The 122,496-nt window shown below is 42.7% G+C and overlaps 1 protein-coding gene across 1 annotated transcript; it reads left to right on the forward strand.

Moving 5' to 3' along the window:
- Positions 1-40,405: 40,405 nt before the first annotated feature.
- SORBS1 (sorbin and SH3 domain containing 1) lies at positions 40,406-118,151 on the forward strand (the record flags this gene model as incomplete). Its single annotated transcript, XM_082002378.1, has 35 exons — positions 40,406-40,437; positions 49,154-49,209; positions 50,477-50,542; positions 52,617-52,712; positions 55,156-55,275; positions 56,981-57,096; positions 60,871-61,242; positions 64,112-64,256; positions 69,351-69,380; positions 72,783-72,958; positions 73,776-73,839; positions 74,976-75,050; positions 75,386-75,448; positions 79,433-79,480; positions 79,595-79,724; positions 81,727-81,841; positions 85,066-85,149; positions 88,520-88,534; positions 89,032-89,097; positions 89,663-89,764; positions 91,095-91,144; positions 94,104-94,279; positions 95,876-97,399; positions 98,134-98,219; positions 99,806-99,973; positions 101,413-101,459; positions 103,161-103,275; positions 103,382-103,507; positions 105,142-105,336; positions 107,245-107,973; positions 109,281-109,397; positions 114,963-115,022; positions 115,651-115,841; positions 117,156-117,268; positions 118,084-118,151. 35 exons carry the CDS (start codon positions 40,406-40,408, stop codon positions 118,149-118,151), a joined length of 5,736 nt encoding a protein of 1,911 aa, XP_081858504.1.
- Positions 118,152-122,496: the final 4,345 nt, after the last annotated feature.

The raw sequence follows: 122,496 nt of genomic DNA on the forward strand, positions 1-122,496 counted from the left end.
TGTAATTGTAGGCAAAGGGAGACAAAGCAGAAAATAGGATTTATAGCTGCTGAAAGCGTTACGGAAAAACTCCTGTTAGTGAATAACTTTGCTCAGGAAAGTAGTTACAGTGGAGTAGTTATACTGGACTGAACAGGGAAGAGTCACAAGTGCAGAGATTTGAAAGGCAGGCCACCTCAGGTGCTGCCCTTGAGAAGTACAAAGTCTCTTCAGGAGGACTTTTAAGGGTAGTACCTAACTGTCAAATTGTGTTTACTAGTCAAAATTTCCAAAGAGCTGTGCTGCTTTGGTCCTTAAGGTATATAGTTATTTCCCCATCTGTGAAATGGACCTAATAATACAGGCAATTTCTCATTAGGAACTGTTGTGAAAATTAGGTAAATGGGAGTATAAGAATGGGCACAGTTGTGGCTCAGAGATCCTTCTAATGCAGTCTGCTGCTCTGGCAGTGGTCAGTGTCACGGGTCTGGGGGAAGGGTTAACGTAGAGGGCAAATGCAAATTGTAGCTTCACCGGAGATATCTGCACCTTCTAGTAACTTGTGGTTAATAACTTCCCACGCTAATTGTTTTAGTTTAGGGTTGTTCTTTCATTTTTTTACATTTATGTATGTATGTGAAATTATGTTGTATGTGAAAATTATGTATGATGTGAAAACATACTTCCTTTGGTTTGTTTTAAACCTTCTACCTAAAGATTTCTTTCTAGTGCCCCTTAGTTCTTATGTTACCAGAAGGAATGAGGTGCCATTCCCAGATTAGCGGTTTTGGTACCTTTCAAGATTTAATAGAGCGCTCTCATCTCCCCTCTGCCAACACTTTCTCAGACTGAAGAATCCTCCTTTATTCAGTATCTCCATGTCAAGAAACAGTTGAGGAGCTTTTGTTGTTCTTACCACCACCCTCTGTTCCTTATCTAGTTTTAACTTTGAGGTGGTAATCTGTAAGAGCCATGCTATCAATTCAAAATTTTGCTATTCGTGAGCTAGCATTTGTTGTTTGCTTGGGACTCCTTGGTGAGCAGTCATTCGAGATGAATTGAGTGTTACATTACATGAAGATTTAAGCTTTATAAAGCACAGACATACTTGTACGAGCCGTTGCAGGGAGGAGAGGGAGGATCTTTCAGGGATATGTTTTCCCCTAGTGAGATGTAATGATTTTGAAAACAGAGTGCTGACTATCCACTATGTTATACTTATTTCTGAGCTATGTTGCAGCCAGTTCTTTAAGAACAATGTAGAGGAAGAATGAAATTCAGAATAAGGATTGTTTTTCTTACTGAGATTCCAGAATGAAACCATTTTACACCCAAGAAACTTGATCAAAAACTGCCTGGACATCCTCTTCCTTTCTATGGCAGCTGTTTCCACTCTGTATTTTAATAAGTGGGCTGAACTAAAACCTTTGGGGAAGGGCTTTTCCCTCCCTCCCCCCTCTTTGGCATCGCTATGTAAAGGGCTGCACTACAGTATCACGCTCTGTGCTTCTGTTGAATGAGTAAATGCCTATGGCTGGACAGTCCAAAGGCAAGGCTACATCATGTTCTCAGCTAGTTAAGCTTCTTAATGCAAGCTTTTTAAAATTTTCCTGGATATTCAGCTGATGTGATTTTGGCTGCAAGAAGTAAGTATTTTAAGCCTTGGAAGATTTAAGACCTTTCCAATCTCTTCTAAATTTTCCGCTATAAATAACTTGTGGAGTATCTGTTGGTTTTGGAGGTAGAGTCTGTTTGAATTACTTCATTTTACATTTCCTGTTAACTGTTTATATCTCTTCTGAATGATTTATAAATTCCCTGAAGTTGCATACAGAGATTCTTGGAGGAAAGTAACTCAAATGGTGTTGTGTATAATGTGTAGTGGAAAATATTGATTCCTTTTTACTGTATAACAAAATGAGACTTACTTATTGCTACAGATGTTGTTTCCAAACTACTTTTTGAGTCCCCTATTTCTTGATCTATCTCTGCTTGCTGAGTGACTTTTTTTTTTATCCTGGTTGTATAGTTTTATTCAATGTCTAATCAGTTCCTCTTATGTGTGCTGAGAACATCTGCTTTGCAAGTTTCTGTCCGTTTTCACAGTAATACAATAATTTCTCTGTCTTTTGTATGCTTTCTCATACGAAGCAGGACTGAGAAAATGGTGAAAGCAGCGGCACTCTTTTTTTCCTGGTTTTCCTTTGGCACTAGATTACATTCACTAAACTCAGCAAATAGCAGAATTCCCTCTGGAGTACTGGGAAGCAGCCCAAACTCACTACAGTTGCATTTTGCTGGACTGTTCTTGTAGCAGGGTTTTCTTTTTTCTTCTCTTTTATGGTCTGCTGAAATTCTTTCTGTGTAACTGCATTCCTGATTGATTCCATTCTCAGATAGGCATCTCTTGCCTGTTAAATTTCCCCAAATGAACATCCTGAAAGAAAAGTAAAAGGGATGCCATGTGTCTAACTGCAAATTCAAGTTGAGAAATTTTTTACTAAAACTGGGAGTAAGATGGGCTCAACTTCAAGCCTTCTTAATAACTTAATTAATTTGTGGCTGAAGTTATTGTCTTAATTTAACAGAAAATCGAGTGACTTTAAGCCTTAGAAACTTAAAGTTTGGTTCTAGATTTCTCTGCTGCAGCTAGAACCATTTAGGGCCAGACTCAAACCTGATCATTTGACTCAATAATTAGTAGTGCAGTTAAAACATTTTAAATGAGACTTAGGCTTAGGTCTGTCTTTGTTATGCTGGCATAAATATGGGAGAATTCCTTTCATTTTAAAAGTTCCAGTCTTTGTGAGCATGCAGACTGTTGGACTTTTAAGACAAGCATTGTGGTTTATATCTGGGCTGGATCTTCAATCTTGTTTTCCAATTTTATTCTACTCCAGTAATCACCTGCATCTGTCCTTGCAACATTCACCTCGTCTGAGATTTGCATGGCAGCAAATAGCCCGTGCTACTCCAAAACAGGGTATGGCTACTCTGGGTATGGCCACAAGTAGCCAGTGTTGTGGAGACCAGCCCAGCAATTGCTTTTGAATATCAGAGTTCTTCTATAGGCTTTGGTTTGAGAAATTAAAACTGCAGCTAATCTGGGTATTCTCACATAGCTCCAGGCTATGAGCCTGTCTGTTTGGATTGGGAAAAGCAGGCTTAAATTAAGCACATAGAGGTTACAGTAACTCCAGGATCATTTAAAAAACACTTTTTTCATTCAGGTAGATTTGGGTGATAGCTGAAGGTAGTAACCCTGTGTCTTCCTCATGATGGACTTCAACTTTAATGTCTCCTTAAGGTATTCATCTTCTTGCTTAGTAATTTATGGTTGTTCTGAAAGGCTGGAGCTGTATTATATATTGTTGCAAATAAAGGGCTAGCTACCACTGTACCCAAGTGAAGAGGAGTCCCACTCTGTAGGGCCTTCTCAAGCACCCATGAGTGCCTTCCCAGTTCTCCCATCAGTGACTGGAGATGGCTCTTAATGGTCTGAGCTCAGGGTACTGTGCAGTACTGAACACCATGCCTCAGTTTCCTGTTAAGCTTTTCCAGACTATTTCCTTGAAGTTTAAATGACTCAGTTTGTTATTCCACACCTTCCTGAGGCAAACAGTTCAATAGAGGCAGTCATTTAGAGGAAGAGCCGGAACCCAGAGCATGGTCAATAGCTTTTAAAGCACCTTGTAGAGAACTTCCTGCCTGCTCTACAGCAGAGACTTCTCTTGTAAGACTCCTCTGAGGTGACTGAATGGTTGTCTCCCCTTATACAAAATATCTTCTCTACATGACCATCATATGATAGTTTACTGCCTTGCACAACAGTAGTCCATGGCGAACAAGTGGGACAGAAATAACTAGATGCAGGCACAAGTGGGCACGGTAGCCTTGTCCAGCCTGCGCCGTGGCAGATGAAAATGAGCTTTGCCAGTGAACACACTCTGTGTCATCTCCAGCATGTTATTTGCTCTGTCTGCATTAAGTTTTCCCACCTGTGAATGTAATGATGCTTCATTTTCCTGTATTGGCTGTGAACTAGTCTGATAAGGACTATAGTCTTACACACACCTAGCACATTAGTGGTAGGATTTGACTGGACCTTTAGATAATGCTGTAACAAAAATACTGAAATATGAAAACAGATTATTTCAGGTAACTGCATCATCTGTATGTGTCCATACAGAAGACATATCCTGAAATTAAAGATTTGCTGAAAGCTTTATTAGGAAAGATGCTACTACATCGAGCACGTCTGTTTTACTTCACTTTACTCCAAATAATCCACAGAAGTGAGATCTTTGTCACTTGTTTTTGATTGTAAGTTCTGGTAATATCTGAATGGAGGGAAGCAGAGATGTATGTGTTGATGTCCCCTACTAAGCAAGCTGCAGTGATGTTTAGCACATGAATATGTTTCAATGTAACTTTCTAAATTATTTTTAGATTCCATTAAAAACTGCTGGCTCTGTATGTAGTAGATTCTCCAGGGCCCAGAGCGCATAACTCAGGGGTGTCCTGTAGTACGAGAAATCCTATCTCCAGCCCCTGACTTGATTAGTTTCTGTATTCCCACTGTTGTATTTTCTGAGCTCCCAAGACTCGTAAGACCCACTTAATTTTCACACAGAATAAACTGTGAAGCCTATTTCTTTTTTTTGTCTACCTCTTGTCATTTTGCCAGGTGATGAGAAGCTTTTGGCACTCAAATCTGTGTTAACCTGTTTTGCAGCTCACTCTCAGATACCTCTTCAGAGTCTTCATCCTCACTCAGTGTCCTGATATCTTCTGTGGGACAAAATAATTTTCAACTCTGCTGATTCTGATGTTGGAGTAAAAAAAAGTTGAGGAAAAATGGATAAACACCAAATTTGGGTCCTCGTTAATAAGTAAGGGAGAGTAGGTAAAACGTGAAAAGATTTGTAGGGAGCATTGTTTAAATATATGATTTTCTGCATGAGGTGTGAGTGATTCTTTAAAGATTATATGAAATGAGTGTATTTTATGAAGAACAGAGTACTAATTATCTGCAATGATATACTTTCTTGGGGATAGTATGCATAGACAGACTTATTCATGAAATAATTGAAACATATAGGTGGATTTTTCTTTCAATGTACTTGGTATTCTCATTCTTCCCAATTTATTCATGTTGCAAATCAGGGAATGGCCGAGGTAGGAGGGAAGGTGGGATTCGTAGAAGTAAAGTAATCATAAATGATACTGTTGGAAATCAAATGGCACTAGGAATCACTTTGGACCTCTTGTTCTTTGAGTTATTCATCCCAAATTTTTTTGCGATTGGGCGGACGAAGGAGCTCTTTCTAGTGGGGATCTGTGTGGCTGCGAGTACTGGCATGGATCAGATTCCATGATGAGGACCATAACTTGGATTTACAGCAGTAGAACTGAGACCTGGAGTAACTGCATTTTAAATCAGTTATTCTGGATTGACACAGGAGTAAGTGAAATCTCTGCTCTTGAGAAATGCTGTGGTGGATGAATTGGTGTAAGTGTTAGCTGGAATATTCCAGGAGCATACAGCAAATAAATGTAAAAATTTGGTTGTTTTGGAGTGGATGGACTGAATACTTAACATGGTGATAAGAGTTCAAAACTTCTATAGTATTGGATCTTTTTTTTTTTTAAGTGCTTGAAAAGGAGACTGGTGGCTTTGGTTCATTTTTTTAATTGAAAAAATGAGACACTGCTCTGTAGTGCAGTGATTGCAGAAGACTTGGAATAAAGCTCACATTTCCTGAATCCCTGTTCCTCAATGAGCTTTTTGAGAATCTGAGTCCTGCTGAATTATTTTCAGAGAGGAAACTTAACACTGAATTACTTAGCAATGCTCTGAACAGGAACATCCTAAAAGGTTTGAAAGTTGAGTGTCACCAGAAAATCTGTTTTTCATAAAGGCAAATCTGGTAGATGTGTGGATAAACATCTTCTAAAAATATGAAGGGGGAGAAAAAAACATATCCATTAATTCTACTTGCATTTTACATCATTACCAGGAGCAGGATATTGTCCCTGGTAAATCTCACATGCTTACCGGTAATGTCTTATCGTTGTGTAAGCTTCCACACAACATTTCCTGTATCCTGGATCTTTCCTCAAAAGTAATTTTTTTTGGGGGGTGGTGGTGATGGTATTTTTTTTTTCTTTTCTTCCTGAACGTCTGTTTCTTATATGGAAGGGGAAGTCTGCTGTAATGTTCTTCCCAGTAAGTCATGTGCTGTAAGAGGAGATTGTAACTTTACATTGTGTTAGAGCTTTTCATGTGAGCAGCCACTCCTAAAAATGGCAAAACATTACTGTTTCATGCACACTGAAGGGTTGTAAATAAGAAACTATCCAAAAATACCATAGTTTTTGGCAGAGACAATTATATTTGGCAGGAAGTTTGTCTGCCGATAACACACAAGACTACTACTTTAAATGTTGGGGTTTTTTTTTTAAGAAGATCAAAAGGTTTCCCACAGTTTTTGGCATGATAATTTGTATTTGAACCGGTTTTGGGGCACTTTGCGTGTAAATAAGTTTATAGACTTGTCCAAAACCTCAAATCATCAGCTCCTACACATAAATGGCAACTCATCTATCACATCTTCAGTAGCAAGGGAGAGCAGGCTCTCTCAGAGCCATTTAAAATGCTTTGCTTTCGTATTTGCCAAGTTCTTCTATTCTCTGTAGGTTTTAATGACTCAGACCTCTGAAATCTCTTCCATACATGGTTAAAGTGTAACCACTGGTTGGGGGGTGGGAGGGGAGGATGAAGGGAACAACTTACTGAACTGATAAAGTTTTAAACAAACTTGGGTGGTTTTCTTGAAACAGCATTTCAGTCCTAAGTCATACATATGTATTCACACGCAGTGCATCCTCTCAGCCTTAATCATGCTGGAAGCTAGTGGAAATAAGCATCTGTATACAGTGAATGCAGTGTGTTTGCATCCACAGAATCATTAAGGTTGGAAGAGACCTTTAAGATCATCAAGTCCAACCATAAATGCAACACCGCCACACCCACTAAACTATGCCTTGAAGTGCCACACCTACACATTTTTTGAATACTTCCAGTGATGGTGATTCCACCACCTCCCTGGGCAGCTTGTTCCAATGCTTGACCACTCTCTCCATAAAGAAATTTTTCCTAATATCTAGTCTAAACCTCCCCTGGCGCAACTTGAGGCCATTTCCTCTCGTCCTATCACTACTTACTTGGGCGAAGGGCCCAACACCCACCTCCTTTCAGGTAGTGGTAGAGAGTGATAAGGTCTCCCCTCAGCCTCCTCTTCTCCAGACTGAACAACCCCAGTTCCCTCAGCTGCTCCTCATAAGACTTGTGCTCTAGACCCCTCACCAGTTTTGTTGCCCTTCTTTGGACACACTCCAGCACCTCAATGTCCTTCTTGTAGTGAGGGACCCAAAACTGAACACAGGATTCGAGGTGTGGCCCCACCAGTGCCGGGTACAGGGGCACGATCACTTCCCTACTCCTGCTGGCCACACTATTTCTGATACAGGCCAGGATGTTGTTGGCCTTGTTGGCCACCTGGGCACACTGCTGGCTGATGTTCAGCTGTCTGTCAACCAGCACTCCCAGGTCCTTTTCTGCCAGGCAACTCTCCACCCACTCCCCACCAAGCCTGTAGCGTTGCATGGGGTTGTTGTGACCCAAGTGCAGGACCTGGCACTTGGCCTTATTAAACCTCATACAATTGACTTTGGCCTATCGATCCAGCCTGTCCAGATCCCTCTGCAGAGCCTTCCTGCCCTCGAGCAGATCAACACTGCCACCCAACTTGGTGTTGTCTGCAAACTTACTGAGGGAGCACTCGATCCTCTCATCAAGGTCATCAATAAAGATATTAAATGAGACTGGCCCCAAAACTGAGCCCTGGGGAACACCACTTGTGACCGGCCACCAACTGGATTTAACTCTATTCACCACAACTCTCTGGGCTTGACCATCCAGCCAGTTCTTCACCTAGTGAAGAGCACGCCTGTCTAAAGCACAAGCCACCAGTTTCTCCAGGAGAATGCTGTGGGAGATGCTGTCAAAGGCTTTACTAAAGTTCAGATACACAACATCCACAGCCTTTCCCTCATCCACTAGGTGGGTCACCTGGTCATAGGAGGTCAGGTTGGTCAAGCAGGGCCTGCCTTTCATGAACATGTGCTGACTGGGCCTGATCCTATGGTTATCCTGCACATGCCCTGTGAGCACCCTCAAGATGAACCTCTCCATAATCTTCCCCAGTACCAAGGTCAGTCCTGTAGTTCCTGGGAAGGGAAGCAAGGGTAGCTAGCCTCAATACTCCATCCAAGCCCATCTTCTTAGCTAGGATCCTTTTCTGGGGTCTTATTTCTAGAAGATTCCTTCAGCCTTTATGCCTTTGTCCATCTTTTACACATGTGTTAATGAAGTAACTTGACTAATACCACCTTCTTTTAACAGTGGACACCCATAGCAGTTCTACCTTATTCTCCCCTTACAGTAGCTTAGCACAGACAGCACTTACTTTTGAGTAGGTTAATAATGGATGGTCAGCAGAACTATCAGATTAAATGTTTTGCACCCATTTTGATTTTTAAAATATCCTCTAAAATAATTTAAAGCTTTCTGTGTGACTGCGCCCTCTTCCAAGCAAGAAACATATTCGGAGGGGCTGATTTGGTCTAGTGCTCACTAATGGCAGACAGACTGAGTTGTCCTGCTGTCTCTGTCACAAGCCTGTTGTGTCATATTGGTCAAATCATCTAGCTATTGTGGGTAGGATTTTCAGAAGCACGCAGAGCTTATGTAAATCCATTCCCATTCAAGCTGATGGAGGCCTAATTCTTCTATCCACTATGGCTTCATTACACTGCCTGGCAAGGTCAGAATCTTTGAAACTAGGCTTTTTGCCCTGACAGAGAGGTATAAAGGCACCCCATGCAAATACAGATCTAGCCCTGACAACTTTTCCATGAATTTCAGTGGAAGCAAAATTAAACAAACACAGCAGCTTTTAAAAATTTAATTTTGTGCTTCTTCATTTCTTCACTGTTAAAATAAGCCTAATAAACTTACCTACCTCATACAAATGCAGCAAAGCTAATTTAACATTTGCATAGCCATTTGAAGATGTCTGGTACTGTGTGTCAAATTGCATCATTAACTTGAACTGATTTGTCTGCTGATCAGTGAAAAATTTGTCTGGTGTTTTATATCTCTCTGAAGAACATGCCCAAATACAAGTAATTTTGTTTTATTAAGAAAACCAGTGTATCGATTGTGAATTTAAGAGCCCCGAGTGTAGTCTGGACTTCTGATGCTCGTCGTTGTGGGAGGGTGTTCAGTCCCATGTTAACCATGCTGTAGGTCACAAGGCTGTTGATGGGAGCCTGTTTCTTTCTGTCCCAACACTACAACAATCTATCAGTAGCTCATGGCATTTTGTAACAGATCCTTGCAAAAGTTCACAAGCATATGAGCATTACTGTCTTCTAAATGCCACGTGTATTTTGCAGACTGATAATGGAGTGTTTTGTTACCGCAATGAACTGCCTTTTCTTCTGTTGGCATTCTAGAGCTCGAATTAATACCTCACCCTGTAGCTCAGAGTAACATCGCTCAATTTGTATTAAAGTGCTAACAGAAGTAAAAATAAAAATATATTTTAAAGGTGTTCTTGTTAAATGAGATGAGATGGTTGTTGGATAAATTAAGGGACCACAATAGTAAGTGTCAATTTGATAGGAACATAGATTTCCATACAAACACATATTAACAGATGCCTGCAAACCCTTGGTTACAAGAGAAATCACTGCCTGTATGAGCAATACCTTGCTGTCAGTGGACTTGCTCATGAAAAGGCTGTTTGTATACGAAATTGTAAAATCAGGTCCTAAATAAAGAATGCAGTATGGTTATTTTGTGGAAATGGGGGATTATCTTGAGGCATAGGACTTTTGCTGTCTCTTTAAATAAATGAGTATTGTGCAAAAATGGCCATGGCCTAAAATGTTTCTTCAGGAAACATCTCATTCCATTTCCATTTCTTAGTGCTGTCTCTGGATTTACACGATCAATAATGTACATAAATCTTTCATGGACTTAATCTATATTTCGTTCTCTTGGGGGTGTGGTTTTGTCTCTGTCAACATTGGAATAAAGAGGATCTGCCAGAACAGTTTATTAAATACAGCTAATAATATTGACTGTTTCTGGAATGCAACCTGATTTACAATTAGAAAAGCTAATTGGAGTGTGTTAACACAGCAGCAGTAAAGCAGGTTGGAAATGAGTAAATCAGCATTTTTCCAATAACTGTGTAGGTAGTTTAGAGGACTCTTTACCGCCTCTGATGTCCAGTGCAGCATATGTTAAGCATGTTGTGTTTAAATGCATTACGCTTTATCAGCTACAGTATTTTATAATTCATACGGTTGTCCAGATCCCCCAGTACTCCAAAGAGGTTGTATCCAGAGACCACCAGTGATGAATAACCATCCTTAGGACTATGGCTATAGCCAGCGTGCAGATTTCCCCTGAGGAGTCTAGACCCAAACCCAGCTTTTAAGAAAAGGGCCCTGGTCTCATCTTTGTCAGAGTAGAGAAGGGTGCCAGAATTTCAGTCACATTTGAACGCTCAGCCACACAGCCTCCATGGGATCTTTGGGAAGGTGAAAGGGTGACCATGTTATGAAATTGTGGTTTTAGTGTTCCAGACCTACTGCTTTCACCAAGCAACCGTGCCATCTGGCATTTGATTAGTTATCTTAGTGCCACAGGACCCCGAATATTCCAACATAGCCTGGTCTATATTTTAAGTACAACCGCATTTCCAGTCTGGAATTGACACCTTCAGCTGCACCAAGTGTGGTTGGGTCCAAACAATGTCTCTGCCAAAAGACAAGCCACAACTTTAAAACCCACAACTTTAAGTCTATTACAGGCTGACACTACCTAACTATATATATGCTATTCTGGTGGGAAAAGAAATCTGCATGGCTGTTCAGTGCCAGTTGTTTCCTTTCGTAAAGGAATAAGCATCTCCATATATCAGGGAATGAGAGCAGCCCTGTAAATAGGGGCCACTGCCTGTGTGCTGTGATCTAGACCTAGCTAGTTGCCATGATCTCAGCTATTACCACCTGAGGCTGTGACAGGTTTATTGCTTTGTTTCCTAGGTGGAGGTACATCTCACTCCTCTGTGTAAGAAACAAAAAACCCCAAACAAAAACAAACAAAAATCTCCACCTAGGTTTCCAGACTGTGTCCATAACAAGTAGAGAAAGAAAAGCACTTATGTGGGGATTCATTCCAGCTTATGCGCCTGTCCTAGTGCAGGATGACTTGTCCTCTTGAAGCCCTTGTTGCTCACCATTGACTGCAGAGGTAACTGTCTAGATGCGTGACATTTGGTTAACTGTAAATGAAGTGGATCCTGTCATTAGTATTTATCCCTCATGTTTGTACATGTGGAAATGTCCATGTTTAGAATCTTTAGTGTCACTAATTTTATCTTGAGTGAGGAATATGTTTTACAAAGTTCACATATGCATATGCTGGTATGCAAGCCACACTTCAGCAATGTTTTGTCGAGGTTCTTGCTGCTGGAAAGCACTGGGTAGTTGGTCTTTATGGTGTTGTGGTTTAACCCCAGACAGCAGCTTGCTCACTCCCCGCCACAGTGGGATGGGGAAGAGAATCAGAAGAGGAAAAGGGAGGAAATCTGTAAGTTGATATAAAGACAGCTTAATAAGTAAAGCAAAAGCTCTGCACACAAGCAAAGCAAAACAAGGAATTCATTCACCACTTCCCATTGGCAGGCAGGTGTTCAGCCTTCTCCAGGAAAGCAGGGCTTCACCACGTGTAACAGTTACTTGGGAAGACAAACCCCATCACTCCGAATGTCCCACTTCCTCCTTCTTCCCCCAGCTTTATATGCTGAGCATGATGTCACAGGGTATGGAATATCCCTTTGGTCAGCTGGGGTCAGCTGTCCCAGCTCTGTCCCCTCCTGACTTCTTGTGCACCCCCAGCCTTCTAGTTAGCAGGTCAGCATGAGAAGCTGAACAGTCCTTGACTGCGTAGCAACAAGTAAAAACATCCCTGAATTATCAACACTGTTTTCAGCACAAATCCAAAACATAGTCCCATACTAGCTATGAAGAAAAATACTATGATGAAAACTAGCTGTATCCCAGTCAAAACCAACACAGTAGGAAATAGAAAGTAGAGTCTCATAAGAGATAATTAAAACTTCAGCTATCAGCAAGATCTAAAATTTCTGAAAAATTGAAAATATGAGAATTTCATGCTACAAATGCTTTGTATACAGGGTACACTTGATGGTTACTTGGAGTCAAATGGGATTTTTCCTTTTTGTATGTGTAAAGTTACCAATTAGGGATGGACAGTTCTGCTCTGAACATGTCAAATAATTATTCTGAAAACTTATTGTTGTGAATTTGTGTCTCTGAGGTCTGTAGTACCCTTTCACTGTATTACTCTAATCCATGTGGCTTTCAAACTAACCGGTAAATAGTCTTACGATAGACAGGACCTTCCTATGATGTTAGTATAATTATTTAATATTTGTATTACAAAACCAGTTGAAAAATCCTGTGCTGAGCCTATTTTGCAAGATGCTGTGCAAACAGTATCTTTGCTTAATGAAAATATTAAACCAAAAGTTACTATACCTCATAGTTTTTTACTGTGTATCTTAACACAGAGTAGGGGAAAACTGTTTAGATTTATCTCCTGGTCTTTGTCTTCAGTCCATACATTTTTGTTTGAAAAAATAAATGCAGATCTGTGAAAATGAGAACTGAAGGCACACGATGTGAATGTAGCTCTGTTCTAGCAAAGAACGTGAATATCCAGAGGAAGTTAAGTATGGAGTTAGATCCATTTAGTAAAGCCCAGTGGCACTTGCATAAGTGGTGTGTTGCCTCAGAAGCCATCTGCAACTGTACCTGTTTACATCCTTAGATGTAGATTACCTTATGGTAATACCGAATTCTGTTTAGTGAAAATGATTATGTGCAAAGAGTTAAATAGTTGCAGCAATAAATCCTATTTTTGTAGTTTTTTTGAAACCTGGACCTGCTGGTGTCCAAGCTGTACTGGGGGTTCCTTAACAAACAGTACGTGGGGAGACCTAGTTTATCTTTCTGGCAGGAGGGCTGGCATTCTGTTTGTATTCATTTTGTCGTGGGTGGGAGGACAAGGTAGTTGAGTAAGAAAACCTGGTTTGATTGCCAGGCATATTAAATTCCTTGAGTAAGGGGCCTGGTGTACAATGGGTAGTAGCAATGTCAGATTCCGCTCTGCACCTGCTAAGTCGAGTTGCTTCACTGATGAGACCTGTGCTGCTTCATGGTAGGGCCAGTTTGGATGGAAGGCGCTTCCATGCATGTGTGATGAGTTGCTGTTCACAAGGCACTGGGCAGCTAACTTGTTTTGCACAGTCCAACAAAGTTATGATATAGAGGTGACTTCTGTTCACTCCTGGACTGGTTTCAAGATCCTTTTGTTGTGGAGTGGTTATTGCATAGGAAGCAGTCTTCAGAGTCATCCAATTTCTTCATTATGGTGTCTACGTGCTTCTCTAGGCATGCTTGTGGAGTGTATCTGTTGATGGGTGTCAACACTTCATGGTATAAGTGTATTAATAAACTCTTAATATTTTGGTTGTAGACACAAAACCCCAAATCACTTTGGTTATTTAGAGAAGCGGAGCCTGGAGAAGGCTTGCTCTATTACTAAGGATGCTTTTTGTCGTTTCAGGAGTCTACTGGCAATTGACTGCACTGTAGACTCAGTTCATCAGGCCACCCGTGGCTTCCTTTGGGATTTTTGACAAAATGTCCTGCTTGTGCTTCAATTTCTCCATTGACAGAGCAGGGGCAACTCTTACATAGACATAGCGATAGGGAATTCTCAGCTTAGAGTTGCTATGAAGTTGTTGAGACGACATGTTATAGAAATGTACCATTTTGTTCCAACTGAAATGCAGCATTACCATTCCCTGCATAATTCTATTTAAAAAGAGAGTGCCAGGACTTCAGCACTGATAGCAGTTCTCTTACTTCATCACTGGGCAAGTTCTTGCTATTTGTAACAGCATAGTTTCCATTTGTCATGACAGACTATTTCTAAGCTTTGCTCATTATTTAGGACTGGATTATATCACTTTATTTGTTTCTGTAGATGCTTTCATCAGAAACCAAGTCCAGATGTAGTGGGTTGGCAGTAGATCAGGTTGAACTACCCAAGGTTTTGCTGAGACTAAATAAGGCTTAAATATTTTCATTCTGTTTCCTCTTCACCTTACTTATCGTGCTGGGATTGACAGAAACAAGGCTGCTTTCCTGAGTGTTGATCACCCATGTGCATAGTCAGTAAGTGCTGTTAGCAGTGTTTAAAATACAAGTGAGTTGTTGATGCAAGAGAGAGAGACAGGGTTTTGAATAGCTAACCCTCCTTGTTTTGGCAAGTCTGTTACGATGTCAAGTGGCTCATAGGGTGGACAGGATTCGGAGACCTGCAGTAGCACAGACGTGGCGTTTCAAACTGGCAGCCAGCCCTGAAGGTAACAGTGTACTCGGTCTGTTTTCACAGTGATTCTCCTCACAGGTCTATATCTGGTAATAGGCTGCTGCTGGTAATTTGCATGGCAATTCGGACTAATTGCCAACAGCGTTGTCACCTGTCACAAACAATTCATAATCAAATACGGCTTCTCTGCAACTCTGGGCAATTACTGTGTGTGTTACAAGATGTGTAATAACATACCGTTATCAGTAAACAACAGCATCATACTGACTTTTGCCTTCTGCTTCCTGAAGAGTGCTGGTGGAAGCCAACTTGCTGCAAGACATGGCTACCTCTGACCTACAGAAGACATCCTTTGTTTTCTATGAGCAGGAGCCAGGAATGAGGAATGGTTTACACTGAGCAGAGTGTGTGACAAAATACTGCTTTGAGGGCACTGATAACCCCAAAAGGGCTTTGACTTTAACACATTCTCTCAGAATAAAAGACACAGTCTCCAACTCCTCCAACTAAGGTCTTGGAAAAACATGGGCTTTATGGAGAGTGCTGTTCTGATTTTTAGCAGTTGAGTCAGTAAAACATCATGACTTGGCATCTAGTTATAGAATAAGTTGGGGAAGGATATTGCTTGCCAAATATGCAAAACATTTATGTGATTTACTTCAGCAAAGATGCGAAATACATCCTACTCAGTCTGGGCTAAGGAAGAACCCTGGGGCTAGGAAAGTACAGAGCTTTGAATGGCAAATGGAGATTGGGAAAGCTGTGAACCCCCAAGGCGATGGCTTGTCCCCCACCTGCTTGAGGCCAGCTTGTGGTGGTGATAGACCTACCTCTGGATTGAACCCCTACAACAGTTCTTTATGTGACACAGTGGAATGATGAGATTTGACAGAAGATGAAAGTGAGTTTAAGGCTCCTGTTTCAGAAGAGCTCCTGCAGTGTTTTGTTGAATACAGAGTGCTATTGGAACTTCCTGATGCGGTTAGGGCCAGTGCTGCTTTTCTCCTGATAGGGAGGTCTCTGATTTGTGATAGAATTTAGTTATGCATGAAGATAAAATGTCAACAGTTCCGGTCTTACTTATTTCCTTAAAGCTATCATAGGAAACATCTCAAACACGGCAAGCTAATTAACTGCAGATACTGTTTAGTTACCAGTATCAAATCTGTTATATCATCTTCTATATATGGACTTTTGACTTCTGAAAGCTGTTAGAATTTGTCCTTTTACTTATCTGGGGTTAGGCTTCCTAAATACTTTCCCATGAATTATGCAAATGACAAGGAGAATAAAACAGGCCAGTATACATCCAAGTTTGGTTCACAGAAGTTAGTAAAGTAGAATTTCTTTGCATTGCAGAGTTCTGTCACCTTCCAGGAAACACATGTACCCGCGACCTCAACAAGTCAATCTTCTATGGAAAATCTCATTCTGTACAACTGAGATTACATATCTGAGAGTGAGTTATCTAAACTGCATTAAAATCTGTTTAGTCACCCACCTCTTCACAGAGCACATGCAGCATTCCTCTTTCCTTGTTATTACATGATGATTTTCTGATAGCAAAGCAAGAGAGGATTGACTTCTACAAGGAGTCAGGTCAGGTCCATGTGAAGAACATATCACTGGTACACTGTGACAGAAACGTGTGCATACTGTGAATGTAAGTTATGGAAAAACTGCACCTTCTGGACAGAGATCACCTCCCTCATTCTCTAAAAAGAAATGGCAGGATCCCAGTGCGTGGATATAACTGCAGTGACACAACCTTGGTGAAGTTAGCCATGGATCATACTTCATGTCAGTACCTCAGCAGATCTGCTTTCCCTTCATCAGCTTCCTCCTTTTTCAAGGGTCCTGGTCTTATTCCTGTTAAACGAAGAGCTGCTTCTTTATTGCTTTTGACATGGGGCTCAAGAATTCACTTACATAAAAATGCCTTGAAATCAATGGGTGTTTTGCCATAGAACATGCCAGGTTCATCTCCTGAACATAAAAGGTTTATCATCACTACATCATCATCAAGACAAAGACGTGTGATAATTGCTGGCTCAAGGGGCTGTGGAAAGCTGTGGGCCTGACTAAGAAATTCTACCAGTGTGGAGGTGACTTTGGGGTGAAGCTAAGGCCCAACAGACAGAGACTGTTCATGTAGTTACCTCCATGGCATGGATGTGCCTTGATGGTCTAAGAAGTGCATACTTCTAGCTGTTAGAGAGCCTCCTTAGAGTATTCTGTTGAGACCTACTTTAAAAAAGACAAGAAGTGTCTGGCTCAATAAAATGTGGTAAATGAGGAGAAAATTGTTAATAATTATTGTGAAAGTTTATTCAGCTTCTCTTGGCATGTAACACAGCTGGTAGCTTCTATAGTGTATATGAGTTATGGAGACTTTGGAATTAAATAGTTCTTCTTTTAAGGTTTGAACATGTTTCAGGAGTAAAATATGTTGGCCATGAGCGCACATTACGGATGATTGTATAACAGTTAAGCATAGTCACCTTCACTGCACACAGGTCTTGCAGATTTTAGCAGTCAGGAAACAAAGAACTCAGTCTGTAAAGCTGCGTGCCTCTTGACGTTGATCTTTGGAATGGGGATATCTTCCTAACTCATTCCAGTCCTGTCATGCCGGGAGCAGCTCTGTTTGCTGCGATTACAGGGAAATGTGGTGGATCAATGCTGGCTTACACTTGGCTGAGAACAGGAGTACAATGCCATGGAAGTTCCCAAGATCCTGGCAGCTTAGCTAATGGACATTGCATATCTTTGTCAGTGTTTGAACATCTGTTTAGTTGGTAAACCCCAAGACAAGTGAGTACCTTGTTCATTTTAGGACAAAACTAATAATGTTTGAACAACTTGTTGAAAATGTGTTGGCCCAGCATCATTATAGCTAGCCCAGCTGTGTTAGAATAAAGCCAAGCCCTTTATTATCTGAATGGATGGATGCGGGAAAATATTTCTTACCATATTATAGCCAAATACAAAACAGCTGAGTTACTTGTCTTCTGAAACATGGCTCATTTTTGCTATGAAGTCATGTTCAAAAGGTCTTTCTAGCCCTTACCGTCCAGAGGAAATTGTCTGCTTGAGCCAAAGCATTCTCCACTTCTGCATGCATGGCCAGGCTCTGCTTAGCAGCCCCTTGGCTAGGACAAGTGAACTGATTACATAGGGGGGTGTCTGCTAAATTCCTAACCTTTGTTAAAAAAGTGCAAGTGTGATAGATGATGGATGGGTGAAAGGAATGAGAGTTTATCCTCTTTCTATTAGTATGCTTGTTTCTCCACAACACTGATTTGGTCTAGCCTGTAAAGTTCCATGAAGACAAAGGAGTCTTTAGGTATGAATTTTAGTCCTTAGGTCTGAAGTGGAGGAGGCTCTGCACAAGATCTGGTGCAGGGTTATTAGAGAATTCATCTAACCAAGATGTGGTCTCATAAACAGCAGCACCGTCTCAGGTTGAAAGTTTTGACTTTGATTAAATGTATAAACATTTGCAAAGACATCAGTAAGAGTAGCTAGAATTCTATGCAGCTCCGAATAAGAAACAAGCTGAGTTTGGTCTGGATGTCTAATGCCAGATAAATTACTCGTGTGCTTCTCTCAGATTGTAATATTTATTCTTGTTTTTAAAATTGGAAAAATGGGGCAATGTCACCTCAGAACCATTTTAAAAATCACAAGAGTACTGAATAATTTACAACAGTGTCCTTCCTCCTTTTTGAAATTCTGCAACCATACTTGACTGTTCTGTCTGTGCTATCCTAGACGTCTTTGCTGCTCTTGTCAAGCACATGGCTTAGCTGTCTCTTGGCACCAATTTGTAATCTGCCATATCTTTTTGTCTCTGACCTTTTTTTTCTTTTTAAATAAGTCTGAAGACTTTATAGTTCATCTGAGTGTTTGTGAGGTGTCCTCATCTCTCAGATATTTAATGACCATATTAGGGAAGCTCTGAAAGCCCAGAGAATGTAGTTTATAGGATTAGTTCTGAAAGTTTAGTATGCTTACGGAATTGAAAAACAACTTGACTTGATGGCTTGCATTTTATGCAAAGCTATAAACAAGAGGAGGGTAATCAAAGCTTGGCTGGTTCACAGATGTGAATACTTTAATAATATCTCATGGGAAATACAAGAAAAGTCAGCTTATTCAGGTTCATGGATAGCATCTATTCTGGTGAGTGACCTCTTAGAGCAAGTACAAAGATACATCGGTTATGCTGTTGTACTGCCCTTTCACCATCCCCAGTGACACCTCTGAAATGTGAAGGGCCAGTATACCGGGGCAGGATGAGGAAACATTGATGTTGTTGTTAGTGCTCTTCCTGTAGAAGGAGAAATTGTGACGTTCTGCACAACCTGAGCAGTTGTGCTCCATTCTTAACTGTACTACCATTATATCTCGCATCCCAAGGGATATTTAGCTATGAAATGTATCTGCCTCTGCATTTTGATAGAATCCCAATGAATAGAAGGACTTTCAATGCAGTAACAACGTAGTTGTGATTAATCTGTTACGAGGTACTTGGATTTTAAATAGTAGCAGGGTCTTTCTATGACATTTTGATTTGTTTATTTCTGAGCCTTTGATATGTTTTTCAAGTTTATGTTCTGTAGCCACAAAGGTGGTTGAGGTTCTTAAATATTCATGTGGTTCTTTAATTAATAAAAACAACAAAAGGCAAGCAAACAAAAGAAAGAAGAAATAGCCCTTTAAGGATGGCTATACTGACTGTGCAAGGTGATGGAGCCATTACAGCTCTCTGCAGTGGATGTACAGTTCTCACTTTTCCAGAAAGTGCAGGTTGGCTATGGAGGATGACGCTGACAGCCTGGGCCTTCAGAGGCAGTAAGTAGGGTCTCTAAAGGGAAGTCAGTCTTTAAGAATGTGAGAAGTAAACGCTGCCTAGGCCTCGTGTATATTTACAGTAGAAATACCCACATGAACACTTAATTGATCTCCCCTGCAGACCTGGAGCAGCCTGCCTTGTGCCTGGGAGCCCGGTGCTGACATAGCTGGGTAGCAGCTAGCTCAGGGCTTGCTCATGTATCTCTGTATAGCTCTGCATTGTGCAGGTAGGTATTCCTAGAACTTTTTTTTTTTTTAGTTGAAACCTAAGATTGCTGGTTACTGCATGAGCTACAGGATCTCGGACTTCACAGAAAGACCCAGTTATCATGGGAATCGCAGTCAAAGCACAAGAGCTGGCATGACTGGGCCTTCTGCATTCAGTCCACATTTGACTTACAACTGGTTAGTGTCCCCTGACTTCACAGGGAGGGAAACTCTCCTGGAAGGCAGGATCAAATTCTGTTTCATGCCTGCTGCAGAGTAAACTGTGAAAGGAGCTGGACCCAAGGAGAGGTAGTGCTTTGACTCTTACGTATTCTTATTGCTGAGCACGACACCCCATTCTCATGTTTCTCAAGTCATGACTGACTGAAGTGCATCCTCCTGTGTCAAGGGAGGACAGAACTTCCCATCAAGTATGTTCATGGAAGATAGATGGGAAAGCAGCGTCATCTGTGAGATTCAGCTCTCCCGTCCCTTGAGCTTTTGGGATTACTGGAGACATTAAGCTTCAGTGCTAATAGACTGAAGAAAACCTCTGATTTTATTCATATTTGGCTCTTTCTAGCTACATTTGACACCTGACAGGATGTAGCAGCAGTCCAAGATGTTTGCTGCTCTGGGTCTCTGTGTATAGACAGAAACGACTTTACTCCGCTGGGGGATCCTCAGCCAAACACAGTATTGTCCTGTCCCCAGCACCCCGAGCACTCCTGCAATGATAAAGGGAGGTGGTGGCTCCTGAGAAATGTCACCAAGTATTTAGAAAATAATTCTGCTTGGCAGTATTTCAGCTTCTTATTTTATGACTCTCCCCTCCCTTGTCCTTCGATATAGTATGCGAGATACTGCGTTAAAATAGGATCTGTGTTTCTCAAGACAGAATGTCTGCAGGATGGTGTGAAGTCATGTGTTGTATGTTCATGATATTGCCATTTCAAATGTTCTTGAATCAGCATGTGGTTCTGCCTCCAGCTCAAATTAAGTGATTTCACTTAAAGAATAATGAGGGGGTCTTGTTTGTCATGTAAGAGTGTATGTTAGAATAACTTTCATTTGCCTTCTGGTTCTGGTCCTTTCTGGTTCTTCAAGATTTTCTCTTCACCGTGAGTGTCAGTAACTCCCTGTTTTTGTTTTGGGGGTTATTTTTTTATTTATTTTAGATGAAAGCTGAGATTCTCATACAGTCTTCTGTTCCCATCAGGTGATGCTTTATGAAAACAACGCACACTGGAAGAGCTGACAACACCATACTAGATGTGCAGTGCCCAAGGATGTATCAAATGAGGAGGCGGCACTTTGTGTTATGCCCATTCTTAACTGACTGGGACATTTTATATGGTTTAGAGCAGCTCTGTAAGTGATTGTGGTCAATTCTGGATGGGTTCAAGCTTCAAGAATCCTCCAGGAGATTTTTGGTTAAAGACTGAATGTTATTACTTGACTAGAACTATATGAGAAGACTTCAGTATTTTTGCATCGACATTTGGGAACTATTTCACTTACTGGAACAGTGGATGTTAAAAATCTATGCTGCTATTTTAGCACCAGGGCTTTGTTGAAGGCAGCGTGGCTTTTAAAGCCACTTTACGAGAAATGAATCTCTGTCAAAGTTTGTGCATTTTGTGATGGTCTGAGTATGAAGACCAAAGATGGAGTTTTTTGACACTTATTTTCATTCATAGGAGCAGCCTGAGTCACGGCTGGGGCAGACTTTAGGGGGAGAAGGACTCTTGAGCTAAAGTAAGCAACTTGCTGCTGTGCTTTCCAGCTTGCTAGAGGACTAGAAATACCAATCATTATACCAGACAAAACTGTAGGCTTCCTCACTGGCATTGGTGCAACCCAAAACTTCTGAGGATCACTTGAACCAGTGCTCCCCCACAGTTTGGGCGCCCATCACACACAAGACCATGTAAGGGCTAAATAAGAATTTTACAGCCTTTTTAATTCCAACAGTGACTCAGAAAGGGCAGACCCTGCCTGAAGGCACAAGTACAGGGCTGCAAAAATGAAAGAGCGCGATGCCTTTGGGATGATTATCCTTGTAACTCTTCCTGTAGCTGTCCCAGCTGTAGGTATTATTTATGTTAATATAATTGTCTAATCCTTTTTGAAAGCCAGTAAAACTATTTTCCTACAGTATTCCCTCCTTGCCTTGTGGCAATACATTCTTCAGGCTGACTTTGTGCCACCTTTTAAAAATTATTTTTATAAAAGAATATCTATTACATTTACTGCCTTTTTATAGCATGGAGCAAGATAAATCGGCACATCCCAATCTTGCTTCACAATTATTCATTCATTACTTCACTTGCAGCCTGAAATCAATCAGCTTTTCTTCTTTCCTTCCATCTTTTCCAGCTAAATATTCCTCTAATCTTTCCTTGTAACCTCAATGTATGTTTGCCATTTTTAGTCTCTTAAGCATTGATTTGATTCAGTTGTCTAATCTTTTAAGGTTCCTCAGTATTATTTAATTATACATTGGTTAGTGAGTTATACATTGGTTAGTGAGTCAGATTTTCTGGGCAGCTGCTCCAGGAGTCTGCCTAATTCTTCTGTGGCTGTTGCCTGGAGCATTATGAATCCCAGCCCAGGTAACAAAGTGGTCCCCAGGACTTTGACAGCTTCCATGTCCAGGGATGCTCCTTCCATTACTCCTTTTCTGTGCTTGGGACAAGGAGGAATTACCCTAAATCATGTTCATGGGGCCCTACCACCATAGGCAGGGTGTTGCATAGTCCAGCAGCAATGATAGCAACCTTGAAACTGCCTCCTGCGTTCCCCCCTTCAGCGTCCCAGAGCAGTACTCTGCCGTGTGTAGCAGCTGAAACGGCGTGCACCAAACACTGATCCTTTGAGAGCTGCTGTTTAATTGGTTTTAGACTCCTTGAAAGGCTGTTTGAGCAGCAGATGTTTCTTTGCGATGTTTTCACCCATTTTAAGGATGCGGTCATACCTGATGTAACTTTGCCAGCTACTTTATCACTTGCCGTGTTCAAGCACAAGATACAGAGTTGGCAGGGAATGTCATGAGAATTTTTCGCATAGTGATTACAATCGATTTTCTTTTCTTCTGTTATAAAAACATTGAAACAACATAAGATATAAAGAAATATGAAATATGAATTTGTTCTTCAGAACAGGAAGCATTTTTCTTTTCCTATAGTCCTGACTGAGAGCCTTAGCATTTGCCCTTTGTTTTGACAAGAACAGATCATGTTTTTCAGGATCTGAGTCTAATTTCTGAATTAGAGGAGCAATAAAGAGAAAAAGAGCATTTATAAAGTCTCGGTGGAAAAATAGAATAGGCGCATGTGCAAATGTGCATGTGTATATGTAAGCACATGCACAGACAGGGATAGAAACAAGCAATGCAACTTGCGTCCATGAGGCGCACTTGCAGTTCCATCAGAACATGGAGCTAACGTACACAGAAGGCAGAGGGGCATTTCACATCCCTAGACATCATTACACAGCTCCTAGACAGTATGCTTGTGTCAGCTTTTCTGTGAGCTGGTAGTCACCCCATGCAGTCCACCATTCCTTTTCTCATTTCCATCTGTTCAGCATTTCACAGTTTCTCAAATACCTGGAAGCTTGCTATTGATTTTTACATATGTCCTAAGTTTGCCATAAATTTTATACAGTGAGCTCATACTGACAGAAAAAAAAGATTTGAGCACACCTTCAGCCCAACATCTACCTTTAAATAAATGGAAGATGTTTGCAAATCATTGCAACCTATTTAAAGCCCTCTGGGAATGCCTGAGCTGAAAGAGAATCACCACCACCTTAGTGGTTATTGATCTCTGCAGAGTAAGTCTCTCTTTTCACGGGAGAATTCAGCCACTTTACCCTTTGTTCTCTATATTTTGGTGTATGATCATGTCTTTTTTGGTATATGCACAGCAGCACCAAATTATAACAGTTGCGTCTGTCCAGCATGTTGTGATTTCATTCGCAGGCAATGCAGTCTCTGCACTGGATCAGATTCTGCTCTGGCAACAGTACATCTGCCTGACATGCCCCATTGCTCCTGCGATCTACAACCGAACCCTCTTTATGTCATTCCACTGTTCCTTTTCTCATTTCCATCTGTTTATCATTCTGGAGTTTCTTGAATAATGGAGAGACAGTGATTGCTTTTGAGATGTGTCATAAGCTTGTTGTAAGCATTTTCTTTCTTTATTAAAAGAAAGAATTTGCCAGGCAGTGTAGTTGGAGGATACGGTAAGGAGAATCGACAACTTATTCCAGCTGTTCTGCTGCAGCAAATGCCAGTGGCTCTTCTGCGTGTTTCCCTGCTCGCTGGCTGCATTGATTTTCTATTATTCTTGGCAGAAATACTGAGGCCCGTTATTGCAGCCACTGAAAATTAAGGGGGCCTCATCCCTTGGAGTGTTAGAACAAGAGATATTTTAGCATTAGGGACGTGAGGAAAATAAGTGCTTGTACTTTAAAAGATTATTGATATGAAATCTAAGGCAAGAAACTTACTCCTGTTCTGAATTTTGCATGCTTCACCCTTTCTGTGTTCATTGAGGTAAAATTCATTACCATAGTTGTTAGCTGTGAAAAATTATATTCACCATGGATTTAACTCATGAGGCTGGATTTAAAGTCCCAGCTTTATTTACAGCCACTTGATGTTTGCCTCAAGCTGTGATGAAGTTCTTACACCTTAGGGCTCCAAGTGATTTGCAGAGAGGTCAGGTAGAAATAAAATACTGTCTTCCTTGCACTGTGTTCTTGAGACGCAAAGGGAGGGTGCGAGAGGAAAAGGCACCTGCCTTCCACAGGAGTACTGGGTGCTGGCTATGGCCAGGGCTAGAGCGCAGCGGTGCTGTGACCCAGCAAGGATGGGATCCCCACATCCCCTGGAACTGCAGCTGCTGCCCCCCTCCCCGTGTGGAGTACCTCCCTCTGACAGCAGCATTTTCATCTTTGGTACAAAGCCCTTCATGAGTGATATTGCACAGGGTGGGGAAATCATTTACTGCCTTTTCTTTCTCTCCCCCTTCCCTGCTGTGGTTTCCTTTTTTAGGCAGTTATATAGTTCTCAGCCTTTTTGGACCAAATGTGGTCAATGTGACCTCAGTGAGATTTTGTTGCGTTATTTTGCCCCTCTCCCTTGAATGAGAGGCTATTGTTACCTTCTAGAGAAGTGTAATCAACATAGTGCCCAGAGGCCAAGTCACTATGTGTTTCACCCTTTGCTGTGGTCACTGACCCACATTTCATTGAAACACCTTGGTAAATAGTGGCACTTCTTACGTCTTTAAGATTTATGTAACAGACGGGGGAAGATTAGAATTGGAGGTATCTCTTACTATTTTGGGGCCTTAGCTGCCTGCCAGTTTTACTTCTTGAGAAGCAAGTGTTTAGTTTTGTGAGTATGAAGCATGTGACTCATTCTCCTCCTTGACATGCTTTAATACCTGTGCTGAGGGGTGATTTACATGAGGATGCATTGAGGCTCTGCTTGAGCTGACAGCACTCAGTGCACTTTAATCTCACATGTGGAAAGAGGAAATGAGTTAATCTGCGGTTAAATATAGAGGTGATGAAAGAGGTGGGAAGGGGAGGGGTTGACTCTAATCTTACTTAGCTTGGGGTCAGTCGAGAGTAACCTCTGTATCTGGATGGTATTACTCTGGGGTAAGTCATATCTCACCTCTGCGGAGCTGACAATATTAGCTAATGGAAAATGGCGACAAAGTGAGAATGTACCCTAATCTCTGGCATCGCTGCAGCATTGTTCTTTCTGTTCACCTTCTACATGTTGGTGACACTTTTTTTTTTTTTTTTTTGCTTTTCTCTCCTTTCAAGAGGTGGCCAATGAATTGTAGGGGTAGGCAGCTGTTCATTGCTGAAATTACGTCTGAAGGACCAGATCTGAGAGTGGATTGGTGTTGATCTACAAGCTTGCTTCTCTGTGACTTGTGAAGATGCACCATGACTTTGTTCTTCATTTTGCAGTGTATGTTTGTTTTCTGTTTATTCCTGTCCTCAGCTTTGAGCTAGGAATGCAGCAGAATTGAGAAACTGGGATACCTCCTCTGTAGATATCCCCTTCTCTTCTCCTATGTATTTTTGGGAGGAAGGCTGCATTACTGTATGCCTGATTGGTATGTATTAGCTCCTTCTGAGCAGTTTCTCTCTGCAAAGCGCTGCTGGTATGCTGCCTGCTGGTATTCCCCACCAGAAGGACAGCCACACCTGAGCAAAGAGGCTGGTCCTGCTGCCAGGCAGGGCGCACTGCCTGTGCCATGAAGTGTTACGTTGCCTGCACTGCGATGGAGAAGAGGTGAAATGGGTTTTGCTGACTCTTTTGGGCAGATAAAAGCAGACTTTTGGGCATGGCTGAAGAAACCTGAAAGAGGAACTTCAGCAGCAGCCAAGAGTTACTTCTTCTGAGAAGGCAGCTTGAGCTAATCTGTTATGTGCTGACAGTGTTTTCTCAACAGAGTTGAACCCAAGTAGTCCGTGTAAGGAATTTGCATTTGGAGATCACATACTACATGGGTCATGTTTGTTGAGCAGTGGGTGAGGAAACCCACTGGTTTACATAAGCTCGCTAAGATGAAAGTCCTGTCAGTTAGAAGAGTTCTTTTATACTGGAGAAAATCTAAAACAGTTCTTAGAGATCAAGATCTACCCTGGAATATACTTGTCCCTTTTTTGTTGACTTCACTGGGAATCACGTGCTGTTGCAGGATTTGGCTGGGCATGTAGATTAGTAACAGTATCACTGTTGTCTTAACTCTTCCTGTTGGCCCAAAGCAATATTCTGTGAGTCATTCCAGTCCATAGACACAGGGTGAACTCTGGCCATCTGTCCCTAAGCAGTCCATATAGATTGCATACAGACAGTTTGGTAAAATTTAATAAGCTGTCCAAAAGCCAATAACATTAGAGATGGCTTATCAATAACAGTCTGATTCTCAGTATTATTATTAATTGTAATTAGCAAAAACGTTACCAGAATCTGATCTGTGCTTCACTAGCTGAGTATGGCATTTTTGTTGTATTTGATACTTACTAAGCTAGAACTCACAAGATGAAGTGGCTCAGATAAGAAATTTTTAAAAGATCCATTGATAGCTCTTCTTATCTGAACCACAAGTCTTATGACTTCCAGAGTGCAAGAACATAACTATATCTGAGACCAAGGACAAGCACCAACTTAGCAAGCAGTTGCTCAGGTTGAAGACAGGGACCTTTGTCCTCCCTTCCAGACTGCTTCTTGTTACTGCACCAATAGTAACGCTTCTAACTTAACTCATAGCTTTGCCAGCCGAAGAGTGGATGTGAGCACCGAGAGAACAGAGGAGCTTAATGTATCTTCACTGGTTGTTCAGTTTAGCTGTGTGGATTCTGCCTTCTGCGGATTATAGAGTGCTCACACGGACACTTCTGCTAGCAGCACTGTAGAGAGTGGTAACCTCTACACGGTGACACGCCGTTTTCAGTGGAAACACCTTCAAAAGATGGGTGTTAATTTCCAGCCTTAGAGGCAGCACAGCCCAGTGAAAAGAGCATTGTGCTGGGAAAGCAGGAGCCACAGTTTGTTCCTGGCAGTGGTCCTGCTGTGATGTGATCAGGCCAAATCACTTCTCATCCATGCATCTGTTTCCCCTTCATCTGTCTTGTCCATTTAAACTCCTTGGAAAAGGGGCTGCCTGTTCTTATGTGGACAATGGCAAAATAATAATATTTTTATCCTGCTAGTCTTACAGAGCTCCTTAAAGTTGTTGTTTCCTAAATGGCCTTTAGAGCTGAGTATGTTTGTTGTTTTTTTTCTTTCCAACCCTTTGCTTTTCCATTGCAAAGCTGGCCCCATGCTGATGTGTTTGATTATGTTTTCATTGCCATTGTACTTGCTTTGATTTTTGCAGCTCAGTGCCCAAAGCACAAGGCACTGTACAAACGACATGATGAAGTCAAGCAGGGTTAGCCCCTTTCTCTTTTTACCTTGAAAACAACCTGAAACTTCTAGGTTTCTTTTGCTTGGCACCTCCAGTTCTTGAGCTCAAGGCTGTGTGTGTGTCTGCTGCCCTCCTGTTCTGTTCAGGTGTGAGATCACTTGGACAGTGTTTTCCATTGCTGCCTATGGGGGGTACTGGAAGCTGTGCTGTCTGCTTGGTTGTGTGTGAGATCAAGCTGTGAAGTGTGGAAAATTAATGCAAGAATAGCAGCGTGCTGAGCTGATGTCCATGTCTACAGTGGGTTAGTTGTGACTATGTGCCATTACCAGGGCTCACAAGCGTATGCATAGACTTGTCTTGCTGGATCATGCCTGGACACTGTCTGCGACAAGGAATTTTCTCCTGTTTATCACTTCTCCTTTTTGCTTTTGGCAGTGTTCCTTTCTCCATGGGGATGCAGTTTGAGTGTGGCCTATGTCCAGCCCTTTTAAGAAGTGTCAAGTTACTGGCTGTTGATCTAAGAAAGGGAGAAGGAGCTGGATAACTTGATTCTGCACTACCATAGTATAGTCAGCTACTGTATCAGCCCTCAGCATGACTAGAACAGCCTCCAGAAACACCTGTAAAAACGTGGACCTTGGTACTTTTGTACTTCAGGCTCATCCCCATCTTATTCCTGCTATTCCCTTCCCATGTTGCTCTGAAAAGCACCTTACGGCAGGTTTGTGTACCAAACAGACTGAGGCTGTAGCTTAATGCATCAGAACTACACAAACTGTAGTTTGCCCTAAGGCACAGTGATTTATTTGGCTGTGGATCTGAACACTCTAAACTCAAGGAGTGTTTGGAGTTAGGGAAACCCCTACTTAAAAAAAAAAAAACAAACAACAAAAAACAACAAACAACCCTGCAGGAAACCTCTTTACCAGCAGTATGGTGAGGGTTTGGTTGGGTTTTTTTCTCCTCCTCAATTTCCTTGATTTCAGCACTCCCCTGTTACCTTCCTGCATTCATTCAAAGTTTCCAGGCAGGAGCACTGGTTCGGTTGTATGCTGCTTTTTGTAGCTTGCTGAGCAGCTCAGTCGCCGTCAGGGCCCTCGTGTGCTGGCTGCTTGTGCATGAAGAGTCCAAGTACCTTTTGCGCTATTCAGTGGGAACTCTTTCATCAGACTTTTTCTGTTGCAGTGGAAATCAAACTCTAACAGCAGATAAAGCCAGAACACAGCTGAAGTCTAACAAAATTAAAATAAAAAAATACTGAAAACTTTTTGGCAGTGTCCTTCGTCTCTGACACTGTCGGCTGCCCTAATTTTGCTGCTTCTGGCAGGAAGGGAAGTTTTGTCATTAACAGCAATGGGCATAAAGTTTGTCCCAACTGAATCCTTCTGTGAATTCTGCATTGATTTTTCACCAAAAATAGCTTCTTATGGTCCTCCAGGAGCTAATGCAGGGCATGTTTCCAAGGGGAAAACTCAAATGTTTAGCTATCTTTTCTAGATTGGGGCACAGACCAGCCATAACCTGCATCTGTATTCCCATGTCTTGTTGCACTGCCTGGCTATGTGCCAGGTTAGAGCTTTAGTTATAATAACTCTCAGCACCAGAGATGTTTCTATCAGTTGCTGTTCATGCCGTTTACTCTCTCCTCCCCCTCTCAACCTAGCTCTTAGTCCTTGTAATGAGTAACGAGTTCTCTGCTTTGGGCAGCTTTTGGTAGCTGGGATTCCAGCCAGCTTCAGCCTTTTGCCAACTCACAAGGACAGGGCAGGTTGGGAAAGCAAACAAACTGTAGTTAATGCCAGCAGGGCAGCTTCTTGTGTTGCAGCAAAACCAAGGCTTGACCTTGCCGCTGGAATATTAACTATCTCTTGGTGCATGCTCTGGACAACTTTATAGGAAATTTTCTTCCCAGTACGAGCAATAAGCCTTTCAAACGTGTGTCCTTTCATTGATCCCTTTCTACTTGTTGGAGATGGAGAAACTACTAGACTGTCCTGGACAGAAAACTCTTAATTTGTTTCAACTTGTGTTTTCCTAGGACTGTTATAGTTTTATTGAAAAACTAGTCTGGTTCTTCTAGGCTCATTGTTTGGGATATTAGCTGGTCTTGAAAAGAGTCTTGAGGCTTGTAAAAACATCATATTATTGGAGCTCTGTGAGCATGTTCTGAGATGGATCCTAGGCAAGGTCCCTGGTACTCTGAGAGTTTTTACCTCTGAGTGTAACCTTATATTTTCTTCATGTCATGTTTATGCCCCACCTGCACTGTCATGAGGACATCTAACTGGTGAGGCTTATTGGCTGACAGGCTGGTTGTACCAGGCCCTTGGAGATTCAGGTCTTGCCTTGTTTGTTGAAAGAAATGTGACTCCACTCTTCTCAGAGCTTGAATAAAACACACATGAGGATTTGTTCAGTCACACAGTGTAGGTATGTAACTTTGCTAGTTTGTCTCCTCAAGTTCTTTTTAAAGTTGTTGAATATAGAGAAGTATGAAGAAGGCAATGTGTAACTAGAGGCTGGGTTGCCCTCTGGAAGAAACCCTCTCTTCACTCAGTATGGAAGAAGCTTAGGCTGACTGGCTGCCTAGTTCAGCCTGATAAATGACATGATTAAAGTTGAGTGGTGTCAATACTTACCTTATAAATCAAACTGCAAAGACATCTCACTGAAGCCAAGCTGCTGTTAATGTTATTGAGCGAAACAATAAAGCTGCACAGCCATCTATCAAATCAATGTCAAATCTAACCATTTAGACTTAATATCGGGCTGGAGTTAAATAGTAACATTTAGTAACTGTCTATGCATGCAAAAAAATAGTCTTCTGTGAATTCTGCTTCTGTGGCTGTCTGCCTAGCTGTGTACCCTAACAAAGGAATTTATCCAAAACCAACCTGATGTATGTTTCTTAGTACGTGTCTACTACCTGCCCGCCCTTCTGAAGGTGGCAGTGGGGAGTTAAATTTTGTGGCTGTTATTACCCATAGCTCCCAGCCCAGGCTCTGTGTCGGAAAAGCCTATTTATGCATCAGGGATAGCTGAATAAGATGTGTATTCACTTCTCTCTCTCTGCATTTTGCAAACCAGTATACTAAATTAAGCTGAAATCAGCAGTGATTTACATTAGTAAACAGACTGTAGGTTGTAGGAAGGCGTGAGTATTTGTGCTGTTCAGCTGTCCTTGCTGCTTGAGGGGGATCTCTAGCAGAAAGGCAGGAAAACGGATGTGGTTTCAGCCTTCCCTGGAGACAACCGTAAATATCAGTTCTCATGTAGGAGATGCTAGGATGCAGATCTGGTCAGCCTGCTGTTTATACTAACTATGCTTCCTGCATGGGTAAGCAGAGGGAATTGCTTCATCTAGAAGTAACATTATTTCTATGAATGGCTGATTGCTTTGCTACAGCTCTCAGTAATTATGTTGGACAGCAGGACTAGTGGCACTAATTGTATTTTCTTCCTCTTTGACTTTTGTAGGTATGTGCTGTTACATAGCAGCTGCATGTGAAGAGAAGACAGAGTGGACATCGCCGTCAGAGAATCCTGTCCTTCTAAGCTGGGCCTGAAGAGTTCAGCCAGCTGACTGGCGTGAGTACCCTGAAGGGGAGGGGAAAGGAGCACATCACTGGGAGACCTCATCCTGACTTGGGGCACCAAAATTGCATCTATCTCTATCCCTTGCAGTGAAGAAGTTTTTCTTCCTAGTAGCAACCTACCTGGGTTGTGCAGCAGAAAGCTAAATGTTGGTGAGAATACCACTGTCTTATATGGGTTTTTTTGGTAGGTGAGCCAGTCAAAAGCTCCAGTTCTTGAAAGAGAATCAAGCTCCAAGTGCTATTTTTGTGGTGAATCATGGATGCATTAGATAAAACATAGTAGTCCCAGCAAGGATTAAATTCACCTTTGCCGCCATCAGATGTGTTCCTTCTTTATTATCTGCGTTTGTGACATCCTTTTCTGTTCATTTTGATGCTGGTGCCAGTAAATATTTTGTGCCTTAGTCTAGGCCAGAAACATATGGGGGTAGTCGGATTTTGGAATTGGAGCAAGGGTTAAGTTTTAGGATAAGGACCAAAGCTTAGCAGATAGCCTTGAATAAACTACAAATCCAGGTTTAGCACTGGTGCTTGCCTGCAAGACAATAGCGAGCTGGATTCTGTAAGAGGTCATTGAGTGTGTGTCAGGATGTGTGACTTGATGTAGGTTTAGAGCAGACAGGAACTGTTGGACTGGGATCAGGGTTTGGGGAGAATTATGGAGTTGATGACATAAGATAAGGTCAGATCCTCAAGGGGCTACTGGGCTAGATTTAGGGTAGCTGCAGACAGGACAGCTACAAATGCTGGTGAAGCTGATTTGTTTTCTTTAGAGGAGATGGTGTGGGGTCTTTGGTACTGTTTAGTCTAAGATTAAGTCCTGGTTGAAAGAGACTTAACAGTTCTGAGATAAGGTTTGGTATTCTTGCTTGCCTGAGGCAAAAGCACCTCAGCCTTTGAGAACTCTGCATTGAAGCAGAAGTCTTAGACACCATCAAGGCTGAGGCTCGTATGTCAAGCTCTTGAGATTATTTTTTTCCCCTTAGGATGACTCTGATATGGAGCCTGTTTGTGATCAGCAAGGCAAAGGTCAAAGCAGCAGTTACAGAAGACTGAATCTGTGGCATCCCAGAAATGGCAAATACAACTCTTTTGGGCTACTTCTTTGTTTCTAAAAAGACTGAAAGGAGAGGCGTCTCTCCCCTTCCCTTTCCCCTATATGGGTGCTCTAAGTGGTCTCAAATTTCAGCTCTGTATGATCATCTCAGCTCCTTTGCCCTATAACACTGTACTTGATATTTGTTGCCATGCCAGAGTCGCATCCATACTGACATCGTGATTCTTGGGGGCTGCTTATCTCTCTCTCCTTTGGTGATACAGAGCCTTTCCAGTAAGGCTGCATCAGTCTCTTGCATGCTGAACATCCAGACTCTGTTGTCAGCCTGATCATACTTTGTCTTTTACGAACAAGTCCTGTCTGAGGAATGAAAGTCCAGGATTTCAGAGAGGAAGCTGGAAAAGCTTTTGGGATGTATCAAGCCAAGTTTTATGTCATTCTCCTCCTGCTGCCTTATAAGCAAAATCACATGGACCCCGCTGTTGAGCTGGCAAAATTACTTGGTCTTTTCTACAGATGGGCTGTTTTACACTAGGCCTGAATATGATCCTGTGCTTTGGCTACAAAAGGGAGGGAAGCTCCCTCGCCTCAGCTTGGATGCTTTAGAGGGAAGGCAATACAGTACTTGGTTCTCCTCCAGCCAGAAAGACACAGTCCGGCATTGATCTGGAAAAAGAGCATCTCCAGGAAGCCTTGATTCTCGGAGACATGCTTGGGAGTCACAGTGCTTTACGCTCATGCTGCAGCTGACCTATGTCATCAACTAAGTGATGACATCTCCTCTCCTCCTACCCTTATCCCTGATGCGTGCTCAATCCTGCTGGCTGTCAAGTGACATCAAGGCATGGCACACCTGCACTTCAGGGAGTGCATAGCATTGAGTACCACAGCCTGGATAGCCCGTGTAGGAGTTTGGAGGAGAATGGCTTACTCTTTAGCCCCCATTACAGGTTAGGTGGAGCTCTAAATGGCTCTTTTTACCTTACCTTTTTACGTGAGAGAAAATATTTGCTTTTCTGTAGTCTGATGACTCTTCGTCTTTTAGTTGGAGGCTCATGGGAATGCAGGGAAGTGCTTGTATACCATGCTATTTTGCATTTGTTGTTTTTTAAGATCTAATTAAGGCATTGTATTGGTTTTTAATGTGATCTGCAATGCATGCTGCTGATCAACTATTCAGTTAAGGCCTTCAGTCCAGGCATCTGGCACTTAGCGGAGACAAAACAGTTCCAGGCCTGACAAGCTGGACCAAAGGCACAGGGTGTGTGTGGGAGGCAATATCTAGCCAGTTGTGCTGGCACACCACCAGTGCACCAAGAAACAAAGTAAGTCTACGAAAACATGGCAGGGAAATCTTGACTATATCTTTTGCTGTCATAGGTGGGGGAGGCAAAGTGCAGAAAATGCTACCAAGTAGGTCCAAGGCTTTCTAATTGTTTCTCCCACAAAGGAGGAAAACTGCCCCTAGTGCATGCAGAGAACTCTTGCAGAGGTTGCTAAAGAGTTGCTGTTCTCACCGATGGACATATTTCCCAGGGCCTCCTGGTCAATAGCTGCTGTCTTAATTCAGTTCCTGAATTCATTGTTTCAAGTTACTCAGGCTGCTGCAAGTTGCAAGGAGTCCTCCTTTTGCTACTTCCCCTGGGGATAGAGCAGGATGTCTTCTGGAGGAAGGCATTGCCCAGAATGTCATTTTGGCTCCAGCCAACTGGTCACACCAGCTCCACACCAGCTCTGCCCATCTTAGGCTATAAAAGAGGTTTAAATGGTGCAGCACTGTGCCAGAAACCAGAGCAGTAAACCAGTGAGTTTATAGAAAGCAGGAAGATGGAGTTTTCATTTTTTCCGTTGAACTTATGGGAACAGATGGAGAGTTGATGAGGCAGAGATGCTGGAAGGGACAGTGTGTTTCAGATGTTTTTCTTAATGTCTTCCCAATCTGCTCATAGATTCAGGGCTCCTGCCTGTTCAGTACAGGGCCCTTAGTATAGGATGTGAAAACTTCAACGTCCCCAGGCCTCTAGAGGTGGATGTTCCCCAAGGCCTGTTGAACTGTGTTTTTTGGGCTAAGGAACTTTTGATACAAAGGCTCGTGGGAGCAGCTCATGGCCTGATAGGCACTGTCTTTATTTACTTCATTCCAAGTCACCACAGTGAAGGATCTGGACTTTCTGGATAGACACAATGACCCAGGAGCATCTTGACTGAGCTCTGTACTGATGTTAATAGGCCAGTCCTTCCGTACTAAATGGCCAGTGTTTGGTTTGTTGTTTGTTTGGCTTTTTAAAATCTGGTTAGAAGCCAAGAAGAATCTAATCAGAGCCCAGCAGTGCACTGAGCAGCAGTCATTATCATTACTTAGTCATGCAGTTGCTGTTTCTTTGCTCTGACAAGAAATGTTAGTGTGGTGGCATGGGATGGGGGAAGATCAGCTTTTGCCTTTGTCTCCTTGAAGAGGTTCAAGCACATTTTCTTTCCATACACCTACACCCAAGTGTTGCCCTTAGGGGACAGATTTAAAGTCAGTGAGGCCTTGAAAACTCTATGGCAGTCAGTTTGAGGGAGAGGAATCAATGAGAAGAGGGGACTTCAACCTACATTAACTCCCAAAGGTAATGACTTTTGGCTGTGAACTGTGGGATATGATTACTCTCTCATTAGCTCTCATAGTTATAAATGTAACTGGGTAATAATGCCAGCCAGCTGGCCAAGTTAGAAGCAAATCCAAATTTCTCCTCAGCCTGGTGTTTTGGGCTGGATCTCTACTTATTAATGACACATGCAGCAAGTACATTGGGCAGAACTGCTGGGACTTAATTTCCAAGAATGCCCAGGCGTGTCTACTGGAAGCCATGTTGCTGCTTCTGGCTTCTGTTTGTGGAGAACAGAGGATCAGCTGTGGGTAGCCTGATTCGATACTCATGTGTCTTTAGCACTTAGGGTGCAGGGAAAAGCATTTGAGGAAAATACTGAGGTGAAGAGAGAGCACAGTCTGAATCTTTTTTCCTGCTTCTGCTAGTTCTGCTAGCTCCCTTCTTTACTGCACACCTCTCTCTCCTTTTTTACCCTTGACAACCTACGAAATCACTGTCATAGGAAGAGAGAGTAAGCTCGAATGCTGGACCAGAGATTATGCTAAATATCTGAGTATTTTGAGTCTGAAGAAAAATGAGAGAATTTTACAAAAATCCACTTCCTTGCATGTCATACAGGAGATGATTTTGTCCTGACCATACTGTAAGGTTAATTTAAGCTCTACAATACAAACGTTAAGAGCACTGGTAAACAGCTACTGCCATTACAAAAGCTTTTAATATTGATTGGGCTGTGTTCTGTTACCTTCACAGCCAGCAGTGCCTTTCATTGACTTAGGTGCTGGTTGCATCAGTAAAGATGGCTCTGGCCTAAACTAAACGTTATACAAAGTGCCGTTGATGGTCTTCTGAGTAGAGGATTAGAACCCGAGTTCTCCTGCCACACAAAATCCAGTGGTCATGGAACATAATCCTTGTGTCCCATGCCCCAGTTTGGCACACATGCCACAAATCATAGAATGCAATTTTTGCTTCCATCTTGCCTAAGTGTCAGTACGGGGTACAAAGTGCTGGAGATGTTCATGTGCAGGTGAGGATACATGGTTTGTTGACTGCATGCTGTAACTGCCATTAATTTCCTTTGGACTTAGGTAAGCATAGCTGAACCTTAAGTTTTCCCCCTACAGTGTTATATTTGGCAGATCCTGAGTTCCACAAAGTTGCTTGGACCAGGGTCAGCAACTGTTCAAGGTAGATGGGCAAGGTTATATTTTCTTTTATGCATGAGAGTTTAAACAGGCCAGCAGATCAGTGGGAGCTGGGAGAAAGTGCTACCTGGATGACTGCTGAACAGCTGATCAGTCCCAGGTTGTGTTGGTGTGAGTCAGTGCTTTCCAGCTCCTACTGGGTTCTCCAGTTAGTGGAAGACAGCAGCGGGAGCCATGCCTCTCACAGAAGTCTCCCTTAAGATGCTGTAGATCCCAAATCTTGGTAAACTGTAATCCTACTAAGTACTATTTTTTTCTGTTTTAAGTGAGGGATCATCAGCCTACAGCATATCACTTTATGTCCAAGAGCCAGAAGGACACTAGGACAGTTCTTCATTCTTCAGCAAGGAAGCCAAATTATGCATTTGCTTTTCTCAGCTGTTTGAGAAGATTTTGTAGCAGTTTTGTAGCCTGTCTTGTAGCCCATGCTGTTATCTCTGTGCACTTGGCAGGTTATGTGCTTTCACTGGATTAATACAGACATTATTGTTACAAGGGCCTCTTGCTAGCCCTTAACTACTTCTGCCCTGCCAACTTGCTCCTGCTGGCAGATTAAGTTCTTATCTAAATCTATTAAAAGGCCTGTATACATCTTCACAAAGACTTTTGCTCAGTCTCTATTGACAGTCTGAACCCCTTCATGCCATGCAGATTCAGCTGTAAGTGCTCCCTGAGTCCTTGTGCAGTTGTACTAAGCTGCCTGGCACGTTGTAGGGGCTGCTGGCAGTGGTATTTCATTCTGTGGTGACACTGGTTCCTGTAGCTTTCAGCTGGGGAGGACTGAGCTGCAGAGCTCAGGCTCAGGTCTGAGGCATCCAAAGGGATCCAGGTGTTGGGAGCACTGGGGCAAGCTAGGGCTCATCTCTGATAGCAGGGAGGGTGCTGTAAAACTATCCTAACCAGAACCTGGGTGGATCCTTTGTAACAAAGTAGAAGCTCCAGCCCAGCAGGGTGAGGATGCTGCGTGAAGGAGTTCGTGCTCATTCATGGTACTGGGTGGAACTCCAGCAGCAGTGTGTTATTTTGTCTGAGTTTTGTTTTGCAATTCAAACCCCAGAACTCAGAGCGAACTGAACTAAAAGCACGATGTAAGTCTGCTTGCATTCCTCCTCCATCTGCAGAACTAAGTAGTCTCAATCACTTTTGCTTAGCAGCTCCTGGATCTATCAGAAGTGCCTCCTTTTCTAAACTGCATGTCACAGCAGCTCTTTGACCTCTTCTGGTGACTGCAGAGCCTAGCCCCATGGCATATTGGGTTGACATAAAAGAATTAGTACAGCTGTGTGACACTTATCAAAACACAAAAACCATATGGATTGCGCAACAAACTTCCCGGGGTAGCTTATAACTGGAACAACTCCCTCCAGTTAAAGGATTTGTTATGACTGTGGTAGCAAAACAGACATGATGAGGGTAGGCTTGTCCAGTGGCTACTAGAGCAGTGGTCCAGAACATCCTACAACTGGCATCTGCCCCTGTTATGCCAAAGACTTCCTTTGTTGTGCAAATTGTTTTGACTCTTTTACTATTTCCTTCAGCTGTTATGGCGATGTTGTCTTTCACAAAGACATGGGTATTATGGGGGAAAAATACAGCAATGATTGTGCAGCAATAGGTGCCAGGAAAATTGCAATGCATAGTACTGTGGGGTGGTGGTAAAACAGCAACACTTCATAAAGCTTTTTATCCTGCACTCAGGGTTGACTTTGGAAAAAACCAAGCTATGTGGCCATGCAGCCATGCAATGCTTGCTGCCCCATTCTCCCTTCACCCAAGCAGAATAGAAAATTCTGTGAAAATTCAGTTTTCCATCCAAGTGGTCGTCTGTAGCAGAAACTCCTCCCTCCTTGCCAAGCTGTTTTAAGGTTGTCTAAGCTGGTTCCTGCAAAGACCAGAAGTGTTTCAGACACAATCCTTGAACTGAATTTTCCATTTTAGTTTGGACCTGAGCCATCCCCTGGATCCTTCCCTACTTTGCCTCTCCCTAGGTGCTATTCTTTCATTCACTAGCTGGTTTTTTTTTTTACAGTATGGTTTCTACTCTCTCAACATTTTAATCGTAGTCATTGTTATTACATGAAGACAAACTATCAGAGGCTTGTTTATAAACCCCTGCTACACAGCAAGCAGGACTTCCAACTGACACACTCACATGTGGTCCAGGCTCCACAACAGACTTGAAGGAGATCAAGGAGGTTATCTTCATGTGGGGAGGGAGGTCTCCTCTTGCATACTGTTGTATAAACAAGTATGTTTCAAGTAATTGGAGCTGGTGATGACTGCACAGCTTACTTTGGACAATGTTGTGGGCTTTTTTGTTGGCTTTTCTGGTTTGTTTTTGAGAACAACATGGCTTTTGGGGGTTTGGTTTTTTGTGGTTATGGGTTTGGTTGGTTTTGGGTTGTTTTTGTATGTGTTTGTGTGGTTGGTTGTTTCTTTTTCAGAGAGGACAGTAGAGTCTGACCATTCAAAACATACTGTTTTCCATCATCCTTTATTCTGACTGTTGATATATCTGAAATAATCCTCTTCCTCCTCCACCCAAACCAAATACACCTGACTTTTACAGGGGTTGGAGTCTAAACCTAGAATGCAGACCTGAACTTTACAAATAGCCTCTGATATCTGCTGGGGTAAATGGAACCAAAACCCCAGGTACAAGTTCCCCAGCATTAGTCTTTTGGGATGTGGTGGTAAATGTGGGCTCAGTGGCCCTTTGTTTACTCTAATTAGAACTACCAGTGGTATGTTCACACTGAGGTATGGGATTGGTCTTAAATGAAGTACGATAGAGCAGCATTTTCTAACTTCTTCTGGCCCCTTAGCCAGTATACCAAGTCAGAATTGTGCCTGTATTTGCTAACAGTTAAATGCCTTATTTGGTGGGAGGCAAGTATTGGGATACTAAAAGGTGCATTGAGGAGGAAAAAAGAGAACTTGTGCTGCTGGCAGAACCTCAGTCAGCATTTCACAGTGCATCAGTATGGGTTTACGTGTGTAGGTATTTAGAAACCTTTTGTTCTGTGTCCTCGGCTAACATTTTACTGAAAGAATCTGAAGTTAGAGTTAAGTGTTGACCCACACAGTAACCTTTGCTCTATGTTCTTCTGCAATCAGCAGCTCTTGCCATCTGTGTTGCTTTATGGGTCTTATTTGAATGCTGAGATGCTTGCCTTGCAATAATTTTCAGTACATTTTTTCAGTCTGTGAGTTTGGCAGCAGATCAATGCCTGTACATGCATATTTGGGGAATCAAAATCCAGAGACAGGCTGCAGACAGAGACACTCTGGAGTGTCAGTCATGAAAACCAACAGCAATTGGTGCACTGGTTGCTGTTGTCTGGTGACAAAAGACAGTACCAAGAGACTTGAAGGTCTCCTTCAAATTATTTCCGCTATTAAGCTGCCACTTGGTCTTGCATGAAACCAACCTCCAAGGTCTGATTTCAGGAAGTCTTGGTCGCAGTCTTTTGTTCCGTAGACATTCACCATGGAAGGAAGGGTGATCCTGTGCTGCAACTCACCTTCCTTACCAACAGGCTGCCCAGACATGGGGATGTGCAAGTATACTCTCACGCTCCTAAAAACTGCCACCACTTCCACTCCAGCACAAGTCTTAGGCTGTCTAAAGGGGAGCCAGGCTGCACTGTGGTGGAGACACTCCACTCTAGGGACACCCTAGTACAGCTTGATGGCTTAAAAGCTCCTTTGATGCCTGTTATGATGCTCATGGAGTGGGCATATAATATGTAATAGCCATGCAAGCAGTTAGCTTGCCTTTAGTGTCAAGTCAGGTATTTATGCTATAACTCTCAGCTGCCACGTGCAGAAACTTTAGCTTGCCCCTTCAGCTCCTACCCATTGAAATAAGATCTGTCATGTCCAGTGCTAATGAAAAATATTTCTTCCTTGACAAGCAGATGCTGCCTGGCTTTAAAAAAAAAAAAAAAGAAAAAAAAAGTGCTTTTTCAAGTACTTTCCCTGTACCTTAATATTTCTTCAAGGTTCGCCTGTCACTTCCCTTCTGAAGTGCATCCCATACCCATGCTGCCATGGACTGTCACCTCCCAACTTTCCCTCTTTCCTTTCCCCAGCTCCAGAGCTGCAGGAAGAGTCAGTGTCTTTCGTGATGACTGGCAAGGGAGTGACAGGCAGGCTGGGTGGGGATGGCTGATGGTGAGCAAGCCTAGTGACAGGATGGGGTGACTAAGCACCAGCTGGCTAATTAAAGCACAGTAGTAGGAGGAGCAAAGTATTTAAGGGTGCCAGAGAGAGAGAGAGATGCCTCCACAAATTTCTTGTTACACCTTAGCAGCCAAGTGACTGGGCAACACAGTGAAAGGTTTTCTTAACTCTTTCGTGCCTCTTATGGAGTGAAATCAAGGGACGAAGAAAATGGCACCATTAACTGAAAAGCCTGAATCAAGGTAAGGACACCGATACATTTTTCAATCACATTTAGTCAAAGCTAGCCCTCCTAGGGCTGCTGTGAGCTGAACTCCCAGGACTTTACATGACACTGATGTATGCTAATGTGCACTGGGTGGGTAGGTCTGTTGGGGCAGTACACACCGATTTTCAGATTGCTTCTTTCATTTGGATAGGTATTTCCAGTTGCTGCTTGAAAAGAGGGGAGGTAGCAAGGTGGTCATTACATGGATTTGTGTTCTTATTAAGGGAAATGGGCAGGTCCTTGCCTCCTTACCCTAATGACTGGATCTTTCTCCTATTTTAATGGGAAGGAGGGATTGAGAGCAATTCCTGAATGATGATTCTGAGGCTGTTGCTAAAGTGAAAGTGATGAGAATGGATCTGGAGTTCTCAGCAATGTGAATTTGGTCACCTGAGGTTGGAGGAGTCATAGGGAAGCGAAATGAGGACTGGCTTCTGGAATGTGACTTTCTGCTATTTCTGGAGACACTTTGAATATCAGACTGTTGCTTAACCCAGCAGTTTGGGTTTCTCAGCTTTTTCAGTACTGAGTAGAGGAGCAGTCACTGTGTTCTACATCGCAGGGTGTAGGTGACTTTAGAGGCAGCACAGTCCAACAGGGCTAGCAAGCGAGCACTCCAACCTGAATTCCCTGGCAAGCACAGGTTTGCTGTCTGGCCTTGGATATGTGACAGTGACCAGCCTTCTGAGTTTGCTGGGATCTTTTTGTGCCTGATATTCAGGTAGATGAATCAGTTCCCTGGCAATTTTAGTGTAGCAATGCCTCCAGGTTGGCAAAGGCTAGGGAGAATGACCCTGTCTAATTTCAACTTGCGTCCCTAGGCTTGTCAAAGGTGTGTTGGAAGTATTATATGCCTGGCTCCCCATATGCGTTGACTAGACTTAGCTTCATGTGGTTCCCTGGAGGTCATTGCAGTTGTGTGTAAATGATACCAACTCTCAAACTGGTTTTCCTTATTCTGAAAATAGAAAAAGCAACCTGTAAGACTGATACATGCACCTTGTTACACTGTGCCAGCTCAGCTGATTTCAGATGTTGTGTAGAATAGAGGCCCGAGTCTTCCATCTCTGCGTAAAATAGGAATATGACCTATATACCTTGAAAAGTGTTAGCTGTTGCTTAGTGAGTGTTTGTGCAGAGCTTCAAAACAGTTAGTGCTAGCAGAGGTCATAACTAAAAATTTGTTTGGTGTGGTTGCCTTAGTGAGCACTCATGCCTGTGCAATTCCTCTGCCTTACACAACTAGGAATCTCAGGATGTGTCTGGGAGGGTATAAGGTGGTCTGTTGCATTAAAGTATCTGGTTTATATGTCAGAGGTGCATCAGAATCTTCTCTCTACCCTCATTTTTGTGAAATGTTTGTAATCTGGATTTGAACTTTGTGACACTAGTCAATCTCTAATTAGTATTTTTACTTAATGCAACTTCTCTTATTTACTACTTTACTGTTTGCGAGTGAGTGACAGAGGTGAAGGCAGCCTTTGTAGTCTTTGTTATACAAAATCGTGGAAGAGAAGCTGCTGGATTTTGTTTAGATGATCTAATTGATTTATAGATTTATAGAATGCCATTCACTGTAGTAAATGCAATGCAGTGTTTGTGTCCCTCAATCCCCCAGTCAGCTGAATAGATCCATTGTTATACATAATTAGGGCTTCTGGAATTTGTGTCTGTTTATTTGCAGCAGTTGTTTTGCAGAGGCACAAGTGGCCCTATATCAGAGGTGTACAGAGAGTTAAGTGCAGTACTCGGAGCACCCCAGCTGCACAGCTCTTGCAAGTAGTCTCACAACAGCTTGAACTCAATGAATCTTCTCTCTATTCCAGCTGAAGTATAAAACCAGCATCCTTGTGGCTAGGTGCAGTCATTGCAGATTGTCTGAAAGATTTCCATTTTGCAAAAAGGTAAATTTGGTGTTATTGAATTAATTACTCCTTAACTGTAAATAAATCCCCATTTTGGTAGTTACAAGCTCCCTGCCCAAATTCCTGTATGAGTCTCAGCTGAGTTATGTGTCCTGAGTGGTCCCAGATTCTGGTATGCTGTTAAGTCATTTACAGCTTTCCCTCTGGAGCTGGCGGCGTGAGAGCTGTGCCCAGTGAGTTCCCTTGCATAGGATGTACATCAGCTTGTTTGTAAAGTGCTTCCATCAATGAGGTGTTAGCATACATATCACAGATAAATCTGAACAGAAATCTCAGCTTCTGCTGCTCTCAAATGCTGTGCCTTGTGTCTCCTGCTAAGATGAATATAAGATTTTATTTTAAATATCCTAGAAATTTTTGTTTTTCTTTCAGAAATTCTAGAATGTGAGCTGCTTGGGCATATGGGTGTGGCATAAAGGCATTTGTTTCTTCAGCAGACATCAATGATACATGGGGCACAGCTACTGTCACCATGATCTGAGCCATCACATACAAAAAGCAGAAGGCAGTCATGACAGACTGGAGAGGAAGTCAAAGCCCAGTTACAGTGTATTTAAAATCTGTTGTAATGAGAAGAGATGTTTTTGACTGTAAGGCTACTGATAAGAGCGGTTAACTTATCCAGAGGGAACCATTGATGCTGCATGTTGAGTTACTCCTCTGTCTGCTCTGTGCCAAACAACCCTCTGGATGGCTGTTTTCCAAGCCCTGTGTCTGTAGCAGAGCAGGAGGTTGATGGCTCAAGCAGGAGCCACCTTTCATCCCCACAACCTTGTAGGTACAAGTCATTGTCGCTTAATGAAGGTTCAGTATCTGATGTGAAATTTTTCCAGTCTATTTCTTTGCAGGGAGGACCCTGGAGACATCAAATCACTATCTGAACTAGCACTGACCATAGCGTTGTTTTTAGTAGATAGGCCAGAATTAGAATGGACAAAAAAAGCTGACTTACCTTTTAAACCTTGCTTTTCAGCTGTTAGGCATGTCAGCTGTAGGCTTCACTCTCTGGTTCTGAGACATTAAGCAGAGTTTAGACTTTGGACTGCCAACCTTTTAAAATCTTCCGCTATTTGCCAGATTTTAATGAGATGGGTGACAACATGCAGACCAATTGCTTTGGAAATGCTTGTTTACAGGCTTGCAAAATGAAGACCTAGAGGTGCAATCGCTTTCTAAAAATGCGTGGATGGGGGTGAGCACAAGGAGGAAGAGCTGCTTGAACAGAAAAATTGTGTTGATGCAAAACAATTCAGCTGTAGCTGTTCACGAATTAAATTTCGGTTGCAAATCAGAGACAGTATTCAAGCCGTAAGAGGAATGAGTTCTGGAGTAGCCTTCCAGGAGGAGCAGTGGAGGCAAGAAACCTAACCAGTTTTAAGCTGGAATGTGAAATGCTCTTGCACAGGATTGTATGACACGGTTGCCTGCAATAGCATGGGAGTAGGCCTGATGACCCAGGAGATCCTCTTCTGCCCCCTGCTCCAAAAGTGGTGACCTTGAACTGAGTTAACTCAGGTTGCAGCTAAACTTTGTTTACTCTGAAGTTGATGACTGTAAGATGACTTAGTTGAAAAACATCTCTCAGTTCTTACAGACACATCTCCTAGTTTACATTTCCTATTTGACTTTTATTATTCAGAGTGGCACATTCCTCTTAAATTCACAAAAACTGGCACATATGCCCTAGATAACTTAATTTTGCCCATTAGGAAGGAAACAAACATGCACTGTACTTAAAAAAAAAAAAAAGAGATACTGCATATGAAATATGCTATGTTTGTTTATTCTAACAGCTATATGTTCAATTATTTATAAAAACACCTTATCCAAGTGTTCTATGCTGCCATTTGTTTCATTTAGTGAGCTTTCACCAGTTCCTCTCTGCAGTCTTAACACTCACTGAAGAGTGTGGGGAGGCTGTTGTCTTGTACAGAATTGGTATGATTCTTCTGTGTGCACTGCTTGCTTATTCATCATCTTTTTGTGACATTTATTCTTAGGAGCATAATGTCTTTTGAAAAAATGACAGCATGTCCTTTAACCCTTAAAGTAAAAATGACAGGCAGCGTACTTCTCTCTGTATTTGAGGGTAAGAGTATAATGATACTTGGAGAGAGCTGATTGCTTGGGTTAACCTGGAGCTGCTTCCTGTATTCTGTTTTTTTTTTCTTGCCCCATTTTTTTGTGATGCTTTTAAGTGAGAGGTACAGAGGAGATGTGCTTTTCAGCAAGTTCCTTTAAGCAGAGGAACCGCCTGGTAGGAGGCACTGGCTGCAGCGCAGCCCTTTGCCCACTTTCCAGATTTGGGACTCCACATTGCTGGCGTGGTTGGTTGAGCAGAGCATCTAGGTCAGGGACACTGATGGCAATGTGAGAAAGGGTCTGAGCCAGGCGCTAAACAAATGAGGGCTGTCAGTGATGTGTGAGACCTGACCAGGTGAAAAGTAAGTTTTGTGATTGCTCATCATCCCTTAAGTCTGAAAGCTTTTTCTAAAAGCCTCAACTCCTAGATTATACTAATATAAATAAAAATCTGATTTTTCATTTAAGTGTAACCACAAAACACTTAAAGCTTTTGTATATGGAGTGAAAACTTTGAAAACGTAAAAACTCATAACTGAGAAGATAAAGCAGGAGTCCAAATCTCAGGAATATAATGGACCTGCCCAATAAGTTTTGGATGCTTGTCTCATGTTTAGAAATTGCTTTTAAATCCTATGCGAGTCATCAGAGCTGTCAATAATAAAATGAGAAGAAACAAAAGGAAATTACTTTTCCCCACATGTAGATTAGACCACCAAAAATAACTACCGCCTGTGACCCTTAGCTGAGATACCAATGACTTAAAAGCATGTGTCCTTACTCGGAACTATTAATGAGCTATTTGTTACCCCCTGCCATTGCAGGGGGAGTACTCGAATGTTTAGAGCATGTGAGATAATCCAGAGACACGCGGTGCAGTAGTTGCCACTTATCTGCATTCCTCCTAAATAGGCTTCTAAATGCACTGCTCTCTTTTCCACACCAAGTAGGGAAGGAGCTGCAGCCTTGGAAGAAATGTGCTGGGGGTGAAAGGGAGGAAGGAAGCGTTAAACGTCCATCTAGAGGTACGACCTAACTGGCAAGGAGTTGGTCTGTGTGAGGTAGGAACGCGGGCTTGTTCAGGGTTACAGCTGCTGGCTTATGTCCCGAGGAATTCATTACCTTTCATTGTGTTTTGAATGTCTGCAGCTTTGAAGCCTTTGTTGCTATGTCTGTCACATTTCAGGAAAGGCATGAATTCCAGTCTGGCAAGGAGATACTGGTTAGCTGGTTAGAGTAGGGAGCTGGAGGGAGACACTGGGCAGGGGTGTCTTTTTTTTTTTTTTTTAATTTGCTGTGTTTTGCCTGATCTGGCAGTACCAGTTTCTCTGTTTTTACAGAGGGAGGGATCTCATTTTTGGTTCCCTTTGAAAGGCTCATTTCTGAAGTGCTGCTGTGGGTACTTGCATGTGTGTCTACAGGAGTGGCTTGGCCATGTCTACACAAAGTTCTCAGGAGAACTGGGAACAGCAAATGTTTCCAGATACATCTGCTCCCACAGCCCACAGACAGCCTGTCCGGCCAACCTGGCAGGGACTGTTCTGTCTAAGGATGTACCATCCAAACACTCATGGCACGCTGATTTACAGCATGTACCTTCCCAAGTGTTACAGAGGGCAACACTTCACTCTACCAGGGCCATGGAGCCAGATGTGTTATCTGGCTGGACCATGTATCTGGTCACAAGAGCAGCCTTTAGGGCTAAGACAAGCCTAGCAGGAATTCAGTATGTGGTTTGGGTTAAGCGTATGGGAGACAGAATAACACTGTAGCCCTGATGCAAAAAGGCATTGAAGCATGTTCTCAACTCCAAATGTGCACCATAATTTCCTCAATCTAAACACCAGTTATTTCTACCTGCATGCAGCAAATCTGTACACAGATCCTCAACTGATCAAAATAAACTTGTAAATGGAGTTTCTGGAGTCGCACCAACCCAGGCTCTCAGGATTAGTTATGCTCCCCTTGAGCACGCTGAATCCATTCTGTGTATGGAAACCTGCATTAAGTACATGTTCGTTTGAGTGCTTGAATAATGTTGCTTAGTTTGACAGTAAGTGAACACTGAATGCTTGTTATTTTAATTGAATTCTGTAATTGCTAGTAAGTGTGGGGATATGTGGAAAAGTAATTTTTCTAGATCTAGTTCTAATGAGTTTGTACACATCCATTTAATTTTAGCAAACTTATTTCTTTAATTATGACTTTATTTTTAACCTCAGATCACTTCTTATGAAAAGTAATTTGTTCTTTTAAGGCCAAATAATTGTGCTGGTTTTGGTGTATATTCTTTCCTTAATGCTTTTCTTAGTGCAGTGAAGGCCAGTGCTTCACACTGTAAGCAGTGTCAAGCCTCTTGAATAAAAAAGACACCAGTGAAATCAGAATTTTATGGCAGTTGTGATGTCACTATTTCTAAACATAGATGAAACAGTTTAGAAAGTACAAAGCATAGGGTCACAAGTTTAATTGCTGGGATAGCGCTATTGTGGAAGGGGACCTGTGTTGCTCTGGGGTTGCAGCAGCAGTGGACCCTGCCTTTGCCCGGGCACGTGAGCTAGTATTTCCTCTTTCCTCTCCTGAAAAGGTAATACACTAGATTATTTTTTCCCCCCTGCCTTTTTTAGCTTGTATACCAAAGGAAAGCACACAACCTTTTGGGGATGCTTGGAGTAGAAGAAACTTTCAGCTGACTTTCATGAAGCCCATGGAGAAGGCCAGTGCTGAGTCAAAACTTTGGGGTACCAGCAACTTCCTCAGCTTCAGAATGGCTTTAATCCTACAGCTGAGACGAGACTTATGGCAGTACTGTCCCTTCTTGTAGTTTTCTGCCTGCCTTATAGAGGGACTTGTATTTATCCAGTGAGTTTAACTTGTAATGATTTTCCATACGTAGAAGAGTGTGATATTGCTACAGACCTCCTCTAGGCTGGAGAGCCTATCATTTTAGCCTGTTTCTTTCTGCTTTGCTTGAACTAAGGCATCCTTCTGACTGGAACGTACAGGGATCAGAAAAAACATTATTATTAAGTATATCTGTCTAAATTTTCATGCTGTGTCAACTGTTACTATTTCAGGGTACTTACTGCTAATATGAAATGGTAGAAACAAAGGGCAGATACTGTATGGGCAAAGTTGGGCAGCTTCTGTTGTTAACTGGTTTTAGACTGTGCCCTCCACTTCACACTGTGTTTTACTGGGATCAGCTTGAAGTTAGGCTGCATTCTGCTGAGCATTCACCAACCCACAATATATATCTTATATGGATATCTTAATGAAGAAAATATCTAAATAACTAAGTGTTGGCAGCTGTTGCTAGGGTGGCATGCTGGAGAGCCCAGATATTGGCTGGTTTTACAGACTGATCTGTTACTATATTTGCTTGTTGGATTTTCTTTTCTTTCCTTTTGAGTATCTGTTGAACATGCTCATTATATTCTGGCTGGTATGAAACAAATGACAGTTAAGAATGGGGATGCTTGAGGCAAGAGAGCAAATTCAGTTCCCTGAAGGCAATTTCCACCTCTTGCAATGTCCCACTGCTGCCTCCAGTTCGTGTAACAGGAAAATTAGTCTCTCCAACTCTCTTATTTAGTTTCTTATTTCTCTGAGCAATTTTCCTAGTTCACAGATTAGGGTCTTTGTTTATGCATGATTTCGCAGCTTTAGATACCTATTTCTATTTGTGTCATGAAAGCCATCAACTGGGTGGAGTTACACTTGATCTCACTCTCTCTCGTGCTAGCTTTTCAGGAGGGGAAAAAAGATTGGAACGTAAAATTGAAGGGTTTGTAATTCAACCTGGGACCTTTAGGGAGCTGAGAGACCTTGGCAAACATAGACTTGTTTTGTAGAAATGCTGCTCTTTGACTAGTCAAACCCAACATCTGTGGTGTGACATTGAAACCTGTTCATTTGCTGCAGGTATCAAGTCCTCACAGGCATGGGCACTGGGTATGAATAGGCCCCGCAATTGTCTTCCGTAGACTGTTACGACCATCAAAATTGACCTTTTTCTCCTCTGGTCCCCATCTGGTAGTTTTTCTCTTGGGTTGGTAATTTTGCTGCCGTAGGTCCCAAGAGGATTAAAGGTTCTAATTTTAAAGTTCCACTTACTGGAGTCTGATCCTGAAAATATCAGTGGCACTGAAGGATGGGAAATGATTGGTGCAGAAGTTAATATGCATTTCGACAAATATGTCTCTTCTGTATTATAACATCTTTTCAAGGAGAGTTTGATCTGAGCAACAAGTCGCCTTAAAATCTGGCAGTGGTCCAAGTTGAGAGTTTTAGCTTAAAGTTTTTAGTGTCACTGAGATTTAAAATTTTTTTTTCCTTAAAGATGATGCACATTTTATATATTAGCAGCTAGCCAGATTTTCACTTTGCCATATATAGAATTTTAGGCTTTAATGAGTATCTTATGATTTAATGTTGAGGATTAGTCTTAAAGTCTGAAAGTAATACCTATATCGGGTGGAAATACTCTTTAATTTCTGACAGTTATCAGCAAAAAAATTTAACTGGTGGCTGACATAAATCCATTTGGGTTTTGAAACCAAATTTTTTGAAGAAACCATGACTATTGCCTTGACTTTTGTGATGAATGTTCAGCATCATGTCCAGTGCTGTCTGGGCAGACATGAAGCATAACGTAACCATTCTGCCTTTCACTTTAAACAGAGATAAACAAAATCCAGAAGTGAAAAAGGCAAGTCCTTCCGCCACAATGAGCTCTGGTAAGTCTGTGTTGTTTTCTACTTGCCCTCATTGGTGTTCCTTTTTATTACTAGAAATATTCCTGTCTGTTTCTGATGCAATTACTCTTTTTTTTTTTTTTTTTAACTCTTCTTCTGCCTCCCAGAAAAGAGTCAAAGCCCTTGGAAAACTCAGGGGATCTGACTATTAAGGCAGCAGCCATATGGCTTCATAGTAAACAGTGTCCTGGCTTTGTGTTTACATAGTAAGCAGTGTCCTGGCCAAATTTTGCCCATAATGCTCAAAAAATGCCTAGAAACATCTTGAACTGGAGTAGGTCACGTTAGCTTCTTTCACTTTGCAATACAAAATTTCAAAATTATTGCTTACCTGAAAAAATGATCTGAAAGAATTTGATGTCTTTTAGTAGGGGTGAATGCAAAGTTTGGCATCTGGATAGGAAAGATCAGCTGTTCAAAGAACAGTGAAGGACCAGGAAATGGGGGCTGGTTGGGGAGAGGAAAACTTCTGGGCTTGTCTGGATAACAGGCTAAACCAGACTGAAAGACAAAGCAGATGCCATACTGAAATGCCACGTGTAGGACCTGTGGAATAATATTCCCACTTGATTTTAGCACCTTATCAAGTCTCAGCTGGAGTATTGTGTCCAGTTTTTAGCACCACATTTTGAGAAAAATGTGAACCATTTTGAGAGAGTCCACAGGAAAGCTAAGCAACTAATTGGGGTCTGAAAAACATGAGCTGGGAATTTGGCTTAAGCATTGATAAGCTTCCAGGTTGTGAAGCACTGAAACAGGTTGCTACAGGGGGATGCTGCAAGTTTGTAAGAACTCGTTAGGCAAACATTTGTCATCAGTGACAGAGGTCGATTTATTTCTGCCATGGGTCAGGAATATGGCTTTAGATGACCCTTGGAGGTCCTTTCTAGCACTTATTTTCTGTGTTTCTCTGAATTCACATGAGAGTTTATTCATGTCAGCTGAGGATGTTGCTGGCTTGAAAAATCTCTCTTGAAAATCTCATCACTGAGCTGGATGCCGTATTCACATACAGAGAAAGTCCCTGTTTAAAAGAGGCTGCGATCCAGGTAGGCAAAGGGAAGGGAGAAACAGGGATGTCATCCAAGGGAGACTTGGGTCTCCAGGCAACATCTCCTGAGATACTAGTAATACTTCCTAATTCCTGAATCAAATAGTGCTGACCCATGGCATCCCCTCATAGTCAGAGGTTAATTCAGTTGCAGAGGTTTTAACCCAGAAGTAATGTGCTGCTTCATTTGTCTTACAGAACGTGAAGAAATTGATGTTGCAAAAACTGTTGTCAATGGGCTGAGCAGCAATGGACAGGAAAAAGGTGGGTTAAGACCTTCAGAGGCATTTCTGTAGCTCCCCCTGCATGTCAGCTGCGTGATGTGGTTGATTTCCGCGGATGTTCACTACAGCCTGGGTTTCCAAATTTAGTTTGCTTGACGACTGATACAAGAAAAGCCTTGTGCTGCACCATGCCAGGCGTAGCAGCATTTCTTAGCTGAACAAGTGTTCTTTGTCCCTTAAAGGTGTCAGGTGGTATTTGCATCTTTATGTATTTTTAGTGCTGTTTTGAGGAAAGCTGTGCACTGCTTGTGGTCGTTGTGAGCACCTGTGAATCAATATCTTAGTATGTTTAGACAACATGGGTTTGTGAGTTCCTAATGTGTGAATCCTGCGAACTACAGTGGGAGGTGAAGGTTTGAGCCCAGGATTAAAGGGCAGGAGCTAACCATTTAAATAACAAAAACAATTTATCATTAGCAATAATGATTTAAAACCCAAACTTACCTAAACAAACCAGTCTTCATGTTAACATCAGCAGATTTGCAGTGTGCTTTATAGCATTCAGTATTGTATAGTGATGGTGTGTGTTTTGGCAGCGTGAAAGTATGTGGTTGTATGGGTTGGTTTTCTGCTGGTTTCATTTCCTTTATTTTCCTTTGATGCCTTTTTATAGTGATTAGTGTTTTGACTGCATTGTGGATGGATGAATTCAGTCAGTTACAGAGCAGAACAGAATTAGGGTTGTTTCCTAAACCACAGGCTGTTTGGATTTAGGATCTATTGGATTCGCAGGGTCTCCAGTGCTCAGGGAGAAGCATGGAGAAAAGGGTTTGATTTGGGTTCCTGTTTTATAAAAAAAAAGAATTTAAAACAATCCCATCAAATTAAAAACTAATGATTTTATGAGGTTTGAAAAAATTGTATCAAGCTCTTCCCCCATCCTTTAGCTTGAGAGCCCTTTACCAGGTTGGTGAAGTCTGTCCTTTTCGGTTTTGCCAGGGACCAGAAAAATCTGCCACAAGAGGGGGTTGTACACACCACCCTGATGTCAATGCTTCCCTCAAGCTGGCCCAGTGCTTAGTACTGGTGTGTAAAATTTTAGAAATGTAGTTCCTCTTGGTCCTGATTTTGCAGGACGGAGGGAGATGGCATGGAATGTGAAGAGGCATCTAGCATTTTCCAGTTACTATGTGTAGAAAACTAATATGTTTTAAAGGAGAAGGTCTTGGCTCTGCAGAAATCATGAGCACAACTCAAGTTATTCTGGTGGGGCCATGATTTACAAGATGTTTATCTTGGCAGATCCTGTTGAGCTTCACCTCTGAGTAATTTTGCCTTTTTTTTTACCACCCCCAAAAAAAGTTCCACGTTAGCTGCAATACAGAGTCGGAGAGAGGAAGTACTAGCTGGTTTGCACAGTTTTATAACAATTGCTAGAATGTTGTACAGTGCTATGTATGGTTTTCCTCTGTGTCACTACATCTAGTATATAATTAGTGTGCTAGCTGATGGAGTCCAGTAAAAATCTCTTCAATTTATTGTTTAAATGGATGGATTTTTTCTGAAATGGATATTTTGATGCTACGCTTTGGCATGGGACTGTTTTCAAGATTATTTCACGTTTCACTTCCTTCTGCTGATGAATTTGTAAAATATGTGCCATAAAATCTGGAATTCATGTAATGTGGCCAGTTTAATGTTCCTCTCTCAACCTTTCAATCCTTTTTTCACTTTATTTTGTTTTGACTGAGCCATATTAATGTTGACTTCACATTCTAATTTTTGCATGTCGTGTATCTCAGCTAAATGATTACACTAAATTTTGTTATGGCTTCTAAAAACTAAGCTTCCAGATTCTTTTTGCCTGCAGCATAGTGGCAGTCAGCAGTTAGTCAATTCAGTAAGCAGTTCTGTATGCTGCATAAAACAGACACGTCCTCAATTAGGGCAAACGAAGGGATATTTTTAACGGTTGCATCATTGCTCTCTGGACTGCTTTTGTATTTGAAATTTCCTGCTATTGTGTCTCCAAGTACATTAGAAAATTTTGTGGCATGCATCCCAAACTCTGTTCTTCCCTTTTGGATGTGCCATTTACACTTTTGTGTTTGCAGCTGTTGGCGTCCCTTTATGTACACGCTCTATTTCTGCTGTTAAAATAATCCCTGTGAAGAAAATGAAAAGTTCTCCTCACCTAGTGCTGCCTACAGGTATCTTCTTCCTTCCTCCCACCACCATGCATTAGTCGGCCATCATTCTCTCTCTGCCTCTGCTTCACCCACGTGCTTTGGCTAGTTTTCAGCTTCAGCCTTTCCTCACTGTTTCCAGAGCTGTAGAATTCATCAGTAGGTAATAAAGTTAGCTCTTGATGGCACAACGCACTGTTCTCAATTATGCTGCTCCTCTGCAGACATAATTGTGTCTACTTGAATCTGGGATCATTGTAAGCTCTTCTACTAATGCTTTGTTGTGAATAATATTGTTATTTCAGCCTCCTTTTGAACCAAACTCCTGATGAACCAAAGAATGTTTCCTGTGTGTCTTATGAAAGTAAATGGATGTCAGAGATGGTATTTAACAGGTTCAAGTGTAGTTCAACATTGATGGGATGATTTTGTTTCTCTGTACGTATACTGACTTTACAGAATCTTTATATGGATAAGTAAGGATGTTGGTCTGTCTCACATCCTTCCCAAGCACATGCTTTCTCACTAGAAGTACAAGATTGTTTTTGTACTTTAGATTTGGACAGTCAGACTAGTCTAACTGATACTGCTTGTCTCTCCTAATCTGTCACATATGTGCTCTATCGGACTAGTACAATGCTAATGTCATGTTTATTACCATCTGCTGGATTTTTATACTGAGAGATTTAGATTTTTGCTTTCCATCATTTCACCTAAATTGTGAGGGAATTCAACATCGTAGGTATTTGTCTTCCTCTCCCAAACTGAAATCGTCTGACAATATTTTATTTTCAAACCTTTTCAAAACATTTTAATTTTTTGGAGTTCAGAACTTTTTTTTTTGCTTCTTATTGTTTTGATTCGGTATACAGATTTAATATGTTGTATTAAAATAAAAAAAGTCCTTTGATTGCCAAATGTGATTCTTCTCCAATACGATGGAGGCATTTATGGCATGGTGAGCTCTGTTTCCATTTCTCTCCAGCGCCTGTGAAGGGAATCTAGGTGTAGGAGTGTAGAACAGCTACCCTGCACTCTCTGTGGATGTCTACATCGGGCCTGGTGACTCCAACAGGGTGTCCATGCCTCAGAGTTACGGCACTGTTGCAGCTGGAGTCCCAGAGCTTAAACCTTTGTGCTCTCATTTGAAAGTGGGTCTGCGGAGTCCTTGGGCTGTGTTGCGCTGTGTGGATGCGAACAATAGCCAGAACTGGACTCCTGGACAAAAGAAATCCTGACCCTACAGTCACGCAAAAATTGGTCCGAGAAGTCAACTTCTGTTTCACCAGGCATATGGGTGACCTTAAGGCACAATCAGTTGTGTGGTGTGAGTGCAAATGTGGTATATTTAAGGATTAAGCAGCATTTGATATGTCTGTGTGGATTGTCTTTCCCCTCACAGAGGCTGCCTCAATGCTGCCTAAATTAACAAAAGGCTAAACTGTAGGAAAGTATCTTCTGATTCCTTACTTATTCCATCCTTCCTGCAATCCTAAGTTTGGATCTGAAGCTATGCTTTTTGTCAAATCGCTAAAGCATTGGAAGCCCACGTGAAAGCTTGAACTGCAGTGATTCTGGTGTAAAGGGCTTTGGTGTGAGCCAGGTGTCTGACATGTGTTGAGTCTTTCCCCTTACTGGTATTGTCCATCTGGCACTGATGGACAATAGGAAACATCCATTGATGTTTCCCTATATTGTGGCCACCTTAGCCGTGGTTTGTGTGTTTTGCAACCTTAGTCGAGGCATTGTCATGGTCTATAGGCACTGTACTGGTGTGGATATAATGGGGCATTATCTTACTGAAATCAGCCAGGGAATATTGATCTGCACAAGCATGGGCTGTTGTCTGGGCAATAAGCATCAGCCTTTGCCCCCTCTGTCCAGTCCGAAGGCATAACTTTCATTTTAAAAACAGTTCCTAGAGAGGAGCTGCATCCCTCCCCATGCAGAGATGCTGTGATCCTCACCCCATAAAAATAAAAATCATCATGTTGTTCTTTGTGTAACACAGTACATACTCAGGACCTCTTCAGGCTCCCTGTGCGGTGTCATGATAGGACTAGTGCCTCTGTTTAGTAAGGTCAGAGTGAAGTCTGATGGCCGCTGCGGGGTCAGTAATGGTGCATAAGTACGTATTGCTAGTGCAGTATCTCCACACAAGGCAGACCAAATAAGGCAAATGGACCTGTGAAATTTGGTTCACACGCTCATCCCTTTTCCCTCCTTTCTTAGCTCTGTTACACTGACACAGAACTTACTTCTACATTCATCAGTTACATGAATATGAAACTGCTTTGATTTCTCAATGCTTTAAATTCAGAGCTAATCTTCATATGCATAAACATTACTAGATTGACTCATCCGGAGGCAGCCATGCTGAAATTACTCCATAGAGCTCTGATGGCTCCTAATACCTTTGTATCATCTGTTTCAATGTGTCTTCTCTGTGCACGTGCATTTCCTGTAGAAATGGATCCCACTAAAGTCTGCAGTGGAAAAGGAGCTGTGACCCTTCGGGCATCTCCAGCCTATGAAGAGAATCAGAATATCACTTCGCCATGTCCTCAGGATGTTAGGCAACCTGAAAGTAAGTGGGTGGAAGGTTAACTGGAATATGTTACACACAATAACCTCAAGTGAGGTCAGTCCAGGGTCTTGGGGTGACTTTTTTTAGTTCTGATTGAAAGCCCAAAATCCCATAGCATAGTCAGAAACCTCTTGCAAGAACCAGATCAGTGGAGGGAGACCGACTCCCGTTCTCTCCTAGTGCAGGTTTCATGACCATGACCACACTAACTCATTGGCTAAAGTTTCTTTAGAGCTCCTTTTGCTGTCAGGAGCACCAAAACCTCTGAAATCTTTTCCTTTCATCCCAGGCACGAGGTGGAACAGAAAGAGGCCGAGTGGTGCTACTGCCACTATAGCATTAACTTGGGTTGTCAAGGGGGCAGAGATAGCGTCCCCACAGAGACAGCATCACCACAGAGCTCTGCCGTCTTTCAGTAGCAGACGTGTAATTACTTAATTGTAGGAGACAGGCAAAGCATAACAAACCTAGGCAGTGTTGTGGGTCTGGCAGAGGGGATGAACTCCCAAAGGCAAGATGCTGTTAAGGGGGGAGGGGGTCAAACTTGCTCTTGAAAGCAAAGCACACATCCTTTCTGACTGTATTGTTGGAGGAAGGGCAGTTCCGTTAATTCCAGCCCGTGTGCTGCTTTCTGCTCTGTCTTCTCCTGCCATTCTGCTCTACCCGTGACCTAACCTCTCTTCATGCTTGCCATTCTCTGTTTCTTCACTCCTACTCCCCACCATTGCCTCTCTGCTTTCTGTTGATGGCTTCATAAATTTCCAGCAGCCTGAATGGCAATGAGCCCATTACTATGGAAATCAGCTCATTAATACTTCCTTTTCTTATCCTCTCAATCGCTTTCTGAAATGTACTTTGGAGCTGGAAGAGGTTTTCGCATGTAACTTAAACAGCAAAATGGGTAGAGGAGTGAGGAGGCGCTCAGTGGGAGGGGAGTAAATAGGTGATGAGACCAAATGCATCTAGCTGCAGGGGCTGGGTTGTAAAGTGACATATTTTATAACTCCCTTCATGCACATGCACTTAGTCTGCAAAACCTGACCTATTTGTTGTCAGTCTTTTATCTCAGTTAATCGTACACAGCAATGTTGATAAGGATAGATATGTCTTCACAGCCTGTATCATGGCTGAATACAGGTTCCTACATTTCCAGTAATTTGTGATGTCTGGACATCAAGCTGCAGCTTTAGAAAGTAGCTAGCTGGGCTGCCTTTCTGCCTCTGAAATAAGAATGTCAATGAACAATTGTTTCTTCATTGCTCTGAATGAATTGCCTTGTGTTTACAAAGGTCAGAAACAAGGAGGGCGTCATGTTTAGGGCTGGTCTCTATGGTAATTAGGCAGCCCTGTCAGAAAGCATTTTATGTGTGAAATGAAGTAGCTCAACCCTTAACTTCAATTGGTACATGTTTTCTGTAAATGTAATGGTTTATTTTTTTCCCCCTTTCTTTTCCTCTATGCCTATCCTCCACCCTCACCTCTTCTGTCCCTCCTTTCTGTGAAACTCTTAGGTCTGGAGCCAGAAAACCCAGAAACAGGTACAAACATTGGCTGCTTATGTTGTTGCTTCTGTTGCTTTCTTGGAAGTATTTCTTGTTGCCTGGAAAAAAAAGAAAGTAAAAAAGAAGAAAAGAGTCCCCTTCTTTTCATTCGTCCTGTAGCTGGAGGGAATCCTCTGTGATCTGATTTTTCCTTCCCCTTGTAGATGATTGGAGGTCGTCATCTAACACTGATGCCAATGGGGATGCCCAACCATCTTCTCTGGCTGCCAAGGGTTATAGGAGTGTGCGTCCGAACCTTTCTTCAGACAGCAAGGCACAGGTAAGCCTTTCTTCTGTGACCTGAGAATGATCTTCTGGGTTCAAGCACTGGATTCATGGTCAGGAGTCCTGGGTTGAACTCCAAACTTTGCTGCAGACTTGGGTAAGTTGCTGTGTCTCAGCTTTTCCTACCTTTAAAATGGGGGCAACACTGATGTTGGCAGACTGCTGTGGAGCTTGTGTGTACAGGCACGCCACAGTGTTTGCTTGGTGGATGAAGGAGGAGGACAACGCTATTTGTTTGCAAGAAAAAAGGTGAAGTAGTAATCTCTTAGTGTTTTGTCTTTTATGTTGGTCTATTTCCTAGAGGTTGCTGCAGGCTGAAAGCAGAGTTAGACCATTCATTAAAAACACGATGTTGGGGAAATGCCTTTCGGTTTTAACACTAACTGATACAAGGCAACAAGGGAAAGGTTATTTGTACCTGAAGATAAATTATTGAAGTCAGTCTGTTAAGAGAAGTGTAACTTCATCATTTTTCTTTTGGCTGGTTGGTCTGCACAGAAGCAGTCTGAAAGCTGATAAGGAAACCCTTAGAAATCACTTTCTTGTGTGAAACAGAGTCCCTCTAAAGCCTTGTCCCCTAGCAGGGTGGCTACTCCCATCATCAGGGACCTATAGCAATGCCACAGAACAGACACCATTCCTGAAATTGTAAATGAAAGTGGAAGAAGGCAGAACTCGGGTGAAGGCATGGGAAGGAGCAGCATTCCTAAAGGAGAGACGCATTTACTGCCTGATACTTACAGCTATCCTGTAGTCCCTTGTTGATCTTGTTGATGAACAGAGAGTGCGCTGATGTGCATAGTACTTCCTAAAGAAGTCTCAAGGACTGCTGCCCAAACTAAGCTGAAATGGAAGAAAATGGAAAACAGCAATTGCAAGTGGTGAATCAGTATTTCCTGATAATACTATGTCGTATTACAGCGGTAAAGTGAGGCTTCACCTAACCTAGGGAAATATTGTGGCACACTGAAGTCTCCAGGCTGAAACTACTGTCCTTCAGGAATCAAAAGGATTAAGCCTGTTCCAGAAGCAGAAGCCCTTCAGAAGAAGCACTTACCGACCCGCTTCTCCACTCCCTTACGCATCAGGAAAGGGGGAGAAAGAGTGGCAGCATGAGGACAGTAGATTTTGGGACAACAGCTGTAATTTTATGAAGCTATTCTAGAACTATATCTATGTAACAAAAATAGGTGCGGGCCACAACCTGTCATATGTGGATAAATTTTAAAGGAGTTATTTTTTTCAGGTTTGAATGTCGCGTGCTGTTAAGGCATCTTCATTCTCTGGTTTTGGCCATTTTAACAGTGGTTTAGCCAGCCTTTGCCCATAAATATATGACAATAGGGTGTGTGTAAAACCTACTTTCATAGTCTCCTGAGGGTTAGTTTGCAAGAATGCAGGGAGCTACTGTTCATTAGGTGGGTGTTTTAGTTCTCTTGCTTTCAGTAGTTCATAGTTTTCAGCTACTGGCAACAAAGCAATAAATAAAACAAAACCTCTCTATTGCGAAGTTATTCACTTCAAACCAGTTTGGCTTTCTGAAAAAATTCACTGTAGTTAGAGTTGCTATCAGAAGGCAGTTGTGGAGTTAGCAACCTGGATGTTGCAAAGTACCAGAAACAGTAAAGTGAGGTTTTTTAATTATTTACTAGAAGCGGGATTTCTCTGTTGGTGAGCTTGATTCTGGAGGCAAATTCTTACGAATTCAGTTCCTCAAGAATCTTTAATTTTCAGGACTGAAAAATCCTGAAGAGAGTTCAAGAGCTAGCTTTTAGAAGGAAGAAATGCTGACTTTTTACTTAGCCAGCTGTAGCAGGCTGTAGTATTCACATGATGTCTGTTTACATTAGCACTGGTGAAACTTCGCAACGTTCATTTTTCGGCAGTGCACTTAACATGTGGCAGAGATGGCCTAGAGCTCTGAATTTGGCTTTGCAATTCAAATGTCCCCAGTGCTGGGAAGTATTTAGTTACACAGGCATGAGCCTGAGTTTAGTTAGCCAGGATGTTAAATCTTGACTCAGACTTTCCCAGGGGCATGGTGGGTGTTGCTGTGTAGGCCTCTTGAAACAATACAGCACTGAGATTTATTTAGCCTGGAGAGAGAAGTATATAGGTAGGGACTTGAGAGCTGGGTAAAGTTTGCATGCTGCAGTGAGCAGTGCTAAGCAAGAGAGAATGTGTGAGATGATGTATATGAATGAGTTCTGCACTGGCCTTCCAGATACTGTATTTGCTTTTTGTTCTTGCTGTATTAAAACCTGCTTAACCCAAGTCTAATGACTGAGTTCATTCTTCAAATTTATTTTTTTTTTTCCTTCCTTTTTCCTTTCATTTGGTGCTGCTTCCTCTCTCCCTCTCTTCCTTCTTGACTCTGCCTGGGCAGGCCCTTGCTCCTCCCCGTCCTCCTCTTCCCAAAGAGCAGAGCTTTGCATGGCGTCCTCGCACTGACACTAAAGTGACCAACCTGTTGCCAGTGCCCATCATGGACTGCGTGTACCTGAATGCACCCAAGCCTTATACGCAGCGTGCATCACCAAGTGCCAGCGCGCGGTGTTATTTCTCATCACCTACCCCCTATGGGGCCATCCCCAGTGGGAAGCAAGGCTTGCCAGCAGGGCATCCTCCGTCTTCAGGCCCCAAAGATGAGGTGCATGCTGGGCAGCCACTCTTGGAAAGTCGCTCCTGGTTGGATGCATCATCCATACAACGCAACCCTGACAGGGCAGATCCCAGTAGTAAGGCTGGAATGAATTCCAGTCATGAGACGAAGACGGATAAAAAGGTCACGAAACTATATGTAGCTTGTTTATCTAACAGCACTTGCTCAGCTGCATCTGAAAATTCCACTGGCACCACACATGACCCAGCAGCCAGCACCAGTTTGGGCGCTGAGCTCACTCAGGCACCAGCCACCAACATTGTTTCCTCTGTAACAGATACTGGAAAGTCTCTTCCTGCTCCTCCTCCTCCTCCTGTTCCTCCCAGGCCGTACTTTTACATTGTCCTCAGTAAAGACGCAGTTAGTTATGGTGCGGGCCAACCCTCCTGGACACAGTCGTCACCTCCGCAAGCTGTGAGGGACAGAGTGCTAGAGCCCCAGAGCACAGCTGCCACAGAGGACAGGATGAGAAAAGAGCCTTACCTTACTCAGCAGCGACAGCCAACATACAAGGCAATGGGACGCAGCATGGTACATGTTTTCTCCATAACCTTGTTTTCTTTCAGCCGTGTGAACGGTTCTTTAATTCATTACAATGTTCCCTTAATGCTTTATTCCCCTCCTACCTAATTTCTGAGCACTCATTGTGCCACCTCAGTCTTGTGGTCTTCTACTCGATAATACTTAACACCCCGTGTGTGCCCCCCCAACATTGATCTGTGTGTTTGTGCGTGTGTGGTGCTTGTAGGGGGTTGGGTTGGTGAGGATCTTTCTATTTTAGGGAGGTGTAAAAGAAGCAAACTCCGTAATGTGATGGTTAGTGCTTCTCAAGTGATGGTGAATGCAGAGCTGTTCTGTGGTTTGATTTAGCCTCACTGCACAGAACTGGCGAAGACGGGTGGTGAGGGGAAGGAAGATTCTTGTGAAAAACAGTACGTGTTCATAAGAGGCCAGGGCTGCAAGACTGAAGAAGTATGTCTCCCTAAGGAACGAAAATCTGTTGGGGCTTCATATCATTTTGGGTGCATCCTTGCATGACACTATATGGCTGCGTTAAACTAAAGTACCAATCTCCCCCATTGCATAACAACACCTTGTTTCCTACAGGATGCCACTGCCACCACCACAGCTCAGCCTGGGGTTATAGTAGTCCCCCTCCTCCAGGTTAATCCAGACAGACAGCAAGAAGGCAGCTCCAGCACTCCACCACCGCCTCTGGTTCCTTTTGGGCAAGGCGCCATATTCCCTGAGACTGTCTCTCCTGGCTCACCCTTGACTTTTCCTACTCTAGACGATTTCATTCCCCCACATCTCCAGAGGGGTTCCCACCATAACCAAGCATCCTCCGCATCTGGCACATTACCCTCTGTTTACCCGAAACTGCCATTCTTCTCATCACCACCTTCACTTGTCCCTCCAGTCACGGGGTCTTTGCACAGGGGCTTGAAGCCTGAAATCACTGGAGTCATCTCACATACAGTAAGCTTGCCAAGTACCCTCCTCGCCCTTTTCCTAAATTTGTATTCCCAGATTAAAATGACTTTCTCCTTGCAATACTAAACTTGAGAGAGGAGTCATGACTCACTCCCTGCCAGCAGCATGACAGCTGAAACCTTATTTACGTCCTGTGCTAGTGCATGCGTGTTGCCTGCCTTGCGCAGCTTTGAACTTTCTATTGACTTCTCGCAACAACATTTGACTGTCTCCCTTTGTGCCCATTCTGCTAGGTGATGCGCAACCTAAGAGTCTTCACAGGATTTGCTCAGAATAATGAATTCTGTATAAACAGGCTAGCTGCAACTAACTGATCTCTTCAGGCTCTTTTAATAGCGTCCTTAATTGTGTTTGAATAAGATATAAAGCATCAACAGCAGACCAGTTAAAGGTTAGGGCTGGCTTTCTCTTCCACTCGGAGCCACAAGACTGTATGGTCTGTACACAAATCCCTGCTGGAATCAGTGTAAGGTTTCTGCCAGTATCCAATGACCTACAAGCAGTAATATCAGTTACTGAGCGAAGAGACTTCCGAGTATTTAGGTGCTATGGGATAGATTAGGGGCAGAGTGTCTCTTCAGTTTGGAATTGCTTGTCTTTGAAAATATTGAAGAATTCAGTCCACAGCAGTTTTAACATGGAATTTATGGTGTTCTTCTTGGATTAGGTTTTGTTTCTCTTTAAGCTCATAACCTGTTTTAAAAAGTCTTCAGGGACAAGGAGGAAAGTAGCTCTCAGATAAAGTTGCAGAGGAGGCAAAAAGTTCCTGACCCTCCTTGTACTGGAAATCTTACAACCACCAATTTCTTTAATGTGGTTGCTTGTAAGCACAAGCAAAAAGTTCAGCAGAAACTCCCTCCTCTCATGATGATGCTTTCTCTGCTGTCTGACTCTATAGGGATCTGGCAAACAGGCATGGGGGGTGGGGGGAACAACCAAAGATGACATTTTCAAAGGTTCTCAGCATTGGCCTTTCTGCTTCTGTTGAAATCGGTGGTTTTTTTACTGCAGAGAGCAATGAACATTTGGGTGGTTTGGTTGTTTTTTTTAATGGAGCCTATCTGCAGGCACCAGAAAAATTCAGCAGGCATCCAAATCACAGAGGAGTAGTGGAAATTTTGTTGTACTTGATTTTCATGAGATGAGAGTTTTGAAACATTTTTGGGCATGCTCACTTCAGGCATGTAATCACAGGGCTGTTTTCCACAATGATTTAAATGGTCTTTGTTCATCCACTTTGGTGAGTTAGCTGAGGATGCTGAACCTATCCTGATCTGACATCCTTCCTCTTTCAGGCATTGTTTATATTTTAGTTATCAAAGTGAAGCTCAAACCCAGCTCTCTCATATTTCTTCCTGACTCCCACTCCTTTTCCCAAATTGCATTGTTTGGAATATTGTCACAGCCAGCAAAATGGGGCTGGCTCTTAGGGAAATCTATTTCTGAAGACCATTGATTCTTTTCTGTCCTCATGAAATGTCTATGGCCTGATCAGGTGCAGCTTGGAGCAAGATCACCTCCATCCAGCAGAACAGGATTGTTATTCCCTATTTTCCCTCTAGGTTGGAGAGACTATAGATGCTTGTTCTGATGATGGACAATTCTCACTATGGTTTATCTCTGAGCTCTGATGCCAGGCCCCTGTTTAGCCCCCTGCCTGATCCTGTAAGTCCTTTCCCCTGATGCTGGTGTGTAGGAAGGGCACTGAGTTGCACTTGGCCAGAAAAGCCAGGAGAAGGGATTCTTCTGGAGCAATATTCTGTGGATGTTCAGCGTTTTTTTAATAGCAATGAAAATCCCCCTGAATGCTCAGCTCCATTTTACAAATCAGTGGCCTGCAGCATTTCAGTCTGACAGTGGAGTAGCAGGAGTGCAGAAATCTGGTATGCTGTTCCATACTCTCTTTATTTGGATGCTCGTTCCCCATTAACGGTAATTGCGTGTCCAAATTCCTTAAGAAGCTTTGAAAAATCTCAGCCTAAACTGGCGCACACAGTCTTAGTCTGTGTCCCTTCTTTATCTTGTCCCTTCTTTATCTTTTCCTCTTACTACCAACAAAAGCCCTGTATCCTTGGACTGAGATTTTTCAAAGGTGAACTAGTTTTTAAAGTCTCCCAGCTGACACAGCCTGTATTTCTACAGAACAATCAGGGCTGTGGTGATACCAGAGATGGGTTTGAAATAAGCAAACAATGGAGCTGGATGCTTTAGGAGGGCAAGATCAGCTTGCTATCAGTGCTCCAGTGGCAAAGCCATGTCGAGTACCTTCCTTGCTAGAGTCCTAATTTTTATCCTCTGTCAGTTTTGTTGGGTCTTTTTTTATTTCATTCTTTTAACCATGTAGGTGTCACACTGTCTCCTGAGTGATGGTGCTAACCTTATTCCCCAGACCTTCCTTACCAAACCAGCTGCAGTAATAATGTTTCACTCCAGAATTGCATGAGTTTTGCATGTCTGACTTCCTGCTATGAAAGGAATACTTTTAAAACAAATGTTTGTGTGTGTACGTATCAGGGGAAAGATGTCCACATCTTCCCCCTCGCAACCAGATTTGGTCATTTCTGGCACCCTGTGTTTGCTCCAGAGAGCCTGCTGGATGAATTTAGTGCCTCCTTTTGGGGTTGGAGTTGTGAAACCCAACACCAAATAATTATAGTACTGCCTTAGCAAACTAATTGCATTAACAACGAGCAGGATATGTACAGGGAGCAGGGTAACACTCATGCTTATGCCTTTTTTACTAAAATTTGCTGTGATTATGCTTCTCATTCAGCTTAATTTTTTTTTTTTTTCAGATTTTCCCAGTGTAGGAGCCTTCTGCATGCTGCTAATGATGTGTTGCTCTCCTTTTCAGGACACAGGTCCTGTGCTAAATGAAGTGCCCCAGCCTGGCACTGGCACTGACTATTCAACCGCCTTCACTTCAATCAAGTCTTCCTCTGCCTATCCCTCTACCACAATCGTCAATCCCACTATTGTCCTCTTGCAGCACAATCGAGGTAAGGAGACTTGCATATAGATATTTGTGGCTCAAACTGAGCAATGTGTTATGCTACAAGGAACTGGAGAATGTGTGTGCTGTGGTCAATTAAGTCCAGGCTACTAAGAGCTAACAAAGCTACCTCCAGAAAGTTGTAGTGACTGGAGCGTACAACAGGCGAGTAAGAGGTTAGAGGCGTGGGACAATGTATACTTTTTAAAATTAAAACCTGTGGATCAGAAGCCACTCTGAAGTTGGGGGAGAGGCTTATAACTGGGCTATGTACATATGAATAAGTTATTGCAGGATATCAGCTTATCCCCCATCAGGTGTCCTGTCATGGTAGAAAACGGTGTATGCTCGCATCTCTCTGTTAGTAGAAGCAAGGTAGCTTGAGGTAGGTTCTCCGTCACTGGAAGAGGGGATACGCTACTTCTCAGCTACTGCAGTGTAAAAGCAGCCATGTTTTCAGTTGCTGTGGGAGAGATTTGACCTCTAAATTCTAAGCAGAATTTACCCAACAGTAAATAATCCGTTTGCCCATAAGTTTGAACTTGGCAATTTGTTTCTTTATGCATAACTGGATCAACTCAGACTCATACTGAAGTAGTCTTTGAACTCTGGGTTTACATATGAACAAAACAGCCTTCTTTGAGCACTCCCATGTTTACTAATCTAAGCCTTTCTCCACCTCACAGCAGCTCCTTCTGAATGGGTAGTTGCATCTCTTTACTTCTGGCGTTAGAGGGAAACTTTGCTTCTGCTTTTTAGTTCTCCCGATGGCTGTCATTACCACAGCCTCACAGTTCATTGTGCATCACTAAAGACTGGCTTATAAAGGGCACACCAATGCAGTCTAATTTGCCTTGGTTTCCAATGGATTTAGGACAATCCAGGACAGGCAGATTCCAATCTACAGTGCTATGACTTAGCTTTTGCAAAGAAAAAATAAAATAAAATCAGAAAATAGGGGCAAGGCCTGCACTCCTCATATTGTAGTCATTCTAATTACAGGCATGCATTGATGTGCACCTTTGCGGCCTCTCATGTATTTTTCTTTCAGTACCTTTTTAAAACAGACTTCAGTCTTTGATCCTGAAGGCAGTGTCCTCACGGTAGCCCAGCTGATTATAGGGGCAACAAGTGGGTTATCTCTTCCTTTTTGCCAGCATCTGAAGCAGCTTTGCTTATGTACTTCTGAATGAGGGTGTCTGGATTCCTCAACTGCTTCAAGAGGAGAAAATAATATTTGAGGCAGCCTTTTTTATCTCAAAGTTTTTTGTTGACTTTCTTGAGGTGGGACATTCTTCTAGCGGTTTTTCACATCAAATCTGGAGCATTTTGGTGTGTACCACACAATGGTATTTTCTCTCTGTAGATTTTAAGGGCACAAGAGACAAATTTGTGTAATATGATGACCTGCACACACTGTCTCTGAGACAACTGACATCAAATTATTCTGTCTACTAACTACCTTCCCAGTTAACAATTTGTCCTGTCTGAATATGTCTTGCCTCTGACCATTAGCGTTCATGATACTGTATCCTGATAGATTGAAGAGCCTTCTCTCATCACATTTTTGTTGACTGTGACATAAATCATGGCCTGATAAGCAACTTGATCAAGTTTGTGAAGTATCTCATTCTCATGCATATTTTTCAGTCTTTATTAGTCAAACTTGTAATTTGCAAGAACTAGTTTGACGAGGTGTCTTAGTCATAAATCTGTATTGACTGACATTGCATGTGTTGTACTGTGTATTTATTAGTAAAATCCCATATAAGTCATTACAGTATTTTTTTCTGGCATTATTGCTGACTTGACAGATGTCCCAGCCATCACACTAAAGCTTTTTGAAGGTTGTCACAACATTTGCTTTCTTCCTTGTCCTGTGGAGTTTTCTTTGTATTCTAAGACATCCTGGGGATGAATGTTAACAGTCCAATGAGCTGCTCTCTCCACAACTTCTCTCTTTAGAGCAGAAAACTGCTCTAAAACTCTACAGTACAGTTTATATGAACGTGCTAATTTTCAAACATCTGATCTCAGTTGTTGTCATTCAGCATAGTCCTTAGTTACTGTTGAAATGGAAAGTATTTCTTCATCAGGCAGTAAGATGTCAGACTTTTTTCTTCTCCCCCCCCCCACCCCCCCCCCAATGCAGAATGGAAATAGTAATCAGATGTGTCATCTTTTCTGCCCTCTTATTAACAGTTCCACTGTGACTGTTTGGTAAAAGAACAAGATTATTGCTAGGTTTCTGTTTATTTTTCATGTACTCCAAAATCTATTTTTGAATCTGAGACATTCTGTTAATTCTTTTACTTGCATTGTAATTTTCTTTCACTTACCAGCATATGTTATCTACTCATAAGTATAAACTTTCTTAGGTTTTCATCTTTTTATGTATTGAGCGTTTCTTACAGTTCCTTATGCTTCCATTCCTATCTATGCTTTATCCCAGTATAACATTAAGATTTCTTTTTGTTAACTTACTGTTTTTAAATGGTTTTCAGCTCTTAGTTATCTATTACAATTCTGTCCTGACTGACGTGATTCCTATTTGGTTTCATCTTTATGGACCTTATTGATTCAAAACTGGTTTGGTCTCATGGCATATAACAAATTTTTACGATCCATCTTCACCTGAATGGTTAATTATGTTTTGTGCTGAAATCAATTCCTTCATATCAAGATGAGGCTTAATATAAATTCCTCTTGTGTGCTATGAAATACCCTCTCAATTAGAAATTTCAAGATTGTTTTAATGCTGGCAGTCTGAGATCTCCAGTAGTCTAGTTGGTCTTCCAGATGGTATTCTTTCTCCTCAGTGGATTATTGATTGCTTTTTAAGGAGCTGGTTATCTTATTCTCTGGAGTGACTGTTGTAGCAGACATCACCTACTGTCTTATTTTATGCTTTATTTGCCAGTTCATTAATCTGTAAGCATGTAAGACAGTTTGATTTGGAGCTATGAGAGACTTAGAAACAGGTAATGGCATTTGAAGCACAGAAAGTACACTATATCCTTTTTTTGTCTGCTTGATCTTACTCAGTAAGTTGTGATGAGAGATCTCAGAATTTTTTCTACTGGATTTTAGTAATACCAACTGACTCAGATTATGCTTATAAACAAGTAATTTCAGATCCTCTTGTTCATTCCTTGCATGAAGGTAAGAATTTCTTCCCTTCATACCTGTTATCTTTACTAATTTTCTTTTTGACACCTTTATTTTGCACTAAACGTACTCAAATACTTGTTTCCTCTTCCCCTTTTGTTACTGGCTTCAAGTCTTAGTCTCCTCCAGTGCTCCCTCCTCTGGAAACTCTGAAGATATCTATAATCATTCCTTCACCGTTGCCAGCAGTTATATTCCTCTGCTTGACACTTTCTTGGAGAAGCCTACAAGTTTTTGGCCTTTGCTTACAGTCCCAAAACACAAGATCAAGGGTGAAAGCCTCGGTTAGCTGGTGTGTGCCTGGGGCTGCAAGCTGACTCTGGTCAGGCAGGAGAGTGAAATAGCAGACGCCTCCTGCTCCTTTCGCTTCTATCCATCAGCAGCTCTCTCTGCTACTCAGAGACATAAGTGAAAAGGAAAACACCTCTTCATGTAAAAGGTACTTTTTTTTTTTTTTTTCCTCATTAAAAGTCTATTCATCCATGATACTCTCTCCTCTGTGGAAGAATGGATAGGGAAGAGCTCTCACGCATTGACTCTTTAAACCACATGTTTTTGTCAGGAGACCTTAGTGGTTGAAGGCAGTTCTCTGTGAGGGTGGTGGCTGAAGCTGAGGCTGTCCTCACATGCATCTTCTGTCCTCTAATAATACAGCAGCCTACTCCTGATGGCCTGCTTAGAAGAGTGGACGCTGCAGCAGGTGGTTCCCATCTACTTTTCAGGTTCACATTGCTAAACCTTCCTTTTACCCATTGCGCGCAGGGGTTCATTTCCTATGTTGGCATAACGCACATGAGCAGCTTGCCATCGGTGGTTAGAGCAGAGGTGCTGGGGTTAAAGAACAAAGTTCATAGGTATTGGTGAGATGAAATGTCAGTCTCCTTTGCTGAGATGATCCACTTAGTACAAATACTAGTGCAGGTGGGTTCTGCTAGCAAAAAGCATACACCTGGAGGATTGTTACGTACTGCAGACTTGCTTGTCAAGTGTCCCACGCCACCCCAAAACACAGTTATTTCCTGGACAGGCATTGCATGGCATGGTTTATTATGAATATGTAACAAGTGTGATTAATATATTACAGCTTTGAAATCTTTGCGTTAACAATATAAGCTTTCAAGAGTATTTTGTCTGTCAGTAAAATAGTTTATTCTTTTCAAATGGCTTTCATGCTTTAACTGAAAGGATTACTTGCTAAAGAGTAGAAGGAGCAGAGAAACAGAGAGCTAAGAATCCTTGGTTTATTCCCAGCCATGACTTGGGCAAGTCATTTGGACATCCCTTTAGAAAGCAACTGTAAGCATCAACTTTAGGGTAGCCAAACACACTGGAAGATACCACAAATGTCCCAGTGTGGAACTCAGTAATGAAAGGCCCTAAACCAAGGGGACTATTCTGAGAATCGAAGCCTTAACCCAGCTGTGTCTGTGCACAAATCACTGAATCTGTGGCTCGGTAGTATGTGATGAGACTCAGCAAGCACCAACAATGGTGCGATCCTTTCCTATATTCCTTCAAAATGCTACGGCATTATTGTTTCAAAATGTACTTCAGGCTAATGGTATCAGAGTTAGTTGTCAAGTTGTTTAACTGTGAGTCTTTACTGTTTTCCAAGTTGTCTCCTGTCCAACTTTTTACATTCTCTGATGTTAAGAAAAAAATTTAAAATTCTTTTAAAAATGCTCTTTGCAACAAATGTATCGGTCACTGCATCATGAGATTTATATTATTCCACAAGGCTGCTGTGTGAAGAAGGGACTGTGGGCTGTCACTTTGGCAGGGTATTTGAAAACAGATTCTCTCCAGCAGCTGCTGACATTCTGTCTACAGCGTATTTCTTGCCTGTCAGAAGTGCAGCACCAGAGCACTTGCTGTTTATGTCTCACCCATTTGTTCTGTATTTCTTTTTGTTTTGTTCCTTCCTTTACCACAGAACAGCAAAAAAGGCTTAGTAGTCTGGCAGGTATGATGTGAAAGATCTGCTACCCCTCAACTGCTGTATCTGCTGGAGCAAAGCTACTGTTTTGTTAGTTTGTGGAGTAGCTTTAGCAAACACACTTCCCAGGAACTGCAAAGAAATTAGTATAAATATTTGTCCTGTGTTAGTCCAGGTCACTGAATGTTTGATTTCAGTCTTTTCTCCAAATGCTGCCTATGTGGCCACATGTTAGTATACCAAAACCATAAATTATTTGTCTGTTCCTCCTAAGTCATAAGATTTACATACAGTTTGATTGTTCTAGTTGACTTTAGGGGCTGTCTTTTCAGCCTTTAGGTTTGTTCCCTTGGGGCATATTCTCAAGTTTCTCTACACAGCCATTAGAATTAGTCTTGCTTGTGGTGAGGGCAGAGGAAAAGAAATAAAAATTAGTATTTACATGACTCCAATAGATGATAAAATTATAGCGTGCAAGTATGCATGTGTGCTGCCACACTTCTCGCCTGGGGCAGCTCTCTGCTCTTGCAACAAGTGCGAGTGTCTCCTTGAAAGAAGAGCAGGTTGTTTTCCTGGTCATCTTTCCTGCACTGCACCCCAAATACAACTAGCTCAGTCTGCAGTGGACATTACAGGAACAATGCATTACGCACTGCTTACCCATATTGTTATTCTTTGGTTATGGCTGTGGCGGGGTAAATGGAGAGGTGGGAGAGAAGAGAGTCACAGTGAGTGCCTAAGCACTTAAAATATCACAAATAGAAGCACAGGGGAGCCAGTAGTGTATGCTCTTGCTCTGCTGCATGGGCCCTGGACTAATGGAGCATGTCCCAGGAGGACAGGATCTGTCCATGAAGCAGCTGCTGACTTGCTCCAACTTCATCCACCAGGTTCCTTCGGCTGCGACACCAGCACCAGCCTGTTTCTCCTCTCTGCTGCCACCCTGCTGAGGTGACAGGCTGCATAACAGCTTACACCAGTTTCTCTCAGCTCCTTCCCTTAGCGTAGGTGTTGTCTCATCGGACACCACTCAGCTGTGAGTTTAACACTTGCTTGCAAGTCCAGACAGAGGTTTCCTGTTGGTTTTCCCTTTCGTAAGGTATTTCCCTTCATTCTCAGGAAGTCCTTTGTTTTCTGAACTGGAGGTAGCCACAGAGCAGTTTGTTACAGCCCAAATGATCCTAGGTCTGGAAGAGTGAAGCATGTTGTTGCACAGCTGGGTCTGCACCTGCTCTAGGTATACCAAAACAACCACACAAAGCTGCCGGCTGCCACATCTCCTCCTGCTTTTTGTCCTATTGGTGACAGTAGTAAAACTCTTTTGCTGGGCAACTCTATGTATTGCTGCTGCTGCTCTTGCAAAAGAATGCCTTGGGTGCCATGGAGTGTTCTGACTGGTGCAATCTGGTTATTTGGGCGATTAGGCACCAGATTTGGTTCTCTGATTTTTTACATACCTCAAAACCTGGTACATACCTTCATAAACTCTTTTGAAATCATTGGAGCTGCATGAAAAATAAAGTCAGTGTGAAGTTTAGATGTTATTCTCCAAGTTGTAGGGTATTGTGGGAAATCCGTGGTGAAAGATGCCGACTTTAGTTCCTCCCTCTGCAGCAGGTGTCTGTGTTTGCAGTATCAGCTGAGCAGCCAAACTGGACCAGCAGCTAAGCTGGTCCTCTTGGTTGAGTCCTATGGACCTAGGAAGGACTTACTTGGTGGGGTGCACAGGGAGGGCTTGCCCTAATGCAACTGTGCTGTCAGACAGGCCTTTCCTGTCTCCAGGGTAGTCAGTCCAGCACCTGCAACCAGTTCTAAGTGCACTCCAAAGAATATTTTTGAAAACTCCATCAAAATACGTTTAACTGGCTGGTAGATTTTCTCTCTGGCTATGCCATGTTAGATAGCTCCCAAACCTTCATGTTATAATATTAAAGATGTGAATTTATGGTTGGGAGATGGCTGGCACAGGCCAGATGGTTGGTTTTATTGTTGCTAAATCATCAAAATAAGGATTTTGCTTAGATCATGGCTGTGGTGCTGGGAAATCAGATTGTCGCGCATTTACCCTGTTGTTTACATACATATTAGGTATTTTGATTATCATCATAGTTTCAGATGGGATCTACCTGGCAAACAGCCAACCACTCTTCCAGTGCAGGGAGCTATGGAGTCAAAGAGAAATAGTGTACATTTACCAATCCTGTTAAAGAAGGGCTTTGTGATCTTCTCTGCCATTGAATTCTTTAGCCTGCAGAAAATAATGACTTTTCTAGACCAGAAGCTCAGGACTTTTAACATCAGCAGACAATGATAAGTAATGGAGAAAAGCTGTGACCTTTCCTACAGTTTGCATCCTCTCCACATCCTCATCCACATCCAAAAATCCACTTCGTTTTGGTCTTCAAGGTCATGGAAGAATAGTCTAGGTTCAGTTGCTCTCTCCATGCTCTGTTCCTAGAGTTTTAGGAACGAGTTTAGTCATGGAAATGGACCAAATACTTCCTACAAAATGGAGAGCCCTGTACACCAGGGACACAAAAGGACCAAAAGGCAGTGCACACAGATTCACAGGGAGGGGTTATAGGATGAAAATGCTAAACAAATATTTAATAGATGCTTTGCCTCATTTTGAACATTTATAAACATTATTTAATTTTTTTCTTAAAGAGGAGGAAGACTTAAAGTTTGATGGTAATTTCAAACCAACCACTCAAACATAAATCCTTCATGTACTGAGTTTCGCAGGGCAGAATTGTGTTTGCTTAAGGTACCAACAGACCAATGCTTTGTTATGCATAAGCCTTTCCTCTGCTAACTGCCCCTTTCAGATTTCTGCACATTTAATGGCTTTGGGCAGTATGGTGATGTGCATGTGAATAAACATCTCCCTCTCTCTCTCTCTCTCTCTCGTGCATGCAGTGATGTAAAAAGGATAGGACTTGGCAAAGTCTTGATGAGGCAGACTATAAAATCACAGATGTTTCGTCTCCAGAAAATCCACACCGAAGAAGTCCATCCATGTAGGATGCTACATTAGATTGAAATCACCAGCAGAAAAAGATGTCTAGAAGACTGTATTCACTGATACTTTTTGATGAAGAATGAGATTGCAGAGTTGTTGGTTAGTTAAAAAGACACAAAAACCCAACCTCCAAACAGTCCTTGAAACCAAAATTTTCTGGTGTCTTACATGACAGCTGAGGCTGTTATGAGATGCATGAAGGTAGCTACCCGAGAGATACTATCCTGCTTTTGCTGGCATCAAACATTTTCTTGGTAGATCTCCTTCGGTCCGGATGCTAACCACAGCTAGCAGTGACACAGTCTGTCTCATCAACTACTTGCTAGGATTTTTGCCTTAAAAGAGTGGAGTATGGTGATGTGGTGAAATGCTGAGATGAGATAAGAATCCCCCATTGTCATTTCCAGATTCAGTGCCAGACAGACTAGTTTCCGATAAAGTTGATTCAGCACTCGTACGGGACAAGCCAGTTCAGGAGACGGTGCCAAGTGAGAAGCGGGCAATGGAGGAGAAGAGAAGAATTGTCAAGAGCCCTCAGCACATGGCTGATACCTCCGTCGATGATATTGGCATTCCACTGAGGGTAAGACAACACTGAGCATGTGCTCGATGCACAAAACCTGGGCCAGATTCCGTTTACCTTAGGACTCAGAGAATTCACTAAAGATCCAGAGACTGCAGAGATTTAAGGGAACATAGAATTCTAGTTCCGATGTATTTTATTGTGAACGTTTCCATTTGCTATCAATGACCTATCCTATAACCTATCAGCTGCCTTGGAGAAAAAAAATTACGAATTAATATCTCTTTTTATCCTATTTGAGAATACTGTTTTCTGCTCTTCTGTTTCAATAACAGCTAGCAGCTAAGGGAGAGTTTTGTCTCATTTTATCCATCTTAAAGGCAGATCTCTTTTATACAACATGTTTAAGTTCATTCAGCATTTAGGAGAAATTATCATGAAAAGATAATGATAATAGACAATTGGCCTGTTCTTACAGCTGGAATCTGGAGTAACTTGAAGGCTAAATGTTTCTAACTGTCCATTAAATACTTAGGAAATTGGTACGTATGACTAAAATAGGCAAGGTGTCTACTTTTAGATGTCAAATCAGATTAATATGCAAAACTTTCTACACAATCTACAGTTCTACACAGGTTACAACATACCTCTGCAAAGCTTGTACATTATTAGTAACTTGAATGAAGCCTGTAGCTTCGTTACATATCAGATTATATATCTGAAGTGAAATCGCTCATATCTCAAAGTATTAATTTCATATAGCCTTCATATAGCAGAGTGTAAATCTTTTTCATTGCTGGAAGATTCCTAAGAACTTTGAAAGGCTGGTAGAATTCATGGTTGTGATTATTTATGTGTATATTTATTTTTCCAATAGAATACAGACAGATCAAAGGACTGGTACAAGACAATGTTCAAACAGATCCACAAGCTAAATAGAGGTACTGTCACACAGATATTTTTTATTTACTTTAAAAGACCACCTTGATAACATTTTGTTTCATTCATGTGAAGAATTGTACTGGATGTTAAATAAATGTTATGTTAACTAGTCTTTGCTCTGCACCACAGAACTCAACCAATGTATTTGAAATCTCTGAAGTGAAAGATGAGAGAACAGTGAAGTCCAAAGAAAGGTCTGAGTTCTGAAAGGTGAACTGCAGTGCCCTCATGAAATTGAGTACTATTTGAGATCAGAAAGCTGCTAATAATTTCATCCTTAGAGAAAATAGATCCCTGAACTCTAGTTTTAGCAGCTAACTCCACCCCTCTACACTTTTAAGGGACAGTAGGTTGTCACTGAAACTGCTCTGTGCATAAGAGAAAACTTGTTACACTGTAAAGCTTTAGAACCTGCATAACAAAGCTTGATTTGAAGCTTACTGAAACCAATGGAAAGGTTTCCATTGATTTTCGGTGAGTTCAGAATCTGAACTCTGCTTTTTCAAAACCACAGATTTTCTCCTTTGAAAACCTAAAATTGTGGTGAGCACTTGCAGACTTTGTAGTGGTGCACTCTCAGGGAATCCCTTACTTGGAGGCACATCTATGCAAGACTGCTGATATATTCGTGTTCTTTCTTCTGTGCGAGAAATGGCTGCAGTAGCATTTGCAGACTGTACCCTCTGAACAGCCTGATGTGTGGGCAAATGCAGTTGAGAACTGCGCTTATATAATAAAACATAGAGCATGCAAAACTCGAGCTGTATTTGCCGCTGCAGGTGCTGTCATGATGAGCTTTATGCATAGATAGATGCTGTGTTGTACTGGATGGAATGAGAAAGAGTTAACTGTTTCCTAATCCTGGTGCTCCTAACAGAGGTTCTTCAGCTCAGCCAGAGCCAATGCTTCAGAAGAAGAAGAATGAATTCAGTCCCCCTCAGCTTCCAGGGTCTCTCGCAGGGCCCAGACATGCAAGGCAACAATGAGCAAAGAAGCATCTAGGTAGTGTCATGCTAGAACATCAGCGTGAGAGAGACAGTTCTGCAGTCAGCATTTATGGATTCTTGTCTCCCCCTTCTTCCTCTTAAAATCTGTCCTCTTTGTTCTTTTTTGCAAATCATATTCCTCTGCTTAGACACTCCTGAAGAAAACCCTTATTGCCCTACCTACATATTTCCTGAACTTCCTGAAATCCAGCAAAAAACTGAAGGTACCAGAAGTTTAGTCAGAGTATCTGTTGTCTTGTGCTTTGAGTTAACTGTACTATAGCACCCTAGTAGTAACCAGATTCAGGTTCTAGATTTCTATTACCCATGTGTTACACTGTCTGGAAATTCAGTTATGCCCAGTATACCTTCTTGCGTGATGCATAAAACAACTAAATCTTTGCTAATCCATTAATCTTTTTTTAAAATATGATGCCATTTACTCTAGCATTATTAAAGTAGGCAATAAAGTCATATGGTAATAGGAAATTGGGGGATGAAGCAGAACCTCCACTTCATTGTGGATAGTCTCAAAATCCACTGCTTTTCTCTGCTGCAGAAGACAATCCTTATTCTCCTACATACCAGTTTCCTGCGTCTACTCCTAGTCCTATCTCTGAAGGTAATGATAAAGGACCATATATAAATTTCTGCACAAATGCTGCCTTATCCATTTATTTTCTTCCTGGAGTTTTTTCTAGTTGCTGAGCATTATGCTGCCTCATAATGATTTGCTGCACTCTAAGCATTGCCTTGACTGTATGATCCCTTTTTGGCTTTGCAGTGCTCCTCTGGCTTTGTAACTAGTATTTGACTAATGCTACAGACTTGGGGTTTGCTTGGTTTTATGCGCTTATCAGTTGTCTTTAGCCATTTGCGTGCAGTGATTAGCTAACATGCCTAGAATGCTGACTTACATGTAAAGATGTGGTTTAACTGAGATTTCTCCCACCCCCCTTTCCGATCAATACATTTTTTTAATTATTTACTGCTGGTTTTGAATATTAACACAGTATTAGGGTCAGACCCAAAATGCCATTGAAGTCTATTGGTAAAAAGGCTGCTTGCTTCAGTGGGTTTTGGATCAGTCCCTCAACATAGTCTTTTAAAATAAATATAACTTCGTAACACAGATTCAGGGCTGGCCTTACGTGCACTTGGCATATCTAGGCAAGGACAGAGTTTGGCAGTCTCATCAGCACATCCTGCAACTTGAAATAACACTGTGTTTACCTTATTCTCTTCATGTTCTCAGCAGATTCCTTTAAACTTCATGTACAAACCAGAATCCTTTGCAGTCAAGTTTCAGGGATGGTGAAATAGTATCTATTGCAGTGATAATTGTGTAACTGTGTGCATATGCATGCAAACACTTACATATGAGAAACACTGGACTCCTCTGCTCACATTGGACATCCAGATGCTTCCTGATTGGGAAGTTGTTGGTGACAGCCTTGTTGACTTGGTGCTTTGGTGTCACTTTAGATCCTGCAATTTAGGAACTTGCCTACTTAGCCGGTGCCTCAAGGCAACCCTGGTGAGACTATTAATTAACCATTTCATTCAATGTTTATCTTAAACATCTGGTGGGTACTGTGTAAGAAGAAAGCATACAATATGGGTTCTAGCTGAGATGCTCAAAGGAGACTAGGAGATGTAAGGTGCATTTCACTGTTAAAATCAATGTGGACTAGTGTCATACAGGTATCTAAGACACTTGTTCATTTCTTGATGAAACCTGTAGGTGAAGAGTCCTGTCTTGCAAATCATAATGCAGTGTAAATTATTTTCTACTGGCAGAATGGTATGTGGATATGGATGAGAGAAACAAAGAGTCTCAGTAACTAATTGATGAAGGAGCTTTACAGAGATTCAATTTTCTTGGTCGTAATGAAGTTTGAAAATCCATTTTGCTCTGGTCTGAACTAACATAGTTTGCAAAACCAATGAGGGTAATATATTAAGAGTCTGGTTTCCCACAGATGTTCCCCTATGTGCTTACAAACGTGCATATGTAAGTAATTTGCTGGTTTAGGTAGTTGAAATTTTATTGGATCAAACACTTGCTTTTTATTCTCAATATGTTGGGAAATTTTTCTCTAATATTTGTTTGGATTCTTTCCTTGATAAGGAATCTGGAATATCTGATGATGTTGATGGTTTGGAGTGCATGTTTCATGTTTAGAAAACATTTCAAAGTTACATACTCAGTGGCAAAGTGTTTATACAGAGATAGATTGAAGCCTCAATGTCATGCAGCCAATGTCAGAGTTTTTTGCTTTGGACTGATGCATAGGATCTCCAAGAAACATCAAGGTTTGGACTCCCCTCTAAAACAACTTTAAAGTCTCCAGAAACATAGAGAATATGACCAACCCTGCAGACACTGCACATCTTCTAGGAGCTACAGGGAACAGCCTCTTCTCAAGGAAGGAATCAGATTTTGAAACTACAAACTGGTGATACCCTACTCCATTAAGGAGAGTGCCACAAATAGAATGCAGCTCTGAGAGCGAGGAGGTCTTGTTTTAATGCTCATCTCTGATTTACTCTTTAATCTTGATCAAGTCATTCCAGATTTCTGTGTTTCATTATTCCTTGCTGTAAAAAGGGAAGAATGTAGACACTCTTCATAAGATACTCGAAGAGACAAAACATACCCATTTCCCTTATTATTGTAGATATTAGAATATTAGCAATTGGAAGATAGCACTTATCTGAAGTGAATTTTCTATTGTATGCTTTTCCTGTCTGAATGATGAGCTATAATGAATATTAGTATTTCTCTTTAAGTAAGTAAATAAATTTTTTTGTTGATTACCAGCGCTAAATAAGGCTGTGAGAGGTGAATGGCTGTGAAGATAGTTTTAGACATTCATTCATCTGTATTTGTAGGGACTGAGAGTTTTGTGATTTAACAAGTATTTTGCTATTCGAATAAACCAACTTTTATCGAGGAATACCAGTCAATTTTGTCACCAATTCAGTGTAATAACATTAAATAAATAAATATTTGTTTTCTGTCATTTAGGTTTAAAGCATAGGAATTGGCCTGAAAATTGACCTTCGCTATTTTTAACCTGAAGGTTATGATAAGCACACCAGAGTCAATAACCATCTGTTTGGAACTTAAACCTTCTAATTCATTCACCAAGAGAACTCAGCAGAGAGGCTAAAAGTTAAGACATCTTTGAGCCTTCCTGAAAGGCTTGATTAAGACTTGAGTGCAATTTCAGGTCAGCTGTGTTAGATAGATTGGCTGTAGCAGCTGATTGATGTCCTCCTTGAGAGAAGATCTGGAAATCGTTTCAATCTATTGATCACTAAATTCACATATGTTTCACATACATTCTAGTATGTTCTTTTCTTATCTAGCTTATTCTAGCTTCATCTATTTTGTTTTTCTGTCTTTTTATTTCCATTGATTTTAGTGATTTCTTCACAGAGGTATTAGTAATACCTGTGCTCACAGTTCTTTTTGCAGTCATTGCATCGTACTTTCCTGCATTTTGCCTTGGAAGTCCTGTAGATGTCACATATACACACCCCTGCAAGTCTGAACCCTCATCAGCAGAGAAAGGTGATGGCCTTGTGGGCCCAGTTTCCAGGTCTGGTCCCAACTCCCCCTGCCACTACCTGCAGTTCATTGAGAATTCATTCCAAAGCCTGTCGAAGGTGGTGGAAAGATACCGCTAGGTTTTTGATCAAGTCAAAGTCTCTCTGGGCGTTGTGGTAATGCTGCCACGTTCCCACCTTCCTTCTGGGTGCATCTGCCTTGCGCACTACAGTACCATGTTCTCTTTGAATAAGGCAGTATGTCGTTCCATGGCCCAAAGCAGCAATTGTGTCCTGGCGATGACATTTGCTGTGTTGATGCAGTTTAACACTTTCACTGTCAAAGAGAGAAGGTTGTTCAGCTTCAGGGCCAGACCACACAACTCAGTTACACTGATGTCATTGCAGGCTCTTTTAGAGCTGCTTGAATATCTCTGTTGCATTCTATAGGCACCTCTTTCCTATTTAAAAATTAAGCTCTTAAGAACGAGGACAGTCTCATGGTGCAAGTAGTCATGTGTGTCTCATGCCAGGAATGTTATCTGCACTTAAAAGATAATCTGAGTCAGTGAACATACTTCAACTTGGTATGCAAGTTAATAGAAGGGAGATGTCCCAGCAATTATCGTACGTGATTGGGAGCAGGACTCCTCAGCTCTATTACTGTGTCTGACACCTAATGAATTATTTTAGGCATATACTACAGCTTTTAGATCCACTATCTTCCAGATTTTGATAAAGTGGATCTAGTAACCCTTGCTGTAGAAGAGTTTTGTGACAAAAAGTGCTTGTATTCTAAAGTGCTTTGAGATCCTGGAGAAAGGTATTAGTGTAAGTAGTGCATTAATATTTATATCTAATCTAGGATTTATATTTAAATGCAATTTAAACCTCATTACAATTTTCTTTTTTAGGATCCTCTCCCTGTGGTAAGTATTGGGTATATCACTCAAATTATGGCTAATGTATTAGTAGAAGAAATGAAAAGGGTCTCTGGTGCTTCTTCTTCAAGGCTTTTTCAGCTCACTTGCAAAATGCTTTTGTCTTTCAGATGAAGATTCTGATTCATACTCTCCTCGTTATTCCTATTCTGAGGACAGTAAGTAGTTCACATTTCTTGTGTAATCTGTCAAACAGAAAGGGCATGTAAAGCATGTATTTATTTGCCTCCTATCCAGTTCACCCATCTTCCTATATTTGACTTATCCTACAGGCAGAACCCAGCTTTCAGTTCCCCGCTCCAAGAGTGAGATGGACAATATTGATTCAGAGAAGATTGTTAAGAGGTCTGCCACTTTGCCACTGCCAAACCGTTCTTCATCGCTTAAATCAAGCACAGAAAGGTGACTTGAACTAAGATATATTTGGATCAGTGCTGGAAGAATCTCTGAAAGCTGTGAATGGGAAGGGAACAGAGGTGGAAGCTTTAGGTCCACAACTCCAGTTAAACTTTTTTGGGGTAGTGGAGATGTAGTTTTGACTCTGAATCTTCTACTAGGCGGCAGTGAACTCCTTCATTGTCACAGCCCAGTCCCCTGTTTTGTCTGTCTTTTTTTACTGGGCATCACACAGTCTGTTGCATAGTTTCCTGCCTGGGTGAGGAGTGTTTCTCTGGGTGTCACGCCTATACAGTGCCTACCAGAGAGCAACAATGGAAACTCTTGGCTCAGTGTAACACCGTAAAGGCACCTCAGAATACAAGCAAGTAGCAATAACTGTGGAGAAGCAAAATTTGGATTTATGTTGAGCCTTAGTAAAAATTTTGTTACATTTTGTATCTCCGAGGAGTCCCACCCATATGAATCTTATTGGAAGTAGGTTCTAGTTAGCGGTGTAATTTCTGATCTTTCAAGATTACTTCCCTCCTGGTTTTTTGCTTTGTTTATTACTGTGTATTTTAAACCTCTTTGTAACAGCAATTAATGTGTTTACCAAATGAAGGGAAAGCAGACTGAGCAATGAATATTTGCTAAATTCTCCCAGCTTTTGAACTGCTCCTCCCTTCCTCACCAACTTCCACATGCTCTTAATGTTTTTCATGTGCTGCCTCAAATGAGTGATGCCATAATTTGAGATTGCTAATTCAGTGAGCATCTCAGGCCACCAGATCAGGAGACAGAGTTTGCTGACAGAATGTGTCTTCCTTATGCAGGAAATGAAAGCATAGTGCATTGTCACTCTGAGAGAACTCTTGCAAGTGAAAGGATTACAATAATTAATGCTTCCTATTATCTAGTGACAAAACAGTGTTTCACCAGGGAGAAGTTTAGAAGTTTCTCTGGGGTTGGAATCAAGTTTATTCTTGACAGCAAAGATCAACCTTGTTGAAATTTGTACACTGTTCGTAGGCCAATCATTTTGGCTGTCATCTTGCCTTCCTTTAAAAAAAAAAAAAATTAAATTGGTTGTGTCTGCCCTAAGCCAGTGAGGAGAGTTTGGGCAATGCAGTGGGTTTGTTCCTATCCTAAACAAGGTCAGTAGGGTAAATGGGAGGAAACCTGGAGCAGCAGTTTTGGTTAGATTTCTCCCTTTTGTTTGGTGAATGCTAGGTGAGATGAATCCACAAACAACATTGCCCATCAAAGGGGACATACCAAAAGCAAGATCAGAATTATTTTGCCAGTTTAAATGGCTTGATTTCTGGGCTTTTTTTGACGCATTGGTTATTCTGCATGAGGTATTGAATTGAATTGAATGTATTACTTTTCAGAGGAGCTGGACATTGTAGGATACGGACCCTGGATGCTTTGTGACTACTATTGTCTGAACTGTGCCAGTGTGGACACTGCACAAAATTATAGCAGTTTGGTTAGTCACTGGCCTGTTCTTAGCCATCTTTAGATATACCAGTCTGAGATAATTCATTCATGTCTCTAGAAAAGACCCCTCTTGAACCCCAGAGTGCCCCCAGAATCCAGAGCAGTAGTAGCCAGGTAATCAGTGATGTGGCTAAAATGAAGAAGTTTAGCAAAAGAAATTTAATCTGAGTTCTCTTCAAAGTTTGGGCATGTTCATATTTGTGAGCTTAGTTTAAACCCATCACGAAGCTATTTCCAATCAGGAAAGATACGGAAGTCTGGAATTTTATTGAAAGTACTTGGAAGAACCCCGCTCTGCGCCAATGGTTTCAGCAGCTGAGCTGTATCAAACTCTGCCTGCTATAGACAAATAAACATACGCCCGGAGCCCTATCTGAACTGTTCTTCTTGCAGCAGGCTCCTTTCCTAGATTAAAAAAAGTACCCTGATTAAACCACGATTAACAAGGAAAGGCGCCTGTCAAAAGGAAGTGCTTGTCACCACGGAAACCACAGTGTTTTGGGTTAATTGATCTTTCTTTCCTCAGGACTGACTGGGAGCCTCCAGACAAGAAGGTGGATACCCGAAAGTACCGTGCGGAGCCCAGGAGCATTTATGACTATCAGCCAGGAAAGTCCTCGGTTCTGAACAATGAAAAGATGGTAATGTTTTTTTTATTCCAGTGTGTGGCTTTATCCTGTGATTATAAAATAGTCCCCAAGTACCTGTCCAGTTCCATTCGGATAGGATTCCTTATGCTTACAGTGCAGTGCTCATGTGATGTATTTCCTGTATATTTTGTTTTGAAAACTGTTTTGCATAACTTCCTAACATCTTTGTTCTCTATAAAGCAAGATCCAGGGGGATCGAGAGGCTCCTTTCCTTTTGGGTGTGTTGTTTTCTGTGTTAAGTATGGATCACTAACCCTAGTTTTTAATCCATGTTTGACACTGTGACCTGTTCAGCAGCTGTTTTGCCAGCTGCACTTTTTCTAGGACACAGCATTAGTTCATGCAGGAGAGTTGAAGGCATTATGCAATAAAGCAGGCCGGTTCAGTTTCTGTGTTCCTCTGGTGCTTTAAACACTGAAGGACTAATTTTTAGAGTGCCTGTAATGTACCACAGCGGATGCCTCGGAGGCATATTAGGACATGGTCATCAACCCTGGGCTGCTTCCTTCCTCAGCTGGATCTCACCAGTTCTGTGGCAGGGGTGGCAGAACTGAATGTGAGCTGGCTCCCCAGCTGCACTAGTGCATAACCTGGAGTATTAAGTGAGCTGTTACCAATTTCAGTTTCAATTAGTAAGTAATGCTGTGAATTGTGACATACAGAAGTCTCATTTTGCAGGCTTGGCTGAGAACGCTTGGCAAGGGGCAGGGCAGAGAGGTGGCACTAACCTTGTCAGCCAGTCCTGCATAAATCACCACAGCTCACTTAAGGTGTCCTCCAGTGGTACAAGTGAGACACTGTAAGTGCTAGAAAATACTGAACGAGGTTACCAGTAAATAGCCAGTTTGGTACATAAATATATACTTGTTCTATATAGGCATTAATTTGAAGGATTCAATTAGAAGTGCTAATTGCATGCAAGATTCCAATTGTAAACTGGACTTTGTGCCTTACCAGCTCAGGTATTGATCCACGCATGGATTAGGTAAAGGAATGCTCCTGAAAAACCTGCCCAAGGATATTAAACAAGAGCGAACAGCAATTAAATCAATAGAAATGTAAGAATCAAGTCTGATCTGGGACCTGATGTTTCTCCTTAGTACTTTGGTGGGTTTTCTTTTTTCCCTCCAAGTGCAGACAAGGTCCATCACTTTTTGGAGATCCTGCAGCTAACTTCTTTTCACACCCATGTCCTTTCATTAACTTCAACAAAGTTGCTCCTGATATAGGAGCATGATCCTAGTGCCTGTTGAAATGGGCAATGATGACTCTGTCTTGATCATATTGAGTGTTGGCTCATCCCATTAAAGAAGTGCCTGTGAGGAGGGGTTTGAACATGGTATGACAACTCCATTCCTGCAGTCGATCCCGGAGCAAGATTTCTGCTAACTTAATTTTATCTCACAATAAACAGCCAAGATTAAAACTTGTGGCAAAAGACCTACTTCACCTGTTTACTTAAGCCTTTGCGAATGGTCTGACATCACCAGTGGCACTGTTTATGTGTTCAGACTTCATCAGGTGCTTAATTGAGCTGTTGAATTGGGTCTAAAAGCCACAAGCAGGACCATCATCGGCATAATTGAGAAAAATTGTACGGAGCTCATCAAAGACAAGGAGAATGTGATAGCTGTGTTACTTCCAGTGTTACTTTCTGAGCTTTAATTTCAAGCCATAGATCACAGAAGAAAGAAGGTTTTGAAATAGTAGCTTCATGGTCCCCATCAGTCTTATTAAATACAATGGTAATACAGTGGTTAGTGACTAGATCTTTCAAGCAGGCTGCAGGAGATTTGTGGATATCTCCTGGTAACCATACCCAGAGCTGTGACTGTCGTAATCCCAATCCAAAACCATTTCTGAGCAATGAAGAGCCTCCCATCGATGTCAGTAAGCTTTTTGTTTTATGTAAAGGCAGTTGTGTAACAAGATCAGTACTTTCAGTTGGAGTGCAATAAAGAAAAAAATTGAGGCATTGCTTCTATTTTGCCTTTAAGAAATAGCTAAATCTTCCTCCAGGCCATCAGAGATCAAATGTGATGTAACCATTTGATCTTTCAGATTGAAGATTTGCCACTCTCTCAGCACCAATCCTGAGCTCTTGCCCTAGAGGGGTTTTGTTGGTGAAGCCTAATGACTGTGACAGAGTCTGGGACATCTAGCAAAGCCCCATGCTGTTGGGAGCTGCCCCCTGCCTCAGTAACCCTGTGACAGGATGACTTGCATCAGGACACTTTGTGCTGGCCCTCTGTGTGTGTGTCTCATCGCTTCTTGTGATGGAGCACTTGGGATCACACTGGCATATCAGACATAATTTATTCATATTTTTAATGCACTGCCATCCATTATGCCTAAGGCTAGGTACACTGAAATGCAAGAGTTAACTAGATGTCTTTTGGGGAGTGGCACCTCATAACCCTCAGCAATGGACTTTATTCTCTTCTCATCTGTAGTGTTGTTAAACAGCTACAACTGTTTCAACTTTGTTTCATTAAAACAGATTGTATGAACAAAAGGGAATTTCCTTTTCAACTGTACTGTTTTCTGTCCTGTGTGATTTTCCTTTGTTGTAGTTTTTGTCTGATTCTCTAACATTTGTTTGTGAAGAAACAAGTAATATTGTCTCCCTATCCATCCCTTCAGAGGTCTTTCAGGAATGCGCTCTGACTTGTGTCTCCTTTGATTTAGAAAAACCACCTTTCACTCTGTTTGCAGTGGCTAGAAGAGGGTTTCTCACATATTCATGTGCTGTTAAAGATGCAGTATTTGATACAGGTCTCACTGAATCGCTCTGGTTTTTTTTTTTACCCAAATGAAGATCAAAAAAATTTTTTTAAGTACATGCAGCTTTGGACTCGATGGAAGTGTCCGACAGTAGGAGTGAGGGACTGGTTGACTCCCAGCTTTTCCGATGACTTTCCCTGTAACTGGGCAAGCTGCATAATCTCTCTCTGTGTGGGTCTCCTGATCTGTAAAATGCAATTCATTCATATTGATGTTGCTCACAATGATGCCATTAGGCTTAACTGATGTTTGCAAAGCAGTTCATGGCCTTTGTGAGAGACGTGCTATAGAAATTCCAAATTATAAGGCTAAATATCCACATTTTAGAATGGAAACCATGGGATCTGCATCTCTAACAGTCCCTTTCCGTGTATTCTTTGCATAATGTTATCCTTCTCTTTCTTCCATTCCCCTATCACCAACTCCTTTAGACTCGGGATATAAGCCCAGAAGAGATAGATTTAAAGAATGAACCTTGGTATAAATTCTTTTCGGAATTGGAGTTTGGGAAACCGGTAAGTTTGATAGTTGCGATGACCAATGAAGTCAACCGGCCCTTTTTTTTTTTTTTTTTTAAATGATTGTCACATCTCTTCGCTAGGCCCTAAACCTGGAACAGCTGCCTTACCCATTTAAAAATGTGATTGTTCATGACATCATCCTGGTACTGATGTAAAGCAGCTGTTCTGTGACCACTTTAAGTATTTTGAAGCCATTTACAAACATTCCCTACCTTCCAGCCATATGTATCAACAAGTCAATGTTTTTTCACACACCATAGTTCAAACTGCATTTTTGTTGTTAATGTTAGAAGCAATGCCCTGTTCTCATTATTGCAAGTCCTTTTTCAAAGCCCTTATTCTCCCTCTGCCTGACAAAATCTAGGATGGCTGATAGGTAGCTTTCAGTCAAGGAGAATCACTCATTTATTCCTGGCCTTGGCTTGGAAACTGTAGGTCGGTAATTTCCAGCTATCCATAAACAGATCATGACCCTGTTTCCTGCTCATTTTCTTATGTATGTATCTGCCCATTGCCTAAATGGGGTGCATCAGTCTGTGTTGAATAGCCCTTGCCATTCCCTGAAACCAAAGAAGTTCGAGAACAGTGCGCTTTCTTTTCAAATGATGCTGTGTTGCTGTGTGGAGGGGAAAAAAAAAAAAAGAAAGCCTTGATTTCCCACTCTGGAAAAAGATGAAGCAAAGCTGAATTATTCAATAGGACAAAGGACATTTTGATGGAGGGAACACACCAGTGATCATGGCTACTGGAAAAAATGTTGACTTTAAAGCATTCTATGTCCTGTTTCTTACTGATTAAACACTATTAACTTCATTATCAAATACTGTTTAATAAGCTACTCTTACTGCACCAGAGGGTCAGTATCAGCCTCTTACATCTGTTCAAGGGTAGTGGTTTCTCCTCCTTTCTCCTTGAGGTCCGTTGTCAAATGCCCATGCACACCATTTTTGAGTGCTGCTGAGATTTCCCTGCATGTACAGCAACAAAACAGAAATACATTTTAAGGTTCAGTACTGGCTCCAAAAGCAACTGCATATGAACACCAGAGAGCAGGTTTTCTTTAAATCTAGTCTTTGTTTTCACAGGAGTGGCAAAATTCCTCTGCACAGAATGTGGCTGCCTGAGGTTGGGTGCCCAGTATGATCACATCATAGATGTAGTATAATTTTTGCTGAAAACCAAACATGTACAGTGGCTGGGTAGTCCATTCTGTCATAGAATATCATTTAATAGCTATGGACCTTCCATCCTAAGCTAAAGAAGGAGCTTCAACAGTGTTTGAGATGAGAACCCCTAACTTTTAGGCAGTAGAAGTCAAGTAAATCCCACCTCACTGTGATGTCAATATAAGGATTTAACCCTTTACAAGTTGTCATGGTTTAAGACTTTCACAAAGCGAGAAGAAACCTGCTTCTCTTTGCTGCCATGTAATTAATAGCCATATGCTTTTGCAATGAATGAAGGTTTGTCATCTCTATGATCCTTTGAGTTAGTGTAAGTTAATGGAAAATGTATCAGAGAAAGGAGAACGTTTATGCCCTTGGACCTTTCTAGAAGTGAGACTATATCTGTTCCTTAGAACTGTGCATTTGTGCTTTAGTCATGCAGCCTTGACCTTACTTCAGAAAAGGACATCTCAGGCTACACCAGCAATCCATCAGCAAAGCATCTGTTCTGGTGACAAGTTCCCCACCTTGCTCAGGGCACTGTTGCTAAGGGCTGCTTTCTTACAGCTTGCCTTGAAATGATATTCCGTGTCAACTTGCTCTAGCTCCAATGCCATGCAACCATGCTGCCTGATCAACTGTGCCAGCCCCTGAATGTGGTACTCTGTACATGGTGCTTTGGCATCAGGCACTTGAATTGAGGATGCCATCTCAGACTTCTATAGCTAGCAAAGCTCCCTCTGAGCTTCATTACCACAGCCAAAAGAGCTTGCTTTTTGTAGCTTTGCTCGCTCCGGTCACGAGAGGACCAGATTTTTGTGACCAGCTAGTGGCTAAGCCTCATGCCCAACCAGAGAGTTTCAAATGATGTTTTCTAGTGCCTGGGATTTTCAGATTCTCTGTTTGTCCCAGCTTTTTTCCAGTGCTGGAGATAATGTGTACTTCTACACGCATGATTTCCCTTGGCTTTCTGACTTTATTTGCAGTTACATGATGTAAGCAGGAAACACCCTTGGTAAAAGGGAGCATAGGTTTCTTGTGAGCCTATGGGTGTTGCTCTCCAAAGACACCAGAATGACCAGGATGAGGCTTTCCCCATTGAGGAAAGCATATGTGCTTCCTAGGGCAGCTTGAAGTGACATTTGGCTGGACCAGCATCCCAGATGCATCTCTGGGCTGCTCCATGGACAGGCACGTGCCCTGCAGTCCCGTAGATCAGTCTGTGCAGCATAGATGCGTTTTCAGTGTGCTGCTGAGACTGAATCCCCACACTCTCCTTCCTTCCTTCCTCCTGACCTCTGCTCCATGAGCCCATTCACAAAACTTGACATTTGGTCAGTCTAGAGCTCGATTTTCTTCCACTGTGCTTGTAGGATCAAACACGCAGCCACTTTCTCCCAGCTCTTCCTGAGACAGCATTGATTAAGCTCTTTGCTGTAAGTGGAGAAGCAGGGGGCTGGAAAAAGGGGTGCATGCCCTGTCTTCTCGCCTCCTTCCCTTCATTTCCTCCCTCCAAATATTAAACCTAAATCTTGGCAGCACCATCTATCCACCTGCAGCTGCTGATTTGATGGATAAGAAATAGATATTTAGTGTTTGCATCCACACAGTGGCCGTCCAGATGTAAAGTGGGACAGATTCAAACTGCAGATCCAGGCTGTCTAGAAAGGAATTTGAATCAAGACCAAAGTGTTGTAGCTCAGTCTCCCCTTTGACACTGGGAGATTCCCTGTGAATGACTGGGAAGCACTTTAATAATCTAGTCACAGAAGTCAGTATGGACACATAGGATGATGCTAAGCTTGCCAGGCAACAGAGGTTATTTTTGTTTGGAAGCAGAGCAAATGTGTTCAGATTTCACAAAGTAAGAACAAAAAATTGTCTTTGAGCATATCAGTGAGAGGTGCATAGCTAGTGAAATAAGGATATGGCATTATTTGGACAGGTGTGTCCGGGCAAAGGTCTTTCACTTTTAATAATCCTCCCCGATATTTACATGTGCATATCCAAGCAGGAAAATCCTATTTTGAAGTCAGCACCTTCACCTATAGGATGAATTTTAAATAACTAGTTCCCAAACTTCTATGTGTCCCACTCTCTCCACCAAAACCCCCCACAAACAACCCCCCAAACCAGTGAAATAAAAAATAACAACTCTGCATTCTCATTGCCCCACAATGCCACCACTGGAAATTCAGCCATTTGTTCACATGGTATGTATTCATAGTCTGGCGGGGGTGGGAAAGATTCTCCCTTTATCAAAGGCCCTTGTTTTACACTTTCCTTTTGAAAAGAAGAATGAGCAAAACAAATGCTTTTTATGACTGTGTGTGTTTTTTTCCCCCGTTTTGTTTTGGTTTTGTGTTAAGAATGCTTTAACCACCAGCTGTGGGCTCTCACTAGAGAGTCTAAAATCCCTTAGAGCACCTTGCAAAAATAACAATTTCCTCAAACACTACTGAAAACAGCCCCTCCCAGACTGCATGTATGTTCCCTTTTGCCTCCCATGATCTCTAGATATTTGTGCTATAGCAGATTTATCCCTCTCTCTCTCTCTTTCTCTGTTGTGGTTTTTTTTTTGAAATTTCTTTTCAGTGTTGATGCAAATCCCCTATTGTATTCCCCGCTCTGTTCTAATCCAGTTTCCATATTCTCTGTGATGTCTTTCCTTATCTTCATTTCCTCATTTCCTTCCTCTGCTTTCCATCAGCCTCCAAAAAAGATTTGGGATTATACTCCTGGAGATTGCTCTATCCTTACTAGAGAGGATAGAAAGGTAATTGTGTCTTGCGTACATTGTACTACAGCATCTAGTGTGTATGTATGTGTGTATGTGATTTTCTTTTTTCTTTTTGTAGCATTGCTTGGGGTTTGTGTGCTTGTGAGTGATTTTTTTTTAATTGGGCTTGAGCTCATTAGCCTAACAATTGAGTAGCTAGTAAATTGATTTAATAAACAATTCTTGAAGCATAATCAGCCATAAATTGGAGTGGTGGTTTTGCTATCTTGACTTGCAATGATAATTATACTAACAGCATATTGCATATTGTTACAGTATCTTTTTTTTTTTTTACAGGTGTGTTTTATAACTTTATGGTTTGTAGAATTAGATTCTAGCAGGCCTGTGCATCTCTTAATTTTGAATGTTAAATGCCTAAAACTATTTCCTCTGTAATGATTGAAACATGATTAATTACTAGTGAGTTTCTGTGTATTGTCCATACCATCTTTGTCTTTTTTCAATTAAAAAGGCTCGCTTTTTTTTTTCAAAATTAACATTCCTTTGATTTCCCCTAACCCTAAGCATTATTTTCCCATTCTTCTTCTCCTTCTTTAACCAGACTGATCTAGAAAAAGACCTCTACCTCTACCAGACTGAGTTAGAGGCAGATTTAGAAAAAATGGAGAAGCTTTATAAAGCGCCACATAAAAAGCCACAGAAGGTATTTCCTATTCTTTTCATGCTGCCAATCCCTGTTTCCAAACTCTCTGCTCTAATCTATTCACTGCTGGATGATTATTAAATGAGGTTGGGATAAATAATGGTTCTGACTGTTCTGACTGCATGGCTTGCTGTGTTGCTGTCAGAAATAATAGAACATGATGCTGAGAATCCGGCTTGAAATCCATTTCAGATACAGTGATTTCCTCTCTCCCCCATTCCCTTCCAGCTGCCCCCCACCCCCACCCTGTCCCCCTTTAGGGTTTTGAGTTCGGTGTCTGCAAAAAAACCCTCTCTATTTTTCACATGAATAGGCAGCAGCAATCAGCTTAAAATTCTTGGTTGGCGTCACGTCATCATCTCATGCCTTTCAAGCGTGTTGCCATCTACCCTCCCTTCATACAAGCCCTCCTCTCTGCTAGGAGCTCACGCCTACCCAAGATTTGGATATTCCCAAGAGATTTTACATGTTTTTCCTTATGCTGCACCTTGCCATGGCCTTCTAGGGCAGGTCAGCTGCTGCTGCTATTTCGAGGGTCTGCAGGACCCAAACCATGAAATGATAGATTAATTTGGTAACACGCCATTTTTTCTATTTTTCTGTTGTTGATTTTTTTTGAACCTGCGGCATTTCACCAGGATTTGAAAAAGCTCCTTTTTTCTGAAACCCAAGATTTGCTTTTTCTTCCTACGTAGGAATTCTCAAATAGATGAGGGGACACCAAATAGAGCATTTCTTCTAAAATTGCCTTCAATTTTTACAATAACGTGCCTAGGAAGTGTTAGATGGATTTAAAGCAAGCGGATAAGAACTGGCTTTTGCTATTGAACCTGTGCAGCTGGCATTGCTTCTCTTAAGTAAGAAAACTGAACTGAAACATTGCTTTTCTTGTTAGTGCTTTGATATTTATTTGAATGCTAAGGAATGTATTGTGCTGCAGAAATGTAATATACCTTTAAAGCAAAGGCGGGCAGTGACTGGTTGGGGGAAAAGCTTGGGGAAATAATTATCAGCATGTGTCTCCTGGTCATGGCCCAGCTGGTTATCTCTTCTTGCTTTTGGCTTTATTCACAATGACTCATTTGAAGACAAAAGAATAGGCGCTGCGAAAAGGCATCAGCTGTGCTAAAAACCTGTCACTGCCCTGAAGGAGCTCAGGAAAATTGTTGCTTTTCTGCAAAGATATTGACAGCTTAAATTGCATTTAGACTTAAACCTCAGTGTCTCCTAAAGGCTAATATTCAAGCAATAGGTGGAAATTACTTAAGCAAGCCTTTTTCTTTCTCTTCACATGTGTGTATCAATGACTCCTTTGTTTGGACTTTTGCAGAATACTGCAGGTGTTACTCCTCTGGAAACTTCGACAGATCATTCTTCGTAGTAAGTTTTCCAGTTTCTTTTTGATGTCTCTTTTACAATCTGAGGGCATGTAGGAGAGGGTTTAGGGTGATGGAAATGGGTTGGCTTTATTTTTTGGTGATGGATATAGCCAAAAGGATCTACCATGAGAATTATACAAGTGCTTTAGATGAGTCCAGGTACAATATCTGCTTTTTGTTCTTGAATTAATTTTGAAGTGATTGCATTGTCTAGATAAGAATTGCTGATTATGCCAGGCAGTGACTTTAAAAAAAACCAAAAACCCCAGACCTTTAACTCCATCTTGATGAAGTTTGCAAATTGACTGTAACTTCATGCAAGTAACTTTATTGTGTGGAATAAACAAAGTTTGTTTCTGTGAGATACGTATGGTAAATTTTCTCCTGTTAGATACTCCCAGTTATGCACACCAGATCAAAAGGATGCTGTTGATGGTAGGCAGTAATTTTCCAGCTTCCAGGAAGGGGACAGTGGTGGCAGTAACGGTATTTCTCAAAGATCTAATGTGGCACTACTTTTCCAGAGGAATATGTAATAAACAGTATACTCTGTCTAAATGAGTTGTACATGCAGCTGGTTTGTTTTAAAAGAGGAACAACAACAACAACAACAAAAAATCCAGAGCAAGATGCTGAACTGTGCTGAGCTACTTAAGTCGTACTGAGTTACTTGAGCTGTGGAGCCAGCTCCTACCGTGAACCTGCTGCTCCTTGTAATTGGACTGAATGCTTAACATTGTCTGTAGGCACAGTGATCCCCTCTGTGTGGACGGTTTGTTAGGAAAGGCGTGTTCTTTTCCAGACACCCATTAACATCACATGTGTTCACTGCCCCTCTGGGGCTGCCTTAGAGGTCTCCTGTACTTCTTTTAACTCAGTTCCCTTCTATCTGTGTTCATTCTGCTGGGAAGCTTGCATACTGCTACATTTTGTTGGTTGCTGCTATGACTGTTTAGGGGTTTTTTTGGTAGGGAGAGAGCAATAAAATAAATTGAAATCTCAGAGATTAGCATAAAAGAATAGTTTATATTTGCCAAAGACTGGTAAGGTTTCTGTCCACAGCAGCACTGCGTGCCTTTTTCTGACACCTCCCAAAAGCATGCAGGAGTGCCAGTATCTGAGCCAGGGAGGGGAAACAACCTGGGTAGGCTGGGAATGGGACACAGCAGCGAGGCCCAGTGGAGTCGCACATTCTTCTCTGCCCTGCCTTTAGAGAGCCAAGGAGAAAAGATATCTGGAGTTTATTGTCTTTTTTGCGGTGTTGCTTTTCCCCCTGTTCACCTGATTCTGATCTCGCAGACTGCCTTGGCCCCCACAGTACTGCTTGCTGGCCCTAATGAGGGAGCAACTGATAAAGGGACTCTGTGAAATGCCTCCTCTCTCTCCCCCAGGTGTATTCCCAAAGGAGGATCATTTTAACCCTTTGCTTTTTAACAACTAGGCTAAAATGCTTTTATCTCCCAGGTGAGGAACCTCAGGGCGGTCATTACTCCCTGCAACAACTGGCAGGGCTTCTTCGGGAATCTGGTGGAGAGAGGCAGTGGGATAACACCCATGAGATGACAACAGCTCTGTAGCTATGGGTCTGTTTGAGCATTGCCTAGGTTGAAAAAGTGACAGTATTCCCTTTCTCTTTCATGGTGCTTTTCATGAGCTTTTACTCCAGAAAGTAATTTATGGGACCGCCTATGACCTGGTTTTCCTTGTCCAGAAACTAAAATCTTCTTTGTGATCCAGACATTGTGTAATTCCACCTCCATAGCCATTCCTTAGATGTGTTTGAAAGCTTTCTCTTTACCCCATAAGTACACCATCTATCCAAAGTAAACAGATGCATATACAAATTTATCCATAACAATCAGGCATAACCACAAGCATTTCCACACTCACATAAATTTGAATCATTCCTGGACATCAGGATGTAAACCAGCTTTCAAAACGTTTCCATGAATTGGCAAATGCCCTATTTTTTTATGTTTTCAAACTTTCCAGCAGTCATGCGTTGGCCCAAGAACAGCTTTGTGTGAGATGGGATCTTACTCTGAAGAGACTGGTTGAGCACAGGAACTGGTATCAGATGAGCTTAGCTTTTAGGAAAACATTGGCTGCGTAATTGCTCAGCAAGTCTTTTTTACCTGGAAAGGGCATTTATACCATGGCATTGTCAGTTATTTTTTTAGAGAGAAAGCAGTGAAATCTAGAAATCAGATGTGGGGGCAAACTTGTTCTTAGATTCATGACTGAGGAAAGGTATTTGTAACAAATATCCAGTCTTTAAAGACCTAAGAAATTAAAACTGTACACATTTTAACAGCATTTTGTTTACATATCTGCATGGTAGACCTAAAATCCACGATTTTTTATTCCCTGTAGCGGAAGCCTGAGGCAAAGCTGAGCAGAACTGTGGACATCTGGAATTTCTTTGGCATTTAAAACAGTAGTGTCTATAGCCCCCTACTATTGCTTCTCTGCATGATCCCTCACTGATGGTCTTGATAAATTGCTCTGAGTGCCTTGAACTATAGTGTTAACTGGGAGGCTGAACAGGCTGAGATGAACTCCTGAGCAGCTGTGCTTTTTAACCAGGGGACAGGCATGGCTAGGAGAGAAGACAACTGTGCTACTTCCAGCCAGCCACTGAATTTCTTTGTGTCTGCAAAGAAATCATGCATCTGGTCTGTCACTCTGTTGTCTCATCTTCTAAAATAAAGGAGGAGTGCTTTCCTTCCACCTGTTTTCTGGGGGACTGAGCGGGGACCGTTCCCTCAGGTGGAGAATGCTATGGTAGTGCCAAACCTAGAACATTATCACAATATATTCATAATCTCTTCATTCAGCACCAGTTCTTTATACACAGTCTATTCTGAGTTCACAAGTGTGGTTTTGTCTTACTTTGCGTGAAGCTCACAGCCAACAGAAGTGACCCACTAGTGTGTCTCCTCCTTTTTTGTGTTTTCCAGCTCTACATATTCACCCAACTACCATGCAGTGAAGAGGGAGTCAGAACCAGCACTGGGGGACCCTGCTGGCTTGGAGAATGAAAGGCAGATTTACAAGAGTGTGCTGGAAGGTGGAGATATCCCATTCCAGGGGCTGAGTGGTCTCAAGCGACCTTCTAGCTCTGCTTCCACAAAAGGTAGGTGGTCAGGGAACTAACCTCTTCTCCATTCTGCAAAGAGTGTCAAAAGCCAGGTGATACGGGGCAAACTGCTGCAGGATTTAGAGTCATATTCAAGCCAGTTGAGGTTTCCTCTGTCCTTTCTCTTTGCCATCCCCAGTTTTCCCTCCTTTTTTCTGTCAGTCCACACTGGCCAATATTTTTCATGACCCCTTTATCTGATCCAGGTTCCTCTTCCCAACAGGGACCAGCTCCCCTCATCCAGCACCTGAGCTACACCCCACACCCCATATTCTTCCTCAAGGCTGCTTAGGCTGTCCTTGCTATCCATCTGCTCCCACTGCCTTGCCATGCTAGAGCCCTTCCCTGCCTTTTCTGCTCTTCTGCTGCAGTATCTCAGCAGGCTACACCATGTCTGCTGACCTGGCTACCCTAGTGTAGCTGGTGCCTTGTGCTCCACAACCTCCTGCCTGCAAGGGGTATGCAGAGAATGCATGGGACACTCTGAACCAGCAATGCCCTGCAGGCTCTGAGAAGAGTAAGGCAGCAGAGAGCGGTGCATCTCCTCCACTTTCCTCCCCGCATCGTAGACTCTCTAGCAGATTAGGACAAGGAAGAGCCTGACTCCCATCAGGGAGTCGTATTGGGGAATGTATCTCTGAGCCAACTTCAACCTTAAAATGGCTTGAGATGGTGAGAGGACTGGGGAAGGAATGCATTGGGTTTCTGAACTGCTCTCCCTAAAAATAGTTCTTTGCACCAAAAAGGTCTCTCTCTGTCTCTGTCTTCCAGCTGTTTTTCAGCATTATGTCAGGCCTGTGGGGCAGGGAGTCAGACTGGATCTGAACAAAAAAGTCTGTTCAAACAGTTATTGTTCCCCAAACTGCAATTGAACCTGAATGGTTATTTTGACATTTGAGTTTGAACTCAAATCAGAAACAGACCTAAAAACTACAGTCTAAGCTGAACCCAGACTGGATCTGACTTCTAAAAAAAAAAAGTCCTGATGTGACTCCTTGATTTTTAAAGCAAACATCGCCAACCACGTTGTCTGAAAAACACTCAGCTTATTCCTAGTACGGGGAATCTCTAAGGAGGCAGCTTTTGGGCAAGGCCAGCTGGTGTGGCCTGCTTGTGCTAGCACAGTCAGCCGCCAATTGCCTTCTCCATCCCAGGAATAAATTGTTTGGCAAACACTGTGGTGAGACCATAGTAGGTGTGATTACAGGCTTGGTTTTAAGCCATTTTTGCAATGTTAGTGCCTCTGCATTCTTGCTGACACCCTGATCCTGCCCAGAGTTCAGCTGCCCTTTTCCATGGTGCCGCAGCTTCCCTGGAAGCTGACAATGCTTAGCACTTTTTAGGAGGGTACCTTCAAAGTGCTCCAGATCTGCTTCTGGCCAAGCCTCTCATTTTAGAGATGTTAGCAGCACTTCACCTACACCTGTAAGCGTGACTTGTTGTGCAGTTTCTTCTTGCTTTTCTTTATGTTTTGGAACTTTGTTTCTTTAAAGTGCATTTTATGAAATCCAAGCATGTTCTTTCTCCTTTCTCAATAGCTTTCTAGCACCTAAGCTAACAGGTTGTATTTATTTTATTCTGCATGCTTACCAGTGGATCGTAAAGGTGGGAATGCTCATATGACTGCACCCTCTTCAGTTAATAGCCGAACCTTTAACGCTAGTCATACCGGTATGTTAGGTCACGCATGTAAACATAAGAAGCCCTTATCAGCTGCAAAAGCCTGCATTACTGAAATCCTCCCTTCTAAATTCAAACCCAAACTAGCAGCTCCAGCTGCTCTTGTGCAGGACAAGAAGGGTATCTTGCTGTCTCACGAGAAAGCTCAAAGCTGCGAAAACCTTCGTAGCTCCATTGCCTTGTTCAATAATAAAAAAGCTTTCATGGTAGACATAGGGGAAAGCATAGAAAACATGTTGATGAAGTCAAAGCAGGAGTATGCCATCAAATCCGGCAGTACCGTGAGCCTGCAGGAGTATGGCATCAACTCTAGGAAAGGGTACCTGTTCCCTGCCTCCAGGAAGAGTGGGATGGAGTTTACAATGCTGTATAAAGACATGCACCAGATCAATCGGTCCAGGATCCATTTGGGCACAGTGTCCTCCTGCAGTGTGAGGAATATTGCATCTCAGTTTGAGAATGAAGCAAAGGACAGGATGGAACCCAGCCTTAGTCGAGAGGATTCAGAGCAGATCCCCAAACACACGGTTTCCTCCCGTGTCAGTGCCTTTGAGCAGCTGATCCAGAGATCCCGATCAATGCCCTCGCTTGACTTTTCCACTGGACAAAACAAATTTGCCACTTCTCTCCAGTCTAAAACTAGTCTGAGTGCTGCCTACTCTGCAGAGTTTCTTCTGGATTTGCCAAAAGCATACCAAGAAGAGAAGGATGCCGCCAACTTGGCAGATAAATCCTCCCACTCCTGTAGCAACGTGGAGGACACTGCTTCAGATGTCAGTGACGCCATCCCTATGGACACACTTTCAGCTTGCACAGATGAGACAGATCTCCTCTCAAATGCATCCAATGACAGCGGCGGCAGCAGCAGCAACCTCAGTGGGCCTCAGAAGCATAAAATCAACAGATGCAAAGGCGCATGCCCAGCTTCCTACACCAGGTTCACTACCATCCGAAGACATGAGCAGCAGCAGGCCTCCAGGAACCCTGATTCCAAAGGGGATGTCTATGGGGACAGACACATGCTCCCCAGAAATGTCTACTTAATGAGCCCGCTCCCCTTCCGATTGAAAAAGCCCTTCCAACACAAATCCTGCGGAACTCCGCCCCCAGACTGCCTGGGAAGCCTGGCAGTGCCCAGCCCTGAGAACCCAGATGACCCCATGCAGCTGCAGGGGAGCCTAGGAGACAAGAGTCACCACTCCCAGCACCAACTGTGCTCCAGAAGCAGGCCTCTAGCCCCCAGGCGCCTGTCTTCCTTTGACATTGTGGAGAGGCTTAGCTACTTCCCCACCATGGGGGAAGCTAGCCAAGATAGCTTCATGGGCCGGGCTGACACTCCTGACTCCTTAAACAATGGGAACCCTGTTCCATATGCCCTCTGTCACAGCCTGGACACAAACAACAACCCACAAAGTGAACTTGGGACGTACCTAGGAGGTGGCTTTTTGTGTTCTTTACCAGTGTCCATCTGTCTTCTTGCTTTTCTTTCTCCTTCCCTTTTTCTTCCACAACCCTTGCATTTTTACTCCCCACCTTTGCATCCCCTGACTCTCTCTGTTCTTCCCCCTAGTGTGTCTAATGTCCTTTGCGTGTCTTGCTGAGCATTTTTGTTCAGAACTTGTTAACAGCTGCACTTATGAGAAACAATTTCCGCTGCCTTTTCAATCACATCGGGTTCAGTTTGTCTCTCAAGCAACTGCGGGGATACAAGAATCTCAATATGAGATATTTCTAGTCCTATATCATTTGCACACATGGGAATATAAAACAAACCCAGATGATTTGCTTTAAGGAGCAGTTTCTCAAGGTCTAGTTGTGTGTATGTGTGTGTGCGCGCGCACGTGTGTTAAACTTTTCTCAACAGTAAAATGCCAAATCATACTTTGATGGCAGCAAATCTTTTCTTCACAAAATCCTTCTATGTCTTTTCTCTTTCCCTATTGTTATTTTTGCCCTGTTTTTGGATCTTTGTTTACAAGTACAGCCCAAAAGGGGAAAAAAATGAAAATGGATAAATGACCAACATCTGATTGGCAGTTTGGTCAATGGCAATTGAAAATCCTTACTGTCATAATGGAAACAAATTGTTGAAGAGCATCTATTCTTTTCCTTTCTGGTTATGTTAGATAAATCCATCTGTATTTTAACTTCCTTATGTTGTTTCGAAGTAGATTCAGAATCACCAAGGCATTTTACACCAGTTGATTACATGGAAACTCCAGAAGAAATTATCCGTAGACGGCATGATGATAAAGAGGTAATGTCCTCCTTTATGGCCTAATAATGGTTGTAACAGGTCCACATATAAGGCTGAATGCTGTATTTCTTCTATAAGGACAGTTTGTATGTCCATGGCTATGTATATTGCAAGTTAGAGCAACAAGCGGGAACTATTATGTTTTAATTTTAATACTATCTCTGCCACTGATGTAATGTATACTTTGTAGTCCAGGTTAGCTTTTGTTTAAAATGGACCTGAGAGTTCTTATCAATTGTATGAAATTATATATGGGGGCTTTAAAGAATGTAAAAAGGTTGGAGATGTATATGAGATGTGGTACAACACCCCAGTACTTGCAGATAAGGATGAAATGGTTATTCTATAAGTGAGTTAAGATTTTATTGTTCTCCAAGCAAGCCACTTGAGTTGGTATTAATCAGACTGGTGAGAACAGTATTTTTCTTGTGGGTGTCCTCAGGTTTTGAACAGCGAATGTAAGATATTTTAAACTATCATTAAGTGTGAAGTTTCGCTGCAGTGCAAACTAGAATTCTTTATGATGTCTCAAGTTGTTGATGACAGAATGTAGCAGTTGTTTTCGAAATGGCTGGGCAACACTGGGACAAGCCAAAATAGTAGGAAAGCCACATAAAATTTTCAACACTGATTGTATTCAAGCTGAGTTAAAGACAACATAAAGTGAATGCTTTCCAGGAAGCTGTTAATTTTCACTGCCTGAGGGAAAAAAAAATATTCTATTTTTAGTGTTGACTTTCTGAGTTAAAATAATGTTTATGTGTGCTTTGAAATATGGTGAAACCTGCTCTTAATTCCTATGTGAAAAATATATTTTTGCTGTCTTCTCCTGTGAAACAGTTAGTAATCCTCCCACTTCCAAAACCCAGCATGAAAACTTGTGTAAGAGCAAAACTCTCATTCACTAAAACCTACTGGCTTCAAATGAGTTAGCACAGAGCTGAACTCTTCAGCCTGTAGTCAGTCCCAAAAGGTGGAAGAATCCTTCTGCCCAAGTACTCAAGAATGCACATTTCTATTAGTGTGCCAGAGGCTTCAGAAGTCCAAAATAATTCCAAAATGGGGTTTATTTATTTTATAAAGTGTATTACATGAGCCCAAAGGAAGCATGGGAGAACCTGATACCTGAAGGTGGTTAGGCACTCTCCCAAGCTCCTTGCAAAGCTCAGGGGAGTTTGGTGCCTCAGAACTTACCTGTGGAGCTGATTCAGGTCTCTTGGAAGTCAATGAGAGAAACTCCTTGTTGGAAGGGGCTTTGGGTCAGCCCTCCGCATTATCGGCAATCTTCTTAGAAGCTCCCAGGACCTGACCAAAACTTAGAAAAACTCCTCATTGACTTCCATCAGCTTTGGATCAGATCCTCTGTATGAGCTGGATTTCAGTTATGCCATAATGGTGATGTACTTTCTGTGCTTGCAAAACGGAAGGGTATCGTGTAGTTAGTAGGATCAGTATTTTATGTTGAAATGTAAAATCCTAGCTATTTGCTGGGACCTCAGAAATTTTATTTAAGTCACATATATGGCAGCTTTTGAAATGCCCTTAACTGGATGATTTACTGCCCATTTTATGCAATTTTATGGCAGAAACTTTTAGAGGACCAGAGACGGCTTAAACGTGAGCAAGAAGAAGCTGATATTGCAGCTAGAAGGCACACAGGGGTTATTCCAACGCACCATCAGTTTATCACTAATGAGCGATTTGGGGACCTCCTAAATATAGACGATACAGCAAAGAGGAAATCTGGGTCAGAGGTCTGTTTTAGTTACCTCAGTCTGCTGCTTGACCCAAAGCAATATTTGCCTCTCACAATGTTGTGCTTTAGGCCGACATTGTGCTCTTCAGAGAATGTCGTTTGTTTTTTTTCCACCTTCCCCTTTCCCATTCTGGCTTCATTTAGATCTGCTTTGACTCTTGTGCCTGGTAAATTAATTGATATCTCTATACCAAGCTGCATATGTTAAAGCATGCCTGCTGAGAATTGCTGGTGCACACCTGTGATGCATGCCTTTAAATATCAGCTACTTTTAGTGAATCAAAGGCATTCTACATCTTCTGCATCATATTGCTACATTGTCTTCTTGTCTGTGCCTTACCCTTAGAAATTTCATGTCTTGTTGATCCTGGCCATGTGACTCTCTCATAGTTGAGTTTTTTAGAAACAGATTGTTTCTTCTCCTCTTGAAAGATGCTTAATGCCCTTTAGAAACAATTGGACAAAGTCTCAGCATGTTCACTGCCTACGACCTGGTCGGTCTTTCTGAAAGAGGCAAAGAAGGAGGTAAACAGTTTTCCCAGGAGCCCAAGGCACTTTTCCCGAGGGCTGGTTGCTAGTCCAGGTGTCCTGGCCAAATGCCATTTCCTGCCTTAGGGATTGCTGCTGGGGCTCTTAGCAGCCGCTCTGTTTCCCCAGAGGTGCTGCACCGTGACACTGGGTGAGATGGCCACCACATGGACGGAGTAGGTTTGTCTGCCCTCTGTTTATGGAGTTTCAGATGCTCTGGTGTCACATGGATGTGACTAATTATTTTATGTTTTAGTACTGAAATGACTTTAAAATTGTCTAAATATTTTGTGGCCATTAGAAAATCAGCCAAGTAAATAAAGTGTTAAAGCCTAGGCCTGCTGTCAATGTCCTCTTTGGCTTTATAGCCACTAAATACATTTTTTTAGACATGTACTCAATTTATTCATATTTCCTCCTCACCTTTGTCTCTTTCCTACCAATTTATACAGTGCACTTGGGTCACATTGCAGGATTCAGCAGGGCCAGGTAATAATATGAACCACATCAAAAAAATCCTACTGTTTTTTTCCCAGCTAGTAAATTTTGCTTTTCCATTCACATGTTAAGGGAAATTTGGTCTTGGAGCCCCAGTAACTGTAGTTACTGAAGCATCTTTCATTCAACAGGGTTTGTCACATTTCAAAGTTTACTGCTGTTAAATCCATTTCCTGTAGAGCCTTTAATTACTGTTACACCAGAACTTGTCACTTTTTGCCCTGGTGGGAAAGACCCATCCAGCATATTTGGACTGTAGTGTCAGTTGCGTACAAGCTTGTAGCAGAATACCTGCTTTCAATTTCCTCCCCAGACTAATGTTAGCTATAGAAGGGTTTGGGTGCTTTTTCTCAGAAATGGGTTGAAAACCTAATTTTTTTTTTTTAACGTGTTGATTTTTTTGATCTCTAGATGAGACCTGCTAGAGCCAAGTTTGACTTTAAAGCACAGACGCTGAAGTGAGTACAGTTTGTTACTACTGCCTTGAGTGTTCTTCCTCTGCCTTATCCCCTAGAATGCAGCACTTAGGAAGTGTTGTGCAATTGGATTCATGTTTTGGGAGTGCCTTTCCAGCAACTCAGAGCAAGGTGTACGTAGTAAAGCAGGAAAAATCAGTATGAATCTTGCAGATTGTAACCTGTAAAGGACCTTTAAGAAAGGTGCATCTGTATCCTATGTGATTTTTGGAGAAAACCCACCTTCTTTACTGGAACAAGTGAGCATTCTGCTCTGAGGATGGATGGACCCATGGGAGAGTGCTCTTGCTGATGTTCCTCTTCCCGCCTTGTAAGCAAGACGGCTGGATGAGACCTTTCTGTCGCTGCCTTTGCTGGAGACAGAAAGGATTCCTCACTGTAACATCCCTGGTTGTGCTCCAATTTAGGAGCTGGAAGAACTGTGTTAGTCAGTAGCTCACTGTGTAAATCTGCCATACAGATGGTCAGAAGAACATAGATATGCAGAACAGCAGCATCCTTTTTACTGTGCTAAGCATAGCCCAAAGTCAGCAAGGGACTTAAACAGATGCCTAGCTTTAAGGATGTAGGTGGGCCCTTGACTCAGGGTTTTCCTGATTCAGGACCTATAAGGGTACAGAGTGGTCACTGCTCCCCTGGCACCTGTGGATACACCAGCAGAAGTTTCTGATGGCATTGTCATACCTCCGAGCCCTGTTGTGGTCCCTCGGGTGAATCACACAGCACTAATTCTTTTTGGGGAACGCTGCTGTGAAGAGAAGGCCTGGAAGGCCTTTCCTTCTGCATGAACATGGAGAAATTTTAACATTGCTAGGGAGGGAAGAAAGAAGAACAGAATTCAGTGAAGGACCTGCTGTTTTCCTTCTCAGGTGCTAATGTCCTGGCAATATTTTGTTATATGTTCTGTAGGTGATGATTTGTAATGATTTACACAGCATCTCCCCAGCACCTGTAATAAAACTGAGGCAGATTAAGGGGTAACTGTTGTGTCACTTGAGCAGAGCATACCAGGGTGCCAGACAAAAGTAGAGCAGAGCTTGTGAGAATTGTGTTAGGAAAGGCTGAGTTGGTTGTTTTCCTGTGGGGACCCAAGTAGTAGGTTTATGAGCCTAGTACAAGCTGCTCACAGTGGGAGTTCCTCCACCTGCAGACATTAATAATTTTAGCACTGTAGACTGAAATCCCAATTGTTAGTCCAGTTGAGGCCAGTGGTTGCACAACCACAGGCTGACCAGAAGTGTAATCATTGCAGGATCAACATTGGCGTGTGAGGCGGTTCATCTAATTGGCAAACTAGCTTACATTAAAATCATGTGTCTCTTTAGATGGCACTCATGACATGACCTGTTTCAAAACAGGAATTGAGCACTGCTCACTACATCCAACATGGAAAGCAACGAGTGGCATCTTTTGCTTGAGTTTGACCCCATTTCTGCTGGAGGGTGTATGGTTAGTAGGGCCCTCATAGGCTGGATTTTTTGACAGGATGCCCAAAGAACAAGAGAGTTCCTGCACATCACGATATGAACAGGGTAATTCTCAACATGAAGCTTTCACTTTGGATGGAGCATGATTTGCGTCAACAGGGCTGATGCAGACCTTGGTACCTAGGGATTGCTGGACAGAAAAAGAACATGTCTATTCTCCAGTGAAGTTCTGATGGAGTGCTTGTGTTGTTAACAGGGAGCTTCCTCTGCAAAAAGGAGATATTGTTTACATTTACAAGCAAATTGACCAGAACTGGTATGAAGGTGAACACCATGGCAGAGTTGGCATCTTCCCGCGATCATACATAGAGGTAGCTACTTTCCTTGCAGGTGTTCTCTTTGCCCGCTCCCTTTCTGCCAGTGACCAGTTATGGGCTTTTTGTCTGTGATTTATTTGATTCTGTTTGTTCATTCTAGCTCCTCCCACCAGCTGAGAAAGCTCAGCCCAAAAAGCCATCACCATTGCAAGTATTGGAATATGGAGATGCTGTTGCTAAGTTCAACTTCAATGGGGATACCCAAGTGGAAATGTCCTTCAGAAAGGTAGGACTTTTGTTGTGCTGATGAATTGAATCCAGGCAAATGATGAAGTTTTCTAACACTATGTCGTGGTTTAGCCCCAGCCAGCAACTAAACACCATGCAGCTGCTCGCTCACTTCCCCCTCCCCCAGTGGGACAGGGGAGAGAATTGGGAAAAAACTCGTGAGTTGAGATAGAAACAGTTTAATAGGACAGCAAGAGAGAAGGAAACAATAATGTTAACAACAATAATAATACCGACAAAGGAATGTACAAGAACAAGTGATGCCCGATACAGCAATTGCTCACCACCCAGTGATAGATAGCCCTTCCCCGAGCAGCAATTCCCACCCCCCAGCTAACTCCAGTTTATGTACTGGGCATGACGTTATATGGTAGGGAATATCTCTTTGGCCAGCCTGGGTCAGCTGTCCTGGCTGTGTCCCCTCCCAGCTTCCCGAGCACCCCCAGCCTCCTTGCTAGCAGGCCAGCACGAGAAGCTGGACTGTCCTTGACTACTTAGCAACAGCTCAAAACATCAGCACGTTATCAACAGCTTCTCATCCCAAATCCGAAACATAGCCTCACACTAGCTGCTGTGAAAAAAAACAACTCTATCCTGGCTGAAACCAGGACACACTACTAACTTGCAATTTCCAAATTAAAGCTCCAATAAGACAGCCTCCATATTCTGGAAGAATTCCTTCTCATTCCCCATGTTTTTACTGCATAGTCATTATGTAGTGCATTGCAGTGAGAGTGGTGCTGGTCGGCTGACTCAGGAAGTGCCAACTGCTTTCTTAGGGCTAGCTGAGAAGATAATTTGAGCACAAGTGTTGGTAGTTTGGCCCTGCAAGGCAAATTAGATATTTGGTGACCTGTTTCCAGTCTGATCCTCTCCAGTGGAGATGTACACAATCACATGAGAATGGCAATGCAGAAAAGAAGGAAACTGGGTTCACCTTCCTTCGTACTACACGCCAAATCATTGAGCACAGGCAAGCGAGGTTCTGTGGTATTGGAAGTGACTGGCTAGACCTGACTGCAGAGTGAAGGGATAGGAATGGGTTGTGTAATGGCTGTTCAGAGCAAAGTCAGCCATATTTAGATTAAGTAGCAGCATTTATCCATCTCAGCCATGTTTCTGTGTTGATGCTCAGATTAGATCATCTGTCTTCTCTTTTAATTATACATGAAGGTGGGGCTTGCAGTTTATATTAAGGATCTGGAAGTCACTTCAGTTGTCAGAAAAACAGGAGAGAGCATAGAGAGACCTAGTTTGAACTGCAGACTTGTGCATACTCCCTGTACACCTCATATCCCTGAGAGTCTCATGGTCAGCCTGAAACTGCTGTTTGCCATTTTTTAAACTGGATTTAGCAAATAGGGTCTTGAAAATGTGAGCATAACTGAGTGAGCATAACTGAATCTGCAGACAGCCCAAGTCAGCACGAGAAATTCTGCATTTCTTCCTTCTCTGAACAGAAAAATATCATTCCCACCCTGAGGTTAGGGTTAGGACCCCATAACTGGGAAATAGAGGAGGCTGAGGGCCGCCAATTGTTTTAAGTCATCTGCAGCAAGATTAAAAATGTAATCTGCTTTGGAATGATGAAATATGTTGAAGTCAGGACTACATTACTATTCCTTCCCATAGGGTGAAAGGATCACGTTGATTCGACGAGTGGATGAGAACTGGTATGAAGGAAAAATCTCTGGCACCAATCGCCAAGGCATCTTCCCCGTCACTTACGTAGAGGTGCTCAAACGGCCAGTGGTCAAGAATGCCATTGACTATCCTGACCCACCAATGTCCCTGTCCCCTAACCGCAGCATGACAGCTTCACCACAGGTATTTGGACTAGATGCAGCCAGTTACAGCATCTTGCAGAACAGAGGGATGTTGCCATTGCTGTGCAAGAAGCAAGTAGCTGAAAAAAGCTGTAGCTGAGACTAGTGTTTTGAGCAGTAGAAGCCCTGTGCTCCCTGCAGTATGCTGCAACTGCAGGAAAAGGTGATGTTTCATTTACCAGAAAGGTTAATGAACGGGTCATTTGGGGATTTGGAGACTCAGCTTTTCATCTCTGATCTGTAGCTTGAATTCAGACCAGGTTGAAAAGGCTACAGTTCACAGCCATCTGAATAAATTTCATTGCCAGAGATGGAATGAATTGATGATCCAGCTCTTCCTGAGTGTGTGTTTACACTTTACAGACCTCCATTGTGATGAGTGAATTTTTTATTATGACGATTACAAGGGTGTCACAGACTGTTATAGTCTGTAGGAGTCATTATGTTGATCCCAGTCAGCTTGAATCAAGCTGTATGCTTACTCTTAAATGTACCAGGTCACAACCAAGGTTTTGGGAGATGCGGTCAGGAGAGCAGCCTGTATTATTTGAAATTGGTGCTAAATGAACTTGGGTTTTGAGAGCAGGCCAGTCTGGGATCTTTTGTGAGTATCAGATTCACTATACAGAACCATACTGCAGTTCAAACCAGAAATCAAAATGGCAGCAGGTAATTGTATGGGGATCCCAGAATGTTTACCATCGAAAACATATCGGGGGGGCAGTGAGTCTCTAAATCCCTTTGGTTTGCTCTCATTCTGCAATTGCTCATGCTTGAGGGTCAGCATACGTGTCTGGGTCATGGCCATGAGGTTCTGGTGCATCCCCCTCTCACCAGCAGGACCAAAGCAAGGTCATTCTGAGGTCAAGGCTGCAAGGAACAAAAATGGAGAATTGGAATTGGGAGGAAAGGATATACAGTACAGGACAGATGGGAAAGGCTGCTATGGCTCTTCCCTAAAAGGAGTGTTTTTATTCTTAGCCACTGTCTAAAGAGGAAAGACTTGTTTGTTTGGGGTTCCCTGTCAAAGTGGATCTCAGCTGAGCTTTTCTGTTTGAGGTTGGCAGTCTCTCCACAGCTGTGGCCTGTCTGCTACCAGCTCTCTGCAAGCTTCTCCCTTTGATGGAAGGGATTGTATCCACCCTTTTTTGGCTTCCTTTGCTATTCTTTTGATTCATCCTCTAGTAAATCAATTCTCTCCCTTACTTTTTTGCCTAACTTGGCAGAGGACTGAGAAGTGCTCTGATCAGTGCTAATGTAGCTGACCTCACTGACATTGCTGGTGGTAATAGCTAAGGGCAGAACTTGATTGTGTGTTCTGCCTTTATAAACGTAGGACCTGCTTTAATCACCTAAAGACCAAATAGCCACAGTTGGTGCTTTTGATTCCTTTCTCCTCCACAGCTCCAGCAATGCAAGTTTCTAGAGGAGCAGGCATTGCTCATGCTAGAGTTGGATAAAGTCAGAATTCATTGCAGCGGTGAATTCTGACTGAGTCAATAGTTTGAGTTGATGGGGCCCCAGCTATTACTGCCAGGCCAGTCAAATGTTGCACGCTGCTGTCATGGATGGTGGCTTCAACTGCTCCCTGAGGGACTTAGGGCATATGGTATGAAGTGTAAGGTCTTCCGCAAGGCATTTTGTGTCTGAGATCCTGGCAAAAGCTGGAGAAGGGTATTAGCTGCACAGATACAGACTGGACTCCATGGTTGGAGTAGCTGTGGACTGCATGTTCTCCTACATGGTGCATCTGTCTGTGGAAAACTTATGCACCATGCTTGGTCACAGGTCTACTCCTCTCCATACTCACTCTCTCTCCTTTTACTTTTGTATTTTTTATTTTGTATTTTCCTTTAGTATTATTTTGTTCATTTCTTTCTTTTTCTCTCCTGCTTTTGTCTCCTTCAAGTCTCCCAGCTCTGAGCTGCTCCATACACCAACTCCTCCGCCTTTGCCTTTTGCGCGCCGTGCCTTATCTCCAGAGGTGCAGGCGGTCACATCTGAGTGGATCGCTCTGACTGTGGGAGTGTCTCCTAGCACCACTCCTGCCATAACTCCTCCATTGCCTCCTCCGCCTGAAGCCTCCCTCCCTCACACTGACTATCTCTCGCCTTCTGCTGCAGCCAGCCCTTCCCCCTCGGTCAGCCTCCACCATTCTCATCTCTCTGGCTCCTCGACTCCCAGGTCCATTAAATCCCCGTTGCCCTCTTACTCATCCAGACCTCAGTCCTCTGCTCGCAGTTTCTATCAGGCCGCTCCACAAAGCGAAGAAAAGTTTATTGGCTCCCCTTCTCCCAGCGTGAGCTACTCTAACTCCCCTTGCTGGGTGGTGCAGAGCCCCGAAAGCGTCCTCGCAGAGCAGCGTGACACCACTGGCAGCCAAGCCTGGCTCCAGAAGACTAGAGAGGGCAGCAGCAACCCCGAGCAGGGTGCTCATGCTGTTCCCAAGATCTCTGTTGAGCACTGCCTGAAACCATCCCAACTAGACATGCATGTGAGCCCAGAAAAGAGACCTGTGGGTTCCTCTGAGGACAACCAGTTGTGTCAGGAGCTAATGGCTATTGTGCAGGGAGGTAAAACAGAGAAAAGAGGCGTGATGAGAGGTGATCTGGGAAAGTTTCAAAGCGGGGAAAAGAAGGTACTTCTCCTGCATGTATGTGTGCTGCTCTGAATCCCTGGTTTTAACTGGTGTGTTGAGGTTTGTGCTGCTCTGCTGGCCAGGCAGAGCCAGTGGCTGCCACATGTCATTTTGATGATCCTAAGACCTTCTTCCAGGGGTTACCAGTGGCATTCACTGGATAACAGATCAAAAAGTTTTAGAAGAGGACTCAGGAGCAGTGTAGTGAAAATTATTTTAGAATAGATAATAACACAGGACTGACTGCGTTGGTCACATCTAATGAAGTGATTGTCTGTTACAAGATGTGTCAGATGAAAGTATCACACGGGCCTCGTGCCCTTATACCTCACTGTGTAGAATACAGGCAATTCCTTCCTATTCAGAGGTTTTTCCATTGTGCAATGGATCATCTTTGGTGATAGGATTTATTTGTTCCTCCTAAAGCCAAGGACTGAAAAGCATTGTAAACATCAGCCTAGCTCCTAGAATCACAAAGGCTGTCCCCTGTTGATCCTGGAGCCTGTGGTTTAGCGAACCTTAGTCTGCGATGTGCATGACTAAGTCAGGGAAGCTTGATTGTTATCTATGCATTGAGTGGAATTTATAACCGTTACATTTCCAAAATTGTGTGAAGGGGTCTAGCCACAAATGACAATTAGACCTAGTGATATTTTTCCCCAAGAGTTTTTAGTTATATGTAGCTGTATGTTACAATGAGAAGGAACATGGGGGAACCCTCCTGTAGCTTCTACAACATAGCTTCTACCCCCAGTTTTGGTGTAGGAGAGCTGCCTTACTTTGCAGCTCTCAGCTGATTTGGAGTCCGTTGTGGGCTACAGCCAGTCAAAATACGTTACAGCACCCCCATGCTACCTTGTGTAAGAGTGGAAGAGAGCTCAAAATCGTCATAAATACTGTCTTGGATGCACTGCGATAGCCTCCATGACATATCCCATTTAGCAAACGTTAGATAATGAGGAACTAGTGTTTCAAAGATGACACATTTCACACTGGGAAATTTTATGACATTGTTTGATTTCTGCTTGAATCATAACCAGTAGCGTATTGAAAGCTGTGTAAAGACTGTGCTGTTTACCATCTGGATATATTTTTAGTAGCATTTTTTACAGGGATAATCTGCATGTTTAAAACAGAATGAGGTGGTCAGCTCAGACAGACCAACTGGAAACTGCACTTGCCCTTGCATGGAGTTCCGTGTGCTATGTGTGCATCAAATTTACTGGATAGTAGATGCTCTTATCACTAGCAGTGATTGTGATAAGAGAGTGTGTGCCAAGCTGACCAACTTTTCTTTTCTTCAAAAGACTACAGACTCAAAAGCATTCTCTTCATCTGCTCCTCTCTCTTCCTCTGCCCTCCCTTCCTCTACTGTCACCACACAGCCACCTCCCAGACTTACACGCAGAGTCAATAAGCCACAGGTAATCATCTTTGACGATTACTCTTCCATTACTTAGACTTGTTTCCATGCCATGCCATTGTTTTGTCATATGCTTGTTTAGCTATTCATTGATTCCACAGGTGAGATATTTCTCCTGTCACTTAATTCAGAATTTTTATTTTAAAAAAAAAATTTAAAATTACTTTCAGGCTGTGCAGAAGGGTAGGTATGGGCAAAATCTTCAGCTGGTGGAAGCCCGCATAGCTCAAGTCTGGGTTTCTGCCAGTTTGTACCAGCTGAAGAGCTGATTTTCTGTTCCTCCAAAGGATTAAACCCAGGGCTTACTTAGTTCTGACCTTGAGTTCCTACAGCTCAGTTGCATTATAAGGCAGTATCGGTGGCCTTGTTAGCAGGAATGATGTAGTGTGAGATACTTTGGTTCAGGTTTTGGTTAACCACATGAGATCAGGATTCAGGGTTTGAGTGTCTCAGAGCTGGGGGTAAGGCATACACAACTTGGTATCCACAATGTCAGGGACCTGTTCCCATCTTCTCAGGTAGGAGTCAGAGGTTCTCAGCTCTGTTGCTGAGAGCTACAAATGTCTTTAAAGAGGGATGCAGTAGGGTCTGTGCAGCATAACCAACTCAGCCTCAGCGCTGTGTGACTGGGATGTCCAGGGTTCGGGAATGAGCCGTGCTCACAGCTGCTGGTGTCTTGTCAGTCCTTCCAGGCAGCTTCCACAAGATGGCAATATTTGAAACAGAAAGCTCACAATTAGCAAAAACTGGACTGAGTTTTTAGTGATGGGTATTGGGGAAGCAATTTTTGGCTTGATCAATGAACCAGGCAGGCTGCTTGTGCAGGGTAAGTGTGGGAAATAGTTGCCAATATTACCTATTTTCTTGATCAGTTTATGAGAGCAAGATACAGCTTTAACCCTGAAATTTACCTGTTACCTTTACTCACTTTATTCCTCTCCAATCGTGAGCTTGCACAACTTTTTACTGAACAACCATCTCCTGCTTCCCTTTCAGTTTCAATATCTGAGCCCGATAGGATGCATATTCTGCTTCATGTTAAAAATCCACAGAAGTTTTCTGTGTTGGCATTTCTTCTGACCTCTGATCTCCTTGGTCCTGCTGGTGCTCACACTGGATGTATGTGATTCAAAAGAGCAGGAGCAGAGCGCCACATTTAGGGAAAGATGTTTCTCCCAAGTGCTGACTAGCATGCAGTTCTATTTTGGGTGTTGCACCTGGTTGTAATAGGACCCTATGGCCTTTCTTTGGAGTCAAAGTCAAGCCAAAATTTATATTTTATATGTCTTGACAATCAGAGCATTGTCAGTGTCAAGTTAAAACTGTGTGTGACATTATCAGTAGTCTTGACCTCCTTTCCAGCTCTGGGTCTACAGTTGTTTAGGGAGCAGGAGTGGTATTTATATGTGCAAATGATTTCTCATTATCTCCATGACCCATACAGAGGCTGATGGCTTCAGCAGAACTGCAGGTAATACCCTGGAGGCCTTTTCAAAAATCTGTCATCTTTTCATTGATTTTAATCAAATGAGAAAAGCACTTAGTAGATATGGAGGTGAGACATTACATTTGCGTTTTGTTTCCATTACTGTCCATCCCTGGTGTTTGAGGTATTTTACCATTTTGAATTTTATTTTTCTTTCGTAACCTCCCCAGTTACGAATTTCTGATCCAGGTTTTTTTGCAGGTTTAAGACCTCTTTGGTACAGGGATGGTGTAAAGACTGTGTTTTAATCTGTTAGCACAGTGTGACAGTCAGCAGTGGTGCTAGCGAGTATGTGAGCAGTGCAGCAGCTTTGGCCGCGGGGCCGGACTGCAGCTGTAGGGTGGGGAAGGCAGGAGTGGCTGGACGAGGGTCCCTGTATCGCCCGGCAGTGTGAGGGATGTCAGTGGGCGGCCATCTGCTCCTGTCCACTGGTACAAAACCGCTCAGGCAGGGTGGTGAGTAATTTCACCCGCTTCGTGCTGGTGGAGAGCAGAGCGTATGGGGAGGGTTCTCAGACCCCATGTTCCCCAGCACAGACCAGCTACGCTTACTTAGCACGTTCATTACTTAGCACCATCTCCAAGGTAAGCTTTTATTCCCCCCCTCCCCCAGTGGTTTTCTGCTGCTGCACAGCACGGCAGCGTTTCTGCACAGCACATTTATTGTCCAGTCCAGACTTGCACAGCCTGCAGCAGGTGTTGGTATCTGCTCCCCGTGGGACGTGCATTTTTCAGCTGTAGACACAGCCTTCAGCTTCTGATCCAGGGGCCAGGGAGCCTTTCCGTTGACTTTGACAGCCTTTAGGTCAGGCTGCTCCACACTGCAGCATTTTCAGTGTCCTTTGTGAGAGCTCTTGGCCAGCTTTCCCCTCGCTTTCACCAGAGCTGGGCCTTGGTGTGTGAGGAGGTTTTCCCATTTTTCTTTCGGCTGGGCTGGGGAATCCTCCCTGCTCCTGGTTCTCCATTCATGTGTGGGAGCATCACTGCTGATGTGTGTCCTTCTCCGAGGGTATACCAATTTGTCTGTCTGTCTTGTCTGTCTGTTAGTCTGTTCTGCTTAGCTTTGTCTTTGCTTATGTAGTCCTTTAACTTCCACCAGAAGAGGATGGAAGAAGACAGGTAGATAAGATCTGCAAAGGATAGACACACTGATGACACTTGACTTCACTACCAGCAGGGAGAGCACTACTGAGTAGCCCCAGCATCTTTCTTCCTAACAGTTAAAACCTGCCTCAAGGCTTTTCTAGGGTCTTAACATAGAACCTTTTTCTGGTATTCTTACAAAACCTGTGGTACTCTTAGATCCATCCTGAAACTCCATATGAGGTGGAAACAGTGGCCAGCTGTGCTTCAGGACTTTAGGTACCACATATTTGGATAGTCTGTAGACATGGAGACATGGACACTTAAGCACCTGCTTAAGTTTATTCACTTAGTCTTAACAAAGCATGTAGTGTGACTGAGGGGGTAGGAGGTGAGTTGTCCTCACAGGTTGTGAATATTTGGTCACTTTTAGGGCCCTCAGTTTACCTCCAGCAGCAGCAAGGCTGGCTATTTTGGGAGAACCTCTGTGTTTTATACTTCGGATCTGTGCCCCACACTCGCTGATTACTTGGCTGCCTCTGGCACATGGAGCACCACTGTAGGTAGTACATGGGCTTTCTGAACCCGTGTTTGTAGAGCATTTGGACCTATAATACCTTTTTTTTCCCTTTATTTTCTTCTCTCCCTGAAAGAACAATGTAGTAGTTTGGTTTTTAAAAAAAAAAAAAAGCCATCTAGGCTATACTGTTAAGGTCACTTGTTTGAAGCAGTGGAGGCATTTACAGCCTGAAATTACAGGATCTGATCTGGTCAGTTTTTCGTCCTGTTTGGCTAATGCTGCATAGTTGCTGATTTCGGGGTGTTTCATCATGTCATGTAGAGCTCTGCTGTAGCCCTGGGAGTTAGTGCAGAAACACCCACTGCTTTGGTAGGAGTTGCCTGGAACTCTGGAGCAGAGACCAGAGGGGATCCACTTCGTCATGTGTCTTGTCGGGAACTGGGGGCTGTGAGGAGGGCAGGGGACTGCTTGGCCTCTGCCCCTGCCCAGCTGCCTCATGGAAGTCCCTGTGCGGATCCTGCCAGGAAAGGGAACGTGGCCAAGTTTCTGATGCTGGCAGGCTGCACCTCCTGGTATTACACATACAAGCCTGCACTGTGGAGCATTCAGAGGTAGTGTCAATTTTTTAGCTGTCAAATAATTAATTTGTAGTTATTAATGCTTTTTGGAGGAAAAGTTCATGAGGGGAGGTCACAAGTAATCAATGAGAAATGGACCATGCTGTCTTGGGAGCTCATGGAGCAATTCCAGCAGTCAATTTATTAGTATAGAGCAGAGAAGCACTTTCTTGAATTAAAAAAAAACATTCGTACAGCTGCCTCTTACCTCAGCCTGGAAATTGGTTTTCCCAGCTACTTGGCCACCTGAATTAGCACCTGATCTCATCAGATGCGATGCGCTGTATCCAGTGGGTTGCACAATATTAATTTTAAATTTATATTTATTCCGTTTACTTTTCAAGACTGATGATAGACAGGCGGGAATGACTTCCAGAAATCCTGTGATTATTTCAGTAAATGCTTTGGATGCCAATTCCACTGCAACTAGCACATCCAACTTACATTTAATTTTCTCTCTGTAGAAATATGCATGGTAACAGAACATTGTTTCTTAGGGCAGTGATACCAGAGTCCAGCCTCAGACAATACAGCTGACTACAAAGGAGTTGCTGTGGGGTTGGGTTGACCTGGAATGGGTCACAGTCCTCAAGAAAAGAGACAGTTTGCTTTAATACAATGATGGGCATAGCTCCAGAAGTCCAAGATGTGGTTCAGAGAAGCTTTGAGAATGGGAATTAGACAGGGATGACCTCATCACCCTGTACTTCTCCAAACTCTTTGAGCATGCTTGAGCTGAAGGTGTCACAAACTTCTTTATCCTCTGCTTCTGCTCTGTCTCGAGATGCTGAGAAAGCAAGCCTTTTAGCGAAGGGCATGGTTGAAGGGAATAAAAAGGAAGAGGGAAAGCATAAAAATTGAGACCTTTGGAATTTGGGTTGAAAATTGTGTTGAATGATCACAGAGGATGGGAATGCTCTGTATCTTATCCAGTCCATTTTGCCAAGGAGTCCTGCAGGTAGTACAAATAACCCTACACTAGTTCAGACATCTCATTTGCTCACAACATGCCATTTGCTTTCAGTAGGTGTTTGAATGTGCAAAAATCATGTAAAACCAGGCTCTGGATAACCTGTGCGACTTTCTCAGTGACCTTCCCCATAAAACCTCCAACCCTAAACACCCTGATTTTCCTTGCTGTGTCCTGGGACACCTTAGTCCCTGTGAACAGTTGTGACAGGGGAGAGAGGCGGGGCAGAGTCCAGAAGCTTCACAGGTGGTGGTGTTGGGAGCTAGGTTTTCCAGTCAGGGTCTCCGCTGACCTGAAGCTCTGCATCATTGTGGGAATTCACAGAGCAGCTCAGATCCTCGCGTGGTACAAGCTAGAGTGATTTTGATGGGGCTACACAGCATTGTGCCTTCTGAGGTCCTGAGCTGATCTTTTTTTAAGAAGCAAGCGAGTTAGCATTCTCTTCTGTGTCAAAGTCATTGAGGACTTTTCTAAAAACAGCAGCATATTCCTCTCAGCACGCTTTTAGCCTTTCGAGTTTGACGCTCTCATGTATGTGCTTCTGTCCGTTGGGTTTTTTCCCCCTACAGGAATGCAGTATGACACTATGTACCATTTCTGGTTGTAGCATTGTCCATAACCTTCCACTCTCGTTCCCTGCTCTGAGCTGCTGTTTCACTATCACCTTTCTCTTCGCAGCATTCTGTGTGCTGCAGTGCAGTTGCATTACTGTAGCCTTAATGTCTCTTGTGTAAATGAAAGACCTTGTCCAAGAAGCGTGGTGTTGGGGTGGGGAGGGAAAGAGTTGTTAATTTTCTTTTGTTGTCTGCACTCCATTTAAATTTTTTTAATTCTGACCGATATAACATCTGCTAAAATGTCTTCCTTATCATTTGCTTGGTGATCACACAGCCTTCCCACCATTCATTGAGAGCTGGACCAGATCTCACAGAGTCTGAAAAGAGCTATGTGGTAAGGCCACTGTTTAAATCAGATGTGTAGTCCTAGACTCTCTTCACCCAGACAGTAACACCTCAGTAGAGATAAAATGCCAGCACTGTTTTTAGCTGCAAAGTAGGTACATATTTATCTATTTGCATATATTGTTTTGTCTGGAACAGAAAAAGGGAATTTAGCAATTAGAAATACTGTCATAGCCAACAAGAAGTTGGGTTAATTGTGCTGCCAGTCCCTAGGTATAGCTAAGTAAAATGCATGAATGGAGCAGCCTGCCTTGCGTTCTTGAACTGACTTCATAGCATTTGTAATGGTGCCACTGCATAACTAATTGCAACCTCTTATGCTGCTGCTTTTAAAAATATATGTATATGTATTTGTTACAAATCTTCAAACTAAATGCCAAATTCTTCTGTATCTTGCCTGTTTTTCCATGCTTACACCTGGATCCCTTCTGCACTCCACTACCTGGATATTTACCTGGATCTACAACTCTTTTTTTTTTTTTTTTTTTTTTTTTTTTAACTGGACTTATGTGCTGCATCTGGAATGTCCCATCTCTTCTTGTCTATATTTTCCCCTCCCTCTCCCCTGTTGACTGTCCTTTGGGTGTTCTTGGATGTCAATGCTGCCTACCACACAGGAAGCTGTTTGCAATGAGATCATAAACATTGCAGAAAAGTCTGTTCATTACTGCAGTACTATTTCTCAGCCTCTTGACTCTCGCCACAAGGTGACCTCTAATGACCATAAACCATCTCTCATCATTTCTCAGCAACCTCAAGCACAGCAGCAAGGAGCCAGCCCTGACAGAAGTCAAACACCACGAGACATGTAAGTCCTTTTGGCTCCCATCTCTTCCAGAGGCCTTGTCTCTAACTGGTGGTGAAGATGGGGAGGTGTGAAAGCTTCAGCATTTCAGGAGTTAAATAAGAATTACGGGAAAGTGTCAGCTTTTTCTTTAAAGAACAAAAATAACCACGTATCATCATAATGAGTAGTTTAAAACTGAGACCTTTGTGTCTGTATAGCACCTGAAACAATGACCTCATGATCCAGGACTGGGTCTCCTTTGGGCACTTGATTCATGCTGGTTATGGAGACTATCTCAATGTCTTTATATCTTGAGGATGGAGAAAAATTAATATCCACTGGCTACACCTGGCTCATATGGTGTGGGTCAATGTGTTCACCCCTGTTCTTAGCTTCTCACAGTATAGTGAGCAGTCCCAACACTGACACCACTTGGTGTGTCGTTGGCCAGTTCTGCAGATGAATTGGTGGCTGAATGATCTGAGAGACCAAGGATGAGATTTTCAAAGCTGTCTGATGGGTTTAAACCTGGAGCTGCCATTAAGCTTGGTGGGGCCTTTCACTGCTGGTTTGAGAACAGTAGCCTGCACTGTGTGCTGGGGACTGAAGTTCCTTGGCAGTTGGCTCCTGGAAGGAGTCTTTGCTTTCCCCTGCCCCTTCGTGCAGAATGGAACATCTCATATAAGTTCTATTTTCACTCCCCACAGGCAGGGGATCCAAGCCTCCCCAAATTTGCACAAAGATTGTTTCCACTCCATAAGGTTCCTTTCTGATAGGTACAGAGTGCCTCTGGTGCAAGTGGTATCTCAGGACAGGATTCAACCTTAGATTTTGTTTGCACTGTACCTCCTCAGCCGTGACTTATCCAGCAACCTTAGTGCAGCAGAGCAGGAAGTATTTTTTTCTAAAGTCCTTCAGTCTGCCATTTGGTCATTCATGGCCCTGCCTGTGTGCCTGGGCAAGGGAACAGATGTCTCATTTAGCCCAGGAATGAGTGTATCCAGGTTTTGGCTTGCATTCACTCGTATACTCTCCAGGTGCTACACATTAGGGAGACTCCGGTGGTTACGGTCTATGGAGGCAACTACATGGCAAAAAAGAAACAGAAGTTCTCTGCATATCCCACACAGTGCAGGCATGACACCTTTTACTGTCATGGCCTTGTGACAACAGACAATTTAATACAGTTGGCTTCCACCTCTCAAATGGAAAACACAGGTCCAGACTGCATTGAACAAAATATAATAAGAATTAGAAAGAGAAAAGGAGTCATCTCCTTGTGAAGGGATGTCAGGGAAATCCGATGGCTAACATGCAGTATCTTTCTGGTTTTAGAGTTAGCTACCAAGCCCTCTACAGCTACACTCCTCAGAACGATGATGAGCTGGAACTGAGGGATGGTGACATTGTCGATGTCATGGAGAAATGTGACGACGGCTGGTTTGTGGGTGAGTGCGACACTTGCCCGTCAGCGGAGCTTTTTGAGATGCAGATGAGCAATTTTGCAGAGCGTCTGAAAGCCGCTTTCATTTGCGGGGTCAAAACGGTGGAAAAAATCAACTTTTTTCACAATTTCTCATCTTTTCCCACCAAGAACATTAAAATTAGAGTGCAGGGTGGTGGAGCTTTGTTTTCCTTGCTAGGTCTCTAGTTTTTCCTGTTTTCTCTTCTTAATTTCCCTGTTCCCCTCTTCCTCGTGATCCTTCTTGCTCACACAGATGGCAGAGCAACAGAGGGAACCAAGGAAAACTGGATTTCTGTAGCTTTTCCAAAGCTGAGGGAGCCACGGCAAGTTATAGAAAGTGTCAAGTAGGAGACGAAGGGAACGCATGGGAGGGAGCTGCGGTCCCTGAAAATCCCCTTGTCTGTAGCTGTATGTTTAGCAAAATCTAGCCCTTTACCTTCAAAGAATGCAAGTCTGGACAGCGTTTTCCACCTCAGCACTGCAAATCTAGGCTTGTTATCTCTTCTTGAGGGAGATTACCTCATTTACACTGATAGGAGTTTGGCTCCTAGCCTATAGGCCCAGGAGCTTTCACCAGCACCTTATTAATTGTGAAAAGGGAAGACCAAAGATGATTAGTAGCGGGACTAGTTGTGATCTCACCTATACCAAAAGGCTCTTTCACCAGGACTCCTGTTCAGTTTTAGAAGGCAATGCCTGCAGGCAGAAGAGGCTGCCACCTCTACCTTTTCAAACCCCTAGGCATTTCTTGCGTGGCACCACCTTACTCTGGCTTCCTTGTGTTTTATTTTGCGACAGGTACATCCAGGAGAACAAGGCAATTTGGCACCTTCCCAGGCAACTACGTGAAGCTTCTGTACCTGTAAAATAACAGTGATTCCACCATGACAGTGATGGGGTTGTTTTCCAGATGGTGGTTTTAAACAGCAAAGAAACAGACAATTTATGAATGTAATAGACAAGAGACGAGACGTGTTAGGAGGATGTGGTTATGTGGTACAGTATTGAGTAGAATGTGTAGCCCTGCTTCCACGGACTCAGGGTGTGATTTGTTTGCCGAAGAAGAGACAGTTTCTAGTTTACAGTGTTGCCTTTATGTATTCCTCTTCCCTCCCCAGCAAGAATTCTGGTGATAATCTTAATTTGTATGGAGTACTTACCTCTGAGAAGGCTTCAGGGAAGCACATGGTATAGGTTTTGTTTGTGTGTTGAGATATGATAGTGCTTTGGTGCAGTACTCAGCCTTGCAGCTGCTCCCTTTCACTGGCAAGGGTCTGGGAAGCCAGGCTTTCTGCCTGGTTTCTGCCTCGCTGAAGACTCGCTTTGCTCTGCCTTCCACTTGCACAGGAAAGCCTGCCTTCATGTCAGCACCATAAGACCCAGCAGAGGCAGAGGACAGCTGAGACGGTTAAACTGCAGAGCTCTGTGTGGAAAAGGAGTTTGGGACTGGTGGTTTAATCCAGAGAGGTCGGCCAAAACATGATGCAAACGTGCAAAAATCCCAAACCCTTTAATAACATATTACCTCTCTCTGCAGGGTTTTTTTCTTTTGTGCAGGGCGGTGTGTGTGTGAGTGTATTGTGTGCATCAAAATGAACAGAATCCTGTTTTTTAAAGAGAAATCAGCCTGGCTTTGACATCTATCTGCACAAAGAATAGAACCAATAAACAGAACATCTGTGAGAGCAAATGCTGTTTGTGAGTTGTACGGCCGTTCAGTTTCTCTGCTCCTCCTGCCCTGTTGCTGGCCCTAAAGGATCGCACACTTTTTGGAGCATGCTCTTCGGGATGAAGACTTTGCTTCTTTCCCGGCATTAAATCTTGGGGGCTCTGATAAACCTGAGCGACATATCACTGAGGGTGCCTTTTTTTTTCTTTTTGGTTACAGTGTCGATGGTAGGTCTCAAATAAATATATGCATTTTGGCTGCCTCTTAGTCATACAAAAAAGTAATCAATTTGGAAAGCTATTCCCAGCAGATATTACCAGTCATATAGATTTGTATTTCCTTGAGGAAAAAAGACATGGCTTGGCTGTATGCTTGCCTGTAAATCCACTATGAACACTCTTTTGATAGACATTTTGTTACTAAGAAAAAGCATAAACAAAACTGGTTCTATCAGACTCTGCTTCCTACAGTTACCATACAAATAGCAAAGGGTTAGATTGCTATTTTGTCTTAAGCCCTATTTAATAATATAAAATGCCTATTTTTATGCTGATGCTTTTATACAGATTTATTAAGAGTAACTACAACTAACTGTTAGCACGACTTGCAATGTTTTGATAAACTAGCCATGTTCCTGGGTTTGAAATCAAGTAGGCTTGTCTTCCGCCTAGGTCAGCGGAGGAGGAGACTCGGTGTCTCAGAAGTTTGACTGTAAATATGTATATTTAACTTTGTACAGACAATGTACTTACCTTGTATAGAAGAATAATTTAAACACATTGAGTGAAGGTAGGAAAAAAAAAGGCAGTTGTGAAAGGTTGGGATTTTTTTCCACTTTTATTTAAATGATGGAATTCCATGTATGGTCACGTAAAGAGTTTTAGCACAAAATATCCATTATTGAAAGGGTTTCAGATATGATACAGAGCACCACTGTTTCTTTTCTGCAGGAGATACCTTTAATCCTGCATCTTATTTATGGGTTTGTTTTTCTGCTTTGGGTTTGCCCTCCAGTTATTTGCAGCAATATTTAGGTCTGTTGCTAAGATTGAATAACACCAAATTAATCTATCCAGCAAAGTAACGTGATGACACTGACTGTATATAACATACTCATTTAAAGGTTTATTTTTTGTCATTGCTCTTGCCATTTTAAGTTACACACACACACACGTACACACACACACTGCAACTTATTTTTGTGTTCATTTTTTTCTTTCTTATTGCAGTGGATTACTATTTGACAATTAATAAATGGAATTATTGAATTACTGTTGTGTTCCTTGTACGATTTATTAAATAAAGTCTATTCCCACTGTTGCTGTAGCAATGCACTTTTGTACTAGTGCCCCTCTGTCGCTGTCTTTGGCTGTTCCATACTGAGCGGACATGGTGTCTGCCATGGGCTTCCCCAGCACTCTGCACCTGAGGATCCTGCTCCTGACTCGGCCTGAGCTCACCAGTTCTCCCTCCTGAGCCATAGGCAGGCTGTGACTTTTTCTCGAAGAAACCAGTGTGTAAAAGCAGAGAAAAAGCTGGTTTACACCCAGATCTCACTGTAATGTGGGGTCAGGGCGCAGCTGCTGTGGCCGGCATGCAGACCTGGGAGCTCAGGAGCACACCCAAGTCCACTGGTTTACAAGGGGTCTTTGTGACTCTCTCTCAGATGAGAAGGCCACACAGGTTAAGTAGGACAAGAAATCCAAAATGGCAACCCCAGTGGGAAGGGATGTCAGCTGATGTTGGGTTTACACGTGCCTTCTTAACCCTGACTCGGGCCTAAAGCCGTGAGACACGCTGACTTCTGTGGTAGCTGCGCTCTGAGCAGGCAGGTATGGCTGCAGCACTGACTGCAGGGGTTTGTGCAAGGTCTGTGACGAACACGTCGCGTCTCCCAGCCCTGAGCAGGAGAGCTAGCCGGGGCTTCTCGAGTGTGCCTTATGCAAAGGAAGCGTCCCCGCAGGAGCAGAGGGAGGGAAGGCCCCACAAAAGTGCGCCCTGCGCGTCCACACGCCTGGCTCCTGCTGTGCCCACCCCGAAGGCTGGTCTTGCGCAGGGAGTTTAACGTCCACTTGGGGCTGAGCCAAAATTGGCCAACAGATCTAAACTCCGCAGTGGTGCGACCAGATGGTCATGCAGACAGATACATGTCGTGGCTCCATTCGCAATGATTTTAGGAAGTCAAACTATAAACAAGCCAATCCTAAACCCAAACTAACAGGACAGCAAAAGCCTCAAGCTATTTTATACATCTTTGGAAAGCACGCAGGCCCAAGCGCATCTTTCTGTTTCGCAGGTAACCTTATACAAAAAGCAAAAGGGCAGCCTGACCAGCGCTTTGCTGCAGTCACTAGCATCACTAGCCCTTGCTTTATATTGCCCTAGCCAGGGAGGGGAGAAAGAGAGACTCATCCATAGCTACCGAGCCTCGATATTCACTGATGTCACTCTCTATCCTAACATACGTGGTAAGGAACAAGCTAGAGATGCTTTTGTGACAGCAGAAGCTGGGCATGTGGAGAGGGAAGAGGACCCAGCGGTGTGTCGCAGCCCTCTGGAAATCCCACACACCTGGGGCGGAAGAAGCTCTCGGTATCCATCTCTTCACTGCCAGGAAAAGTGTAACGATGCAGTGAAAGAACTACTGCTCTCTGATAGAGAGGAGATTAATAGTCCTGGTGCGTGTTCCTTGGAAGGAAATAACCCGTGAAATGACAAGTTAATGCAGGAAGAGGGAGGAAGCCCAGAAAGGGAACTGCAGAGGCAAGGGTGTGCCTTGCGACGGCATCATTCACGGCCGTGTCTTGTAGGGCCAGCACCTGGGTGACCCTCCTCATCCCCACTTGCTGGCCACTCCACACTCCCTGGCCGTAGCTGAATCCCGGTTTCGGCAGCAGCCTTGTGCTCCGGCTCACTGCTGCTCTGTGCTGCCTGAGCTGTGTATTACTGCAGGAATGTTTTCTGGAAAAGAAAATAACTGAAATTTTGTTAGAGGACTTCACCCCACACAGTTGCGTGTATCCATACGCCCCCTTGCTTGCCCACACGCGCATGCTGTTGAACAGTTGCTTTATTTACTAAATAAGCACAATACACTTGTGCTCAGTTTGTTGCTGTAACCAACCTCTCCCACCTGTCCACCGCCAGGTCGGAGGGGCTTAACGTGCAACTAGAACAACTATTTTTCCCTGAATCACAGCCGAGGCGGTTGGCTGATAAACCCGTACAGAAGAATTCCTTTTTTTGTTGGTACTACCACCCCTAAGGGGCTAGAGATAAACAAGACTGCCTAAAGCTGTGACAAATCAGAGCTAAATTAGGGGAAAGGTAATACCCATTCCAGGCCCCGCCCTCACCCATCAGCTCCCAGCTGGGAAACGGCACGCAACGCCGCTTATTTCCATCGCCTCCATTAGGTTTCAGAGTTAACATCACACCAGGTTAGAGCAGGACGAGCCACGTTTCCCTGGTAGATGCTGTGCCGGGGCAGTCCTGCGTGCGGTTGCCCGCCGGTGGCTTGCTGTCCGGCCCGCTGGGGGCTG

Source organism: Phaethon aethereus (genome assembly GCF_964289735.1).
Source record: "Phaethon aethereus genome assembly, chromosome: 7".
Lineage (NCBI taxonomy): Eukaryota > Metazoa > Chordata > Aves > Phaethontiformes > Phaethontidae > Phaethon > Phaethon aethereus.